The sequence below is a fragment of the Caretta caretta genome, chromosome 3 (assembly GCF_965140235.1).
Source record: "Caretta caretta isolate rCarCar2 chromosome 3, rCarCar1.hap1, whole genome shotgun sequence".
Classification (NCBI taxonomy): domain Eukaryota; kingdom Metazoa; phylum Chordata; order Testudines; family Cheloniidae; genus Caretta; species Caretta caretta.
Window position 1 is genome coordinate 31182009 of NC_134208.1, and position 144179 is coordinate 31326187.

A 144179-nucleotide genomic window follows, 5' to 3' on the forward strand; every position below is an offset into this window, starting at 1 on the left:
AACACAGCAACACAACTTAGCAGATATTGATTCTCAGCTGTCTAAGGCAGCTTGGAGTCAACAACCAACTAAGAATGACTTGCCTGAAGAATGTGATCAGTATTCCATTGCTTCACCTGGAGAGGTTTATCTTAAAGATGAGATAATGATTCTAAGAATGGAATGGACTTGCTTCATCTGAATGAAAGGAAATAATTTGGAATTCAAGTCCTAATTAGATAAGTAACTAACCAATCCTGGGCTTTTCAAAATGAGCTGTTGAAAATTAGAGCTGGGGACGGGGAGGGAACATTTTTCATAAAAATTCTCAAAAAAATTTCCTGTAATCTTTGCATTTGTGTTTAGACGTCTAAGATGTTAAGCAGATTTTCCTCTTGTTGCTCCTGTGATCCTATGGTAATTGTCCATGTCCCCCCCCCCCCCCCCCCCACCAACATCTAGCCCTTTGTTGGTTTTAAGCAGAATAAGGGAGAGCAATTTTTGGTGGCTCCATGGATACAATATTAATGGATCATTTTTCAAACTATGTTAATTGAACACAAACTCTGCTTTGCATGCTCACTGGAGGACATAACAAAGACATACATGCATACAACATATTCAACAGTGGTTCAGAACAGCCAGGTAAGTGAGCAGGAGGGAACTACCAGATAGCAAAGAGCACCCTCACTGAGGTAGCAACATTGAGTAAATGGAGATAGATGCTTTCATTAGGAGCCTATATACCTGCATTGGGATCACATGGTTAGACCCTTGCTTGTGGATTGGCTGGGCCCTTAGGATTTCCAGATAATTATCTCAAATGACTCATCAGGCTCGGAGCACTCAGGCTGATAACTCATCAGGCTCTGAACACACATCACAGATGGCTTTTGAACCATGACCAACTCAGTTACTCGTGGCAGGTTTTGGGCCTCTTGAAGGCATGTTGAAGTACGTATATGTGGAAACAGTATATTCAACACAGCACAGTTGAATAGAATTGCTCTATCAGGCACATTAGATTAGTCCATAACAATGACTTATCTCAGTCAGAAAGGAATTTTGAGAGCTAAAATACACAATTTCTGAGTTAGAGGTGTGAAAAGGTCAGTCATTATTTCCATTTGCACTAAACATTTCAGACCCCTTTCTGAAAATAAATCTGGCTTTAGAAGCTCATTTTGCATACCTAGCTGCTTATGTGTGTGCTTAATATTCAGTAATGATACAATTGTTCAGAGTGCCTAAGTGATTTTGGAGCCTAAGTCTTATTGAAGTGTATTTAGGCTCTTAAGTCACGCAGTCATGTTTGACAATTTTACCCTAAGCTTAACTGTCAAGAGCAAGAGTTCAGGTCATCGCCAAGATGTCTGAATGCCTGGAAGAAATCAGAAGAATAATAAAGAGCATTTGGCTTAAGTTCAAATAAGTTATGACAGTAGCAGTGACAGTGGGAGGGGGGAAAACTCAGAACTTACTGCCCTCTAGCCTCACCAATGACTGAGGGCATCAGACCACAGGCCTGTTGAAGTTTCAAAGCACTGGCGTCAGACAGGACTCCTTACTACTCTGGGACATGCAGATTGTGGGAGTAACAAGGAATGCTTTTTCCCATCTCTCACTGCTTGTGAGAGATGGGGAAACTGTGCTTCCTCTTCCCAGACAAGGACTAAGCTAATGTCTGTGGCCCATGTTTTAAGCTCCTCCTGGATAGGTTACCGATCTTAGCGCTGAACATAAACACCTCAAGACTAAAGTAGCTACAACAAAGAACAGCACACCACATCACTACCACAGGCCAGCACAAACACAGCCTATCTTTCCAAATGTTCCCAGGAGAGCTGGGTAAAATTTTTTAGCTGGCAAAAAGTATAGCTCCAGCAACCCTGAAATGTTTTGTGAATTTGTGTCAGATTCATCCAATTGATTTAGTTTAAAAAAAAAAAAGAAGAAAATCCAAATATTTGCATTTTGTTTAAGCATTTTCTAAATGAAATATATAAGTATTTTAGTTTGAAATAACTTCGTTTCAAAATTTCCTTTAACTTTATTTTATTTAAATTGATCAAAATTTCAGTTTCATTTCAAAAATGTCAAAATGAAATGTGATTAACTCAAAACCATTTTGTTTTACTTTTCAAGTGGCTGAAAATTTTGAAAAAAACCTGATATTTTTATTGTGATTATTTGTTGAAATTGTCCGTGAACTGAAAAAATCTGTTATTTGCACAGTTCTAGTTCCCAGGCACTTCAGAATATGATTCAAAGTCCTGGTCTTGATCTATAATACCTTTAAAAGATTGAGACCTAGCTACCCAAGAAACCACCTCTTCCTCCCTGACCTTTCAAGATAGCTACGCTCCACAGGAACAAAGCAGATGGTGAGAGCAGCTTTAGACCACTTGGCACTGGAGGCAGAATCTCTCAGCTGCAGAAGCCAAACCACAGAGATCCGTGCCGGAAGATATGACCGAGCACAAGCATGACTATGTTCATAGCTGCCTTGGAGGTTCTCACTCAGGCACTGAGTTGTGGGGCTGAATTGCTTGGCAGGATGGATGGGAGGGTTGAATAACCCTGCCACACGCTAGATAAAGCCTTGGCAGGTTGTCCTAACCTGTTGTGTAATGTTGCTGTTTGCCATTAAGCAGCTACTGTGCTTCATCTCCATCTCCAAGGCGGCAGCATTCCATTGGTTGGTGAATGTTAGCAATGGGTTACACGGGAGTTGCTCCGGCGATAGTTGCTCTTGGATGTATTTGGTGCCCTAAGAACATTTTGTCTCTGGCTGAGTTTGTAAAGGTCTTTGGGATCCATCAGGAGGAAAGATCTGACACAAATAAAAGATAACTAACTAATAGTGTGGCAGGAACAACTGTGTCATTATGTTAATCTCTGAAAGGTTAAGTTACCGGTAATTTGATACCAATTATACGAGGTTCGAACATAGAACTTTGTATTTGTGACATTTCTGGAAATCTCTTTTTAATAAGGTAGATTTTGTTCTGGGAGTGAGTCAGGCTGTTTTGTTTTTAATTTTTGAAATGTTAATTATTAATCGAGTAAAAAACAAAACAAAACAAAAACCAACACACCATCTCTAGGTCCCTGAAATCAATGGAGGAAAACCAGAGATTTGCTCATTACTGTATCCTAAAACAAAACTAAAATCATTAAGTAAGTTAATTCCTTAAAGAGCAATCTGAAATAGCTGAAAAGCTGCAGAAAAAGAATGCATATGTGTGCTGAGGAATTGATTAATTTCAGGACTTAAGGCTACTTACAAACCTTTCAGTGAATCAGAAGAGGCTCTTAGGAAATCACTCTTCAGGGCCAGCACCATGTTGTCTATGTTTGTGCTATATCTACAATAAAATAACAGGGCCCTAATTCTAATCAGGCCCTCTGGGCTCTGCTGTAATAAAAATATTAAATAACTCATGAGACATACAGCACTTAGTGTTTTTCAGGTTTGGGTTGAGCTCATCTCTTGCTTGGAATCCCTCCAGAGAATCAAACTAAAGCCTATCTCAGAAAATCACTGAAGCACCATCATAATGACTAAAGTGATATCCTCAGGTGAATTGATTCAAGCTATGAATTCAATTCAACGCAGTATTTTCATATAGCGCCTTTTATGTAAAGGATCTCAAACTGCTTCACAGTGAGAGATAAAATAATGAAAATGCCTTACAGGGCTGAGTATGGCAGTTCTCACACAGATGGCAAGGCAGACTGATGGTCAGAAATGGACTGGGGTAAAAAGGGAAAAGAGACCTCCCTTAAACCGTCAGCTCTTCGGGGAAGGTACTGTCCTTTTGTTACATTGGTACAGGGCCTAGCATGGTGGGGCCCTGAGTTCTGACTGGAGCCTCTGGGCACTAAGACAATGTGAATAATAAACAACAAAATGTAACATAAATGTAGGGAGAATGGCCCAGCTCCTCAGTGGCATTTAGGTGACTGGCTTCCATTGATTCCAAAGGGACTTAGGGGCCTCAATAATGTTGAGGCTCTGGGCCATTGAAAATAACCGTCTGTGCCCCCATTTGGAGGTTTGCCAGCTCCTGAAACTCTAGACTGAGCCTCCAGGTAGTCTGATCCTATGGGCTGCAGTACTGGCTACCAGAGCCCTCTGACACAATTTCCCAGCATGCCTGGAGTCGGGTGAAGACTGCGCGGACTAGAAACTCCTGCTGGGCCCAATGGGGAGGCTTTTGCTTGAGGTGATATGGACGAGCAGTTTGGTGGGCTAGGGCTATTGATGAGCCTGGGCTGCTCAGTTCCTCAGTGGGAGGAGACAGCCAGAGACAAAGGGACTAGTTTTAGTTTCAGTTTGGAGCTTGGGAATTTGGCTGATTAACTCCCCCTCTTCTCAAAGGGTGTCTTTGAGCTGTTGTGGGATCTAGTGCATTGGTCAGTCAGTTCCAGCACTGCAGAGACCTGTGTCCAGAGGCAGAGATATGACCCAGTGCTGGTTACTGAGAGCCAGCCGAGACCTCCACAGGACTCCAGACGAGGGAGCCTGGTAGGAGCCAGGAGAGGAAGACTTAGGAAGAGAACTCTTTTTGTTTAAGCTGGCCAATGTTCACAGCTCTGCAGCACTTCTCTCCAGTCTCATCCTCAGTCTACCTAGGGTTGCCAGGTGTTTGTTTTTTGACCATAATGCCCAGTTGAAAAGGGACCCTGGCAGCTCTGGTCAGCATCGCTGACTGGGCCGTTAAAAGTCCAGTCAGCAGCACAGTGGGACTAAGGCAGGCTCCCTGCCTGCCCTGGCTCCATGTGGCTCCTGGAAGCAGCTAGCATGTCCAGCTCTTAGGTGCAGGGGCAGCCACGCGAGCTCCACGAGCTGCCCCGGTCCTGAGTGTCAGCTCTGCAGCTCCCATTGGCCAGGAACAGCGGAACCAGACATGCCAGCCACTTCCAGGAGCCACGCCTTAGCCCCGCTGCACTGCCACCTGGGAGCTGCGTGGCTGAAGCCCGCACCCTAACCCCTCTGCCCCAGGTCAGACCCCCTTCCCGTACCCAAACTCCCTCCCAGAGCCCATGTAACACCGACAGACCCTGGTCGTCGGTGGGCGGGATAGAACCTGGAACCTCTGGAGCTTAGTGCATGAGCCTCGATCGCATGAGCTAAAAGCCAACTGGCTGTTAGCTAAGGCTGTAGAGCAGACTCATTTTATCTCTCTCTCTAAATCAGTGCCACTAGATGGGACAGAACACCACACCCAAGAGGTAGAATCATAGAATCATATACTTGAAGGTCAGAAGGGACCTGCACCCCACACCCCAACACCCTGCCACAGCCCTGAGCCCCCTCCTGCACTCCAAACCTCTCATCCCCAGGCCCACCCTTTGTTATATTTTTATTGTTGGGTGTGTTGCTTCATCGCTGGGGTTTGTACTGATGTAGTTATTGTTTTCTGTGCAGCAGGTTTGTACTCCTTGCCAGCAGGAGGTAGCATCATTCACTTTCCCCAGGGACAGAACATCTCAGGCACAGTGAGGAGCCACCTTGGCTGGAGGCATCAGGCCTCACAAAAGACAGCTCAGGCCAGGTCCCAACTCATGCAAGGAGAGGGGAGAAGCCGCACCTAGTCACAGCTCACCAGCATCAGGGAGGATGGAGGCTTGAGTCACACCGTGGGGAGGGGCTCCACATCCTTTATACACTGTGACAGTGAGGAGGGGGGAGGGGGCAGGAAAGCGAGTGATGCTTGGCAATAGAAGGGTGAGTAGTTAGGATAAAAATTACAGCAAACAAGGTTTTAAGGTGAGTTTTTAATGTGAGTCTTGTAAAAAACAAAACAAAACAAGAAAACAGTCTTCCCCAACCCATTGGAAAACCATAAGGGTGAAATCCTGGGCCCATTGAAGTTCATGGCCAAACTCCCATTGATTTCAACAAGGCCAGGATTTCACACACAAAATCTCTTAATTCCTAGAATTTAAAAAGTATATCTTTACCAGACACTTTAACAAGACCCTTGATCCATTGACATGCATGGGAATACTCAAGTGCTTAAACTTAAGCATGAACCTAAGTGCTTTGCCAAATCAAGGCCCAAATTTCTGAATGAAAACATCTGAGAAAGGAGGAAGATCAGAGGAGGAGAGGGATAGCATTGGAGGTATATTTTACCCCATGTGTGGAGCACTTCAAAGAATACAGGCATGTTCAAACTCTGCACAGCAAGGGCAGTGGTGAATGGCAACCAAAGAGTTAATTTGCTAGCCTGGGAAGCAGTGGCTGAAGAAAAGCATAGCTGTGCAACCACTGAGTATTTAAAATGTCTGATCAAAGCTGTGATATTCTCTAAGTCATTCTTATCTCTATCAGCATTTCATGATCTACTTTTTCTTGCAGCCTTGGCCTCTGTAGGAATATTAAGACATCACCTGATATCTCTAGTCTCCTTAGCTTGGTCTCTTTTGCGTCAGTCAATCAGTGAGGGTCGAATTCTGCTATTAATATAATTTCAGATTAACTCTCTTGGTTCACAAGCAGTTTTTCCCAATTTGTATCTGTATGATGCAGATCAGAATTATGCAGCCATAGCAGACAAAGCATTTAAAGAGAGTGATAAGGGATCTTATAAATACATGGGGTGTGGGGAGTGGGGTAGTGTGGAGTGGGGGAAAGACGTGCTAGAGAGAAATCTATCCATTCATAAATGGGGTGGATGAGAAATTGCCAATGATTCAAGAAGTGCTGAGATTATGAAACTTTTAAAAATCTTTCTCCGACAAGAAAAATAAAAAAGTGGTTTGAACAATTAGGAAACAAACAAACCATAAAAATATCTATTCAAAAGGGGCAGGTAAGAAATTCTGGGACCATGTGAACGTCAGAGGGCATTCACTGTATTGCAAATAGCTTCTGTGCTACTGACAAATGGTTGCGAATACAAAGAGCCCAAGAAAAGGTCTTAAACATGGGTAGAAAATAGCAAAACACAGGGAAATGCAACACAGGAGGAGAATAATACAAAACAGATATTAAATGAGATGGAGACATCTGGAAAATAGAAATGCTGGAAGACGCAAACTTTAGGGTGAGAATGGAAAGCAAGTTAGGCATGAGTTTGGAATGCAGTGTGGCAGGGGAAAAAAAGGCCAATGCAATTCTAAGCTGCTTATGCAGAATCATTATGCAATCAAGTGGCTATAGTACATGTATATGGCTATGGTACAGCCACACCTAAAATACTGCATTTGCTGTTTAGCACCTTGTTACCAAGAAGATATTGAAGAGAGTTCAGAGAAGAACATCAGAAATGATCTGGAGAATGTGTGAAGAAAGGTGCAAAGTATAAGTAGGTATAAACTTGAGTAAGTAATACCTATAGAAAGACAAAGAAGGTAGTCTACAAACCCGCATTGGTATGAGGGCTGCACTAGAGGATCTAATAGGTCTTTTCCCTTCTCTATTTTTTATTATTCTCTGTCATGCAGGTTTTACATTGTAAAATTTTGACCCAACTCTAATCAAAACCCCAAAGGCAGCCCTGAAGTTAAAAGCAAGGGTTAGGTTGGCTGAAAGACCTGCAGCAGCAACATCTAATAACTAGGTTCCGTATGAAAGGCTGCAAGCCAAAAAGCCTGTCTCAGTAGCTTCCTTTCAAATATCTCGTGATGCCTCTCTCTTGAATTATTTATTCCAGCATCCACAGCTACATTAAAATCATCTTTAGTTCCCTTCCATAGCTTTAGTTCCCTTCCGTAGCTTATTATCCTCAACCTTTGTCCCTGGAAAGCGAGTCCTTATTCTGTTAACTCACTGCTCAAGAGATACTGCATCTATGCACAAAGCATCACCGGTGCCATGATGTGTAATTTGCCAAGAGCTGTTGGCTCATAATTGCACATTGAAGAATCACAAGCAAATGCTTGGATGCTGTAGAGGAAGAAGAGAGATTCCAAAGAGCGAGTGATCAAACCAGTAGCCTCTCTCACTTCTAGGCAGTCCTCTCTGGGAGTCCTAAAGCCTTCACTCACATGAAAGAGCCACTGAACTCTGACAGGAATTTTGCCTCAAGTAACGTCTGCAGGATCAGGCTGTCTGTATGCTTCTGAGCACATCTCTGACTTCAAAACTAGAACATTAGTTCCAATGTGTATCACTTTTGATCTGTTCCCAGGAACAGATTCTAACTAACAGGAACACAGTGGACTCAATTTAACCTATGTCCATACTCTAATACACTATGCAGAGAATGTCTAGCAATTCTCATGTGTTTAGTTTAGCTTTTGCTACTATTGCTCAGTGGCTGGCATAAATTTCTCCCACTATTAGGCAATTTCATGCTACTTTATGAAGAAAGACAAGTGGATTAATAAGGAGACATGCTGCAAAGCCTGATTTGTTCCCAGGCTCCTGGGAAGGGAGATGTGGATTGAAGGCTGTATTGATGTGCTGTTTGCTTTCCTTCCTAGTTTTGGGGAGGGTGGGTTTATTTTTGTTTGTATGGTATGGATGGTTTGTTTTAATATATGACAAAAGACACCTAGAGGCCAGGATAGCCCCCCCTCCAAAAACTCCTTCCCAGGTGCACCCATTTCCCTTTTTATTTTAACTAAATACTCTTTCCATCACACAAAATCCTAGCACAGAACGTCATAGGGCCTGATCCAAAGCCCACTGAAGTCAATGGAAGTTGTTGGATGAGGCCACAAGTATATGTAGCTATTGCTTGTATGGCTAATGCCAAGATATTGTGCAAGGTACTAGAATAAGAAATGGAAGCTGAACAAGTGTAGAGATGGCAGAATCATGATCACCTTTAAACTTAAACTGGAAGATTTAGCAAACAATGAGCTTTGTTAAGACCAGAGCCCCATACCACAGCTCAGGGAGTTTTAGGGAACCTTGGCCACATTAATTACCATTCAGAGTTCCTGCCTATTTGGCATGTCTCTTGAGCTTATTCATAATTAGCAAACTGAGTTATCATAAAGACCAGCTGCTTTTCATAGAATATCAGGATTGGAAGGGACCTCAGGAGGTCATCTAGTCTAACCCCTTGCTCAAAGCAGGACCAATCCCCAATTTTTGTCCCAGATCTCTAAATGGCCCTCTCAAGGATTGAACTCACATCCCTGGGTTTAGCAGGCCAATGCTCAAACCACTGAGCTATCCCCTCCCCCCCTCCAATGAGAGACAGTGTATCTTTCAAATGAAGAGCCTCAACTAGGTAGGGAGGAACATGTTGAATGGAACAGGCACTGATTCTAGCTTCCCAGTGAAAATCTGAGCCCATGACAGGGGATTTGCCATAGCGAAGGACCATTTACATAAGCTCTAATGCTCCTTGAACCCACTTCTAGCTCCAATGGCATCATGCTCCCAGAGACTCTTGTTGTGTGACTTTGGGCCCAAGATACCCACTTATCAACAGAGTGGATACCACTGAAAGACTCCATTCGCTGGACACATGGCAATATAGTGTGCACCTGTTGCACAGATTCCTTGTTAGCTGCTGTGGAGGAGGATGAGCGCAGTGCACTGGAAACCAACTGGTCATTTTGTGGCACATGTCCCCCACCGCCCTCTCCCCCATGCCCGATCCATGGGGGTGTTACAGCTCTCAAGCATAGAGTTTGTTGCTTTCGCTCAAGCTATAGTGACCTATGTGTGTGCCAAGGTGGTGGCCATTGTACATCCATCTCCCCAGCCTCCTTCCCAAGTACAGCAAAGGGAGATTTGTATGTGGAATCATCAGTACCAATCTCCCACGTTAGAAAACAAACATGTAATACTAGTTAGGGAGACCCATTCAAACAGGGCCTTAAGTAAATGGATTGCAGTCAATAAGTGGGAAAGACATTCCAGAAACATTCCCTGGACTTCCTTTTTCTTCTCCCAGGCTATGTTTTCTAGGGCTCCCATCTGGTATTCAATTTCTTTTTTAAACCTCATACAAACACTGATGTTTCCTCCATCTCCAAGTCTGAATCATCCGCCTCATATGACCAGTCCTTCTCTATGGGTTTGCAGTGATTAATTCATAAAGGAAAAACCAGGAAAATTCCACACACACACGGTGTGCTCCCTTTCACTAAATGTTTAATGTTTAAATTTCCAGCCAGGGAATGCAATTTCCCCCTCCTCCGTTTCCTCTATTTTTCATCCTTTGCATTATCATTTGCTAAATATATTATGACATACTGTTAACTTCAGTCCCCTGGCCTTTCAGTGGCTGTCCCCCCCACTCTCTGGGAATGGCACAAATAAATCACTGTGGTTGGTAAACTAAAAAAACACCTCACACAAATGGCGTGTAGATTTATTACCAATTTGTTTTTTCAGTGTACTGTCACAGTGGTAGCATAGAGAGAGATTAGTTCCCTTTGCTAGGCTCTCCCACAGCACAGTGCAACATGACAAGAAAATCCCTGTTCTGTGCTGGAAAAAAAACTATATAAACTACTATTGTACAATCACAAGATCCTGAAGAAAGAGGATTATTAAAGTGGAACGCAATGTGTAGTATGCCACACGCTCGTGACAACCTAAAATGACACTAAGATGTAAAGGGAGAAAAGCTACTGGATACATAAAATATGATATTGAAGTCAATGAATGAGTCTTGCATAGGCATTGCAAAACACTTGGATACTGGGTAGGGTATTTTTCTTACCAGTGGGGTTTTTGGGGGTTGAGGAACATCACAGCTCTGTCATTGGAAGGGTTTTCTCTAGTCAAATCAAAGCTGATGCTGTTTATTAAGATGACAGCATTTTATTACCATTTAGATACAGTAAGAGTTGGGATAGGATAATTATTTGTGGCCAGTGTCCTTTATAAGAAAATGCAATCATAGCGTGCAGCTGAGCTAGTCTCTGCAATAGCTGTACACAAGCTCAGATGCTTATTTGTTTCTCTGGATTAAAAAGCCATTGAAGTTGGCATTGTAGCAGGGAAAAAAGAGTTCTTTAAACTTTTAGTACAGTAAGAATGTCATTGGACTAGGAACCTGATTTCATGAGGTACAGAGTGCCCGAGTTGCCCACTGACTTCAGAGTTATTTGGAGGTGCTAAGCAACACACTGGACTGGGGCCTAGGGTGACATGAATCTCTCTTGTGGCTTTTCCAAATTAAGCAAGCCATTGAAGTCACTGCAAGTTGTGTGGGAGTAAGCATTGTAGGATCAGGTCCAAAATATTTGTTCTTTTATGACTGTTAAACATTTTATAGATGATAAAACAGAGTCAGGGTGAGCTCTACCCTGACATCTGGTGGCGAGTCGTGGTGGGTTGTGGAAAAGAACTTCAGGGGCTGATCTCATTTGCATAGGCACACCCACCCCACCTAGATGGTCACTTTGGCTGCTGTAGGAGCCCCAGTTTCTCTGTTATTGGGGCAGGAAGAATAAACTGTTGTTATCCTGATTATGTGAATCAAGGACAGTGGAACTGTATTTGGCCTTTTGTTATGATGGAGGGACTCACCATCAACTAAGCAGCACTCGCTAGGCAAGGGTCATGGGTTCCAAAACCCAATGAATGGAGAGAGGTTGGGGACAGGTATTAATACCTGGTGGTGTGAGGGCCTTACATGTCTCGTCTCGTCTCGTCTCGTCTCGTCTCGTCTCGTCTCGTCTCGTCTCGTCTCGTCTCGGGAATATCAGAGCCAATTTTGATTCTATTAGAAATCTAGTTACAGGCCGCTGAGCTGAATTCACTTTGGGCCAATAGTGTACCAGCACTGAGGCTCCCCTACTATAAGCTGAAATTGCAAAAGAGCTAAACTTACTAAGAGCTGAAATTGCTGAGTGTTGTGTAAAGTAGTGGGGGAGCCAGAAGATATAGTGCGGAGTGAGGTCTGGTACTTTTGTTCTTTTCTTTTTAGGGTGGACTCTTCTTGCTTTGTTAGGGCTGTTGTCTGCATCTTCAGCCGTTGGTGTTCACACTTTATTTCATCAGGACAGGCTAGGGCTGGAGGTTGATTTCATCATCTATACATACCTCATTAACAGAGTTCGGGAGAAGTTAAAATGGAGTTTGGGTTACAACATGGACAAGTGTAAGGAATGGCAAACAGTGAAGAGAAGTTGCAATATAGAAAAGTATAATGAATGACAAAGAGTGAGCAGAAGTTACAATGTTGAAGCAGTGCAAGTTTCAGTGATTTAAGCAGCAATTGGATTGAAAGTGAAACTCAATTAGCCAGTTCTTGGGGTACCTGGTTTTATGAATGAATGTTGTTTCATTCATAAAACATTGCTTATGAAGTTATATTAATAAAGTGAACAATTAAAAACAATTCATTGATCAGTTCTACATTGTCCCCCTTTTGACCCTTCAATCCAGGGGTATTGAATGGGTCACTCTTAATGTAATTGTTTTAAGGCTATAAATATGATCCAGCAGCACATGCAGAGCATTAGAACCAACGTAACAGTCAGGATTACTAACAGAACAATGATGGGATGAAAAATTACATCTAGAACTGCTGACCACGTGGGCTGCTCCTACAACACGCTGCCCCTTTGATCTATGATCATTACAGTAGTTGTTGCCGTCGTAGGGCACAGGTGATCTGTTGCAAACAAACCAAACGATCATAATCAGGTGAATATAACTAAAACCATTACAACTGACTAAACACCAGATATAACATATACACTAATGCACATAATTATAACTATAATAACTGGGAATACAATAAAACCATCATCATTACAATAACTGGGTACATTGACAAACAAAATGAGGCCCAAATTTGATGCTGCAATAGCCATCAAACAATAAAAGTGAACCCTAACCCTTAAGTACACACAACAAATAAGATTTTGTAGGAGTTCCATAGTTGTCATGATTTGGACTTAAACTAACATTTAGTTGCTAAAATGTTGCAGAATCCCCTATTCCTAACAAAAAGAAAAGGAGGACTTGTGGCACCTTAGAGACTAACAAATTTATCTGAGCATAAACTTTCGTGAGCTACAGCTCATCCGATGAAGTGAGCTGTAGCTCGTGAAAGCTTATGCTCAAATAAATTTGTTAGTCTCTAAGGTGCCACAAGTCCTCCTTTTCTTTTTGCGAATATAGACTAACACGGCTGCTACTCTGAAACCTATTCCTAACGGTTGTTCTCAAGAGGTCTGTGGGGACCTGAAAGATGGTGCCCTACAATCACAGGCCAAGGTCTTACAGGTCATGGGGGCCCATGAACTACCCTTCAGGGCTTGGGGAAGTAGAACCAGAGTGCATAGAGGAAAGCGTGGAATTAACAATACAAGCAAATGTAACTGACAATACACATGTATCAATAAAACAAATCAACAATAAAATGATTATTAGAGAACCTAACAAAAAATAAACCTGATGCATTGGGGATTAAAGGCTTTTGGACAGAGGTAGATGTGATTGATAATTTGGTTGGAGATGGGGGAAGTAGAGAGAGAAAAAGGCATTTACCCTTTACCTAGTATAGTATCCCCTCTCTCTCTGCACTCAATGCTAGCACAGGACACCCACCAAAGACAGACACAGAACATGCAACACAGAACACTGAACACAGACTTTGTCATGACGCTATAACCATGGTGTTTTAAAACTCTTCAGCTGGTACCAGCTCTCCTGATGTTCTGGTTCAGAGGCTGAAAGATAGAAGCTTAGAAACAAATTAGCACCGTGCTCCCACCATGGCAGACCCTGCTCGGTCTCTGCCACAGTGTGTCCAGTACTTGGGGCTGCACAAATGCTCATTAAGTGGTGCATTTCTTGGGAGTTTAAATCCTCCCTTTCTCCCAGTAAAAGGGCATTAACACTCCATCTAGAAAAATTTTCCTGTTTTAAAATCCCCAGCCACTTTGCCATGGCCTGGCGATCTGAGGCAGAAACAGGCACTGTTGTTACTGTTTCACTTTCACCACCCTCTCTCATGGTTGTGGTGGTTTTCTTTGTTACTGTTGCAATGGCATTTTGGCCCTGGGAGGAGGAATCTACCCAAATATCCCCTTCCCAATCTCCAGAGGGGTCCCAAAAGTCTGCCCCTTCGAATGTCCCTTCTCCTGAAGTTACTGCTGCAATTTGTCTATTTGCAAATCCCAACTTTTGTTCTAGTTGTTTAATGAGTGATTTACAGTGGATGATCAGCGGGGGCTCTCCCCTGTTCTAAAGTTAACTTTTTGACCATTCCCTGTGATTCCTGATTTTCTTTTTCAATTTTCTCCTTTTCTTTTGTATGTTCCTGTAAGATTTGAGAGTGCTGTTTTAACTCTCTGTACCCATCCTTAAGGGCATCTAACTGGGTTTGGGTACTAATGGACATACATTTCCATTTCTCTGCTTCTGCAGCAGAGGCTTGTAAATTTTGGTGCAGTTTCTTGTTTTCATTTTTACATTCAGCCAATTGAAGGAATACCTCATTATAGGTTTTCCATAGAAGCCAAACTGCGGCTGCTTCCTTTTTCATTGGAGTTGAGGGTTTATATATCAGTAAGTACCTAGCCAATTTGTCTTCTAGGTCTGAAATTGTATGGACATCAGCTAACACTTGATCAGACCAAGGGCTGTGTCCGAATTTTTGCAATACTAGTTCAAAAGGTGTGGGTTCTTCTGCAAAAGGCAATATTTTCTGTTTTTGTTTAAGGATATCTTTAGATTGTATTTTCTTAAACATTTTCCCCAACAATTGTGAGCAACAACAAACCACAAATTGATACACTATAACCTCCTCACTCCTGAGAAAGCAACTTCACTTTTTAACTCCTGGAAGAGCAACTTACAACTCCTGAAAGAGCAATTTTCCCTTTTTAACTCCTGGAAGAGCAACTTACAACTCCTGAAAGAGCAACCCAGAGGCAGCGTGACACAGCAAGACCTATAGACTCTGAATTCAAACTAAAGCCTACAAAAAGGATGGGTGAGATGGAAGACTTTGGAGGGTAACATTCTGCTGCCAACATGGAAGGGCATCGGTGCAGAGACTGAGCGCTTCCTTGTGCCCAGCTTTCCTGGCCAGTTAGCCACCACAAGCTATGAATCCAAGCTACAAACTCAAGCTACATTCAGGACTGGTAACTATCTAGCAGCTGCAGAACATTTGATGTGTGTGTGTGTATACATCAGTATTGGATATTAATTATTGGTCTTAAATCAAATTGTGTTATTATAATAAACATGACATCTTGTCTTGTCCCCTGAAATGATCCTGTGTAGTTTTGTCCGTATAACAATTGCTGAACTGGGTAAGGGGAACTACCTTAAATGTTGTCTTTACTGGTAGGACTGATTCAGCCAGTGTAGATGCTGTACTCATTAAAACCATCACACAACACAAACTGGCGGATGAGATTCCTTTTCCATGCAGGAGTTATGGAACCAAATTCAGCCCTGGTGTAAGTCCTACTTAAATCAATAACAGTTCCACCCCTGCACACCAGGGCTGAATTTGGCCTGATGCAAGTACCAAGGTGCACTTCCCCCCTTAAACAGTTTAGCATGTCAGTGTGGAAGTTATTACGGGATGTCTATACATCACGGTCTCTGGTTTGGACAACCACCATGCTGCTTCTCCCCACCTCCACATCCACACACAGACACACAGAGAAAGCTATTGAACTCTTACATAATCTGATGTGTCAACAAAGCAACTTCCCTGCCAGCCTCCTATGTCTAGGGACTTGAAATGGTTTCAGCTAGTCCCAGAATATTTCTGAGCAGAGTGCTTCAAAGATGTGAAAAGTATTGTTTGATTTATAGCCAACACTATACTGATTTTTACCTTGCAAGTAAGAAAGTGATTTCAGTTTTTGTTACATTAATGCTTATGAAGGTCAAGTCTGACAGCACTGTCTTGTGCTAGGCCTTGATATTCATTTCTCTTTATAGCTATAAAGCTTTGTATGCATTTAGGTAAAGATGTAACATCCATCAGTTGGGCATCTGAGCATTGTGCATGTACTGTTTTAAATATCAAAACACAGATAAGAAGGTCTCAAAGTTTGTCACTCTGGCACTTCTTGGGACTGACCAGTTTCTGCAGAACTTTTGCCATTTAGTTCAATGGGCCAGCATTTCACCCTTTACATTTTCAAGAAATCAATTCTTAGCCACATGATTGCAAAGGAAACATTCAGCATGTGAACCAGTGGAGGGCTGTCTTCCTGGTTCTGCAGACAGACTAAAAGAAGTGTTGTATCATCTTCAATGTCTGCCAGTAAGAGCTTTGTCACACAATAGCATCAAGTATTCTGTATAAACTACAGGCTCTGACTTTTGTTTTTGCTGGTGGGTTCTCCTCTCTGTCCCCTCCCACCATGCAAGCGGTGGGCAGGGCCTTGGGGGAAAGAGACTGAGTGGAGGTGTGGCCTCGGGGCAGAGCCTGGTTGAGGCCGTAGGGAGGAAAAGGCTGATCGGGGCAAGGCCTTGGGGTGGAGTGTGGGCAAGGCCTTGGGGAGAAGAGGCCAAGTGGGGGTGAGGCCACAGTCCAGGTGCCAGAGCCCACAAAAGATTAATTGGACACTTAAGGTGCTGAGCACCCCCTATTTTTTTCCGTGGGCCCTGAGCTGCCACGGAGTCGGCAACTATAGTATAAGCCATATATTTTAGAGAAAAATGATTATAGAAACGTTTTAGGGAGGTTTGGTGAAAAGTTATTGAACCTGTTTTTCATGTCCCGCCACTTATGGAATAAGAATCCCAACTGTGCCCAGGGTAAACTGTGCTAGCAGTCCCAGTGCAGGATCAGGGCTTACAACAGGAGTCCTGGAGAGCTAACAGTATGTGATCATGTATCAATAGGTGTATTATACTGCAAACATGCAAGGGGACAGAGTTAAGTACAGGCAATTGCAACCTTGGAATTTCCAGACCTTTAAGTGCTTAACAATGAAACTTAAAGCTTTGTTAATGCAAATTTTAAAAAGAGAGTTTAAAGCATACTCCAAACCCACACTATGACCAAGCACACACTGGCTTCAGTAAAACACTGGCTTCAGTGGAACTATTCATGTATTTAAGTTCTTTGCTGTATTGGAGCTCTAGGCTGGAATTTTCAAAGGAGCCCAAGGGAGATAGGCACCCAAATCCCATTGCATTTCAGTGGGAGTTGCCTGCCTATCTCCTTGAAGCCCCTTTGAAAATCCAAGCCTTACTGAGCAAAGTGCCCTCCCATGCAGGTCTTTGCTCCCAGCCTTAGTCTTGAGGATATTTCAAACTGTCCATGCATTTTAGCACACAGCCCTGCTCCAGCCCCACTGGGTACCTGAATGGGGAGCACCATACTTCTGTGGAGGACAGGACAGCATTCTCCTGGTGCTACTTCCTAATTGGCCATTGCACCTGTTGGGGTGGAATGACGTTCTCCCTTTCGCCATAGCTAGGACGCCCCACGTCCACAGCGCTTTTGGTCTTTGGCAGCTAAAGAGGTGAGAGGCGGATGGACTGCTTACAGCCCAATTAGTGAGAGAGGCTTACAGTGTAAAAGTTGCTGCAAAAACTGTTATTTGAACCTAATTTTACACAGGAGAAAACCCTTGTGCCAACTTGAGTCAGCTATTAATGAAGCAAAGCACTGTGCTGAAGAAGATACTCCATATGTGGAAATGATTCATATATTTCTAGGGTCTAAAAAGTGGAAATTCAATAGGATAAGCAAAGTTTCCATGCTTGGCAACTACTGTTGCTAGCCAAGTGTTAAGAAACAATTTCTGCAGCCCACTTAGCAAATGCTTCAGGGTGTCTTGAATTATAAGACAAAATGTAGCAATTATGGACAGCTGCTATATTATATGCCACTGAACAGGGAGACAAAAAACCCACTGCCCATAAAAATTGGTTCCAGAAATGAAGGGTTACAGCTATTTTTTACAAAGGCAAAATTTAAAGTACTGTGATTTTATCATTGCTGATGCGGCAAATTATGGTGCAAGAATGTGATAATTTACTTTATGAAAATGAAGAAATACTAACAGTTTTGCTCTTCTCTTCCTCCCACCCCTGATTTGCAGTTAAACATATGAAAAATGTATTTCTCGGTTTCCATGTGCATAACTGCTCTTTGAAAAAAAATAGAACTTTAAGTTTGAAATTGTTTTTTCCTTCAAGTGTAGAACCATTTTTGAATGAAAACGAGACAGTTTTTTAAAAATCGAAAACAGTCTTATTTCAGGTGCAAATGTGCAAACTCTCACAGCTTCAGCACAAAATTCAGACTATTTTCAAGAATTTGAAAAGAAACAAAGTTCCCGGTAAATATTTCATACAGTTCTACTATCAGATACAGTGGCCTAAATTTTCAAAACTGACTGTGACTCTGAGGGCCTTTTTTTTTTGTACCCAACCTGAGGCCGCTTATGGGGGGCTGATTTAAGAAACAATGAGCATTCTTCCTCTGAACATCAGGCTCCTTTAAGGTGTCTCAAGTTCTCAGCATCAAAACCTGAAGCTCTCAAAGTTACTAGTCACTTCTGAAAAATGTAGGCTTCAGAATCTGTTCGGCCAGTATCTTTACCAACAAAATACTTGTTGCTTTCCCTTGACTTTACCTCAGCTATGTCTGGTACAGTAAAGTCTAGTGGGAGGATTTAATACTTAAAAAGCACTAGCGAAGTCAGTACAAAGTAAAATTTCATACAGACAATGATTTGTTTATACTGTTCTATAGACTATACACTGAAATGTAAGTACAATATTTATATTCCAAGTGATGTATTTTATAATTATATGGTAAAAATGAGAACATAAGCAACTTTTTTTAGTAATAGTGTGCTGTGACACTATTGTATTTTTAGGTCTGATTTTGTAAGCGAGTAGTTTTTAAGTGAGGTGAAACTTGGTGGTACACGAGACAAATCAGACTCCTGAAAGGGGTACAGTAGTCTGAAAAAGTTGAGAGCCACTGCACTAGAGGAACTTGGAATAGTTGGAATTCATAGTGCACCTTAAACTGGTATCTTTCCTAGAGGTGACAGCAGGGAAACTTGCCAAACTGCAATAAGCAAATGGTATGGTCTGTGGGGCAACGGAACTTGGTGGGCCTATGGCCAGTGTCTATACCATCTGAAAAATCTTCCCCAGAACCCATTGTTTGGAATGCTAGAGTACTCATGGAAAGCAAACACAAAGGGGCCTGGACACAGTCAAAGCGAGTTGCTTTAAAAACTCAAATGACTATTTCTTTAATTATTTTTTTGCACGGTTTGTTCCACTCTAGATACCATGGTGACCCTGCAATGGGACTGGGTTCAGCTGGAAATAGCTTCTTCTTCAGGGTAGGAAAAGGTATTTGTAGTAAAGAAAAAAGATATTGAGAATTAACTGCTCTAGGTGTCACTATAATTTGGTTGTATAATGGTAGCACCTAGACTTCTCAGTCAGGGAACAGGGCCCAATTGCACTGGGTACTTTAGACACACATAACAAAAAGGTGGTCACTGCCCTGCAGAGTTTATAATCTAAATAGGGATCACAGCCTCCATGATGAGAATGCATATTATTTAAGATTCTGTCCTCAAGAAGTCAATGTTTGCATTAAAAGATTCTGGGTAAAATCCTAGCCCTACTGAAGTCAGTGGGAGTTTTGTCATTGACTTCAATGGGGCCTGGATTCCACTCTGATTTTGGGCACCCTTGATTCTTTTGAGTTCTGGTTGCAGGAAGCATTTACTTTATATTTAAACATTGGAGACCTGGTTTTCATTTGAAGCAGCTGCTCAGTGAGCATGTACTAGCCATTTCCTTGACTACACTCTTGCACAAGCACATTAAAAATGGAAGAAAACCCCACCGGTGTGTTGAGCGAAGCTGCAGTTTTCAGCAGCAGTTCAGCTACAGCTGCAGTTTGGTTGATTAACTTTCTCTTGCTCAAAACATTGCAAAAAATCAATTGTGAAAACACTGTGGCTTTGGGTGATGTACTGTTGAAGGCTGTGACTACACCAAATGTAGGGGGTTCTCAGCATGACAGCAGCTCTGCTCTTCATACTGATATACACACCATTTTTTTGAGTGTTTCCTCATTCGTCATTCATTGCAACAGGATCTATGATTTACACAATGTAGATCATATCAAGAAGAGGCATCTTATGTCTTCCCCTTCCCTGTTTTGCCAGGGATTTATGCATGGATGGGACATGTTGAGATATTTAAAAAAACTGAATTTTGCAGCTGAGGCTCAGTTCTAAACAACAACTGGTTCTGCAGAGCTGCCAACATGATGCCCTGCAAAAGCCACGTAGAAAACTATCTTGCACTTTCTGAGTACACAGTTGCTGCTGAGACCCACTAGTAAAATATAAAGTGCAGGACAAACTGGCTCTTGCCAGTAGCTCCAAATACCACAATATCAGTTCAGAGAAGACAGGCATATTTCACGGTAATTTTCCTTACTTCAAGGACAAAACAGACTCCTGACCAGCCTTTTTAGAAAGATGGTTTTGTGGGAGTCTCAGAGGATGGTGGGGTTAATTCCTGACTCTGTCATCAACTTTCTCTGTGACTTTGGGCAAGTCACTGAACCTCCATGCCTCAGTTTCCCCCATGTGCGAAGTGGGGACAATAACAACACTTTTATAACAAAAGGAAATGTCAGGGTAAATGCATCAGTGTTTGGGAGGTACCTAAATCCTATGTTGATGAGGACCATAAAAGGAGATAAAATCTGGCATATGTGGCCTCTCTAGCTGTGGTAGCTGCTGCTTAAGCTCTGATGATCTGCCTACAAATAACATTTAAAGACTGGGCATTTTTTATATTTTTCTGACATGAAGTAAAATTTGTGAATCCAAGACCACATAGTTCTGACCAAGGACACCAAGCTAGTTCTGAAGTATTTCACAGACCACGGCAAAGCTACTGTGTTTCCAGAACTTTTCCCTCTCACTTCAGTTCCTGCATCAGTGCCTTTGCGGTTGTTTCATTCTGCTTGTCACTTGTGATTACTCTCACTGACGTAGTAGTGTAGAAAAAGCCAGATTTAGTACCCACAGCTATTTTGCCACCTTCCTTTGAGACGGATAAATGGAGCGTGTTCATCACCATTCCTGGTGGAGCTCTGTGGAGAGAGGAGCCTAGGCATTACTGGAAATATTTATTAGTTACAACAGAACAAAGAACCTAGAAAACGAGGCTATGAGAGGAGAGTGGGGGAAAACTTGCATGTAAACTGTAGACAACTAAGGCATTTGAGAAGTTTTACATACCCTAGAAAATACAGTACCACACTCCCTCGCACATTTCTGTCTCTAACTCCTGTGTGTCACAAATACCTTCTAATACCCACTGCAGATGGTGATGTAGCTCAAAGGATCTTTGCAGAACACACAGGAATAAATCCATAGGACCACAGTCTGTTTTCAGTTATGAAACGCGCAGCACTGAAGTGAATGGGACTGCAACCAGTATTAGAGCCAGATCCTCCACTGGTGTAAATCAACCTAACTTCATTTAAGTCAATGGAGGTGCACGGATGTACAGCAGCGGAGGATCTGCCTTTAACATGGAACCTCACATCTATTGACTGTAGCCTTGCCTGATGGATGCCTCCTCATCTGCACACTTTGGCCCCTTGGCTTCCCTATTGTCCTCCCAGGTAATTTTAGTCTACTCACTGGCAAAGCGGGATGGAATCTATACACTCCGTCACTGGTTGACTTGCTCAGGAAGTGAGGAACTCCATATTTATTTAATCATCTCTATCAGGATTCCTTGATTTAGCTTTGTCTCTTCCCTTAAAGGGTAAATGGGCTGAAGGGAAGGCAGGCAACTAAAGAAGCAGCACCAGAGAAAGCTGGTAAGAAGCAAATGCCAAGACATAGAATGGTCATGTTTCAGGGAACATATTTTGAGTGGTCACCACAGTATGTGATCAGCCTACTCCACCCATAGTTGTGCTATTCCGTCACCATACGTTTGAAAACTTCTGCAGCATACACAGCTGGCTTGCCTTGCATCTTGAAATAAGATATCCCTTTGCAGTTCTGGAACCAAAAGAATTGTTACATCCTCCAAAATGTGGAATGCCTGAAATGATAGAAAGGTGTGACAACATGAGAGCAGCCTGAAGCTGACTCACCACTCTGTGCACTTGGCAAGCATCCCCACATGAACCAAAATGATGAGATAATTGATTAAGCACCAGGTGATTAACCAATTAACGAGGAGATTCTGCTCATCATCTGAGGATTATTAACAGGGGCAGCGGAAGATACAGGAGGGAGACCCAAGCGAAGGCTGGAAGGAAAAGCAAAGGAGCCCAAGATCTCAAAAGTGATCTCTCTCTCTCTCTCCTGAGCTGTGCATTGGTGTTAGATAAAGGCTTGGGGAAAAGCCTTAGGCAGGAGGGAACAAACACTTGGAAAGCACATTGTAACTAAAGCACATGGTGTTGAACCAGCGAAGGAGTGTGTGAGGACTATTTGCAGTGAGGAATCCAATGTGAAGGAACTCTGCCTTGGGGGGAAAAGATGTATGTAGTAAGCCGTGGGCCATCCATTGCCCCAGAGGGAAAGGTGGCCTGCAATTTCTATACAAAACCAATTGTGACTTTTAACTCACCATTCTCTGTGCACTCTTTTCACTTCAATTAACCTGGTTGTGTCCCTGGAGCTTCTGGGATCTGAAGTGTTTCTCTCACAACATAGTGAAGTTCAGTTTTATGAAGGATTATTTTTTGGCCTTGAGATTCCACGAGGATTTTTCCTGTGCTCAGGCACTGAACCATCTGTGAATTACTGAGATGACAGCATACTGTTCTGCTTGCCTCTCTGCAGGTACAGAACAGCCCAGGCGGGCTGCAGAGCTTGAAGACAGAATTGCAGCACGGGAGCATTGCAGCTTGCATTGGAGCTCCTGGAACAGGAACGTTGGCTGAAGGAGGAAGACGGCCTATCTGAAAGAGCTGTCTGAGCAACTGCTTTAGCTAATGGCCACTAGAATGCAGGCTCCTGCTGCACCCACTCCACAGCATGAGGTCCCTTCCACAGGACCATGCCAGCAGACCAGGAACACTTTGGACAACTTCATGGTTGGGTGATCCACTCACCTTGGACTTAGCAGCAGCTGGACAGGAAAAATCTACCTCCTGTAGTCCTCCACTCTGGTCTAGGAACCCCTGCCCAATGCATACTTCCACCCCTGTGATGACCCTCTCCCCCTCGCAGGCCTCCACACCCAGACAGTAGCACCAAGTGCATGCTAAATGCACAAGAAAGGGAAAGGAGAAGGTGCCAGAGGACATACAAAATTAAGAGGGCGTTTTGATGGCACTGGTTTCACTGTTCGGTGTTTGATTTATGCATTTTGTTTCATCGCTAGTGTTTGTGTTGGTTTACTATTGTTGTTTAAGTGTTCTAATGGCAGCTGGCCCACCTGGCAGTGCTTTAATATTTTATTTCTATATTATATTTGTAACACATCCATTATCACAAATAAAGGCATTCATTTAATTAAGAAAGTTTATTGCCATCACTACATCACATCCTACAATGTAGTTTTTGAAGAATAAAGATAAACACATGGTAAGACACAACGAGGAAGTTGTATACAAATGTAATCTCTCAAACCACCTATGTACAACAATCCATGATATAAATGCCCGCCCCCCCCCATAAATTGTCAAATCATCCATAAGAAAAATTCATAACAATCAACACCCCCGCCATTCGCTCCGTAATGTCAGTACACCACCTTCCCGTGCCTGATGTGACAGTACCTCTCTTGTACTGTAACCACTGCTGTACAGAAATATTGATAAACCTACTATTCTCTCTCTTCCATTGGCCCATGCAAATCCATAATGGGAGCAGGGATGTTAAATGGTAAGCATTAGTCTTACTGTTAACCCACCCTGTTAACCCCCTGCGTGAAGGCTGGAGCAGCCCCAGCTCCGGGCCAACCAGAGCAGCCCTAGCCGCACTGGCTGGCGGGCCAATCCTGAGCAGCCCCAACCCCGGCCTCAAGTGACCCTGCCCCAAGCAGCCCCAATCTCAGCCCCAGCCCTGAGCAGCCCCAGCCCCAAGCGGCCCCAGGCAGCCCCCGCCCCGGCCCCGAGCGGCCCTGGCCCCGGCCCCAGCCCCAGCCCCAGCCCCAAGCCTTTTCCTTTTAATCGGTTAAATTATATAATTTTAATAATTTAAATTGTTAGCTTTTTAAACGATATTTACATCTCTACATGTGAGAACACAGAGCATCCCTGATTTCCCTTGCCCAGGTGCATCTGGCTCCAGGTGTGATAGGTCATTCTCTGGCTGAGTGTACTAGTCCATTACTGTCAAGGGTACATTCAGGAGCAAGTGGCTCAACTTTGGCTTCATGAAGATTGTGAAAAGCATAGCAAACCACAATAATACGGACACTGATGACACTGGAATCCAAATGGGTCTATAGATAGCACCAGCAGGATTTCAATCTGCTAAATGCACATTCAACCACCATTCTACACCTGCTGAGAGTGTAATTAAACCCTTTTTGCCAGCCTTCTGAGGTCAGGGTATGGCTTAATAAGCCAGTGCAAAAGGGGGTACATGTAGGGTGCCCCAGAATAACAGTGGGGACAGAAACTCAATTTCTGACAATGTCATTTGGTGGAAATAATGTCCCACCCCATCCATGGATGTAAACTCCTGATCAGTGGAAAACCCTGGCATCAAAACTAGTGCAGCCCACAGTGGTGTCCATAAATCAGCCTCTGTGGTCCACAAGGGCCTGCTCAAGAATGGAATTGTACCCTTTGTGGTTTATGTACTAATGCTCCTTGAGGAGGTCAAACTGTTGTGAGGGATCACAGGCCTCAAACCTGGGTCCCAAGACAATGCTCAGACAATAGCCACCACCTAGCAGCTCATCTGAACAACTGGAGAAGGGAGCCAGTGAAGCACTAGCTTGCAAAGGGCCCCACCCACAAAGCTCCTGTTTGGGGGAATCATCCAGTACCACTGATTGACTAGGAAGCTCTGTTTAAACCAGAAAGAGGCATGGGAAGTTGTCTGAGTAACTAGAGTTATCCCTGACTGACTGCTGCTACAGACCCTACTTACCTAACTCCTGAGCCCTGCCTTCCTCCCTCTTCCTGGATCCTGCCTCCAGGCCTGTTCCATACTCCTTATCCCAGACCCCAGTCATGTCCCAGTCCCTGCTCCTGCACCCTATCCCTGAAGCTGTCTCCATCTCTGACCTTTGGCCTGGCACCTCACTCTAACCATTAGGCATGACTGCTCACACACCGGTCCCTACAACTACATTATGCGCATGACAGTCCCATCAATGGCCCTGGTGCAGTTTGGAAACCATATTCTCTCAAAACCGGCAATTACTTACACCACCTTTTGGTAAATCACACACCTGATTGCCTCAGAAACCTCCATCACCACTTTATCCTCTGTTGACTTTCCAACACCAAACTGGTTAGCAACAGACCTGCCACAGTCTGCAATAGTCAGCTTCCAGATGATTATAATAACTGCTTCTGGAGGGATACAGCTGCGATCAGGAGTGTGTCATAACATTGGAGGGTTGGGATAAGCTGCACACAAAGCTTCAGAAACATTGCTTTCTTCATGCTAAAGCTCTGGATCCACTACTGGGCATCCCAGGTCTGCATGACAATGTGATTCCACCATTGTGGAGTCTGTGCTTGTGGCCCTGCTTCAGAGGCACTGGTCTACACAGGGGGCATCAGCAGCTATACCGAGAGTCATGAGCAGCAGCATCCACGTCTGTATTTTTCGCCTCCTCCTGCTCCGTTAGGTGCCTTCGGTGGGTCAGAAAATGCCGCTGAAATGCCCCCAGCATCTCATGGAAGCTCTGCCTTACTCCTGAAACAGGAGTGACAGCACAAGCAAGAGATGCTCTTGAAATGATGACCCTTCCATGTTCCTGGTTCTGGTTACTAGGAGCATGCAGACCAAAATGACATCCCAACAGAATGCATTGGCAGGCTGCAACAACCTCTTTCCCGTACTACCCCATGAAGAAAAGGCTAGAGAAGCCATATTTTGGGAGGGCGCTAGGAAGTCTGGGATATGGTTGGTTGGATTCAGGTCTGCATACCGCAGTGTGGACATTGGAGCTTGGATGTAGGGCCCAGGCTCAAAAATTCTTAACCTAAGGTCACCAGTCAGTGTGGATGTTCAATCCTTGAACTTTTAAACCCAGGGCCACAGACTCAAGTCTGACTAACACTGGGATTACACTGCCGTGTACACACACCCAGAGTCAACTGAAAAACTCCCATTTACTTCAATGTGCTTTGGACCATGCCCTGAGTATATTAAACAGATGGCAAAACAGAGACTCAAGTTATCATTATTTACATCAATTCTCACTCTTGACTATGCAAATAATTCTGCTGTTGGAATAGGCAAACACCACCCACGTTGGTCATAAGCACTGTAAACATGGAGCCTGTGCGGCTTCAAGCACTGAAAATTTAATAAGGGAAAACCTGCCCTGCTATTTTCTTCCCTGAGGCTGATCAGTAGATTAGCAAATCAGCCTCACTCATCTCATGTCAGACAAACACTCCAGAGATAAGGGTGAGCTGCTAATCCAGTGGTCAGTCCAAAGGCAGGAGGAATGTGCTATATTTCTTTAATAAACATTTCTTGAAAGGGATTCCTCCTACACGTCTGGGAGAGAAAGAAAGAAAACGTCTTACTGTGATTTCTGAACTCACTACACCTTTAAATCTTATGCACATTAAGGTGTTTTTTTCTCTTTATCAATCAGATTTGTGTCATATAATCGTCAGAAGAATCACCATCAATGTATATTTTAGCTGGACACAGCACAAATAACTTTTAACCTCAAAACCCTGCATTTTTTATGAGTGAATGGTGTCCACGTTGGCACTTATAAGCTGCTGTGCAGTAGCACAACTCAGTAATCATTGTCTAAGGCTTGGCAACCTTTGATTAAAAAAAACAACCCAAAAGGTCCAAATGTAGGCAAGAAGTTGAACAACGACTACTTAGACACCACCAGATTGCCCTGGGAAGACCAGGAATTTAGAGGTGATGAAGCAGTCACAGAACACTGCTACTGATTTGCACTCTTCCTGTAGATAGCTGCATGACTGGATCAAATGCATAAAACAAATCATTCACACAAGCATTTCCAAAGATAGGAAATGCTTACACCCACAAACTGTATTCAAAGCAAAAATAGGATAAAGCCACTTAAGCTCATTTCAGCATTCCACCCAGCTGGGATTTATTACAGAAATTGGGTTATGTAAGGGTATACCTACACTGCAGTTTTATAGCCCTGCAGCCCCAGCCCGCAAACCTGAGTCAGCTGACACAGGCCAGGCATGAGTGTTTTACTGCATAGGACTCAGTGACCTCAAATGGGAATAGCAATCCTGAGCAAAGCTGTTTACTGCCCACTCATATTTTAACCTCCTCTAAGCAGTGTCACATCACCAGTGTTCAAATGCAGTGCAATTCTGACTGACCCCACTCTGGGGAGTTTTCAGAAATAATGGCATCCATGGCTAGTCTGACCTATACAACCCTGACCAAGTTTGATCCCACAGTTGAGGCTAAGAAAGGGGATGGGTTTTTCTTCTCTCCCTGAATTTCACCCATTTTTGTGGCCAGCCTCCTTGTAAAGAAGGCCAGAGTCACAGCCCTGGAGATGACAGCTCTTTATCTATATATATGAACATAAGAACGGCCATACTGGGTCAGACCAAAGGTCCATCAAGCTCACTATCCTGTCTTCCATCAGCGGCCAATGCCAGGTGCCCCAGAGGGAATGAACAGAATGGGTAATCCTCAAGTGATCCTGCCCCTGGACATCAATAGTACACATTTCCCTGCATCCTCCTTGTCCACCCAGTCCTTTGCATCTCCTAGGGATGCCACTTGTGGAGGGGAAGGCGGTTTGAGAGCCAGTTCAAATTTCAGAGACTACATTTAGACTCTGATTAAGTTTGACAGTTTCAGGTTGAGATGAGTATTGTGGAATGACATTCAGATGAGAGAAAATGCAGCCTCAGTTTTCAGAAGTGTATGGATGCTCCTGAGTCTACCAGATTTGCACACCTAACACCCTGTACTCACATGCAAGTCAGGGTTGCATGTACACCTTTATGTGTGTGGACACACTTGCACGAATGCATCTGGTGTTGTGCACAGCCAAGTCAGGCATGCTGTGAAAATATCATGCTCTTTAATAATGGGAAGCGGCCCAAATTTTCCAGTTTCCTGAGCCATTTAGCATTCGTGCATTTGGAATGGTGGGGTGTAGCAATATCTGAGTACCATGCCCCAGGATGACAGCTGCCTTTAAAAATACCTGAGGCTGAACATTCGGATAGTTTCAAAGTGACTAAGCAGCTAGAGCAATGGATCCTGGATCACCTCTCCTCCCATTGCTTTGAACAGCCCCTCCAATTTTCAGTGCCCAGAACAAGCACTCCCAGTCCCTGCTGCATGACCAGTAGCCACCTTTGAAAACTATGCTGCTCATATCTCTATTTCATACCTACCTTGATGAAAGCTGAAATTTACAAAGACTACAAAAGCAGTTTTTTTCCCGGAATAAACTTGGGAAAAATATATAATTGCCATTGTTGGTTGAGGTTCTCATGCAAGGACGAATACATTCATGGCTTTCTAGCCCCATTTACTGACACGGTACATAAATAATTCAGACTTCTGTTAGTGGATTTGCATGGCTTTCCCCCCCCCCCCTTCATTATTCTACAACAGACAGTGTATTTCACTGGAGTTCAACCCAAACTCTACTCTTTCACATTTGGTACTTAACTAAAGAAATTGTTCAGTTTTAATCAAAGAGGTCCCATAAAATTGAGCTGCTCAGCACAGATAGCAGAGCCAGTGATGTCAAAACGAATCTTTAAGAATCTTTCTGACCAGTAAGGACAATTTACTGCCACTGGTCCCTGGCAAAACTTGTATTCATGTAGCAAGGGTAATATATAGCCTGACATTTATACACACACTCTCTTTTTAAATAGTTCTTATTGCAAATCATTTCAGAGCTGAAAGCTAAGATCCAGACCTGGAGTGCTAACATGGACACATTTCTTTCTGATCAGTATTCTGATCAGTGTGAAACCCTGGCAACACCGAAGTCAACGCCAAAACTTCCATTGACTTCAGTGGGGCAATGGCTTCACCCCAAATGTTTAATGCCTTTGGAATTATCAGACTCCCACCTACCAATCCCATACCAATCTCCATTATTGTGATGGGGAGCTTACCTCACACCAGGCCTGTTAATGAGGCCAATTAACCTTATAGGCTGCACCTGGAGGAGAGTCAGGGCCTGGTAAGGCCTAACTGGTGATCAAGACCAGTAGGGCAGGAGTGGGCCAAGCTTGTATAAAGCCGGCAAAATGAAAGCAGGAAGAGGCTGCAGTCACCTTCCGGGCCTAGTGAGGAAAGAAGGGGGAAACCCAGGCAGGGAGGCAAAAGCCCTTGGATCCTGAGCCTAAGAGAAGGGGTTTACCCAGACAGGTGGTGGAGAAGGAAGCCTGCAGAGGCTGAAATAGGAAGAAGCCCATGGAAATGGCTGCAAAGGTTGAGATGGTGCAGGCCTTAGCTGCTGAATGTAGGTTCTTTGGGCTGGAACCCAGAGTAGGGGGCAGACCTGGGTTCTCCTACCAGCCACTGGGTAAGTGGCAAAGTCTTGAATCAGAAGACTAACTGGAATGGCACCTGGAAGGATAAAAAATGTATAGTGACCCAGTCAGAAGGCCAACCCACAAAGGGGAAGCATTGTGACTCCCAGAGATCAAGAGCGGCCATGGTGTGAAGGAAGGGGGCATCAAAGTGGGAGGAGATCAGGGAGCTAATCCCCAGACGCAGCCATGAGGAGATGCTCCAACAGGGATTAGAAACCCTGTTACAACTATATATGTGCAGATGTCTATGGAAATGTTTTTAGCTTTTTATTTATTTATTTTTTTTTACTTTAAAATTGGATTGTCCTAACATCTAAACTATTCTGACAGTGGTTCCAACGGAAAGCTTTTATTTTGGGGAATCCATTATTGTATTTTATTTAATGTAATATAGTTTCTTGGGCTGCAAAGATTTTTTTTTTTAATAGTTGCTAGTCCAAATGATCATTTGTGGAGTTCCAGCTTTAATGCTGTTGCTGCATGCTCAGTTGTGTCTGTAATTATTTTTCTACATATACGTAGGGAGGATATGCAAGGTGGAATTCAGCCCTGCTGCCTACATCATTTTCCTAGTTGCACAAATAAAACTTTATTCTGGACGTTCTTTGGAATTTGTGGATGCACTCAGAGTGACTAAATAAAAGAACGTTAGAACTCACTGTAGAGAGCTCCTGTCCTGAAATTAGGTTAAACCCCTTTCAATACATACAGGTCCCAAGTCTAGAACCCACAAGACCACACAACCCATATGCAAATGGAACTTACAATTTATAACCCGTTCTCCCCATCCCCTCTGAATGTTACATCCAGTGGGGGTTTGTCAGTGGGAAGGAACACGCAGGTGACACAAAAGAGAGTTAATCTTGTCTATATTTTAAAGTGGAGGGTTACAAATAACTTGTTTTCTCTGGGGTAACCCTTGGGCACTATCCAGAAGCTTCACCATGAGACCGAATACAATAGGCCTTCTCCTGAGTGGAAGACAGCTACTACAGCAGCCTGATCCAAAGTCACTTGAAGTGAATGGAAAGACTTTGGTTAAGGTCTATGGGCTTTGGATCAAAGTTCTGATTGCACAATAATTAATCAATTATTTGCGCTGACTTCCAGACGCAATTCATATGATGATCAACTTAGTACTCTTGAAGCCACTTCTCACCTTACACTCATCCTGACAGGTAAGATCAGCTGGGATGCTCTGGCAATCAGTTCCCGTGACAGGGCTTCCTTAATCTCAAACCTTGACAATCAGCCAAAGATCAGACTTGATGATTTCCATGTCATGACCTAAGGCCTAGCTGTTTGAGGTAGGAATGTAGGATAGTTATAACTAGTGGCCCAGTGGTTATATGATTGATCAAAGAATTCTCTCTCAAAAAATACAGATTTCCTGCTCTTCATAGCTGCATAACATAATGTACAAATCGTCTAAAAGCTAGAATAGTATACAGTTTCTACCAAAATGAGCTCAAGCTCCAAAAATTCTGATCCCACTCCAGATTTCAAACCTACCCAAGTTCATGGGTGCTTTGATTGGTGCATTTGGTGGCAGAGTACCGTGCACCAGTTTGGAGTCGATCGTCACACACTAAACTAGTGGATACGCAGTTACATGTCGTCATGCGCATCATCTCAGGCACCCTGCGTCCGACTCCTCTCCCATGGCTTCCAGTTCTGAGCAATATTGCTCCTCCTCCTAACAGACAAGAGGTTGCCACTGGCAAGTTACTGGAGAAAGCATGTGCCAACTCAAGCCTACCGCTGCACAATGCCCTTTTTAAACCACCAGCTGCACATTTGCCATCACGTAACCCATTTTGGTCTCATCCGCCACGCCAGGATATTAGGACAGAAACACTCTGACGAGAGGAATGGATTTCTGTTATAATTCCCAACCAGACCCTTGTCACCGACCCCACAATTTGCCCGCTTGGTTTTGATCTGCCCCGTCGCCGACGGTCCCTGTTGAACAGGTTCTGGACTGGGCAAGGTCTCCATGCAGCCAGCCAGTATCGCGGGGGCCTTCCTAACAGCGCTTTGAGCAGCTGCGGTGCAACACAGATGATGCTGCACATTGTCGACAAATGCCTGCTGACCAGGCTCAGCGGTGGCCTAGAAGACCTGCATCACGGCACTGAAGATGCCATCGCTTGGCTAGATGACTAGGCATATGCAAAATCATAAAAAACTAGTGCCTTACAAAGATAAGTGCTATTTATAAAATTCACATGTAGGTTTGGACTATTGCCAGGTTTGGGGTGCTTACAGCCGGGGTTTAATTTGTATTTCTCTCCTGCAAGTGTGGGTGCTGGGGCGTGCCACTTGCAGTCAACTGCAGATCTAAGGCCAGAGTATCTACTGTCTGGTTTAAAAGATAGTGGGCAGCATCCTCAGCTGTTGTAAATCAGCACCGCTCCTTTGCTCAGGCCCAGCATATCATTCAGTAGCCACGGTCCTGTATTACTAGTCGTAAAAATTCATGACATCAGGTCGTACATCTGACTTTTCCAGTCCCTCCCTGAAGCAGCATTGCTAAAATTGTCTGCCTGGGCCAATGGAAGAGCACTTCCAGAATTTACTGGCGAGGCTTTTGCAATATAAACTTTTACATGTTTTGTAGTGAGATGTGCAGAAACACACCACTTTGACCATACTTTTCCTTCCAGCACACTGTTGAAGTGGCCTGCATTGCATTGCTTTTCCACATCTTCATTTACAAGTACAGCAATGTTGTCTGATTAGTTGAGATTCCATTTCATCCTCTGTTCCTTCCGAGTTCTTATTGAAGTCTGCACTTGATAACATTTGCAGGTGCTGCTTTGAATCTAAACAGGCTAGAAAATAATCTCTTTTTAAAAAAACCATGGAAATGCTTTAATTTTACTTGGTTTCCTCCTGGATTATAATAAGAGAAGGAGGAAAAGAATGCAGAGAGATTTCTCTACTGTCAGTAAGCATTCCAAAAGTCATTAACAAGGCAAGCTTCTGGCACAGTGTCCAATTCCCTAGATCTCAAACTTGCATATGATTATATCCACAGTTGCAATCTGGTTTTTAAATGTTAAATTCAGTGCACCTTTCCCATAGGAAGCAAAACATGAGTCTTTTATATTGCATTTCAATTCAAATGCATAAAATGACCAACAGCCTGTGATCAGCTTTAAGTCTTAATAGCAGAGGTAGCCTATTTAATAAAGATGAACCTTCAGCATGGGTAGACACACAGCAACAAATACACAATGAAGATACAAAAATATCTTTTGCTTTGGTATCTCACAGAATATTTGCTATAGTGTTGACTAGGTTGCCAGTGTTTAGAGGTGGGCTATCAAAGTTTGGCTCTGGTAGCACATTAGCTTACTCAACATCTATTTTTTCATGCTGCTATTATGTTGTATTTTTAAAAATAAGATAATAGTTATGTCTGTCAGCTGTTTTGAGCTCTGTTCACACAACCACAATCCCCTCTCCCCTCACCCACCCCCAACATACACAATTCCTTCTCTGTCTTCCACTGGCTACTCAATTGTCTAACTAGGAGTCAGCCTGTGTTGTATGTGTTGGAAAGAGACACTGAAATAGACAATTTGTGTTGCAATTTCTCAAAGGGGCACAACAGAAGTAGGTGTCCAATTCCCATAGAAAACGTCAATGGGATTTTGACTCTAATCCTGTTAGGGTCCTTTGAAAATCCCAGCTTTGCATTTTACTGTAAGCATTAGAACTGATCAAGAATGGCTTTTTCCCCATGAAAAAAACAAGTTTTTGTCAAAAACCCAACAAACACGCAAACACTAATGCTTTTCAGCAACTGAAAAGTGAACATTTTCTATCTGAAACCAAACATTAGGGTTTTGGCAATTGACACCTTCTTCATTTTTAAGCTTCCCCCTCCCCGCCCAGTTTTCAACCAAAAATAATTGGTTTTCAGTTACTGAAAGCTAGAAACTCTTCAGTTTTCAAATTGTTGATGCAATCCAAAATATTTTTCCCCATGACATGAAAAAGGAACTATAAACTCCCTTTTTTCAATGGGAGACTAAAAAGAAAAAAAAACTTTTTCTTTTAAAGCACTGACCTGCTGCTTTCTGAAATAGGTCTTCCCATAACAGTGAATCCTCTAGTCTGGAAGTCAAGACTGATGGATTGATTATTTAATAAAACTGGCTTAACACAGAAGCATGAAAAGATGACAGCAGAAAATGCAGTGCCAAAACCTTTCACTCTGTCATCTCTCTCCTTCAGATTTCATAGACGGAGCCATTTGATATATTTCCTGTAATGTTCATTGTCAGTGACAGCCCCCTTTATTTCCTAGCCCTTAGTAAAGTGTTATTACTATTTATTGCTGTAATTATTTGCTGGGCTGAAGCCCAAGGCACCACGTAGAGAATGGGCTGCCAGTGGCCTTTACACAATAATCAGGGATCACCCAGTGAAATTAATAGGCAGCAGGTTTAAAACAATCATATGGAAGTACTTCTTCACATAACACACAGTCATCCTGTGGAACTCATTGCTGGGGGATGTTGTGAAGGCCGGAAGTATAACTGGCTTCAAAAAGGAATTAGATGCGTACATGGAGGATAGGTCCATCAACAGCTATTAGCCAGGATGGTCAGGGATGCAGCCCATTCCCTGAGTGTCCCTAAACCTCCGACAACCAGAAGCTGGAACTGGACAACAAGGGATGGATCACTCAATAATTATACCCTATTCTGTTCATTCTCTCTGAAGCATCTGAAATTGGCCACTGTCAGAGACAGGCTTCTGAACCATTGGCCATAGTAGGTCCGACCATTCTTGCATTCTTTGGTGTTTCCTTATATGATATATTAGAGTTGGGTGGAAAGGGATGCAGGCCACAGGCGAACCGGGGGCATTACTGTGCTGCAGAAACTTATTACTAGTTGCTATTGGGAAGAAGGAAAGCACACTGCTTGGATTTGCACAGCTGAAACTGTAGGCTGCAGGACTGGTTTTACTTGAGCATGTTTGACTTGGAAGCCACTGTGGCTCAGACAGGAACCTTCCTCCCCTGACTCCCATGTCACTTTTATAATCACTTTTCAGATAAGAACTGCACCTGGACACAGCTTCACAAACACTTCATTGAAAATAATTATTAATAAATAATATTTATGTATGTATATAAGATCATTATTTAATCTTTCAGTAATATTTTGCCATGTATAATTTATTAAATGTATTATTTATCATTTCTATTTATTAAAAAATGATTCCATTTCTTCTACCCAAAGTCAATTTTCAGATGCATTAAAATATTTAATAAACTAACAGTTGTTTTGTGGCATCTTTCATTGTTACTTTATACCTGCTCTTCATTCCACCCCTTCCAAGAATATGCCCCTCCCCCAGGTGCCCACTTCTCAAGGTACCGGTAGGTGCTTGCACCCCCCTCGCCCCAGGTCCCATCCCCATTCCAACCCCTTCCCCCAAAGTCTCCCCCCCCATTGGACCCCTCCCCAAATCCCCGCCCTGGCCCCGCCTCCTCCCCTGAGCATGCCACGTTTCCTCTCCTGTCCCAGGGAGCCCATAGGAGCCAGGGGTGATGGAGGGAGGAATTGGGGGGGGGGGCACGCCAAAATACAAGTTCACCCAGGGCATCATTTTCACTAAGGCCGGCCCTGTATTACCCTGTTGTTTCCCAAACCCCTTTACTCAATTATCACTCCATGCCCACTTTCATCTGCCCACGCACCAGTTCTGGGCTTTCAGCTGAAAAAGCTCCAAGAAAAGAAGCAATGTGAAATTCCTAAGAATAAGATCTCTGTCACCACCACTACTGTGACAAAGAACTTGTTTCTTTTAGTTTCCTGCTTGGAATGCCAGGGAGCAGCGTGGACGATTAAAGAAGTGCTGGTACAATTGTGAACAAGTATTAGCTCAATCCAAACCCGGAACATTGAACACGGAGACTATTGTTCCTGCTTCCCCTCTGTCTGAAACAAGAAAGAAAAATCTATGCAATATAGTAGCTCTGATCCTGGGCTGCATCTGAGCTGCCCTTCGTACAACTCAGGTGATGTGGGGGCAAAAAGGACCTAGCATATGTTGTTTCTCCTCCCAATCCTGAGGCCAGCTGGGGATCAGGCAAGTCCCTAGCATGTTCATAGATTTTAAGGCTAGATGGGATCATTCTGATGATCTAGTCCAGGAATGGGCAAACTACGGCCCGCAGGCCAGATCCGGCCCGCCAGCCTTTTTAATCTGGTCCTTGAGCTCCCGCTGGAGAGCGGGGTCTGGGGCTTGCCCCAGTCCAGTGCTCCAGCTGGGGAGCAGGGTCGAAGGCCGCTCCGCATGGCTCCCAAAAGTAGTAGCATGTCCCCCTTCCAGCTCCTGTGCATAGGGGCAGCCAGGGGGCTCCGCTCCGCATGCTGTCCCTGCCCCAAGTGCCATCCCTGCAGCTTCCATTGGTCAGGAACTGCAGCCCAGGGGAGCTGCAGGGGTGGCGCCTGCGGATGGGGCAGCACACTGCAGAGCTGCCTGGTCACACCTCTGCATAGGAGCCAGAGAAGGTACATGCCGCTGCTTTCAGGAGCCACTTGAAGTAAGCGTCACCCGGAGCCTGCACCCAGAGGCACCTCCCCGAGCCCCAACCCTCTGCCCCAGCCCTGATCCCCCTCCCACCCTCTGAACCCCTCTGTCTCAACCCCTGAGCACCTTCTTACACCCCAAACCCCTCATCCCCAGCTCCTCCCCAGAGCCCGCAGCCTCTGCTGGAGCTCTCCCCCCCACCTCCCCTGCCCCAGCACAGAGCCCCGTCCTGTATCCTGAACCCCTCATTTCTGGCCCTACCCCGGAGCCCACACCCCCAGCCAGAGCTTTCACCCTCTCCCAAACCCAACCCCAATTGCATGAGCATTCATGGCCCGCCATACAATTTCTATACCCAGATGTGGCCCTCGGGCCAAAAGGTTTGCCCACCCCAATCTAGTCTGACCTCCTTCAGGGCTGCTTGAATTTTTCTCCAACTTCCCCAAGTCCCAAATGGTCATCTCAGCATCCAGAGAATTTCAGGACCTAGGGATGCTGCAGTTTGTCTACTGTACTGGAGGCTAGACTGTTGGCTCAGAAGCCCTATGCCACTCAGGGGTTGCCCCAGGAAGATGCCATCAGTCAAGTGAATCAGAGTGGGGTAATGTAGGTCATATATTCTGGCCCTCTGTAATTAGGTCTGGGAATCTTAGTATCTGCTGTAGCTCAACCAGAAGGGATTGGTCTGGATGCAGGACTCACTTGTTGATATTCTATGGCTTGTGTTAGACTAGCTGACAAGAAGTAATGGGCTCAAATTGCAACAAGAGAGATTTAGGTTAGACATTACGAAAAGCTTCCTAGCTGTGAGGGTAGTTAAGCACTGAATAAAGTTATCTAAGGAGGTTGTGGAAACCTCATCATTGGAGGTTTTCAAGAACAGGTTGAAATAATATTTCACTACGGTCTAGATAATATTTAGTCCTGCCTCAGTGTGGGTGACTAGACTAGATGACCTGTTGAGGTGCATTCCGGTCCTACATTTCTATGATTCTATAATAATGATCCATTCTGGCCATAATCTATGAATACCCAAGAAAGATGTCAACAAATTGGAAGCAATTAAAAAAAAAGCAACAAACATGATTTGAGGAGCTAGAGGGAGTTAAGAAGAGGTGAAACCAATAAATATCACAGCTTAGCTAATGGATAATAGCAGGGGATATACACGCCTCCAAGAATTTGGATGGTTTAATTACCAAGAGAGGAGGAACTGCCTGGGGTACCACAGAGATATGAATAACAAGAAGTAGAGGGATGGCACTGAGCAAAGAAAACGAAGAAATTGCCAGCAGCGAGGCCTATTAGCCTGTGGAATGTTCTCCCAAAAGAAGCCGTGAAAGCCCCAAACACTTGAGTCATTTAAATTGGACTGGATAATGTATTTGAAAACACTTGGGCAGGGGAAAATAGACTAGCCAACTTTTCCATCTCTAATTTCTATGAGAAATGGAAAAAAATAGCAAGTTGTATCTGAGAAAATGGAGTATAGCAGAAAAGGTGAGTATGGTAATCAGGGAAAATGGATGTTTGTGCCAATACTTAATTGATTAGCATCACCACATCTCCCTACTGCTGTTTCACCCCTTGCAGAGACTGGTGTTTAAACTGACAGCAGAATTTTTTTTCTTAAAGACATGGAAATTGGGTTACATGTGTTGAGAGCTGGGAACGTAAATGTGACAGCTGGATAAAAACCTACCAGTGACAAATCCAATGGGTGATGAACATACTGGATGCGGGGGCCAATACACATCTCTCTGCTTTTGTGACAGTACCTCTTTATGAGCTTGTCTACAAACAGGTTTTGTATCCATTTAATTATATCAGTTTGGAAACTGATCTAGTTAAACCAGTGGAACTCCTTAGTATGGATGCAGTAATATCTATATAGAAATGCTTAGTAGTAGTAGGTATCCTTCAGTCTCGAGAGACCAGGGATATGCGCAACTGAGAGGTAAAGAATTTACTTGGTTGATTTTATGGCAGCCGTGACTGTGGGTGAAGAGACACACTTGAGAGAGACCATCTCTGCCACACCTGTCACATTTAAAGGCGGTGTTTCGACTCTTTGGGCTCTGCCTTCTGTGAGCTCTTTTCTTCTCTGCTAAGCTGGACTGCTTCCTCTCATAACTCTGGAAACCTTTGTTAAGCTCTTATTTCCGAAGGCTGCAGTCCTGAGTATGATCTTCCCAATTATCCACATCCATGTCCATTTCTTTGCGGTCTCGCTTGCACACATCCTTGAAACGCAATTTTGGGCATCCTTTGGGTCTTTTTCTAGATGCCAATTTGCCGCAGAGGATGGTTAGAAGCATTTACGTTTACCAAAATAAGCTATTCTGATATAAACACTTTCATAGCAGTACAACTAAGTCCGCACACTAGGTGTTGCGCTGATTTTATTACGTATCAGTTTCTGAGGGCTAGTCGACACTAGAAGCACTACAGTGGCACAGCTGCCCCGAAGCTCTCCCGCCGACATAGCTCTGTCCACACCAGCAGTGCTTAGGTCGGCGTAACTCATGTCACTCACGGGTTCGCTTATTCACACCTCAGCGACATAAGTGGTAGTGTGAACAAACCCTAAATGGATATAGTTACACGGGTTGAAAAGCTGTGTGTACACCGCCCCAAGTGGCACAATGGAATGTCTACACTGCTCTCTTGCAACACCTAAAGTTTTGATCTAAAATTTTGCTTCTTTTAGCTCTGCAAAATCCCTACTTTCCATTCCTAGGTACATCCTAATTGTCCCACTGTTTGTGACCCATACACCTGAAGTACTCTCATAGGCTTCAGATAGACACATGGGTTGTTCATCGCAGTAATGCTAATGACACTAGCCCTCTTCCTAAGAGTCTGTATAAAAAGGGAGGTTCTGCATCCATCCCCGCATAGGCTTATCTGAATTAGAAAATCATATGTTAGGGCATGTAGACAAGGACCTGTCATATTTAACATCAAATTCCTGGACATGCTTAACCCTAAGCAGGATCAATGAAAAACAGTGAAAAATTTGCCGTGAGAGTTTAACACTGTTATTAAGCACATCTGCTCCCCAATCAGCATGTCTACACTAGGGGAAATGGTCTTTTCAGTGTGTTAGCTAAGTAGCTTAAATGTTTAAAGAGCATGATTTGCCCTCTCTCTACTGGCTGTAAAGTCCTGCTTAAAAATCATGTTAGCCAACACATGTTAACACCACCACTCTTTTCTCTAGTCCAGCCAAACTCTGGATGCAATTTCCCATGTCCCTGTTCCATCAGTCTCTTCTATTCCTTCTCTAGTGTGGCTGACTCATGCAGTCTGGTGTTTCTGCTTAAAGCTCCAGGAATCATGAGAATTTCAGATTTCATTTAAAAGAAAGTTTCCAGCCCTCATTGTTGCAGAGAAAAGCTGGAAAACATGACCTAAGATTCAAAAACAAGAAGGCAAAGATACAAAGTGTCCTCTCTGAAGCCGTAATGATTTTTGCACTTCAGTAGTTTCTCAGTAAGTTTTCTCTCAGTGTATTGATGTTACCATATATTTTCATAGATTTGACCCAACAGTGACCTCTTGACTTGAGTCACATACTTCACATTTGTGCTGTATGTGAATTGAATTGCAAAATCAGAATTTCTTGAGGTAACAAAAATTCAGATGGCACCATACTCAAAGGTCTGTGAAAAGTGAATTATTTATTTTGTATCAGAAGAAGTAATTTCTGTAAGAAAACTTGGTATAAATGGGACTGTAAATAATTAGACAAATTAGTCAAGTTAGACCTTCTAAAAATGCAACACAAGGGAGTCAAACTGATGATTAATATGGTACATTAGCATCTTGTAGCAAACAGTTCTAAGTGTGGGTTCCAAGCCAGATACAGACTGCTTCCCAGATGGTGTATGTGTGTGTTATGGAGAGTTGTACAAGATGGGTGTGTGGGGGGAGGTATGATGTGAAGGAAAGCAAATATAATAAAACTTGTCACAAAATTAAATATTTGAAGAAACACTGTGGCTCAACAATTCACATTAATACATGAATCCTGTTCAGAGAATAAATCTCCTATGCTTCCAACTGGGTTGGAAATATGACTGAAATCTGAAACACTGGCTTAGTAGCAGTCAGCTTCTAAACCTCAGATCACTGCAGAAGAGGGGAATGTTTAATATCTAGTCCCTCCTCATGTGTCTTATGTTAGTAACCCTCTTTGAAAGCTCAGACCCACATTATTCTCAGGGAGGAAAGAGGAAGCAGAATTTTAGAGTTTGCTTATGTACTGCCCAGCATACTATTATTGATTCATCCCAGAATGGTAATTACAAGCCACCAATGCTCCAAAATTTTCCTGTTGACTTCCAAAACTCAGTGCTAGCACCGAATAGGAAGGAGTTGTGCAACAGAGATTACAAGGGAGACAACATTAAGAAGCAATGCATATGAACACCTGACTATTAATGACAAAAATACTGCACCAATTCTTAACATTACAAATGGAAAAGCCATTTAATCTAGGAAGATATTTGATTCTACATTGCATTGCTTTGTAGCTTCAGGTCTTTTTACACTTGCCCAATTTCAACCCCAGCAAAATATAATGGGCCAGAGCTCTGTTTCTATGCTTGAAACTTCATTTCAGTAAGTTCACATCTATTTCATTTCACTGAGAACCAGAAATAATATGTTGCTGGGAAAAGAGAAGAATGATTCTGAGGGAGAACTGAAGTTGAATTCCTTTCTTTCATTTCAATCAACTGAGGTTGACTTTTGAATTGGCAGGTCTGTCAAGGAAGAATTCGGCTCAAAATTGGAGGCACAGACATGTGTTGGTCTTACCAAAGAGATAAAATAAAAATACTTTACATTTCTGTAGTGCTGTCAGTCAGAGAAGCTGGAGTTAGGGGAACACCACAAGAATATTTTCACAAATATTCACTTTGATTTTAAAATTAATTAATTCCAGCTATGTTTGCTTCACACAAGTAGATAAATGATTGAGTTTTACTCACACAAATGTCCATGGAAATCAAAGTTGAAAGTCACACATAAGTATTCACGGAAAGCAAATTTTACATAGACCAGACAATCAGCCAGACACAAATTTGACTGCACCCTTCAGAACTAGGATTGTGGACATATGTGCAATTGTTTTATGGGACTGTGAGGGAAAAATGAAATTGACACTCTGTACCAAGCCAATAAATGTAGCAGTGGGGTATTTTTTGAAAAAATGATGCCTTGGACAAAGTGTGGGGGCCCAGAAAGGAAAAAGTATACAGTTTTTCTAAAATTCCCTAATCCTGTTTTTCTGCTACTTCTCCCTGAGAGATTCAAAGCCACAGAGATTTTTTCAAGCCACTCCTCCTGATTATAATTGTTACATTCATTCAGTCAAGAAACAAAAATACCATCTGGTAATTTAAGAGACCAATCACCTCAAAGCACCAAAGCTAGAAAGATTGTTATCTAATACAGCCAATCCACTGAGTGAGAAAAACTTGCAGGAAAAAAACCATTTCAAATAAATGTAATGAATAAAAGGAAGGAGGAGACTGCAATACAGTTGTGTCCATGAATACTAGCATAATGAGAAAATAGACCCAGATCTGAAAAGAAACCTTGAGAATCCATCAGCTTTTCTGAAAGGAATTTCAGGAAAGTGCAAACAAAACAGTTCAGGTGAATGGAAAGAGCTTACTTTTACAAATGTAATTTTTCCTCAGTAACCATTTTCTCACTGCAAGAATTTCAGAACTATACAGTTGGCCAATTCCTGTGTAATCTGGAGCATTTATGACAGTGGGAGCTTAGTAAATAATTAAGCAAAGGTTATATTATCTTTTACCTGGTTCTCCCTTCCTTCTTATTGGCTGTCAAACTCCTTACATGCTAGGTCTGATTCAAAGTAGGTTTAAGTCTGCAGGGCAGAGACTATCTCGTCCCCCAATTTTGTACACAACCCAAGACAATGCTGTGCCAGTCCTGTGGTTAAATGGAGACGGCAAGTCTGTAGATTCTTTCTATCCAGTACTTTTCATAAGGACTAAAATCACTTAATGTTTAAAAAAATATTATTTCAAAGGAGATAGGCATATAATGCTATGTAAATAGTTAAAGACAGTAGCCAAAATTACAATGTATAAAAAGCCTAGGAAAATGAAAAAATAACTTCCAAGTTGCTTAAAAAAAACAACCAACCAATCATAAGAAAATTGCTGCCTACCCAAGAACATGGGGAGCAAGTTTCAGCAGGGAGCAAATATAAATCTCAGAATTATAAAGCCCATAGTAAGTAAACAATGAAAATGATTGACACAATGTTTAGCACCTTTTCACCCAATGCTTCTAGTGAAAACTCAGAGAGATCCTTAGCTCTAAAGAGTCTTGTTGATACTGCTTCCATTGAACTCTATTCCCAAACAGGTGTGACAGGGAAGCTGGCAAATCACCCATCTTGCTTTGCAGAGACTGCTGATTAGCACCACCCTCCTTGTCCTTTCAAGCAGTCAATAAACCTGTTCAGCTCATAGGGTCATTTAGTTCTTTTCTGCAACTGCATTGTCGAATCAGGCAACAGAGAGTCATTCCTGGCAAAGCCATGTTACATGGCATAGGGCAAGTTGATCTGATATAACAAGGTGGAGCAGAGCCGTTGGGTTTTAGAAATAAAACATGAAAACATGCCTAGTCCAGAGCTTCAACATCTATAGCATTCTGATGTGGCTAAGCAAATCTCTCTCTGTCTCTCTCTTTTTTTTTTTAAGATGTACTCCTCTAAATGTGCTGCCTTGAGGCAAAAGAAATTCCCAGAGTGAACATGAATTTTTCAGAAGGCTGGAATTTATCCATTGCCATTCTCTAAAATATAAAAGAGACAATGAAGGCAATTTTCTGTCTTGCCTTCTTCTTTGAAGAGCAGCCTCTCCATCACGGGCATTTTTAATATAGCTGCAACATATATACCCTTCATTCACCTCTATTTCTGCCACCTCCCACTGTTAGTTACCACAGAAACCTCTCCCGGGTAACCCATCTTTTTGTTCCTCTGCTGTTAATCATTAACATCAGCCACTTAGGCTGAAAATAAAACACACTTTTTTATCAAATCAACAAGTATGTAATACTGATGACGGGGACAGAAAAAAAGCTATAACCAACTCACTCCACTCTTTAGCTGAAAGCTCCATTTACACACTGGGTTTGCTACCCTTTTCACAGTTACAGCTGGAAAAGAATGCCGAGTTATTAATAGTTGGAAGGGTAAGACCGAGGAGTGGAAAGTGATGTATGAGGATCCTAAATGCCATTTATATGTCTCACCATTCCAACAGTTATGAAAGCTCTGCACTTGTACTGCATCTAAAGTGCTAGCCTTATCCTTGTGTAAAGCCTTGAACAAACACTAATGATTAAGGTCAGAAGTAAAAAAAATAGATGGGGAAAGCATTTAGGCTCTAATCAAAAATCCATTGAAGTCCTATTGACTTGAATGGGCTTTGGATCAGGCCTAGTTGGTTATATTGATTCTCGTGATTCTTTTTTGTTGCTTGCAGGTTGCCTGCCGTTCTGGCCCAATGTCAGGGGAGCAGCTCAGGGACAGATTCAGATCAGTGCAGGTGAGAGCTGCCCTGAACTGGGAGAGCTCAGACTGTGAGATCTGGGAGTGTTAGTGAGGGTCAGAGGACTAATGAGAAATAGATTATTCTGAAGGTGGGTACAGACTGACATACCCCCCTTATTAATGGGCCAGGTGAGGGGTGCCCTTGCAGGAGGGAGTGATGTAGGGTGGAAGTTCATTGTGATATCATTTATTGGATTAGGCTATTGGGACTTCTCCAGACTCATGAGAATTCACCACTGTAACCTTTCTTCCACATGCTGTTGGTAGCAACAAGGGCTGGGTTCAAATAACTTCAGGTCTAACTTAAAACTAGCAAACACCACCAGCTTGAGCTCCCATCCAGAATTTCTGGGATCACCAAATATTTTCCCTGAGCACCTTTACTTGGCAATACTCCCCCCCCCCCCCGAACACTGAGTCTGTGTATGAAACAAGGAAAGCATTTATAAGGGGGACACCTCATCAACTTGGGAAATACAGCAACAATATGTTTATGTGACTGATAAATAAAATGATCCCCCATGACAGCTATGGCACTAGTCTATTAACTCTGTTTCCCACCCACCAGTGTGAATGTCCAATAGGCAAATATCCCTTTACCTCATCATTTATCCATTCCCCCCTTTGCTAAACCCCGTTCAGAGTTTGGTGTCAGTAGGTAACATAATCCCAGAGCCCTGAGGCCTTTCTCCAGTTCTTTAGGAAATGCTGCATGGTCCTGTCCTGACACTCCATCACCTAACTCAGCTGTAGTGATTTCAGCTGGAGAGGAATGACCTCTCCAGGGTTCACTCAGCTCTGCTGCTGTCCTCTGTGGCTTCAGCAAAGGGTCCTCCCAGCATCCTAAAATCCTCAGAAAAGGGAAACCAGCAGCATGTAGGATCTTTGAGAAGAGTCCTTGCTTTCAAGGATATACACCTTGTCCTAAAGTAGGAATTCTTACCCCTGCCTCGTTTTAAGTTCTACTAACCAACCAATTCTGTGTTTATAATCAATTGTGATGACTCCTGAAGTGTCACTGGAGGGATTATGGGTAGTTCTACTTATAGCCATACTTCCTCATGTTCACCAATAGATCATAGAATCCTAGAATATCAGGGTTGGAAGGGACCTCAGGAGGTCATCTAGTCCAACCCCCTGCTCAAAGCAGGACCAATCCCCAACTAAATCATCCCAGCCAGGGCTTTGTCAAGCCTGACCTTAAAAACTTCAAAGGAAGGAGATTCCACCACCTCCCTAGGTAACCCATTCCAGTGTTTCACCACCCTCCTAGTGAAAAATTTTTTCCTACTATCCAACCTAAACCTCCCCCACTGCAACTTCAGACCATTACTCCTTGTTCTGTCATCAGCTACCACTGAGAACAGTCTTGGAATCCCCTTTCAGGTAGTTGAAAGCAGCTATCAAATCCCCCCTCATTCTTCTCTTTCGCAGACTAAACATCCCCAGTTCCCTCAGCCTCTCCTCATAACTCATGTGTTCCAGTCCCCTAATCATTTTTGTTGCCCTCCGCTGGACTCTTTCCAATTTTTCCACATCCTTCTTGTAGTGTGGGGCCCAAAACTGGACACAGTACTCCAGATGAGGGGAACGATCACGTTACTCAATCTGCTCGCTATGCCCCTACTTATACATCCCAAAATGCCATTGGCTTTCTTGGCAACAAGGGCACACTGTTGACTCATATCCAGCTTCTCGTCCACTGTCACCCCTAGGTCCTTTTCTGCAGAACTGCTGCCTAGCCATTCGGTCCCTAGTCTGTAGCGGTGCATGGGATTCTTCTGTCCTAAGTGCAGGACTCTGCACTTGTCCTTGTTGAACCTCATCAGATTTCTTTTGGCCCAATCCTCTAATTTGTCTAGGTCCCTCTGTATCCTATCCCTGCCCTCCAGCGTATCTACCACTCCTCCCCGTTTAGTGTCATCTGCAAACTTGCTGAGGGTGCAATCCACACCATCTTCCAGATCATTTATGAAGATATTGAACAAAACTGGCCCAAGGACTGACCCTTGGGGCACTCAGCTTGATACTGGCTGCCAACTAGACATGGAGCCATTGATCACTACCCGTTGAGCCCAACAATCTAGCCAACTTTCTATCCACCTTATAGTCCATTCATCCAGCCCATACTTCTTTAACTTGCTGGAGGCAGAGAACTCATTCCTCTCTGGAGGTTCTATCCATGTAGAATCTGAGTAAACAGTGTAAGGTCTATTTCCTGCTCCTACTATTTTGATAGTTCCAAAGACTGATAGACCCAGAGGGTTTCCAAACATCTTAAAGAGGCTGCATTATTCAGCCACATCTGCTGATGACATAATGGAGATATAATACTCCATCACATGGCTTAGAAATCAATGGAAATAGGACCTATTCTTTCTTTGATGAAGTTACACTATGTTGCTCTGTGAGGTGGATTAGGAAAAGAGATTACTGCATCTGGCCACCAGTGAAATAGACATTTGCCCTTACCAGACATTAACATTTCCCTTTGGAATGGTAGGATACCAGCTGCCCTTAAACAGGTGCTGCATGGAAAGCCAACTCTTGGCATTAGCAGTCACAAATTATCCAAATTTAGACCTTCCCTGTTTATGAAAAGTTAGAGGATGGCAGCTATCTCATGTCATGTCCATAAATGTATTTGATCCTGATCAGTCAGGTTTCTGATCTGGGTATGACTCAGCCCTGATATATGACAGCCCTGATATATGACACAACATTGAGCATAACTTGCCAGTCAATGAAGACCAAAACAAGTCACATTTAGCACTGTGCCACCAGATAGGTTGTATTGACTCAGCCATCCACAACCACATTCAGAAACAAAAACGTTTTGTGCTCTAAATAAACCCATTGTCCATCAGAGCCCAAGCTTAGCAAGCTTCTAATCATACCGCAAAGCTTTTGTGTTCAGTCAGGCTTTTCTGAGTGAACATTGTTTTTACATCTACAGAACTGTATAAACAACAACGGATAATCCTTTTCTTTTTTGACTGGATGTTGTTGGCTAAATCAGCTGCCATAAACTTATGCAGGACAGCAGTCCTAATTCAGAAAAGTACTTCCATTAACTTCAAGTGGCTAAGTACTTTCTTGAACCAGAACCACGAAGGGTGGGACCACTGTGATTTTGACTCAGGTATCTTTTAATAATTGGACCTCATGGCGCCTACTCCCTTGTTATTGGTGCAATATCAAATAATAAATAAATAACTTGTCACTTTTGCAAGAAGAACAGAACTGAAACAAGATTTATAGCACTGGGATTTAGAAATGCTTGTTACTTGTTTGTTTTCCTTTTCGCATCTCCTCAGGTGGTTAGGTTGAAATTCCACAACATCGTGACAGGCAGAGACTGCAGGTACTGGGGAAGCAACAATATGTATAAAATAGAGACACAAGGGGGGAATTTAAATCAGCATATTTTATCAGATTATTTCAACAATTTTTAAATCTCAGGTGAGGAGCCAGTTGCAAGAGCTCACACGTTTTTTCGGTGCTGATCCGTAATTGTTATCAGATTAAAGTAAAAACACAAAGGGGAGAGGGAAGAACAGGACAGAATGGATGATTGATTGATTGATTGATTAAAACAGGAAGGAAGGTAAGAGGTATGTGACTGTCCAGGTCCAATGTGTCTGGCACATTGTGTGGAATAGTATTGTGGCACTCTCTCTTGTGCACTCCCACTCACACACGTCAACAGCATCTGAATGCAAGCTGACTTATGGCACCTCACAGAGATGGCTCTTGGTCTGCCCTGGGCACACTTATTTTGTAGCTCCACATGGAAGCTAGTCCTTTTGCTGCTGCCTGAGTTGCTATTGGAGGGGTTGCTGGTGGCCAGATCTTTTACTGCTCCTGACTACAGAGCACACCCAGGAGGGTGAGTTTAATCTACCTCATGCTTTATCTCCTGCTATGGGGCCAACATATATGCTTTGGGACTGAGTGGAAGGGGGCATACCACCTTTGTCTGGCAAACAGCCATTTTCAGTGGAGCACAGCCCCTTGGTGCACACTCCCTCGGGCACTACCGCTTTTTGGAGACCACAGTTGTGCCTGGCAGCATCAGGAAATGCAGTTTGTAGTGGAACAAGAAGCTGGCTGGCTGGACAATCACCAGCAATATCAATTGGCTATTGAAAACATATGCTGTTACTTGTGGGGGATATTTAATCTACTAACACAATAGATTTATTTTTTATGAAGTGAATGTACTGACAGACACCTTTTCTGCCCCATTTCAGGTGAGTGAAATTATGCGGCAAAAAGTTCAAAAACATGAGCACAACTTTGAAAATAAATGTTTAGGCCTCACCCTAAAGGCATCTTTCATTCTATAGCATCAGTCATGTTCTAGGACATCTGATCTGACAATATCATCTATTGAGAGGCAGGGTTAAAAGCTAAAATCTTATGAAAGAGGGAGGCTTGTGTGTTATTTAGTAACTTACACAACACATAAAGAGCAGCAAATTGTATTAAATAGAGTACTCCTGTCAAGATTCCTTCCCCATCTGAACTCTAGGGTACAGATATGGGGACCTGCATGAAAACCTCCTAAGCTTACTTTTACTAGCTTAGGTTAAAACTTCCCCAAGGTACAAATTAATTTTACCCTTTGCCCTTGGATTTCCACTGCCACCACCAAACTTTATCTGGGTTCCTGAAAAAACGTAGTTTGGACACATCTTTCCCCCCAAAATCCTCCCAACCCCTGCACCCCACTTCCTGGGGAAGGTTTGGTAAAAATCATCACCAATTTGCATAGGTGACCACAGACCCAAACCCTTGGATCTTAGAACAATGAAAAAAGCATTCAGTTTCCTCACAAGAAGACTTTTAATAGAAGTAAAAAAAGAATCATCTCTGTAAAATCAGGATGGTGAATACCTTACAGGGTAATTAGATGCAAAACATAGAGAATCCCTCTAGGCAAAACCTTAAGTTACAAAAAAGACACACAGACAGGAATATTCATTCTATTCAACACAGCTATTTTCTCAGCCATTTAAAGGAATCATAATCTAACACATACCTAGCTAGATTACTTACTAAATTCTAAGACTCCATTCCTGTTCTGTCCCTGGCAAAAGCATCATACAGACAGACCCAGACCCTTTGTTTTTCTCCCTCCTCCCAGCTTTTGAAAGTATCTTGTCTCCTCATTGGTCATTTTGGTCAGATGCCAGCGAGGTTACCTTTAGCTTCTTAACCCTTTACAGGTGAGAGGATATGTCCTCTGGCCAGGAGGGATTTTAAAGGGGTTTACCCTTCCCTTTATATTTATGACAACTCCTATACATTTGATCAGTAGCTACAAGAGCAAAATAAGTAATGATATCAATTACCAATCAAAGGTCATTTTAAACTGGGTCAGTTTTTAAGCACATTTTATAGCAAGAAATGTCTACCAATAGCATGTACTTTCTGTACTGTAGAATAAAACAAAGAGGGAATTGTTAATAAAGAAATTATCACTCAAACATATCTGAAATGTTATTAACTCTGACAGCAACTTCTGGGTCAGGATAAAAAATTACTACCAAGAAAATCAGCAACACCAGTTGAATTTTCAAGACTTTTATATCACATCTTCACCCTTTTGATAGAGTCTGGATTAAAGATTTGCATCATAGATTAAGACAAGTCCTCATAAAACTAGTCTATTTGGATGCCTCTTGCAAAACACAAGCCTGTTCAAGCAAATATGGCATCCAGAGGAGTTTAAATTATTCAGTGACTGCCACCATTTACTGCAAAATGCTACAGTTTTCATTTTATGACTCATCTTAGAAATGCAAAGGACATAGATGTAAAATGAAGCACAATGAAAAACTGAAAATATTAGATCCAGAAAGAAAAGGATGATTGCTTCTGCAGGATAACAGTTGGACACTGGCTAATATGCACGACGACAGCACACTTAGGGTTTGTCTACCCTATGAAGACTATACTGGCATAGCTAGGTTACCATTGTTATGCTGGCATAACACAGTAGATACAGCCTACACCAACAGAAGGGGTATTTTCATCAATGTAGGAACATCAGCTCCCTGAATGATGGTAGTTACATCAACAGAAGCATTTTTCTGTCGACATAGGTGCATTTACACTGGGGATTAGGTTAATGTAGGTATGTCGGCATAGGTGCCAACTTCTGCTGGTGCCAGTGGGTGCTTGCTTCCCCCTGCCCCCGGCCCCACCCTGACTCCACCCCTGCCCCACCCCCATTCAAACACCTTCCCAAAGTCCCCGCCCCAGCTCCACCCCCCCGCCCCTATTGGACTCCTTTCCCAAATCCCCGCCCCGGCCCCGCCTCTTCCCCACCTCCTCCCCTGAGAGGGCCACGTTCCCGCTCTTCGCCTCTCCCTCCCACAGCTTGTTACAGCATGAAATAGCTGTTTTGCGGCAGCAAGCGCTGGGAGGAGAAACGGGGAGGAGGTGGAGGCAGAGGTGAGCTGGGGTGGGGTGGCGGGGCAGAGAGCTGCCGGTGGGTGCAGAGCATCCACCAATTTTTCCCCATAGGTGCTCCAGTCCTGGAGTACCCACGGAGTCAGCACCTATATATGTCGGTCACACAGATGTGGATTTTTCACACTCCCTGACCAGCATAGCTACGTTGACCTAACTTTTAAATGTAGATCAAGCCTTAGCTACTGTACATGAAAATTGTGGGGGGGAGGTGGAGTGGGGGCACAGAAAAAGAATCACAAGCTGATCTCTGCAGTAGAGGCATAGTTTTCTGAACACTTTTGAGGAACATGGTACTTGTTACTGTTTCAGGGATGCTGGTCTGGTCCGAGGGAGTGCTGCCATTTTATTGATACGTCCCAAGAGGAGGTCCATAATATAATTAAATTTAACGTCCCTGTGGCAGGGAAAACACCACAGTGGCCAACACTGTAGCATTTAACTTCAGAAAGGGGAACTACAAAAAAATGAGGAGGTTAGTGAAACAGAAATTAAAAGGCACAGCACCAAAAGTAAAATTCCTGCAAGCTGCATGGAAACTTTTTAAAGACACCATAATAGAGGCTCAACTTAAATGTATACCCCAAATTAAAAAACATAGTAAGAGAACCAAAAAAGAGCCACTATGGCTTAACAACAAAGAGGAGCAGTGAGAGCCAAAAAGGCATCCTTCAAAAAGTAGAAGTTAAATCCTAGTGAGAAAAATAGAAAGGTGCATAAACTCTGGCAAATGAAGTGTAAAAATATAATTAGGAAGGCCAAAAAAGAATTTGAAGAACAGCTAGCCAAAGACTCAAAAAGTAATAGCAAAAAAAAATTTAAGTACATCGGAAGCAGGAAGCCTGCTAAACAACCAATGAGGTCACTGTATGATCAAGATGCTAAAGGAGCATTCAAGGACAATAAGGCCATTGAGGAGAAACTAAATGAATTCTTTGCATCAGACTTCATGGTTGAGAATGTGAGGGAGATTCCCAAACCTGAGCCATTCTTTTTAGGTGGCAAATCTGAGGAACTGTCCCAGACTGAGGTGTCATTAGAGGAGGTTTCGGAACAAACTGATATACTAAACAGCAATAAATAAGTCACCAGGACCAGATGGTATTCACCCAAAAGTTCTGAAGAAACTCAAATGTGAAATTGCAGAGCTACTAACTGTAGTCTGTAACCTATCATTTAAATCAGCCTCTGTACCAGATTACTGGAGATAGCTAATCGGACGCCAATTTTTAAAAAGGGCTCCAGAGGTGATCCCAGCAATTACAGGCCGGTAAGCCTGACTTCAATACCGGGCAAACTAGTTGAAACTTTAGTAAAGAACAGAATTGTCAAACACATAAATGAACATAATTTGTTGGGGAAGAGTCAACATGGTTTTTGTAAAGGGAAATCATGCCTCATCAATCTACTAGAATTCTTTGAGTGGGTCAACAAGCATGTGCACAAGGGGAATCCAGTGGATATAGTGTATTTAGATTTTCAAATGCCTTTGACATGGTCCCTCACCAAAGGCTCTTAAGCAAAATAAACTGTCATGGAATGAGGGAAGGTGCTGTCATGGATTGGTAACTGGTTAAAAGATAGGAAACAAAGGGTAGGAATAAATGGTCCATTTTCTGAATAGAGAGAGGTAAATAGTGGTGTCCCCCCAGGGGTCTGTACTGGGACTAGTCCGATTCAACATATTAATAAATGATCTGGAAAAAGGGCTAAACAGTGAGATGGCAAAATATGCAGAAGATACAAAACTACTCAAGATAGTTAAGTCCCAGGCAGATTGCGAAGAGCTACAAAAGGATCTCTCAAAACTGGGTAACTGGGCAACAAAATGGCAGATGAAATTCAATGTTGATAATGCAAAGTAATGCACACTGGAAAACATAATCCCAATTATACATATGAAATGATGGGGTCTAAATTAGCTGTTACCACTCAAGAAAGAGATCTTGGAGCCATTGTGGATAAGTTTTCTGACAACATCTACTCAATGTGCAGTGGTAGTCAAAAATTGAACAGAATGTTGGGACTCATTAAGAAAGGATAGATAGCAAGACAGAAAATATCATATTGCTGCTATATAAATCCATAGTATGCCCACATCTTGAATACTGCATGCAGATGTGGTCAACACATCTCAAAACAGATATATTGGAATTGGAAAAGGTTCAGAAAAGGGCAACAAAAATTATTAGGGGCAAGTTAAAGAAGTATGGGCTTGATGAATGGACTATAAGGTGGATAGAAAGTTGGTTAGATCGTCGGGCTCAACGGGTAGTGATCAATGGCTCCATGTACAGTCGGCAGCCAGTATCAAGCGGAGTGCCCCAAGGGTCGGTCCTGGGGCCGGTTTTGCTCAATATCTTCATTAATGATCTTGAGGATGGCGTGGACTGCACCCTCAGCAAGTTTTCAAGTTTGCAGATGACACTAAACTGGGAGGAGTGGTAGATATGCTGGAGAGTAGGGATAGGATACAGAGGGACCTAGACAAATTAGAGGATTGGGCCAAAAGAAATCTGATGAGGTTCAGCAAAGACAAGTACGGAGTCCTGCACTTAGGATGGAAGAATCCCATGCATTGCTGAAGACTAGGGACTGAATGGCTAGGCATCAGTTCTCCAGAAAAGGATCTAGGGGTTACAGCGGACGAGAAGCTGGATATGAGTCAACAGTGTGCCCTTGTTGCCAAGAAGGCTAACAGCATTTTGGGCTGTATAAGTAGGAGCATTGCCAGCAGATCGAGGGACGTGATCATTCTCCTCTATTTGACATTGGTGAGGCCTCATCTGGAGTACTGTGTCCAGTTTTGGGCCCCACACTACAAGAAGGATGTGGAAAAATTGGAAAGAGTCCAGCAGAGGGCAACAAAAATGATTAGGGGACTGGAACACATGACTTGAGGAGAGGCTGAGGGAACTGGGATTGTTTAGTCTGCGGAAGAGAAGAATGAGGGGGGATTTGATAGCTGCTTTCAACTACCTGAAAGGGGGTTCCAAAGAGGATGGATCTAGACTGTTCTCAGTGGTAGCTGATGACAGAACAAGGAGTAATGGTCTGAAGTTGCAGTGGGGGGGGGTTAGGTTGGATATTAGGAAAAACTTTTTCACTAGGAGGGTGGTGAAGCATTGAAATGCATTACCTTTGGAAGTGGTTGAATCTCCTTCCTTTGAGGTTTTTAAGGTCAGGCTTGACAAAGCCCTGGCTGGGATGATTTAGTTGGGGATTGGTCCTGCTTTGAGCGGGGGTTGGACTAGATGACCTCCTGAGGTCCCTTCCAACCCTGATATTCTAGGATTCTATGGAACGGCTGCCATATGAGGAGAGATTAATAAGACTGGGACTTTTCAGTTTGGAAAAGAGACGACTAAGGGGGGATATTATAGAGGCCTATAAAATCATGACTGGTGTGAAGAAAGTAAATAAGGAAGTGTTATTTACTCCTTCTCATAACACAAGAACCAGGGATCACCATGAAATTAATAGGCAGCAGGTTTAAAACAAACAAAAGGAAGTATTTATTCACACAATACACAGTCAACCTGTGGAACTCCTTGTCAGAGGATGTTGTGAAGGCCAAGAATATAACAGGGTTCAAAAAAGAACTAGATGAATTCACGGAGGATACATCCATCAATGGCTATTAGCCAGGATGGGCAGGGAGGGTGTTCCTAGCCTCTGTTTGACAGAAGCCGGGAATGGGCGACAAGGAATGGATCACTTGATGATTACCTGTTCTGTTCATTCTCTCTGGGGCACCTGGCATTGGCCACTGTTGGAAGACAGGATACTGGGCTACATGGACCTTTGGTCTGACCCAGTATGGCTTTTCTTATGTTCACTCCAGTTATGAAGATTAGGAAACAGAGGGCCAATTTATCAAAGTTTGATGGCCCCTTTGCACAATGCTCCTGGAGAACGTCCCCTGAGCAGAGAGTCAATGCATTTATGCAGAGCTAGCTCTACCAGCCTTGTGCTGCCTCCTCATAGAGATGGCATTCCAGTGCTGAACGAGGAGTGGGAGGAGACATGTCTGCAGTGGCCAGTCTGCATCACTGCAGTGATCCGTAATGGCTGTTACAGCAAAGACACAATTTAGGGAGGACCACAGGGCTGTCCTAGCCTGTTCCTCAGGCTGCACCGGCCCTTGCAGCTGCTGAACAGGAGAGGCACCAGGCTGACCCCCCTTGGTCCCTGCACTGTACGGGGCCGAGGGACCACAGCACAACATTTGGTTACATGAGAAAAGCAGGAGATTTTCAGGGCCCAATTCACCACTGTGCTGCACCTCACGTGCTCATTTACACTGCTGCAGACCACTACCAGTCTGAGTAGGTGGCATTCTACACTTCCTCACCACTAGCGTTAGTGGCTACACAAAGGACGGGGCAAAAGTGAATTAAGCTCTCAACATTGTAGTCAAGGAAAAAGAAGCCATCTTTCTTGGCTTCCTCCCAGACCCATCTAGTGCGTCTTTGGCTTTCTCTGTCTGCTTTTGACACACACAGAGCTCCACCAACCAGTGCCCCAACCCCTGCATTTACAATCAGTCCTAGAGAAACCCCTCTTATTTTTCCTGAGCTAGGAGTTCTTCAGGCCTTCTCATGTGGTGCAGTACCTTGGGTGGTGTCTATTTTGTTAGCTAGCACTAAACAGGGAATTTAATGTTGCCTCGTTTAACTGAATGAAAGGTATCTAACATGCCCATCAGCTTCGGTGAGGTTTGTGATTGCCAGCTGGTGTGTCTTTCATCTGTGGGCAGCAACCATTGCCCTCAATAACAGATATATTTAGAAGTGGTTAATTTAATGGCACTTGTCTTAGAGCAAGTAGGAAAGTGTCCTGTTTTTGTCAGATATTTATTCAAAAGGGTGCAACATTCCCTGTGCCACAATCTACATAATCCAGCTGTCAAAAAGGCATATACTTAATCCTGTTTTAATTAAATTTAAGACATTTAATTAAAGTTGTTGTGATTTAACCTTCTTTGTCATTAATAATTATTCTTATCACATATCTTCAAAGCTCTTTACAAGCATCTTCCCAACACCCCTATGACGTAGGAAGGTGGTGTAATTATTACTGCCATTTTTACAGCTGGGGAAGCAGACAAGAGTTCAAAAGTAAGTGTCTAAAGTTCAACTCCAGCATCAGAATTTAGGCACCTGAATAAATGAGCTAGGGTGAAATTTTCAAAAGCGCCTAAGTGCGTTGGGAGCCTAACTCCCATTTTCAGAATTGACTTAGGCACTTAACCGCCTAAGGTCCATGTCTGCACTAGCGCTTCTGTCACCCAAACTTCCGTCCCTCCGGAGTGTGAAACAAGCCCCACACCCCGAGCGACACAAGTTTTGTTGGCATAAGTAGTAGCGCGCCCAGCGCTATGTTGAGCCAATTTTATTGTGTCGATGGGAGAGCTCTCTGCTGTTGGTATAACGTAGCTACACAAACGCTTTTACAGCGGCACAGCTGTATTGGGACAGCTGTGCCACTGTAAGCCTGTAAGTGTAGACATGGCATAAATCTCATTGACTTGGGATCTATTCCTGGCTCTGCCACTGACCTGTTGTATGACCTTAGGCAAGTTACGTCATCTCTCTGTGCCTCTGGTTCCTTCCTGCCTTTTGTCAGTCTTGTCTATTTAGATTGTAAGCTCTTTGGAGCAGAAAGTATCAGTGGGGTAGCTGTGTTAGTCTGGATCTGCAAAAGCGGCAAAGTTGTCCAACGAAGTGGGTATTCACCCACGAAAGCTTATGCTCCAATACGTCTGTTAGTCTGTAAGGGGCCACAGGACTCTTTGCCGCTCTTGGAGCAGAAAGTGTCTATTACTGTGTGTATGCACAGTGCCTAGGACATTGATCTCTAGCACAATGGGGCCCTGATTGCTCGAGCTAGGGTCTAGGACTCCTCGTTGCTATGGTAATACTATTAATAATCTTGTATGGGTCTTCTAGGTGCTACTGCAACACAAACAATAAATAGCAATAAGGAGGAAAAGATGGCTAGACCCTGCCGGGGGCACTGGGAAAATGCAGAATCTGATTGCTTCTTTTAAAAGGAAATTGCAAACCCTTCCCCTCAACAAAACCCCTGCGGAACGACTTATGTGAAGCAGATCATCATTCTGTTCATTCTGCTTGTAAACTGCTTCCATTTCTCCCACTCTTTATCTGTCTTGTCTAGTTAGGGTTGTAGCTATGTCAGTCCCAAGATATTAGAAAGACAAGGTGGGTGGGGTAATCTCTTTTATTGGACTAACTTCTGTTGGTGAGAGAGGCATGCTTTCAAGCTAACAAAGAGCTCTTCTTTAGATCTGGGAAACTTTCAGAGTGTCACAGCTAAACGCAAGATGGAACAGATTGTTTAGCCTAAGAAGTAGTTTGCACATATTTCAAGGGCCCATTCAAGGTGAAGTGACATATGAATACCTCTCCTGTTGCAAGGAGGAAAGAAGAAGCGGGAAGCAACTTGGGAGGGGAGGAGGTTGTTAGTGGATTACAGAGTGTTGTAATAAGCCATAAATCCAGCATCTCTATTTAGTTCATGATTTTTAGTGCCCAGCAAAGTTATGAATTTACTGTTCACAAAGCAATCACTCTATATATGACCTATCCGTCCTCATCCTCAAAGGAAACCTTCCAAAAGACATGCCTGGAAGCTTAAATTCATAACTTTGCACCTGTTTTCCAGGATAGGTTGTAGATCGTTGATAATGTGCTGGAGAGGTTCTAGCTGGGGGCTGTATGTGATGGCCAGTGGCGTTCTGTTATTTTCCTTGTTGGGTCTGTCCTGTAGTAGGTGATTTCTGGGTACATGTCTCGCTCTGTCAATCTGTTTCCTCACTTCCCCAGGTGAGTATTGTAGTTTTAAGAATGCTTGATAAAGATCAAGGTAGTGTTTTCACTAGGCACTTTAAATGTAGACAAGCCCTGGGTAAGTTTCCCAGGCTATATAAGCTCAAAAACTTGTCTCTGACATCAACAGGATTTGATCCAATGAAAGATATTACCTCATCCACCTTGTCTGCCTATTTAGGCTCAGACTGTGGAGGCCTGATTCATTCTCATGAGTGTTTCCTCAGTGAAGTCAAAGGGACTGCACTGGCTCCAGAAGGGTTGTCTTCAATAGCAGGGGACTGAACTTGATGACCGGGGAGGGTCCTTCCAATCCAATATCATGTGTTCCTAACCTGCCCTTTACACTGGAAGACATTTGGGGCAGGGACCTTCTATTGCTATGTGTTTGCAAGTAAGTAGCACAATGGGGCCACACACCTGGCTGAGATCTCTAGACAGGACTGCCATATAAATTAATAAAAATAACAATAATAAATAGTAGGGCTGTTGATTAATCACACTTAACTCATGCGATTAACTCAAAAAAATTAATTGTGATTCAAAAAATTAATCGCAGTTTTAATTGCACTGTTAAACAATAGAATACCAATTTAAATTTATTAAATATTTTGGATCTTTTTCTACATATTGTATTCTGTGTTGTAATTTAAATCAAAGTGTATATTATTTTTATTACAAATATTTGAACTGCAAAAATGATAAACAAAAGAAATAGATTGCACTACAGTACTTGTATGAGGTGAATTGAAAAATACTGTTTGTTGTGAAAGTGCAACTTACAAACGTAGATTATTTTTGTTACATAACTGCACTCAAAAACAGAAAAATTTAAAACTTCAGAGCCTACAATTGCTAAGACAAACAAGTTTGTTTACGTTTACAGGAGCTAATACTGATCGCTTCTTATTTACAATGTCACCTGAAAGTGAGAACAGACATTCACACAGACGTTCACATGGCACTTTTGTAGCCGGCACTGTAAAGTATTTACATGCCAGATATGCTAAACATTCGTATGTCCCTTCATGCTTTGGCCACCATTCTAGAGGACATGCTTCCATGCTGATGATGCTTGTTAAAAAAATAATGCATTATTCAAATTTGTGACTGAACTCCTTGGGGGAGAACTGTATGTCCCCTGCTGTTTTACCGCATTCTACCATATATTTCATGTTTTAGCAGTCTCGAATGATGACCCAGCACATGTTGTTCATTTTAAGAACACTTTCACTGCAGATTTAACAAAACGCAAAGAAGGTACCAGTGTGAGATTTCTAAAGATAGCTACAGAACTCGACCCAAGGTTTAAGAATCTGAAGTGCTTTCCAAAATCTGAGAGGGACAAGGTGTGGAGCATGCTTTCAGAAGTCTTAGAAGAGCAACAGTCCGATGCCAAAACTACAGAACCCGAACCACCAAAAAAGAAAATCAACCTTCTGCTGGTGGCATCTGACTCTGATAATGAACATGAACACACATCGGTCCACACTGCTTTAGCTTGTTATTGAGCAGAACCCATCATCAGAATGGATGCATGTCCCCTGGAATGCTGGTTGAAGCATGAAGGGACGTATGAATCGTTAGTGCATCTGGCACGTAAATGTCTTGCGATGCTGGCTACAACAATGCCATGAGAATGCCTGTTCTCACTTTCAGGTGACATTGTAAACAAGAAGCAGGTAGCATTATCTCCTGAGAATGTAAACAAACTTGTCTGTCTGAGCAATTGGCTGAACAAGAAGTAGGACTGAGTGGCCTTGCAGGCTCTAAAATTTTACATTGTTTTATTTTTGAATGCAGGTTTCTATGTACATAATTCTACATTTGTAAGTTCAACTTTCATGATAAAGAGATTGTACTACAGTACTTGTATGAGGTAAATTGAAAAATACTATTTCTTTTGTGTTTTTTATAGTGCAAATATTTGTAATAAAAAATTAATATGAAGTGAGCACTGTACACTTTGTATTCTGTGTTGTAATTGAAATCAATATAACTGAAAATGTGGAAAAAATCCAAAATTTTTTAAATAAATGGTATTCTATTATTAACAGTGCGATTAATTGCATGATTAATCACGATTATTTTTTTTAAATTGAATCGTGATTAATTTTTTAATTGCTTGACAGCGCTAATAAATAGAGATGAGAAAGATGCATCAAGTCACCTAGCGCAGTGGTTCCAAACTAGGGCCGCCGCTTGTTCAGGGAAAGCCCCTGGCTGGTCGGGCTGGTTTGTGTACCTGTTGTGTCCGCAGGTCCAGCCGATCGCGGCTCCCACTGGCCACGGTTCGCCACTCCAGACCAATGGGGGCTGCACGAAGGTCAGCCAGCACATCCTTCAGCCCACTTCCCACAGCCCCCATTGGCCTGGAGTGGTGAACCGCGGCCAGCGGAAGCCTTGATTGGCCGAACCTACGGACGCAGCAGGTACACAAACCGGCCCGGCCTGCCAGGGTCTTAACCCTGAACAAGCGGTGGCCCTAGTTTGAGAACCACTGACCTAGTCCATTTCCCTGCCAAGACAGGACTTTTCCTCATTGTATGTAACAAATGAGTCAACTTTAAATGTCTCAAGCCATGGAGTTTTGAACATGTCTCCGGACACTTTTGAAAATCTGCCCCCATGCATCTCTGCCTGGAGGCTGCTACATAAAACATACACTCTGGGAGCCATGTACCCAAATTGGCAGGCCACATTCTGCCACCCAGCCATTCCCTTTTATCAGTGCTTCCCTTGAGTTCTCGACAAAATGCTGCACCCTCAACCCGCAGAGTAGAGGAGGGCATTTTGCTAATATCTCATAATAGCAGTAATCTATAGATTTTCTATTCACAAAAACGCCATTCAGGGCCAACTCTAGACCAAATGGCACTGCAGACGAGGAGCGTCTGCAGCGCCCCTCCTCCATTTGTTCATCTTCTGAATATATTATTTTTATTGCATTTGTAGCCCATTTCATGACTTTGATGCACGCTTTGCATGAGTGAGTTATCCATCATATAAGACAATAAATTTGCATAATATATCTGTATAACAAAAACTGCACCTCGAGACCAGCGCCACCCAAGCCTGGCACCCCAGGCAGTCGCTGGGTCGCCTGCCCCTAAATCCAGCCCTGGCGCCATTGTGGGTGCAAAAAGCAACAAAGTTAAGTTTTGAGTCATTCATAATCTCAGATGTTAGGTGAGAGCTGTTGGAAGATTTTGACAAAAAGTCACACACAGAGTATGTCCTCTGAAGTGATTCTCTGGTTAGAGAACAAGAGATGTGTCAAGTATCAGGGGGTAGCCGTGTTAGTCTGTATCCACAAAAACAACAAGGAGTCCGGTGGCACCTTAAAGACTAAAAGATTTATTTGAGCATAAGCTTTCGTGGTAAAAACCCCACTCCTTCAGATGCAGATGTGTCAGGCCTGCTCTTTCATTTAGTAAAACTTCCTGACAAAGTGTGTGCGGGTGGGGGAGGGGGCGAAGAGCTCTAGATATTAAATTGCACACTTACTCAATCTGCTTGCATTTTTCTAAAAGTCTTTGCCTCCAGTTCAAAACCTCTGTGTTAGTCATTTAAAACAATAAAGGTGAATCATTCACTCACCTTGAAGATAGCCACTGAGATGCTGCTTCTGTTTCCAGCTCAGCCCTTACCTAAATCCAGGCTTCTTCCCAGATCTTTGATTTTCTAATGTGTCAGAGACCTACAACGTGTCTATGCAGGGACTGAAAGGAAGACTGTCTTCGTGACTTTTTATATATTAACTGATTTAACAGCCAAGCAATTTGATAGAACATTGCCACTGCGGAAGCTGGGCTTTTAAGAGAGCTCTAGTTCCAGGAATGCATCTGATGAAGTGAGCTGTAGCTCATGAAAGCTCATGCTCCAATAAATTTGTTAGTCTCTAAGGCGCCACAAGTACTCCTTTTCTTTTTGCGAATACAAACTAACACGGCTGCTACTCTGAAACTAGTCCCAGCTGTCACCGATGTCTGGTTTCCTAGATACTAGCAGAGGTGCCCTGCTCAGAGGGATCCAGGGAAAGGGCACAGGAGGGGCTCAAGAGACCTGGGAAAAGGCTTTAGAGAAGACCTAAAAGGAAGCAGGCAAATGAGGGAAGGTTGGTTTTGATTGGAGTGGTTAACCCTGTGGATGAAGAGTATTCAGTGAAGAGTGTTGCAAAGAGTGGCAAGATGGTCTTGTGGTTAAGGCAATGGCCTAAGTAGTTTTAGATCATATACACAGTTCTGACACAGACTTCCTGTGTGCCTTTGAGCAAACCACTTTCTCCCTTGGCGTCTCAGTTTCCCCGGCTCTTAAATTAACTGAATACCTAACCCTCTTAACAGGAGTGTTATAAGGTTAAGTTGATTAATGTTTGTGGTGAGCACAATAGAAAAGCCTATTTTCCCACTGTGTAAACCCATGGAAAGACATGGTTCCAAACCAGAACTGTAGCATTTTACATCCACTTTGCACAGAGGACAAATTACTAAATAAGATGCAAGGGAGTAAAAAATCAGGCCCAGGATACCCCTGTTAGTCAGGCATAGATTTCCTGTATCCCAGGCCTCAGCTTCAGCCACAAGATCACCCTAAGAACCACCAAACCCTTTTTAATCAGGAACTTTATGGATAGCCAACCTATAGGCCCCAGGATGGACTTAGCCCTGTCTACACTAGGGGTATGTCTACACTACAGAATAAGGTCGAATTTATAGAAGTCGGTTTTTTAGAAATCGGTTTTATAAATTCGAGTGTGTGTGTCCCCACAGTAAATGCTCTAAGTGCATTAAGTGCATTAACTCGGCGGAGCGCTTCCACAGTACCGAGGCAAGCGTCGACTTCCGGAGCGTTGCACTGTGGGTAGCTATCCCACAGTTCCCGCAGTCTCCGCTGCCCATTGGAATTCTGGGTTGAGATCCCAATGCCTGATGGGGCTAAAACATTGTCGCGGGTGGTTCTGGGTACATATCGTCAGCCTCCCGTTCCCTCCCTCCCCCCGTGAAAGCAAGGGCAGACAATCATTTCGCGCCTTTTTTCCTGAGTTACCTGTGCAGACGCCATACCATGGCAAGCATGGAGCCCGCTCAGGTAACCGTCACCCTATGTCTCCTGGGTGCTGGCAGACGCGGTACGGCATTGCTACACAGTAGCAGCAACCCCTTGCCTTGTGGCAGCAGACGGTACAGTACGACTGGTAGCCGTCATCGTCATGTCTGAGGTGCTCCTGGTCGCCTCTGTGAGGTCGATCAGGAGCGCCTGGGCAGACATGGGCACAGGGACTAAATTTGGAGTGACTTGACCAGGTCATTCTCTTTAGTCCTGCAGTCAGTCCTATTGAACCGTCTTATGGTGAGCGGGCAGGCGATACGGACTGCTAGCAGTCGTGCTGTACCATCTTCTGCCGAGCAGTCATGAGATGTGGATGGCATGCAGTCCGTCTGCTGCCAGCCAAAGATGTAAAAGATAGATGGAGTGGGTCAAAACAAGAAATAGACCAGATTTGTTTTGTACTCATTTGCTTCCCCCCCCTCCCCTGTCTAGGGGACTCATTCTTCTAGATCACACTGCAGTCAAGGTGCAGCGAGGTAAATCTAGCCATGTATCAATCAGAGGCCAGGCTAACCTTCTTGCTCCAATAAGGACAATAACTTAGGTGCACCATTTCTTATTGGAACCCTCTGTGAAGTCCTGCCTGAAATACTCCTTGATGTAAAGCCACCCCCTTTGTTGATTTTAGCTCCCTGAAGCCAACCCTGTAAGCGCCCCTCCCAGCGTCAGAGCAATGGCAAACAATCGGGCATCTGAGAGTGCTGTCCAGAGCAGTCACAATGGAGCGCTCTGATGGGGCTAAAACATTGTCGCGGGTGGTTCTGGGTACGTGTCGTCAGGCCCCCGTTCCCTCCCTCCCTCCGTGAAAGCAAGGGCAGACAATCATTTCGCGCCTTTTTTCCTGAGTTACCTGTGCAGACGCCATACCACAGTAAGCATGGAGCCCGCTCAGGTAACCGTCACCCTATGTCTCCTGGGTGCTGGCAGACGCGGTACGGCTTTGCTGCACAGTAGCAGCAACCCCTTGCCTTCTGGCAGCAGACGGTGCAATACGATTGGTAGTCGTCCTCATCGTGTCCGAGGTGCTCCTGGCCGCGTCGGCTGGGAGCGCCTGGGCAGACATGGGCGCAGGGACTAAATTTGGAGTGACTTGACCAGGTCATTCTCTTTAGTCCTGCAGTCAGTCCTATTGAACCGTCTTATGGTGAGCAGGCAGGCGATACGGACTGCTAGCAGTCGTACTGTACCATCTTCTGCCAGGCAGGCAAGAGATGAGGATTGCTAGCAGTCGTATTGCACCATCTTCTGCCAGGCAGGCAAGAGATGGGGATGGCTAGCAGGCGTACTGTACCATCTTCTGCCAAGCAGCCATGAGATGTGGATGGCATGCAGTCCTTCTGCACCGTCTGCTGCCAGCCAAAGATGTAAAAGATAGATGGAGTGGGTCAAAACAAGAAATAGACCAGATTTGTTTTGTACTCATTTGCCTCCTCCCCTGTCTAGGGGACTCATTCCTCTAGGTCACACTGCAGTCACTCACAGAGAAGGTGCAGCGAGGTAAATCTAGCCATGTATCAATCAGAGGCCAGGCTAACCTCCTTGTTCCAATAACAACGATAACTTAGGTGCACCATTTCTTATTGGAACCCTCCGTGCAGTCCTGCCTGAAATACTCCTTGATGTACAGGCACCCCCTTTGTTGATTTTAGCTCCCTGAAGCCAACCCTGTAAGCCGTGTCGTCAGTCGCCCCTCCCTCCGTCAGAGCAACGGCAGACAATCGTTCCGCGCCTTTTTTCTGTGCGGACGCCATACCACGGCAAGCATGGAGCCCGCTCAGCTCACTTTGGCAATTAGGAGCACATTAACCACCACACGCATTATTCAGCAGTATATGCAGCACCAGAACATGGCAACGCGATACCGGGCGAGGAGGCGACGTCAGCGCGGTCCCGTGAGTGATCAGGACATGGACACAGATTTCTCTGAAAGCATGGGCCCTGACAATGCATGCATCATGGTGCTAATGGGGCAGGTTCATGCTGTGGAACGCCGATTCTGGGCTCGGGAAACAAGCACAGACTGGTGGGACCGCATAGTGTTGCAGGTCTGGGACGATTCCCAGTGGCTGCGAAACTTTCGCATGCGTAAGGGCACTTTCATGGAACTTTGTGACTTGCTTTCCCCTGTCCTGAAGCGCATGAATACCAAGATGAGAGCAGCCCTCACAGTTGAGAAGCGAGTGGCGATAGCCCTGTGGAAGCTTGCAACGCCAGACAGCTACCGGTCAGTTGGGAATCAATTTGGAGTGGGCAAATCTACTGTGGGGGCTGCTGTGATGCAAGTAGCCCACGCAATCAAAGATCTGCTGATATCAAGGGTAGTGACCCTGGGAAATGTGCAGGTCATAGTGGATGGCTTTGCTGCAATGGGATTCCCTAACTGTGGTGGGGCCATAGACGGAACCCATATCCCTATCTTGGCACCGGAGCACCAAGCCGCCGAGTACATAAACCGCAAGGGGTACTTTTCAATAGTGCTGCAAGCTCTGGTGGATCACAAGGGACGTTTCACCAACATCAACGTGGGATGGCCGGGAAAGGTGCATGATGCTCGCATCTTCAGGAACTCTGGTCTGTTTCAAAAGCTGCAGGAAGGGACTTTATTCCCAGACCAGAAAATAACTGTTGGGGATGTTGAAATGCCTATATGTATCCTTGGGGACCCAGCCTACCCCTTAATGCCATGGCTCATGAAGCCGTACACAGGCAGCCTGGACAGTGGTCAGGAGCTGTTCAACTACAGGCTGAGCAAGTGCAGAATGGTGGTAGAATGTGCATTTGGACGTTTAAAGGCGCGCTGGCGCAGTTTACTGACTCGCTTAGACCTCAGCGAAACCAATATTCCCACTGTTATTACTGCTTGCTGTGTGCTCCACAATATCTGTGAGAGTAAGGGGGAGACGTTTATGGCGGGGTGGGAGGTTGAGGCAAATCGCCTGGCTGCTGGTTACGCGCAGCCAGACACCAGGGCGGTTAGAAGAGCACAGGAGGGCGCGGTACGCATCAGAGAAGCTTTGAAAAACAGTTTCATGACTGGCCAGGCTACGGTGTAAAAGTTCTGTTTGTTTCTCCTTGATGAACCCCCCCGCCCCTTGGTTCACTCTACTTCCCTGTAAGCTAACCACCCTCCCCTCCTCCCTTTAATCATTGCTTGCAGAGCCAATAAAGTCATTGCTGCTTCACAGTCATGCATTCGTTATTCATTCATCACACAAATAGGGGGATGACTACCAAGGTATCCCAGGAGGGGTGGTGGAGGAGGGAAGGAAAATGCCACACAGCACTTTAAGCACAGCACTTTAAAAGTTTACAACTTTAAAATTTATTGAATGACAGCCTTCTTTTTTTTGGGCAATCCTCTGTGGGGGAGTGGCTGGTTGGCCGGAGGCCTCCCCACCGTGTTCTTGGGCGTCTGGGTGAGGAGGCTATGGAACTTGGGGAGGAGGGCGGTTGGTTACAGAGGGGCTGCAGTGGCAGTCTGTGCTCCAGCTGCCTTTGCTGCAGCTCAACCATACACTGGAGCATACTGGTTTGGTCCTGCAGCAGCCTCAGCATTGAATCCTGCCTCCTCTCATCACGCTGCCGCCACCTTTGAGCTTCAGCCCTGTCTTCAGCCCGCCACTTACTCTCTTCAGCCCGCCACTTACTCTCTTCAGCCCTCCACCTCTCCTCCCGGTCATTTTGTGCTTTCCTGCACTCTGACATTATTTGCCTCCACGCATTCGTCTGTGCTCTGTCAGTGTGGGAGGACAGCATGAGCTCGGAGAACATTTCATCGCGAGTGCGTTTTTTTTTCTTTCTAAGCTTCACTAGCCTCTGGGAAGGAGAAGATCCTGTGATCATTGAAACACATGCAGCTGGTGGAGAAAAAAAAAGGGACAGCGGTATTTAAAAAGACACATTTTATAAAACAGTGGCTACACTCTTTCAGGGTAAACCTTGAAAGTTAACATTACATACATAGCACATGTGCTTTCGTTACAAGGTCGCATTTTGCCTCCTCCCACCGCGTGAACGGATTTTGGTTGAATGCCAGCAAACATACACTGCAATGCTTTGTTCTACAGTGATTCCCCAGTACGTGTTGCTGGCCTGGAGTGGTAAAGTGTCCTACCATGAAGGACGAAATAAGGCTGCCCTCCCCAGAAACCTTTTGCAAAGGCAGAACCGCAAATGCCAGGGCAAAGTAATCCTTTCACATGCTTGCTTTTAAACCATGTATAGCATTTTAAAAGGTACACTCACCAGAGGTCCCTTCTCCGCCTGCTGAGTCCAGGAGGCAGCCTTGGGTGGGTTCGGGGGGTACTGGCTCCAGGTCTAGGGTGAGAAACAGTTCCTGGCTGTCGGGAAAACCGGTTTCTCCGCTTGCTTGCTGTGAGCTATCTACAACCTCCTCCTCATCATCTTCTTCGTCCCCAAAACCTACTTCTGTATTGCCTCCATCTCCATTGAAGGAGTCAAACAACACGGCTGGGGTAGTGGTGGCTGAACCCCCTAAAATGGCATGCAGCTCATCATAGAAGCGGCATGTTTGGGGCTCTGACCCAGAGCGGCCGTTCGCCTCTCTGGTTTTCTGGTAGGCTTGCCTCAGCTCCTTCAGTTTCACGCGGCACTGCTTCGGGTCCCTGTTATGGCCTCTGTCCTTCATGCCCTGGGAGATTTTCAGAAAGGTTTTGGCATTTCGAAAACTGGAACGGAGTTCTGATAGCACGGATTCCTCTCCCCAAACAGCGATCAGATCCCGTACCTCCCGTTCAGTCCATGCTGGAGCTCTTTTGCGATTCTGGGACTCCATCATGGTCACCTCTGCTGATGAGCTCTGCATGGTCACCTGCAGCTTGCCACGCTGGCCAAACAGGAAATGAGATTCAAAAGTTCGCGGTTCTTTTCCTGTCTACCTGGCCAGTGCATCTGAGTTGAGAGCGCTGTCCAGAGCGGTCAGAATGGAGCACTCTGGGATAGCTCCCGGAGGCCAATACCATCGAATTGTGTCCACAGTACCCCAAATTCGAGCCGGCAACGTCGATTTAAGCGCTAATCCACTTGTCAGGGGTGGAGTAAGGAAATCGATTTTAAGAGCCCTTTAAGTCGAAATAAAGGGCTTCATTGTGTGGACGGGTGCAGGTTTAAATCGATTTAACGCTGCTAAATTCGATCTAAAGTCCTAGTGTAGACCAGGGCTAGGAGTTGTGGTCGAATTTAGCAGCATTAAATCGATTTAACCCTGCACCCGTCCACACGACGAAGCCCTTTTTTTCTACTTAAAGGGCTCTTAAAATCGATTTCCTTACTCCACCCCCGACAAGGGGATTAGTGCTGAAATTGGCCTTGCCGGGTCGAATTTGGGGTACTGTGGATGCAATTAGATGGTATTGGCCTCCAGGAGCTATCCCAGAGTGCTCCATTGTGACTGCTTTGGACAGCACTCTCAACTCATATGCACTGGCCAGGTAGACAGGAAAAGTCCCGCGAACTTTTGAATTTCATTTCCTGTTTGGCCAGCGTGGCAAGCTGCAGGTGAGTGCAGAGCTCATCAGCAGAGGTGACCATGATGGAGTCCCAGAATCGCAAAAGAGCTCCAGCATGGACCGAACGGGAGGTACGGGATCTGATCGCTGTATGGGGAGAGGAATCTGTGCTATCAGAACTCCGTTCCAGAAGACGAAATGCCCAAACATTTGAAAAAAATCTTCAAGGGCATGAAGGACAGAGGCCATAACAGGGACCCGAAGCAGTGCCGCGTGAAACTTAAGGAGCTGAGGCAAGCCTACCAGAAAACCAGAGAGGCAAACGGCCACTCCGGGTCAGAGCCCGAAACATGCTGCTTCTATGATGAGCTGCATGCCATTTTAGGGGGTTCAGCCACCACTACCCCAACCGTGTTGTTTGATTCCTTGAATGGAGATGGAGGCAACACAGAAGCAGGTTTTGGGGACGAGAAAAATGATGATGATGAAGTTGTAGATAGCTCACAGCAAGCAAGCAGAGAAACCGGTTTTCCTGACAGCCAGGAACTGTTTCTCACCCTGGAGCTGGAGGCAGTCCCCCCCGAACCCACCCAAGGCTGCCTCCCAGACCCGCCAGGCGGAGAAGGGACCTCTGGTGAGTGTACCTTTTAAAATAGTATACATGGTTTAAAAGCAAGCATGTTTAATGATTAATTTGCCCTGGCATTCGCGGCTCTCCTGGATGTACTCCCAAAGCCTTTGCAAAAGGTTTCTGGGGAGGGCAGCCTTATTCCGTCTACCATGGTAGGACACTTTACCACTCCAGGCCAGTAGCACATACTCAGGAATCATTGTAGAACAGAGCATTGCAGTATACGTTTGCTGGCATTCAAACAACATCCGTTCTTTATCTCTCTGTGTTATCCTCAGGAGAGTGATATCATTCATGGTCACCTCCAGGCCAGTAGCACATACTCAGGAATCATTGTAGAACAGAGCATTGCAGTATACGTTTGCTGGCATTCAAACAACATCCGTTCTTTATCTCTCTGTGTTATCCTCAGGAGAGTGATATCATTCATGGTCACCTGGTTGAAATAGGGTGCTTTTCTTAAGGGGACATTTAGAGGTGGCCATTTCTGCTGGGCTGTTTGCCTGTGGCTGAACAGAAATGTTCCCCGCTGTTATCCACGGGGAGGGGGGTGGGGATAGCCACGTGGTGGGGGGAGGTAAAATGCGACCTTGGAACGAAAGCACATGTGCTTTGTATGTAATGTTAACAGCAAGGTTTACCGTGAAAGAGTGTATCCATTGTTCTATAAAATGTGCCTTTTTAAATACCACTGTCCCTTTTTTTTCTCCACCAGCTGCATGTGTTTCAAAGATCACAGGATATTCTCCTTCCCAGAGGCTAGCGAAGATTAGAAGGCGAAAAAAATGCACTCGTGATGAAATGTTCTCCGAGCTGTCCTCCCACACTGACAGAGCATAGACGAATGTGTGGAGGCAGACAATGTCAGAGTGCAGGAAAGCACAAAATGACCGGGAGGAGAGGTGGCAGGCTGAAGAGAGGGCTGAAGCTGAAAGGTGGCGGCAGCATGATGAGAGGAGGCAGGATTCAATACTGAGGCTGCTGGAGGATCAAACTAATATGTTCCAGCATATGGTTGAGCTGCAGGAAAGGCAATTGGAGCACAGACCACCACTACAGCACCTGTGTAACCAACCACCCTCCTCCCCAAGTTCCATAGCCTTCTCACCCAGATGCCCAAGAACGCGGTGGGGGGGACCTCTGGCCACCCAGCCACTCCACCCCAGAGGATTGCCCAAGCAACAGAAGGCTGGAATTCAATAAGTTTTAAAGTTTTAAACGTTTAAAGTGCTTTGTGGCCTTGTCCTTCCCTCCTCCACCACCCCTCCTGGTGCTTCCCTCCTCCACCACCCTTCCCGGGCTACCTTGGCAGTTATCCCCCTATTTGTGTGATGAATTAATAAAGAATGCATGAAGTGAAGCAACAACGACTTTATTGCCTCTGCAAGCAGTGATCGAAGGGAGGAGGGAAGGGTGGTTAGCTTACAGGGAAGTACAGTGTGTGTGGGGTTTCATCAAGGAGAAATAAACAGAACTTTCACACCGGAGCCTGGCCAGTCATTAAACTGGTTTTCAAAGCTTCTCTGATGTGCACCGCACCCTCCTGTGCTCTTCTAACCACCCTGGTGTCTGGCTGCGCATAACCAGCAGCTAGGCAATTTGCCTCAACCTCCCACCCCACCATAAACGTCTCCCCCTTACTCTCACAGATATTCTGGAGTGCACAGCAAGCAGTAATAACAGTGGGAATACTGGTTTTGCTGAGGTCTAACCGAGTCAGTAAACTGCGCCAGCACGCTTTTAAACGTCCAAATGCACATTCTACCACCATTCTGCACTTGCTTAGCCTGTAGTTGAACAGCTCTTGACTACTGTCCATGCTGCCTGTGTATGGCTTCATGAGCCATGGCATTAAGGGGTAGGCTGGGTCCCCAAGGATAACTATAGGCATTTCTACATCCCCAACGGTCATTTTCTGGTCTGGGAAGAAAGTCCCTTCCTGCAGCTTTTGAAACAGACCAGAGCTCCTGAAGATGCGAGTGTCATGTACCTTTCCCGGCAATCCCACGTTGATGTCAGTGAAATGTCCCTTGTGATCCACCAGTGCTTGCAGCACTATTGAAAAGTACCCTTTGCGGTTTATGTACTCGCCGGCTTGGTGCCCCGGTGCCAAGATAGGGATATGGGTTCTGTCTATGGGCCCACCACAGTTTGGGAATCCCATTGCAGCAAAGCCATCCCTATGACCTGCACATTTCCCAGGGTCACTATCCTTGATATCAGCAGCTCTTTGATTGCGTTGGCTACTTGCATCACAGCAGCCCTCACAGTAGATTTGCCTGCTCCAAATTGATTCCCGACTGACCGGTAGCTGTCTGGCATTGCAAGCTTCCACTGGACTATTGCCACTCGCTTCTCAACTGTGAGGGCCGCTCTCATCTTGGTATTCTTGTGCCTCAGGGCAGGGGAAAGCAAGTCACAAAGTTCCTTGAAAGTGCCCTTACGCATGCGAAAGTTTCGTGTCCACTGGGAATCATCCCAGACCTGCAACACTATGCGGTCCCACCAGTTTGTACTTGTTTCCTGAGTCCAGAATCGGCGTTCCACCGCATGAACCTGCCCCATTAGCACCATGACGCCCACATTGCCAGGGCCCGTGCTTTGAGAGAAGTCTGTGTCCATGTGCTCATCACTCTCATCACCGCGCTGACGTTGCCTACTCACCTGGTTTCGCTTTGCCAGGTTCTGGTGCTGCATATACTGCTGGATAATGCATGTGGTGTTTAATGTGCTCCTAATTGCCAAAGTGATTTGAGCGGGCTCCATGCTTGCCGTGATATGGCGTCTGCACAGAAAAAAGGCGCCGAACGATTGTCTGCCGTTGCTCTGACGGAGGGAGGGGCGACTGACGACATGGCTTACAGGGTTGGCTTACAGGGAATTAAAATCAACAATGGAGGTGGCTTTACATCAAGGAGAAACAAAAACAACTGTCACACAGAATGGCCCTCTCACGGGTTGAACTCAAAACCCTAGGTTTAGCAGGCCAATGCTCAACCCACTGAGCTATCCCTTCCCCCCGATATTTCAGGCAGGGCTGAATGTCCGTTAAACTTTTCAAGGTGCCCCTGACAGACCTCACCAAAATGATTATTGGTCATTGATTTCATGGAGGGAGGGAGGGGGAAGCAAATGAATATAAATCAAATCTGGTCTATTTCTTGTTTTGATCCACTCCATCTATCTTTTACATCTTTGGCTAGCAGCAGTCGGTGCAGTAGGACTGCTAGCCATCCTCATCTCCTGGCTGCTCGCCATAAGACGGTACAATAGGACTGCCGGCAGGACTAAAGAGAATGACCTGGTCGAGTCACTCCTATTTTAGTCCCTGCGCCCGTGTCTGCCCAGGCGCTCCTGACTGACCTTACCGAGGCGGCCAGGAGCACCTTGGACATGATGACGATGGCTATCAGGCCCATTGCACTGTCTTCTGCCACAAGGCAATGGGTTGCTGCTGTGTAGCAATGCAGTACCGCGTCTGCCAGCACCCAGGAGATGTACGGTGACAGTGAGCTGAGTGGGCTCCATGCTTGCCATGGTATGGCGTCTGCACAGGTAACTCAGGAAAAAAGGTGCAAAATAATTGTCTGCCGTTGCTTTCATGGAGGGAGGGAGGGCCTGACGACATGTACCCCGAACCACCCGTGACAATGTTTTTGCCCCTTTAGGCATTGGGATCTCAACCCAGAATTCCAATGGGTGGTGGAGACTGCGGGAACTGTGGGATAGCTACCCACAGTGCAACGCTCCGGAAGTCGATGCTAGCTTTGGTACTGTGGAAGCACTCCGCCGAGTTAACGCACTTAATGCACTTGGAGCATTTTGTGTGGGGACACACATGATCGACTATATAAAAACAATTTCTAAAAAAACAACTTCTATAAATTCGACCTAATTTCGTTGTGTAGACATACCCGTACAATGAGATGATTGTGGATACCATCCCAATAAGCATGCAAGCTGCTACGTTCTTCACTAGCTACAAGTGGTGAAGTAGTACTTTCTAATGGCACAATTCCACCCCCTTTACTCATGTTGATTAGTGCCCTACTCCAGAAATAGTCCCATTGAAATCAACAGAGCTCAATCAACAAAGTTAGGTGCAGCTCCTCATGAGTTAACAGTATCTGGTCCAACAACAGAAGTACAGTATGGGCCAAATTCTGCTTTCCTTACACAGTTCTTACTCATGCAAAACTCTCATTGAAGAAATTCCTTTGAGCTCAACAGGAGTTGTGACAGAGCAAGGACAAAGCAGGATTTGACAAGTAAGATAGTCATTCAAATAATTAACAATAAAATGTAGTTCTAAACAAAATAAAGTACCCACAGAACTAGCATCCTATCTTCCACACCAGCAACACAGTGTTGATCATTCTGCCATTGGCTGGGATTCAGAGAAATTCTGCTTTATTGAACCTTTGCTTCAGGTCAGTTCCATACTATTTTAGTCAGACTGAACAAGCCCCTGTGTGAAATGATCACACTTAATATCGTTAACCTATGTTAAACATCATTCTTGCTGGAAGAGGGCTAAAATGGTTTCAAATCCCAACGTAAACAGAACCTAAATGTATTATAAAATGGTTCTCAGAACCATGTTATAGCTTAAATAGGGACCTAAGGCCAAATTCTACTCAGAATTACCAATATAGCTATGGAGTTCCACCTGTGTAGTTGAGAGCAGAATTTGCCCTGGACTATGAAAACAGCACAATGTAGAGAAATGGACAGTTGGAATCCATGGGAGTTGTACTCACATATCTCAGTGCAGTAATAATAAATTTTGGGTAGGGTGGAAGCCTATTTGCTTTTGTGAGTTGAAAACAGAACCCTAATGTTATTTAACTATGTTTATAAAATTTGCATCAGCATTTATTTTTTCAAATCTGATATACAAATCAAGCAGCAGTGTGAATAACAGATTTTTGGATTAATTGGCAATATTGAAAAATCAGGGGAAATGACTCGTTTGAGTTGAACCAAAACCAAATTTTTTCAATTGAAATGTTGAAACAAACTCATTAGAGGTCTAACAAAACTTTTCATTTCAGTTTTGACCATTTTTAATTTAAAAAAATAAAATAAAATTTAAGGCAATTCTCAAATGAAACATCATTTTGAACCAAAAAAAATCAAAATATTTTGTTTCAAAGTGTCAAAATGAAATATTTTGATTTTCTCAGAATTTTTTAAAGACCAAAACAATACAGCAATACTGGCTCAAATTTGTGAAATGTTTCAGAGTTTCCAAATCTGCATTTTTGCCAAAAGAAAAAAGAAAAAAGAAAAAAAAGAAAAAGCAGCTTTAGTCAAAAAAATTTCACCTAGCTCTGTACAGATGGATCAATAAGAATATCTGACAATAATGTGATGAGGTCCTGGCTCATTGAGTCCCAAGCTCAGTATACCTCTACGTACTTTTTATCTGTAAATTGCCATGGAAGGACTAATGAAAATCTGGCATTAAGACATCAGTGGACTTGCACCTGCTTTCCTCCAGGTCTGAACTTGGCCCCTGTCCACTTATACAAATGTGTGTCATATTTTCTATTGGAGTGTCTCTTTAATGAACTAGGTCTGAAACATGCAGTATATATGAGGGAAATTAACTACTTTTGAGCCATCTTTCCAAAATTATTCACCCTCCGGCAGAAACCAGGTCTTGGACATTTTAGCCCAGAAAATGCCAGAAGCTATTAGCAGCTGAAAAGGGAGTTTAGAATGGAAACTCTCAGCCAACTTTAACTGTTGCTGTCACAATTGCTCTAGGTATAATATTCTGCACTAAGCCTAAAGTAGAAAAGAAGTTTTATTACAAATGCAGCTGCATTTATAACTGCACAGGATAACGTACAAAAAAAAATAGCTTAGCTAGGAACAATCCTGCATGGGAACTGGATGATCTAACAGCTCTTTTCCATCTCTAATATCTGTGATGTGGTACTTTAGTTTTCTGTCAACTGATGGGTGACCATTTGTAAAGTCATTAGAAAACTGAGTGCTTAAAGATTTTGTTTGAGAATCACAGAGAAACTGGGACAGACAAAAAGAAAGTGATCCTGATTCTCCTTTTCTACTGGTTTTACACCAGCTAAACTCCATCAACATAAGAGTTATTCCTGATTTGTACTGGTATAAAGAAAAGAAAAATTGGGTCCCATATGAGATTTTCTATAGGATATATACAGCTGAATCTTGTAGAAGTGGCACTTTTGTGTTTCCATAACAACCCAAGCAGCATTTGTGAGCAATTAAAATTAGCTCTGTAGTTTATTATTATACCACAAGTTCCCTTATCAGATGATGATGATGCAGAAGCTACAATATTCTGCAACTGCAACTCAGAAAATATTTGATTTCCATTTGTAGTTCAGTTCCTCCTTCATTGGCTCAACAATATTCAGCCATCATTGCATCTAAACCCCTGAAGTTTATAGTATTATTTTTTCATTGATCTGAACAGTTACGGTAGAATATTATATGTAGTACATTTTAAGAAGCTCCTGCTACAATCAGAGATCCCTGCTAGCAGTAGGAAGAACTACTGCTACACAACTTCACCTACCCTTGACATCCCAGGTGTCTTTCCAACCACCACTTCTATCTCTACCTGGGCAATGAGACCCCCCCCTTCTTGTACTGGTGTAGAGGGTGGGGAAATGATACCCCACCCTTCCCTAAAGTAATCAAAACAAACCGAGCAAAGCAGTATCTGAATCTTCAACCCACATTCAACTGCAACTCATCAGCTACATGAGATTCTGAACCTCCAGCGCCATAGCACTTTTAATAGATTACAAGACAAAAAGGGACCATTGTAATCATTTAGTCTGATCTCCTGTGTAACACAGACCCCAGGTCTTCATTGAATTAATTTCTGTTTGAAGTAGAGCATATCTTTTAGAAACACAGCCCCTCCTGATCTTAAAATGCTCAGAGATGGAGAATCCACCACAATCTTGATTAGATTTCTGCTGATAATACTGCTTGTCCTGCAAGTCCTCAATGGCAAGATAGGGAACAGAGGCAGAAGTATTCAGGATGGCCCTGCTAGCATCTGCAGTGTTTTTTTCACAGGCAGCTTAGTATGACACACATGGGGTACATCCACACTATAATAACAGACCTGTGGCATGGCTGCAGTTGGCCTGGGTTAGCTGACTTGGGCTCCCAGGGCTTAGGCTGTGGGGCTATAAAATTGCAGTGTAGACATCCGAGCTCAGGCTAAGCTGAAGCCTGGGATCTGAGACCCTGAGAGAGGAGACGGGCTCAGAGCCTGGGCTCCAGCCCAAGCCTGAACGTCTACACTGCAATTTTTAGCCCCGTAGCTTGAGCCCCACAAGCCTGAGTCAGCTGACCCAGGCTCTGAGACGCAGAGCTGTGGGGTTTTTATCACAGTGTAGACATACCCACAAATGTTCTGTGTTAGCAGCAAGGACAGCTGCTAGCACAGAGCTACTGTGATTATAGTATTTTCTATATTAGAATGATGCAAACACATATCAAAATTGCATATTTATCATTCCTTTAATTTAATTCCTTAACTACGGGTGGTACATACAGACTCTTAGCGCCCTGCTTAAAAAAAAAAAGCAGCAAAAATTAGGTTCCAGTTTATTATCATTATTATTTGTATTGAAGTAGCATGTAGGAGCCTTAGTCATGGAGCAGGACCCCATTGTGCTAGGTCCTGTACGAACACTGAAAAAGGACAGTCCCCTCCAATCTAAGTAGTAGAATATGTTGCCTTTCAGAGAGGTATTGTCTTTTCAACTGACTCTGAGCAAGTCTGGGCATTTGTCTCTCAGGAACAGACTGCCAGCAGCTAACATGCCCATCAAAATGTATTCTGCTGAGTTGTCCAAAGGCAATAATGAGAGGAGGAAAAAAGAGTTCTACGCAGAAGATGCAAAACCAACACTTTTTCACACAGCTCTTCTGAAAAGACGAGGGCTTGAGTCACTTGCAGAAGAGGAAGCAACAGTGCTTTGGTACGGTAAATCAAACAGGACCATGTGATTATAAAAATGATGATCTACAGGATTAAAAGTAATAAGCAATTGAGACCACACACACACGTGCACACTTGCGGTATAATGGAAGTAACAGAATCAATGCTCACAGATTACAGAGAGTATTGTTTCTCTGTAGTAAAGGTACTAGCCAGAATTAGAGTTGCTCAAAATTTTTCTACCAAAAACATTTTCCTGTCAGCTAATGTAGTTTTGTCAAAATTGAAATTTTCTGTAGGGAAAATATTGATTTTGACAAAAAATCATCTTCCAAATGGAAAATTCTATAATATATATTATATAGTTTCAAACTGACACTATGGAATAAAATGAAATTTTGTTTTGACATAAAATGTTGTTTCTGTTTAGTTCATGGAAACAAACACGTTTAAGTTTTCCATTCTCTCTTTTGGGATTTTTGGGATTTCCCTCCCTGCAACCTCTTCTCTCTCTCACTAGGTTTTTTGATTGTTCGTTTGCATGGACTTTGCTGTTCAAAGTTGTTCAGATATTTTCTTCAAACAAAGTTTAGCTCATGGATCACTCACAAAATGTTCAATGAGTATTCCATTGTTTATGACAGCAGTCTCCAAAGTGGGGTGCGTGCACCCCAGGGGGTGCGTGGCAGGAGGAACGCCGCCAGACAGCACTCCGCAGTTTTTTTTCTTCGGTGGCAGCTCTGCACGCCTGCAGCAGGTCTTCCCCTCCGGCGGCACGCCTGCGACAGGTCTTCCCTCCTTCTTTCTTAGGCAGCATGCCTGCGGTAAGTCTTCCGCTCTTTTTGCTTCGGCGGCACCGTGCGGGTGCGCGATCCAAAAACTTTGGAGACCACTGGTCTAGGGAACCTGGGCAACTAACTAAGGGCTGTGGATTCCATTAAGGGGCATCCTAAATGGTAGGCATTGCAAAGCTGAGTCTACCAGTCCCATTTGTGCATCTAGCCCCAAGAGTCTTTCCTTTGACTTCAGTGGGTTTTGGGTCAAGCCCTTACACTGTACCTCACTCTTTCTGTGACCAGGGCCTGCAGAATTAACAGGAGTGAAAAACAGATACCATTTAGTTTTGGCACTGAAGTCAGCAGTTCTGTCTCTGTACACACCCGGGAAGGAGATCTGTGCAGGAACAAAATACCATTTTAAAAGAGTGGAACTGCACTTTAGCAAATTGATATTTTAAAAAGGAGATAGGGCTATTATTCAGTAAACTATATTGGGAATGCTCAAGGGACTATATCATGCTAATTGCAAAGCAGAATCTGATTTGGGCCAGATTTTCAAAACGCAGTCCTTAAACTGCACCTGTAGGAAATGTATGTGCATACAATGATACTCATGTTTACCTGGCTGGTATAAGTAGTGTGGGTTTTGCCTTTATAATTACATGCCCAAAATTCTCAAACTCAAGAATTTAGTCCTGTATTATTTTCCCTGTGAATGATGTCTCTTATAGCTCAGGTATTTTATTATCATTTGCATTTAATAATAATGTGCATTATTTATAGGTTGGTTAATATTCAGACCTATAGCTCCTCCTGTTTTCTGTCTTTCTTGAATCATTGTGTCTGGTATGGATGATTTTGTTAATTTTGCTGAATCATTTTGGAATTTGCTTTGTTTAGAGTGATTGACAATGTCTTCATAAGAAGTAGCCTGGCTCAAAGAAAATTAGAGTTTACATCTCCCAACTGCCAATAAAAATAAGATTTTATATTTCCCACTGCACATGAATATCAAAAACTTTTTTATTATTTGTAGGGATATTGGTGATGGCCACTAACAGATTATACAAACTGATAGCTCCCTTGAAATATTAGTCAATTTAGTATGCATGGAAAGTCTACCATTTCTCTTTTCAACTTTAAAAGTTGTTTAACGGTACAATTTGATTTTACATAGCACCCTTCAGAGGTAGTACAACAAAATCCTTTACACATAAGATTATTCAGCTTTGGTATCAAAGCTAAAGGACAAAATATTCACAGGTGCCACTGGAAAAAGAGAAGGTTTCGACCTCATTGATGGTAAGTAGTGCAAGTCTGCAGGTACAAAAAAGAATAAATTGGCGAATGGGGCCAAAAGGCATGAGCTCTCTGAACATGGATGCATTTAGACCTGCACAGTGTTATCCCTTCTGTGAAGCTTACAAACTTTTACATTAAAAAAGCCTTTGAATGTAATAGTTTAATATCAACATTCGATTTGATGGGCACAGAAAAGGAACAAAACTCGAAAGGCCATGCTGGCTCATGTGTTCAGTTTTCACAGAGTTCTCAATTGATCTCCGCTCTCTGTTTCTTGCGATTGTGAAACTGGGCCCTACAAACCTTTGAATTTCAAATTCTGGCTCTGTCAGCTGTGATTTCTGTGGCCTTGGGGCAGTCGCTTCATCTGTCTGCCTCGGTTTCTCCATCTACCAAATGGGGTATAGTAACAGTGATCTAATAGTGCGACTGTAACGAAGACCCTTGGGTTGAATAGTATGACTTTCGTATGTTTCCCCAGCCCCTGACACACATTTCATATCGTCTTTTCAAGCAAGTGGAATTAATAAGCAGACTGCAGCAGAACTTTTAAAACTATCGCCATGCACGTTCAAATACACCAGTCACGCTTAGGTGCCAAAGGTGCTTTTGTGCTTATAGATATTGCTGTCTCCCTGCAGGGTCCTCTCCTTCTTTCTGTGCTGTCGCTTAGGTGCTCATCTGTACTTCATGGGCCAGATTTTCAAATGATCTGAGCACTCATTTAGGCATCTAAATAAGGGGCCAGACGTTCAAGAAAGCTCAGCATGCTGAATACATGTTGGGGGGGAGGGCAGATCGGCAGCTGATGTAACTTGTGATAGCTTTGTTGACCTTAATGGAGCTGTGACAACTTACAGCAGCTGAGGATCTGGCCCTTATTGATGGGTAAAATTTTCAAAAGTGCCTAAGTGACTTAGAAGCCCAAGTCACATTTTAAAAATTAATTGGGCTCCTAAGTTACTTAGGCTTTGAAAATTTTATACTATGTGCCTAAATGGGAGTAGACTTACTGGGAAAATCTGGCCCCATTTCTAGGTGCTGAGCACTTGAATATCTGGTCACGCAGCCCTTAGAAAACCTGGTCCCATCTGAGTACATCTGCAACACACTGAGTGCGGTTATGTTGGGCTGTCCTGTCTACTTACAACACATTTGTATACTCAGTCATTTTGTAGCATGGTTTGTTCTTTTTCTTTGTCGATGGAACTAACCCATATGAAGAGAACTGTGCTTCAACCCTGAAAAATTGAAGGCTACAATCAATTTTTAAAATGTCCTTTTCATTAAAATGTAATGAAGATAAAAACAATGAGCTCAGAAAAACTCAGCCAACTGTGACAAAATACATAAACCCAAGAGGAGCAGTATCTGCTGCCAGAAATGCCACCATGCCTGAGTGTACGTAAAACACAAGAGAAACGGAAAGAGTTTTACCCTGCCAATGGGACATACAGGCAAACAATTCATGTTTTGCCTCTTTCATAGCAGATGCTGGGATCTGAGTAAGAAGAGTCAGTTCAAAGTGGTACTTTCCCACTGGCAGAGCTGGAGGGTGAACCTCTTGGAGTTCATTAACTTTCTGCAGAAAGACAAGCTCCCTCTGGATGTAGTAATGCTTTTACGGGACCATCACCGTGGATCTGGCATGTGAGTGGAAAGTGGACCCTGAGAAATGCCAGCTCTGTTGCTCCTCAATCACAGAAGGGCTGTAGCTCACCAAGTGTTAGGAGCCAGATGGCTTGTTTAAGTACCCTTCCCCCAGATGGTATTTACAGGTGTGGATGGGGAAGTTAGTGCATGTTCAACCAGCAATTTCTGGGTGGCTTTCCAAGGGGAAAGCTGGCCAGCCCCACAGGGAACATTCTGCATATGTAAGGGGACTGCTGCCCCCTTACTAACATTCAGTGGGGGTGTTTTAGTTGCTATCTCCCAGTACTAAAAAGGGGGAAGGTCGATGGGGAATCAGGACCCTGAGACTGACAGCCCCCAGGAACAATGGGGAGAGGCCAATGCTCCAGGTTAGCCTGAATGACAGGGTGGGCAGGCTAATCAGGGAGTCAGGAGGCCAGGGAGGTCCCGTCCTCTGTGTGAGCTGGATTTGCCTGGGTCAGACAGAGTGGGGCCCAAGCTGAGCTGGGGAGCAGAGCTGTGCCAGATCCAGAGGGACCAGAAAGGCAGCCTAGAGACAGTAGACCCTGTCCTGGGAGCAGAGCTGCAGCCCCAAAGCCAGAGGCACAGCCCAGAGAGAGCAGACTTGCCCTGGGAGCAGAGCTGCAGCAACCAGAGCCAGAGGGGCCGGAAAAGCAGCCCACGAAGCAGGTCAGTGCTGGGAGCAGAGTCACAGAAGCAGCCTGCAGAGCAGACCTGTCCTGGGAGCAGAGCTGCAGCAACCAGAGCCAGAGGGGCCAGAGAAGTAGCCCAGGGAGCTGGAGGCAGAGCAGCAGCAGCAGTGCAGAGACAGAGTGGTGGAGCTGGGGCTGGAGCAGTCCGGAGCTGGGTGCGGTGAGCAGCTGGGGAGGCCGAGGGGGACCCTGGGGTAGCAGGCCCAGCACAGGGAGACGCCTCAGCCAAGAGGCTCTACAGGCCAGGCTTGGATCGTAACCCCGACAGGGCGGGGGCGACACTGGGAAGAAGGGTCCTACCACTTAGAGCCTGAGAGCGTGTGGCCACCACCAGAGCAAGTGTCCAACCCACAGCATCCCTGCAGCACAGCCAGGGCCTGAGAAGAAGGCCTGGGACTTACAGGGAACAGACTGTGAACTGCCCTGACATTCCAGAGACACTGTTTGTGATGTTCCCTGTCACAGAGCGGGTTGATGTGTTTCCTTTAACCTTTCCCATTTTTCCTTATTCTTTTTAAAATTAATTGTTGATTAAATAACTTGCATTTGCTTTAACTTGTATGTAATGGTCAGTGGGTCAGAGAAGTGCCCAGTGCAGAGAGAGTACCCTGGAGTGGGGACACCCTAGCCCCTGTTCTAGGTGACCACAGCAGGGTTGGGTGTTGAGCCCACCAGGAATCCTGGGCCCAGCCTTGCTGGGGTTACGAGGACTCTGCCAGACAGGAGAGTGGAAGGGGAGTCCTCAAGGGCAGGGAGGCCACTGGGTAAAGGAAGTGGGAGCGAGGACTCAGATCCTTTCGCTAGCCCACTTCACCGGGGTTGTGCAGAAGCCAAGAAAGTTCCCCACAAGAGCGGGACTGTTCCCCCGCTTACACATATAGAGCTTGAATCCTGGCTCCTCACTCAACTCTTCATGCTTTGTTTCATCCTGCTCCAGGCCACGTACAAAGGAGTACTGGGGAAGCATAGAGGGCAGCTGCTTCTATCACACTCCCGCCTGTGCTCTGCTCTGCATTGTACAATGTAAGAGAGAACGCAGACTCTTATTTCCAAAGTAACCACACTGGGCCCAACGTTTGGGTAGGCTGGGCCTGAGCGCTGGAAGCTCCCTAAAAGCGTGGGGGCGGGGGGACACTGGCACCCGGACCATGGCTCTGCCCTCTGCTCCACCCTGAGGCCCGCTCCCGCTCATTCTCCTCCCCATGAGTCCCCAGCCATGCTCCACCACAGTTCTGCCCCAGACCCTGCTCCTGCTCTGCTCCCTCCCCCAAGGATCACCCCCAGCCAACCACCTGTGCCTCTCTGCTTAAACACATGCTTAAGTGCTTTGCTAGGTGGCAGCCAGAGTTCTCAGCACCTTGCAAGATCAAGCCCTTTTTTAATTCCCAGAGGCTGGAATCTATATTCATATTTAGGCATGTAAATCCTTATTTAGATGCCTAAATTAGCATATATGTGTTGAAAATGGGCATTTAGGTGCCTGGGTTTGAAAATTTGGGCCATGATAGCAACTGTGCCCTTCTGTGCACCTCACCTATTATTTGAAAAGATTTCTATAAGGAAATATAGGTTTTCATCTGACACTTTTTGCATTTCTCACTGACTAAAACAATTGTCTATATATAATATACACCATTTCTCACGATAATCATATCAATTCACATGCATTAGGGGAAAGGAGCCAGCTGGAGGCAACATAATAGTGGCACTTGAACAAAATAATCTAATTTTGAAAAAGCTATGAAATATCAGGAGTCTCAGTAGAATTTTGAATATATCTGCACCAGGATAAGGTGAAGACTAGGGAATTACTCTCCTTGGGCATTTTGGAGACTTCTAAACAGAAATTAACTTCCAATGCATCTGTAGCCTTTTCGTTTGCTTTTCCTGAACATTGTGTGTGGTTTTGCTTGTACAAACATTCCAGAAAAAGGAATTTTTGGGCCGATTATCAGAATTTTTTTAAATCATGAAGCTTAATTATTTTAGGCTGAAATGGAAGTAGTTCTGGGCATCCAATAGTGAACTCAAACGGTACCATGTGACTTAGCTGACCAGTCAAATAGTTCAAGCATTGAATCATAAAGCACTGGTGCCCAAACTTTTCCTGTCATGCCCCCCATTTCCAGTAAGGGAATCGGTCTATCTCCCCTCTCCCCCCCAACAGCCCTCCCCTTTACTGCACTATTGGCTCAGCGAAGGAGCTTGGGCTGATGGCAGAGCTTGGGGGCAGAATTGGAAACGGGGAAGGAGCTGGGGCTAGAGGCAGAGCTGGGCTGGGGTGAAGGAGGGGCCAGAGCTGGGGCTGCGAATGGAGCTGCGGCCAAGGTCAGGAGTGGAGCTGCTGCCAGGGTCGGGAGCTGGGGCCCAGAGCAGAGCCGCAACTGGGAGTGGGACTGGAGCCTGGGGTCTGAGGCCGGGGGTGGGACTGGGCCAGAGCAGAGCTGGGGGAAGAACGGGGCTGAGTGGCGCTCCCTCCCTGCCCCTCATGGGGGCTGGCCCAGGTCCCCCGCCACACATACATACCCAGCTGTTCCTCTGTGCCCCCCCCCCCCAGGTTGGCAAACTGATTTTTGCCCATTTATTTCATACTGTGCAGAAGCCATGATGGCTTGAATTTGCTTAGTGCCTGCTTTCTATCCTGCCTCACAGCTGATTAGACACAAGGGGATCAGGATTCATCTATTAACTTGCGCTCTCTCTGCTGCCCTTTTGCCTGAGTAACCCTGCAACCCTCACCACCATGCCTGAACAGGTTCCGTAGGGATTTTTCAAGGGGAAAAAAAAACCCTAGATATTTTAAAAAATAGAAGTTAGAGAACAGCATGTCCCTGCCTTAGGTAAATCAAATTAATTTAATTCCAAAACTATACTGGTCAGTGTCCTTTTGGGAAAACAAAGAGAAATCAACAGAACCTCTCAGTTCTGATGCCATTTACTAAGATGCAATTCTCCCATTGCCTGCAAATAGCAGCCAGATGAAGCTTGTTAGAAGATTAAGTTTCAGTTACAGTTGACATTTTGAAAACACTGTGTTGTATCCCAAAACCCGGAGAGTCTCCTGTTTCTGTACATCAGCTGATCAAAGGATCATCGCTGGCGAAAGCTACTGAAGAGATATGGTCACTGGCATTTCAGTGCTCTGCTGACCCTGGGACACAGTGACACTGGAGTCAATGGTGGAGAACAGTCAGACCTCATTCCTAACAGCTTTCTGGCCCGGGGAATGCTTTGCTGTTAAGAGTGCGTTGATGCTAGTGTGTTTTCATGGGGGTTACAGGTACTGGGAGTTCTGGGTTACAGGGGAGTGATATTTACGTTTCTCACCACTATTCACTGTAAAATAATGGAGGGGAGGGGAAACAAGATGCTTTTGAAACAAAAAGGTGGCGGAGGAGGGAGACACACCAATACTTCCATTAATAGTAATCAGAGGGAAGATGATCCGGCGCTTGGAGTAGCAGCTTGGGAGACCTGGATTCAATTCTCTTCTTCCTGTGTGACCTTGGGCAAAGCACTTTGTCCCTCTGCACTTCAGTTCCCCATCCATAAAATGGGAATAATAATCTCTCTCACACAGAGTTACTGTGGGGAGAAACACACTGAAGACTATGAGGCACTCAATACCATGGTGATGGGGGCCATGTGAGCAGCACAAAAGAAACATTTTTCTTCTCATGTTTCAAATGCTGTGCTATATAGAGGGTGATTTCTGGCTAGGAATAAAAAAAATGTTTAAAAATTATCTGCTATTCATACCTATAAAATAACTCAGATTCAGGCTTGAATAAGTGAAGACATTTGTAAATTAATTATATGCATGACATTCTCAAATGTAAATGATCCTAGAGCAAATTCAGATTCAGTGTAAGCAGGCACCCCTGACTTCAGTGGTTCTGTGCCACTTTAAAACTGGTCTTGATTTGGCCCCATATCCATCTTGCCTCAAATTTTGGCTATAACAAATGTCCAGGACATGAGGATTTGGGGAGACAAGAATCTAAATGGGCAAAATCTGAAATACAATTTTTTTCCATGGAGGTGCACTCCTGTGCTGTTCGAGGCATGGAAGCGGTCTTGGAAAATTAAAAAGGGAATCTATTTAGGGATTAAATGCTGCCCTATTATCCAAAAAATAAAAAGCTCTTGAAAGATGGAGGCTATTAAAATCTTAGCCTGTGGGGTAGTATTTATGCATCTAATATTGTCTCTCCAGCTAAATTCTCTCTTAGATTTTACCAATCACTTTTCCTTTCACTTCAAATACTTGGGGAAAAAAATCATCTCAGCTTTCTCATGGAATGAGAGGCGATGCAGAATGCAATCATTATGTCAGGCCCTGATCCTGAGCACTGACTGGCCAGACCCGATATCCCTACAAAGCTCTGCTGCAGTTAACAGGGCTCCATACTGGTGCAGGGGTCCAGGTGTATGGAGCTCCCGGAAGGACCAGGGCCATAGGATTTTTGAAAGAGGTCATCATTTTGAAAACTGAGCTCTTTTGAATATGTGGCTGTAAGTGGGAGCTGCTGGGTGCTGAGTCCTTTTTTTGAGTCCTTCACATTCCTTAAAACTCTCCTTTGCCACGAAGGCTACAAAAACTTGACAACACTTAGGCCACGAGTGTACTAATACCACTGCCTATCATGCAGACTCATACTTTCTCTTTGTTTTCTTGTGCTCCTGTGTCAGTCTCTCTGTACTCATCTGTTATCTTGTGTTCTATATTTTGATTATAAGATCTTTGGGACAGGGACCAGCTTTTTTGTTCTATGTTTGTACAGCACCTAGCACAATGGGGTCCTGGTCCAGGATGGGGGCTTCTAGGTACTGTGGTAATACAAAAAAGATAATAATACCGTGCAGTTTCCACGGTATGCATCCGATGAAGTGAGCTGTAGCTCACGAAAGCTCATGCTCAAATAAATTGGTTAGTCTCTAAGGTGCCACAAGTACTCCTTTTCTTTTTGCAAATACAGACTAACACGGCTGTTACTCTGAAAGATAATAATAATAATTAATTAATCATTTGAAAATTGGGCCCCAGTTGTGGGTGCTGAGCGCTTGTATATATGGCCCTACTCTCTTTTGACAATGTGGCCTTTATTTGTCATCTTGCAAAATGTGTCATGTGAGTCTCAAATTATCCAGTTAAAAATACTATCTACTGGCTCTTATTCTGGAGCTGGTTTATAACTTTGAGGGCTGGAAATGAAAAAGTAGCCAATTAAAAGAGGCTGGGGACGTTACTTACCTGTAGTCAAAGGACTTCAGAAAAACAAACTCTAAAGTAAGGTACACTTGGAGAGTGTAAAGTGAAGTTTATGAAAGTCACATGAGAAGGAAATCTTCGCTCATACGCCTGGAAAAATTCCAGCATAATAACTCAAGAGGAAATTTTGTTCGGACACACTCTGCAGTGTACTGAGTACCCTCTAATTCTGCTTACTTAAATGGCTTTGCAAGGCAGGATCCAGGATTAGGCAAAGGCCCAATCTTATTCTGACTTGTTTAAGGATTCAAAACGTATGCCTGCCTTGGGGCTGGTCTTCACGTACAGCGCTAAAGCCAAGCTAAATTGTCATCATCGGCGATCCCTCGAGGTCAAGGATGATCTCTTTCATAGGTTTTATTTTTTCTGGTCCTTTGGTGACTGAGGAGTCTGATCCTTGAGCCACAGGCCGTTGGCAGACATTGCAGGATGTGTTGGAAGAAGGGCCGGGCCACGATTGCTGTGTGACAGTTGTCTTTCCTTTCTTTTCTGGCATTTTTCTGCTACCAGAGCAAGGCAATTTTCCTCAAAAGTGGACTTTCCCTCTCTGACAAGTCTTCACCAGTTATCCCTATCCTGGGCTGCTGTCCCCCACTGTGTGGTGTTGATGCCACATCTCTTGATGTTTATCTTGAGGGTGTCTTTAAAGTGTTTCTTTTGTCCTCCCTGTTTCCTTTCTCCTTTGGTGAGTTGGGTGTACAGCAGTTTTGGTAAGCGTATATCAGGCATGTGCACACAGTGCCTGCCCCACCTCAGCTGGTGCTGGATAATAAGGGCCTCAACACTGAAGAGGTCAGTGTCCTCGCAGAGACCAACATTAGTGCGATGATCCTCCCACTTATGTTGAGAACCTTCTGAAGAAATTGCTGGTGCTGGCGTTACAGGTTTTCCTGGTGTTTTCTGTAGGTCACCCAAGTCTCTCAACTGTACAGGAGAGTTGGGATTACCACCGCTTTATAAACTAAAAGTCTAGAATGTGTTCTAATGTTGTGATCATTGAACACCTGGCGAGACAGTCTGCGAGCGGCAATGCTGGCGCAGCGGATTCTGTGCTGCGTCTCGACATCTGTGTCTGTCCTCTGTGAGAGATGGCTGCCAAGACTGGCAAAGTAGTCTAATTTTCCAGTTCTTCTTTGTCAGTGTAGATCTTCCTTGCTGGGTCTGATGATTGACCAGAGAAAACCTGGTGGAGAACTTTTGTTTTGCCAATGTTCAGAGTACTCCTACATGCCACAGGGGGCTACAACAGTGCTTCCCTTCACTCACCTAACAAAATTGTTAATCTATCCAGCTATATTCTTAGCCCGACAGACGAGTCTGTCCTATCTCGGGGTCTCTCCTTCTGCCCCACCACCCCCATAAACATGATACAGTTCTGCAGTGCCCTAGAATCCTACTGTCAACCTCTCCGACTCAAGGAATATTTTCAAAACACCACTGAACAGCACACAAACACACAGGACGTTCCTACCAACACTACAAAAAGAAGGATTCTGGGTGGACTCCTCCTGAAGGTCAAAACAACAGACTGGACTTCTACATAGAGTGCTTCCGTCAATGTGCAAGAGCTGAAATTGTGGAAAAGCAGCATCACTTGCCCCATAACCTCAGCCGTGCAGAACACAACGCCATCCACAGCCTCAGAAACAACTCTGACATCATAATAGCAAAGGCTGACAAAGGAGGTGCTGTTGTCATCATGAATAGATTGGAATATGAACAAGAGGCTGCTAGACCACTCTCTGACACTAGATTCTACAGGCCATTACCCTCTGACCCCACTGAGGATTACCAAAAGAAACTACACCATCTGGTCAAGAAACTCCCTAAAGAAGCACAGGAACAAATCTATACTTACACACCCCCAGAGCCCCGACCAGGGGTATTCTACCTGCTACGCAAAATCCATAAACTTGGAAATCCTGGACGCCCCATCATCTCAGGCATTGACACCCTGACAGCAGAATTATCTGGCTATGTAGACTCTCTCCTCAGGCCCTACGCTACCAGCACTCCCAGCTATCTTTGAGATACCACTGACTTCCTGAGGAAACCACAATCCTTTGATGATCTTCCAGAAAACACCATCCTGGCCATTATGGATGTAGAAGCCCTCTGCACCAACATTCCACACAAAGATGGACTACAAGCCGTCAGGAACAGTATCCCCGATAATGTCACGGCAAACCTGGTGGCTGAACTTTGTGACTTTGTCCTCACCCACAACTATTTCAGATTTGGGGACAACTTGTACCTTCAAGTCAGTGGGACTGCTATGGGTACCCGCATGGCCCCTCAATATGCCAACATTTTTATGGCTGACTTAGAACAACGCTTCCTCAGCTCTTGTCCCCTTATGCCCCTACTCTACTTGCGCTACACTGATGACATCTTCATCATCTGGACCCATGGGAAGAAGGCCCTTGAGAAATTCCATCAAGATTTCAACAATTTCCACCCTACCATCAACCTTATCCTGGACCAGTCCACGCAAGAGATCCACTTCCTAAACACTACAGTACTAATAAGCGATGGTCACATAACCACCACCCTATACTGGAAACTACTGACCGCTATACTTACCTATATGCCTCCAGCTTTCATCCAGACCACATCACACAATCCATTGTCTACAGCCAAGCTCTAAGATACAACCCCATTTGCTCCGGTCCCTCAGACAGAGACAAACACCGACAGAATCTCTATCAAGCGTTCTTAAAACTGCAATACCCACCTGGTGAAGTGAAGAAACAGACTGACAGAGCCAGAAGGGTATCGAGAAGTCACCTACTACAAGACAGGCCCAACAAAGAAAGTAACAGAACACCACTAGCCGTCACATACAGCCCCCAACTAAAACCTCTCCAGCGCATCATCAAGGATCTGCAACCTATCCTGAAGGACGACCCCTCACTCTCACAGACCTTGGGAGACAGGCCAGTCCTCGCTTACAGACAGTTCCCCAACCTGAAGCAAATACTCACCAGCAACCACACACCACACAACAAAAACACCAACCCAGGGACCAAACCCTGCTACAAATCCCGGTGCCAACTCTGTCCACATATCTGTTCAGGGGACACCATCATAGGGCCTAATCACATCAGCCACACTATCAGAGGCTCATTCACCTGTGCATCTACCAATGTGATATATGCCATCACGTGCCTCTGCCATGTACATTGGCCAATCCGGACAGTCTCTAAGCAAAAGAATAAATGGACACAAATCTGACATCAGGAATCATAAAATTCAAAAACCAGTAGGAGAACACTTCAATCTCTCTGGTCACTCAATAACAGACCTCAAAGTGGCAATTCTTCAACAAAAAATCTTCAAAAACAGACTCCAACATGAAGCTGCAGAACTGGAATTAATTTGCAAATTAGCTACCATCAGATTGGGCCTGAATAAAGACTGGGAGCGGTTGGGTCATTACAAAACCTAAACTTAATTTCCCCAATACTAATTTCTCCCTACTGTTACTCACACCTTCTTGTCAACTGTCTGTAATGGGTCACTCTCTTCCCACTTCAAAAGTTATTTCTCCTCCCTTGGTATCCTGCTGTTAATTGATTTATCTCGTTAGACTGACCTAACACTTGGTAAAGCAATCCACATCCTTTCATGTATTTATACCTGCTCCTGTATCTTTTAGTTCATACATCTGATGAAGTGGGTTCTAGCCCACAAAAGCTTATGCCCAAATAAATTTGTTAGTCTCCAAGGTGCCACAAAGACTCCTTGTTTTGTTTTGTTTTTTTGCTGATACAGACTAACACATCTACCACTGGAACCCTAGGCTTCTGTAAGCTTCAGAGAAGCAATTAAGAGCTGTTTGTAGGTCCTCCTTTGAGTGTGCAACTGCAGTACAATCATCTGCATACTGGAGTTCGGTTATTGTTGCTGATATTACTTTAGTTCTGGCATGGAGACGAGAAAGGTTGAAGAGGTTGCTGTCAATCCAATATTGGATGCCAATGCCTTGTGACTTGGGTTAATATTTTCATAGCTGCTAAGAAAATGGAGAAAAGGGTGGGTTCCAGTACACAGCCTTGTTTTACACCAGTTTGGATGATAAAGGTAGAACCACTGCACAGGATGGAGGCAGTCATCTGGTTGTGGAGGAGTCTTACAATGGGTGATAAATTTGCTTGGGCAGCCAAACTTTGACATAATTTTCCACAGAGCCTCATGGTTGACAGAGTCGAAGGCTTTGGTCAGATTGATAAAGGCCATATACAGCTCCTGGTGTGGTTCTTGACATTTTTCCTGGATCTGCCTGGCTCCGAAAATCACGTTGGTTGTGCCTCGTGATGTATGAAGCTGCACTGGGACTCAGGAAGTACTTCCTCTGCAAGAGGGAGCAGGCACTTCAGTAAGATTCTATCAAGAATCTTCCCAGTGATGGACAGGAGGGAAATGTCTTGTTAGTTGCCACAGTTGGCCTTGTCTCCCTTTTTGAAAATGGTGCTGATGTTAGCATTACATAAGCCAGCAGGGATTGCTTCAGAGCACCAGGTTTTGAGCAGCAGCAAATGAATCTTGTTAGTCAGTGTTTCTCCCCCCACTTTCAGTACTTCAGCTGGTATGCCATCAGGACCTGGTGGTTTATTGTTCTTCATCTGTTTCATTTCTTTACAGGTCTCCTCAGGTGTCGGTGGCTTGGCAAGAGTTTCCCAGATTGGGTGCTGAGGGATGGAGTTGATGGTGTTGTCAGTCACAGTTGATTCTCGATTTAGAAGCTTTTGGTAGGGTTCCTTCCAGCACTCTGTGATAGATTCGTAATGAATGAAGCTAAGCTGTAGTGCTTAAGTAAAGACGCTCCTATACCAATGGGAGAGCTTCTCCCATCAGTGTAGTTAATATACGTCCCTGAGAGGTGGTACATGATCTACATAGGGGGTTTGGTCAGTATAACTACATCGCTCCTAGGTGTGGATTTTTCACTCTGAGCAACATAGTTATACCGATATAGGTCTATAGGATAGACCTGGCCTTGGAGTTGCAACAGAACATTTACCAAGATCTCGGGGATGGGGAATTGCAGGATCAAGTAAAAGCCATGCTTTGTGAAGCACACTGTGGCCCTGACCTAGAGCCAGTTGAGATCAATAGAAATACTCCCACTGACTTCCAAGGACTTTGAATCAGGCCCTACACGCTAACAGCAGCTTTGAAATGCAGCCAGCCGTCAACATGGCAGACTGTACAACAGCAATAGAGGCAGACTGTACAACAGCTGTACATTCCAGCTAAAGAGAGAAGGGCTGACTCCTTCTCTTACCAAAACCAATATTTAATGCCCAGGAAAAACAGATACAAAAATCAAGGTCCTAAGGTCTCAGATGACTCAGCTCTGAGTTTCATGAACTTATCAATTCTAAGGCCAGAAAGAACCATTGTGATCAGCTAGTCTGACCTACTGTGTAACTCAGGCCATAGAACTTCCCCAATATCCTTCCTTTTGAACTAGACAAAAATGTAAGCCTTCAAGAAGCTGAAGGGCTAAATTGATCGTACTGTATTTGAGACTAAAGGTACATCTACACAGCCAAAAAAAAAAAAGCAGCGTGCCAGTGAGTCTCAGAGCTTGGTCAAGTAGCTCAGGCTTCTGTGGTTCATGCTATAGGGCTAAAAATAGCAGTCTTGATGTTCCCACTCAGGCTGGAGCCCAGGCTCTGAGACCTTCTCCCTTCACTGGGTTTCAGAGACCGGGCTCCAGTCCAAGTGGGAACGGTCACACTGCTATTTTTAGCCCTGAAGCACAAGCCCAAATCAGTTAACCTGGATTCTGAGACTCTCTGTTGCAGGGGTTTTCTGTAGTATAGATGTAACTTATGATTCTTGGGACTTCATGTATTTCAAACCTGAGGCTTAAAATCAGTAACTCACTATTTTTATCTTCTCTGGTAAAAACCCCAAGACACTTTTTTTTAAAAGTATATTTGAGAAGACAATTCACATGGACAAAGAACACCTTGGTAGTGATGAAGAAGCTGACTGACTGGCATATCTAAGATTACAAATAGCTCTGGCCTCTCCCGTTACGTGAACCACACTCCCAGAGTGCTGATGTGTGGATGAATAAGCAGAAAACCTGCCTACCTTTTGTGCAGAGTCAGCTAAAAGACATTTGGGAATAATATGCTAATACACATTTATAAATGCCCTCTTCAATTCATTTATATTTGTACCCTGGGCTGACCCTTTGTTTCACTATGAAGCCGTGTACTCAATACTTTCATCTAATGCCATAATTCTCTTCACTGTACAACCAGATGTAGCCTCTTGTATAGAAAACAGTTTAATCAACAATGGGATGCTACCAAAGCAGTGCCTGGGGCCAACCGTCTCTCCTTCAGAGATGCGACATCAGACAAGGGACTCAGCTTTTCCCCAGTTAGAAATAAAGGTCCATGTACAGTATGTGTAATTAGAATATCCAGCAAAGAGTGATGCCAAAAGGTAGGTGTTTTGAAAAGTCTCCAGTACCAGCTAAATGAACAACATGAAAAGAATTACTGGTAAATAACATTTTTGTGCAATACTGACATCAGCAATTTATTTGAACAGCTGGGTCTCCTGTATCACACAGTACATACAAGTAATGTCATATTTACACTTTAAACCATTTTCTAACAAATTTACCCTCCTCCCTCCAGCCGAAGATTCTAAAAATGAAAACGCTTTGCATGGTCCTATTGTATATGTAGGAAACATTGAATCATCTCCTTTACCCCTAAAGCCAGCATTTTCCAGACTTCTGAAAACTGAACCTTCCCTTTAATTCTACCAATGGTGTTAAAGGCCTATTCCGCACTCCTCCCACCCAGTTTGTGTTAAATCAAGAATAGGCATTTTATTTCTACTTGGAGGAATCTGGTAAATTAACAGCAGCATAAATGTAAATGATTTCATTGGGTTTTTATATTAAAACACACAGCCACCTCTCCAGAGAAGTCTGAATACACACCAACCCAATGATGTCAGCTAAAAATATCTTATCAGCATTATCCAATTTATTAGTCTAGCCAGTAAGCCGCTGCAAACCCAGTTAGAGATTAAATGTCAGAACAAAGTTCATCCTGATTGTTTCCCACTCAAATGAGGAAAGTGAACAATCACAGGCTTATAAATTTGTCGCTACCCACATTTAGACAAGGGCAGAAGTGTCAGTTTGTCATGCAACACTCCCTGCCTAAGTACCCAATGGATGAACAGAGGGATTGTTTATGTTGTGGAGCTCTAGAGAAAATGACCTTTCCTTAGCTAAACTACGCCAGGGAGGCACAAGACTAGACAAATATCACCATTTCAGACAGCCTGCTTTCCTGCCCCTGGATACCCAGCAGCAGCTATGTACAATTATTATTACTACTTGTATTAACATAGTGCCTAGGTGTCCTCATCATTGTGCTTGGCGTCATCCCCAGCACTGACTCCTCCATCTTTGGATCAACTCAATAATATTTCTGAGGTAACGACTGTTTTTACCTTAGTTCCCAATTCTTCACACATGGTTTATGGGGCTCCTGGCACCCTCACCTCTTACACCTCTGTTGTAAGTTCCACTAGAGACCATGGTCACTGACATGTCTTCTGCTCTTGCATGTCCAGACATGATCTCGCCTTGGATTTAGGGATTAAGAAGAAAACTAATGGAGTCATCAATCCAGGCCAGGGCTTTGACAGACCCTGTGCAATAACACTGTGCAGCACAAGCTGCATACCTTAGTCAGCAAGCTAGAGTGTGTGTCTGGGGGTGCCCAGTACCTCAATAAAGAATCCCGTTTGTGTTGACTTCATGAGTCCCATCCTTTCCATAGCAATGGACACACCAGAAATATTGCTTTGCTAAAACATTATAAAAATGTTCCACTCACCCGGCTCAACTAGCAGGGCGAATTGATGAGGTCGGCGGTAAAAGCAGGACAGTCCCAGTACAAGAGAGGGAAACGTTTGCCAAGGGACAATAGGTAGGTCCACCCCCTGGGAGTCTCTGGCACCCAGTGGCCAGCTGGAGGTGAGGGGTGCTGATTGGCCAACATTCCCTTTCTTGCAGCCCCTTCAAGCCACAGTGGGGTAAATAGAAACCTAACTGAGGTACTGGGGTAATCGTGTTTATTCGTCACAACTCATGGCTGGCTTCCAGTGTGGTTAAGAGAATAAAATGAACAGTTCCCAGAGATAAAAGACCTGAGATTTGGTGATGGGCTTTGAGCTCATGTGATAGAGTGAGATGTTGTGATCTTTGCAGGCTGAGGTCAGATCCTGTGGCCTCTCAGGCCGAGATCCCCACCCTGCTACACCTCTCAGTTGCTAGCACTCAGAGAGCACTGAGTTGTGCGGGATAGGCTGAGGAGAGCTGCCCACTATTATGGGTTATATGGTAAGGAGCCCTGTAACCCCCACACTGGAACCAATTAAATGCCTGGTAGAGGAGAGTCTGAATGATGGGCAGAAGCACCTCTGCCTTGTGTTAAAGATTAAAAAAAGTTGCGACCTTAATTCCCTTCATGAGTCTGTCCTCATTTTGCCGCTGTTTTTACATCAATGTCAACACAACATTTCAGTTCCCTTTAAGAGTCTTTAAAAACATAAAAAGAAAAGGAGTACTTGTGGCACCTTAGAGACTAACCAATTTATTTGAGCATGAGCTTTCGTGAGCTACAGCTCTCTTCATCGGATGCATACCGTGGAAACTGCAGAAGACATTATATACACAGAGACCATGAAACAATACCTCCTCCCACCCCACTGTCCTGCTGGTAATAGCTTATCTAAAGTGATCATCAAGTTGGGCCATTTCCAGCACAAATCCAGGTTTTCTCACCCTCCGCCCCCCCACACACAAACTCACTCTCCTGCTGGTAATAGCCCATCCAAAGTGACCACTCTCTTTAAAATGTGTATGATAATCAAGGTGGGCCATTTCGAGCACAAATACAGGTTTTCTCACACCCCCCCCACCCCCGTCCAAAAACCCCACACACAAACTCACTCTCCTGCTGGTAATAGCTCATCCAAAGTGACCACTTTGAATTGGAATTCATTTGCAAATTGGATACTATTAATTTAGGCTTAAATAGAGACTGGGAGTAGCTAAGTCATTATGCAAGGTAGCCTATTTCCCTTTGTTTTTTTCTACCCCCCCCCCCCCCCGACGTTCTGGTTAAACTTGGATTTATGCTGGAAATGACCCACCTTGATTATCATGCACATTGTAAGGAGAGTGGTCAGTTTGGATGAGCTATTGCCAGCAGGAGAGTGAGTTTGGGGGGGGGGGGGGGAAGGGGTGAGAAAACCTGGATTTGTGCTGGAAATGGCCCACCTTGATTATCATGCACATTGTAGGGAGAGTGGTCACTTTGGATGAGCTATTACCAGCAGGAGAGTGAGTTTGTGTGTGGGGTTTTTGGAGGAGGGTGGGGGGGTGAGAAAACCTGTATTTGTGCTCGAAATGGCCCACCTTGATTATCATACACATTTTAAAGAGAGTGGTCACTTTGGATGGGCTATTACCAGCAGGAGAGTGAGTTTGTGTGTGGGGGGGCGGAGGGTGAGAAAACCTGGATTTGTGCTGGAAATGGCCCAACTTGATGATCACTTTAGATAAGCTATTACCAGCAGGAGAGTGGGGTGGGAGGAGGTATTGTTTCATGGTCTCTCTGTATATAATGTCTTCTGCAGTTTCCACAGTATGCATCCGATGAAGTGAGCTGTAGCTCACGAAAGCTCATGCTCAAATAAATTGGTTAGTCTCTAAGGTGCCACAAGTACTCCTTTTCTTTTTGCGAATACAGACTAACACGGCTGTTACTCTGAAACCTTTAAAAACATAAAATCTATTTTCCATACATTCCTCTTAACAAAGTCAAAACTACACACTGAAGTTAAAAGGGAAAGAGAATAAACACCAGCTTATACCTTCCTTTGGCTTTATCAGCCCATCATGGCAGGGACTGTATTTACTTTGGGTCTGTATGTTGCTCTGAGAATGCGATCAGCACTTACAACACCAAGCATCCTTTTGTAGTCATTGTGACACTAAGCCATTCCTGACGGACACATCGCTTACAGCTATCACAGTTTGTTTATTACTAGAGTTAGTTGAAAATTTTCCATCCACATTTATTGTGTTAAAAAAAAAAACTTTTTGATTAAAAAGAAATTTTTCTGGAAAAATATATCCCTGTGTGTCAAAAAATTTCACAGAGAAAATAATAATTGCCCAACCAGCTAACCCTAATATTTACTACACCACAGTCAGAGCAGTAGTTTGATTATCTTTCTCCCTGATGCATTATAAAGAATGGTTTCAGAGGAACAGCCGTGTTAGTCTGTATTCACAAAAAGAAAAGGAGTACTTGTGGCACCTTAGAGACTAACCAATTTATTTGAGCATGAGCTTTCGTGAGCTACAGCTCACTTCATCAGATGTATACCATGGAAACTGCAGCAGACTTTATATACACACAGAGAATATGAAACAATACCTCCTCCCACCCCATTGTCCTGCTGGTAATAGCTTATCTAAAGTGATCAACAGGTGGGCCATTTCCAGCACAAATCCAGGTTTTCTCACCCTCCACCCCCCCACACAAATTCACTCTCCTGCTGGTGCTAGCCCATCCAAAGTGACAACTCTTTACATAATCAAGTCGGGCTATTTCCTGCATAGATCCAGGTTTTCTCACATCCCCCCCACCCCCATACACACACAAACTCACTCTCCTGCTGGTAATAGCTCATCTAAACTGACCACTCTCCAAGTTTAAATCCAAGTTAAGCCCAGCAGAAGCAGCTGTTCTATCTCGGGGCCTCTCCTTCTGCCCCTCCACCCCCACGAACATGATACAGTTCTGTGGTGACCTAGAATCCTATTTTCGACGTCTCCGTCTCAAGGAATATTTCCAAAATACCTCTGAACAACATACTAATCCACAGAGGTCTCCCTGCCAACACTACAGAAAGAGGGATTCTAGATGGACTCCTCCTGAAGGTCGAAACAGCAGACTGGACTTCTACATAGAGTGCTTCCGCCGACGTGCACGGGCTGAAATTGTGGAAAAGCAGCATCACTTGCCCCATAACCTCAGCCATGCGGAACGCAATGCCATCCACAGCCTCAGAAACAACTCTGACATCATAATCAAAAAGGCTGACAAAGGAGGTGCTGTTGTCATCATGAATAGGTCGGAATATGAACAAGAGGCTGCTCGGCAGCTCTCCAACACGAGTTTCTACAAGCCATTACCCTATGATCCCACTGAGAGTTACCAAAAGCAACTACAGCATTTGCTCAAGAAACTTCCTGAAAAAGCACAAGATCAAATCCGCACAGACACACCCCTGGAACCCCGACCTGGGATATTCTATCTACTACCCAAGATCCATAAACCTGGAAATCCTGGGCGCCCCATCATCTCAGGCATTGGCACCCTGACAGCAGGATTGTCTGGCTATGTAGACTCCCTCCTCAGGCCCTACGCTGCCAGCACTCCCAGCTACCTTCGAGACACCACTGACTTCCTGAGGAAACTTCAATCCATCGGTGATCTTCCTGATAACACCATCCTGGCCACTGTGGATGTAGAAGCCCTCTACACCAACATTCCACACAAAGATGGACTACAAGCCATCAAGAACACTATCCCCGATAATGTCACGGCTAACCTGGTGGCTGAACTTTGTGACTTTGTCCTTACCCATAACTATTTCACATTTGGGGACAATGTATACCTTCAGATCAGCGGCACTGCTATGGGTACCCGCATGGCCCCACAGTATGCCAACATTTTTATGGCGGATTTAGAACAACGCTTCCTCAGCTCTCGTCCCCTAAAGCCCCTACTCTACTTGCGCTATATTGATGACATCTTCATCATCTGGACCCATGGAAAAGAAGCCCTTGAGGAATTCCACCATGATTTCAACAATTTCCATCCCACCACCAACCTCAGCCTGGTCCAGTCCACACAAGAGATCCACTTCCTGGACACTACAGTGCTAATAAACAATGGCCACATAAACACCACCCTATACCAGAAACCTACTGACCGCTATTCCTACCTGCATGCCTCCAGCTTTCACCCTGACCACACCACACGATCCATCGTCTACAGCCAAGCTCTGCGATACAACCGCATTTGCTCCAACCCCTCAGACAGAGACAAACACCTACAAGATCTCTGTCAAGCTTTCTTACAACTACAATACCCACCTGCAGAAGTAAAGAAACAGATTGATAGAGCCAGAAGAGTTCCCAGAAGTTACCTACTACAGGACAGGCCTAACAAAGAAAATAACAGAACGCCACTAGCGGTCACCTTCAGCCCCCAACTAAAACCCCTCCAACGCATTATTAAGGATCTACAACCTATCCTAAAGGATGACCCAACACTCTCACAAGTCTTGGGAGACAGGCCAGTCCTTGCCTACAGACAGCCCCGCAACCTGAAGCAAATACTCACCAACAACCACATACCACACAACAGAACCACTAACCCAGGAACTTATCCTTGCAACAAAGCCCGTTGCCAATTGTGCCCACATATCTATTCAGGGGACACCATCACAGGGCCTAATAACATCAGCCACACTATCAGAGGCTCGTTCACCTGCACATCCACCAATGTGATATATGCCATCATGTGCCAGCAATGCCCCTCTGCCATGTACATTGGTCAAACTGGACAGTCTCTACGTAAAAGAATAAATGGACACAAATCAGATGTCAAGAATTATAACATTCATAAACCAGTCGGAGAACACTTCAATCTCTCTGGTCACGCAATCACAGACATGAAGGTCGCTATCTTAAAACAAAAAAACTTCAAATCCAGACTCCAGCGAGAAACTGCTGAATTGGAATTCATTTGCAAATTGGATACTATTAATTTAGGCTTAAATAGAGACTGGGAGTGGCTAAGTTATTATGCAAGGTAGCCTGTTTCCTCTTGTTTTTTCCTACCCCCCCCCCCAGATGTTCTGGTTTAACTTGGATTTAAACTTGGAGAGTGGTCAGTTTAGATGAGCTATTACCAGCAGGAGAGTGAGTTTGTGTGTGTATGGGGGTGGGGGGGATGTGAGAAAACCTGGATCTATGCAGGAAATAGCCCGACTTGATTATGTAAAGAGTTGTCACTTTGGATGGGCTAGCACCAGCAGGAGAGTGAATTTGTGTGGGGGGGTGGAGGGTGAGAAAACCTGGATTTGTGCTGGAAATGGCCCACCTGTTGATCACTTTAGATAAGCTATTACCAGCAGGACAGTGGGGTGGGAGGAGGTATTGTTTCATATTCTCTGTGTGTATATAAAGTCTGCTGCAGTTTCCACGGTATACATCTGATGAAGTGAGCTGTAGCTCACGAAAGCTCATGCTCAAATAAATTGGTTAGTCTCTAAGGTGCCACAAGTACTCCTTTTCTTATTATAAAGAATGTCATCATACACCAATTGCTTAGCTCTTGAAAATGCAAAACAAAACTGGCAGTGGAATGCTCTTTATGAATGCTAAACATTGCTTTCCCATAAAATACAGAGAGCTCAGGATAATTGTGGTATGCCTGCCATAATGGTACTGTGAGATTAAATTATTATGCGATGAAAGTAGAACTGTTTAAATTAAGAGCATATGGAAAATATGACAGCAAATCAGTTAAATTAAAGATGCACTTAATTAAAACATTGAGGCACAATATTGCTTGATCCTTTAAAATTACCCCCTTTTCCTAAATACTCTAATGCACGCATTTTCTGACAGATAATGTGTGAACCAGGCAATACCTTCCATGAAACTATGGTAGAATTTTATCATGCACCAAAGTCCTGAAATATAACAAGATGGACTGGTCAAACCACTGGAGTTTAAAAGGAAACGATCAGCAGTTAAATTACAGGAGGTACTCTAAGCATTGCAGGTTTCATGTACCAAATAATAATCTTAGATTTCGATAATGTCTTTCACACCAAAGTGCTTTACAAGATTAGAGCCAAGTAGTCCTTTAGCTCTTACTCAAACAAAATGAATTCACTGTGGTGCAGAGTGTATGGTGTCCTGCACCACTAAAGCCCCTTGGTGGGCTTTGTATAGGGGATGAGAGAAAACACGGATAGCCACACGTTGGATGGACCTGTATATACTCTGACCCCTGGGGCGGTGCTGCATTGGTTAAAAGATAGGCTAGGGCAAGACTCACAGAATACATGATTTTGCAAATCCAGTGACTCAAAGTCTCCCAAAAGGGAATGGAGAGGGGCCGCAGATAGAATCCAGCCCAGAGACTGGAATAGCAGTCACAGAGGGGCTGGCCTGGTGTCTGGCTGCGGGATCATATGTGTTCGAATTCCATTTCTCCCACTGTCTGCCTGATTCTCTGCTGGCTGATTTAGACTTTGTGCAAGAAGGGCTGGATTTCATCCCATAGAGTGACCTGGGGCTGAGCAATTCAGAATAATGATGGGCCTGAACAGAGGAAAATCAATACAGATTTGTCTGGTTTGGATTGCAGCCCAGAAGCGCTTTATGCCATGGAAAAAGAAAGATAAGCATCTGAAAAACAAAGTTCCACTTCTATCTAGTGATACCTCATGTAGTAATATATTAAGGAAGGACAGGTTAATTACCAAATATGATTTTTCACAACCATCTCTTTGGCACTAAATTTTCTTGTAAAAGTGTCTCACTCGCATCAACCAGGTCATTATTTCCCCAACCTTTCTGGGCAACTGTACAAGTTTACTAGACCAAGACTGTGGCCATATCAACCAGTGCTTGCCAGCTCCCACTTAAATGTCTGCATTAGCCAGTCACGGAGCTTTGACTGCTCCAGACAACCCCAATTTGTTGGAAAAGACAAGCTTCATTGTTGGTTAACATTGAAGAGGGCACCAGTAACTGGTTCAGGCCCAGCTCAGCGAGTCATTATTAAGGTAGCAATGGGGAGCACGGAATATCAATCACAGAAGGCTGACGTACAATTACTGTGGGTGTACAGGAATTTGGTAACATCCCTTGAAATAATATGGGATGCCTCTAGTGGGCCTCCTTGTCTTGTGTCGCAGAAGCCAGCAGAACCTAACAGAGCAGCAGAGTCTATAATATGTACCTAGGCATTGTATGTTTGTGTAGTTTGTAATGTGCATGTGATTCTCTCCTATTCTTAAAGTTGTGCACAGAGCAAAGACAAACAGGTAGGTAAATCAGCGGTTGGGGAAGCCCTGAAATAGGTCACTAAGGGCTTTTCTTCACTACCGCGGTAAGTCAACCTAAGTTGCACTACTCCAGCTACGCGAATAACGTAGTTTGAGTTGACGTAGCTTAGGTCGACTTACCCCGGTGTCTTCACTGCTCTTTATCTAGGGGAGATGCTCTCTGGTCAACTTCTCTTACTTTTCTTGGGGAGCTGGAGTACCAGAGTCGACCAGAGAGTGCTCTACTGTTGATTTAGTGAGTCTTCACTAGTCCTGCTAAATCAATCCCTGCTGGTCGTGAAGACAAGCCCCATGATGCAGATTTTCCAGAGTAACAATCTACAAAATTTTCTATTCCCAATAGCTTTGAGGAGGTGAATGTGGTTAGCTCATTGGGATTGAAGTCAAGGAGAACTGTCCCTATCTCTGAGCTGCCGTGTGGCCTCACACAAGTCACTTGGACTTGTGGTGTTTTCTCCACTTGAACTATAAAGATAATAATAGTAATGCCCCACTTTACCAAGCAATTTGAAATCTTTGGATTGGAGGCACTAATAACAAAAAGAGTGAGGATATGTCAGTTTTTATGGAAATACAAATACAAAAATAACATCAAACAGATGTAGGTGTATAGAAATGTTCTTACCAAACAATACTGTTCATGAAGTGTCCCAGCTGGTTCTGCCATTACACAGCATGCATGGCTGTCTACAAGTCATTTTAAAGGATGTTTATAAAACAGCTTGAAAACAAAAATGTGATGTTTAAACCTGAAAACAGGCATTAAGTAGTGATGTGTGATTTGAGCTGTCATCTGGCTATGTCTCCTTAGGCATGAAACAGAAGGGTTAATTGGTTAAAAAGATACTTTAATTGAATGAAAATATTGAGCAAAATTTCATATTATTTATCCCTATAGCATAAAAGGCCAAACTTTCTTTTAAAAATAGACAACCAAGTTTTCCCTTCAAAACATCCTCCTGGAGGCAGGTAGGCAGCCTCACCTGCACATGTACAGTGTGCATTCGGTTATTAATTTTTGCATTCCAAAATAGATGCTTTCCATGTGCATTGGCTTATTTGGCTTGTATGTGTTGTAGGCAAATATAGGGTCTGATTTAAAAGTATTTAGGTAAAATTTTCAGAAGTGCCGAAGTCCCATTTTCTGAAGTGACAAACACTTAAGAGCCTAAATCCCAACAGGTTCCTAATTGCCTAAGTCATTTTGAAAATGGGTTTTAGACATGTTTGAAAATTCTTCTGTTAGGGATTATTTGTAATGCCGTAGCACCCATGGTACTACACATTTTCTAGACATATATGAATACACACACCCTGACCTAAAGAGTTTACATTGTAAGACCTTTCTTCTGTAATCACATCAGTGCAGGTGATCTCTTACGCCAGCACAGAACATCACTGCCTTCAGTGAGGCTCTGTATGGTCACGTCAGCCCAACTGTAGTCAGGGCTCAGGAAATGGTGCCTTTGTAGTGACTCTTGCCACAGTATAGCTACTTTCCCAGAGTTTTCTTAGCTGAGATTTTACCCCACAGAGCATGAGAAGCAGTTTGAGAATCAGACAATTCCCAAACACAGTTGGAACTTCCTACCATGTAGGAAGAACAACTTCCTGGCCTTGACGAAAAGACTGACGCTTCCTGCTCCCACAATAAGACTGCGTTTTGAACAGCTGCTATATATGGAGCATAACACCAGACCCATTTTTAGCAGCAAAACCAATGTAAATTACTCAGGAAAAAAATAGCTTCTCACCATCTTCCTTGATAGTAGTTGCTGATGCTGAGAGAAAAATTATTGTCATGTGGCTGGGAATCCAAGGCAGATTTTAAAATGTAGATTTTATGTACGGAATGTACAGAAACAAAGAGAGGAAAAAAACTAGTAAAGATAGGACCTATCTGCCCCTTCCATAAGATAATTATATGTTTCCAATATACATCCCACACATAAACAAGCACAAGTGACAACTACGTGACATCCAACATTCAGCTCATTGTTGCAGTACAAAGTGAAACTTTTGTCAGGGAGGAATTCAAGTGCCACTCACTGGCAGTGAATAGGGAACCTTTAACAACTCTGAAATTTAACAAGAGGAGTCAGGACTACGAAGCTGACAGTGATAAGTTTCCAGGAACTTCTAGCAATTAATTTCAATTGTTTGGCAGGTCGGCACATTTGTGAGGTGTTAGGAACAAGATGGTACATGAGATGTAAGCACAGAAATCCCGTTATCTGTTAAACTTTGCATATACAGGGTTGTTGTAGCCATGTCAGTCCCAGGATATTAGAGAGACAACGTGGGTGAGGTAATATATTTTATTGGACCAACTTCTTTCTGTGAGAAAGTCAAGCTTTCAAGCTACACAGAGCTCTTCTTCAGGTCTGGGAAAGGTACTCAGAGTGTCACAAACAAACGCAAGATCAAATAGATAGTTCGACATAAGTAGTTCACAACATCGTGGTCCAAGTTCTACCCTCTAAATAACCCATTAGACAACTTGATTCTCCTCCATTACCTCTACCATCATAATCTTTTGTGCACTGGTGGTCAGATTCCTCGTATCTAGTGGCAGGATAGCGGAGCCAATGAAGGGCCATGATTTTCTGCTTGTGGGATGAAGAGCAGCTGCCAGTTGAAATTATTTTTGTGATTGCACTTTGAACTTACAGCAAAGGCATCCAAAGCCTAGAAAAAGCACTTTTAACATATGCATTATAAATGGGAAAAAAGGAAAACAATAATAGTACGTTCTGCTACACTGTTCAGTCTGCAAGTGACTGGAGGAAGGATATCAGCAGAGCACTGGATATCAGTAGAGGTAATAGAGATTATCTAAATTAATTCACAAATCCAAGCTCCCTTCTGCCTATAACATATAAAAAACCCAAGCTAACTTAGAAACAAACCTCCATTTACACACACCCCTCTCCAATAACACACATTTTTAAAAAGAAAAGGAGTACTTGTGGCACCTTAGAGACTAACCAATTTATTTGAGCATGAGCTTTCGTGAGCTACGTGAGCTGTAGCTCACGAAAGCTCATGCTCAAATAAATTGGTTAGTCTCTAAGGTGCCACAAGTACTCCTTTTCTTTTTGCGAATACAGACTAACACGGCTGTTCCTCTGAAACCACACATTTTTAAATATGCAAGCTTACTTAAAAACCATGTTCACAGTCAGGTACTTTTCCTATTGAAATCCAGTGTTGGAATGCTTATTCTTACTTCCAGCTTACCTAATCCTCATGACTATGCAAAGCCAGATTTGCAACATCAGAAGAACAGCCTCACTCCTGTATTTTAGTGTTTACAGATTAGGGTGAGACTGGCAAGGCGCACAGGATAGTAAGAGGCAGTCTAAAGGTTAAAGGGACTTTTCTGGATCTCAAGACCAGTTCAGTTCACAGGGACAGAAAATTTGGGGATAGTTCTCATTCTACCCTAATGGACTCACCCATCCCAACATAGAAGCTGCAACTGCATTAGGACCTTTACTTTAAAAATGTTCTTCACAGAGTAACAGACGTTCAATACTATGTACAAAAATGGTAAATAAATAATACTTAGCACTCATATAGCAGTGTCCAAATGTTAACTAAACCTCCCAACAGGTTTTATGCACAGGGAAACTGGCACAGAGCGGTTCAATGATTTGCCCAAGGGCATAAGGTGAGTCAGTAGCAAAGCTAGGATTAGCATCGAAGAGCTGCTGCTTCAGAGTCTGAGGCTGACGTTACCAGATCCTGTGGCCCCTCTCAAAACTTACTTTTTCTGCTGATGTTACATTGGTGAGGTATTCCTTTTGTTTTCTTCCAACTGCCTCTTATGTTATATGTGGAAAACCATGTAGCATACACAGGACTTGGTTCATCAGGGTGCAATTTACACCTCCCTGAATCAGATAGTAGTGCTCGCATTTCCACCACCTGTTCTCTTTTAGGGTTTCCTCCAGGGGAGAGCAGCTTTAATTTATGGTTGACACTCACAGGAGTCTCAGTGGCAGAGGCGCTATGGAGATGCATGGAATCAACACATCCCCTGGCTAGCCCTGGCCTGTTTCCAGCCAGTGCCATTCATTTGGGGCTGTTAGCCCTCACAAGGGAGGGGAGCTTGCTTTCCATTGACACAGCCTCCTCACAAGTCAAACTTTCTGTTGCTAGGATCCTTCAGTCTTATCCAGTATAGGCCTGAGAATGACCTGGGGCCTTTGTGGAGTCAATGGCCAAATTCCCACCAGTAGTGCAAGATGGAGCCCAAAGTCGGTAAAATTTCAGCTTGCAAATACCATTCAGTTCCCTGTTTACAGCTGTCTTTTCTGTTTATAATTTACTCGGAATGACATATCTGAATCAAGCCTCTCTCTGCCGTTTTAATGACTAGTTTTATTCTAATGAACCAGTGGGTTTGGAGTGGTGAACGTGACAGCAAGCCATTGCCACAAGGAAGAACCATAAATTACCTCATTACTGTTTCCCTGCAACTCTGAATACCACCACTAGCAACGCAGTTCCAGTTGCCTCCTAATTGCATCATTCCCTAGCATCCTGGGGTTTAACTCAAAGAACAGCTAGTATTCACCTCTCAACCTTCATTTACAAGTACCCGAACCACCAGCTGTGTGTTGCTCTTCTCTTAGGCTCCACAGGGTGATTAGCTAGCAAGTATTTGATTTAAAGTTGTAGGTCAAAATGTACCAGGACTTCATAAACTGCTTGCAAGTGCTGAATTTTGTATAGTGGAATTTTCAAGAGAATGGTCATTAAGTTGCAAAGTGTTTGTTCGGGCAGATGCAGCGGTTTCCATGGCATGCTCACCAGAGGAGAAGCTCACCAGAACATTTAAAAAAAACAACAAAAAAAGTAGCAATGCAGATAAGCCCATTGTAATGCAAGTCTCCTGCTTCTCCCACAAATGTACTGTGGATTTATTTTTGATTCTTGGAAGGGATGGTTTTGTTGAGCAATCTTTATTTTTTTTTATTAATGCATTATCCAAAGCTCTAGGCACATACACAACTCTTTAACATACTTGAAAATGCAAATGGAGGAAAAATTCCAGGAGTTAACAGTGATGCCAAATTCTACGCTGATAAGAATGCACTTAACCTTTAACGACCGCAATGGGAGAGACCCATGAGCATCTAATGGCAGAATCTGATCCTCCAGGAGTTCGTTGTTGGATGATTAGGGAAAATATTTTGCCAACACACATGCCTTTTAGAGAAAGGAAGAGGAAACATCAAACAGGAACACCCTGCAGTCTAGCTTGAGCTTCTGTCAGGATGCATGTGATGTGACGATGCGCTTGGTTTTGTTTGTTTTTAATTTTCATTCAAGCAGTCAGTCTCAATTAACAACTGTTCAGGCTTAAATCTGTTTTGCAAATTTTTTTGAAGTGAACAGCCACGGCAGATTTTCCTCATCTGTTTGTTAAGCATGTATGAATGCAAAACAGGATTTCCAACAGCAGAAAATAAAAAATGGGAAAGGGCTGATTTTAAGCCCTGGGTGCCTCAATGGGACAGCCCAATTCTGTATTTGTTTGCTCAAATAGCCACAGCCATGTAAGTGACCATTCTGTGGCCATACACACCCAGGAAAGTTGGCTAACTTACTGTAAAGGGCTCAAGTGCATTTCGTATTGGGACAACCATTGAAATTCAAGGAAACTTCCAGCTAAGTTGATATTAATATCCAGACCACCTTTTAACTCACATCCTTATCACACACACACATACACAGAGGGCCAAACCCTCAGTTCATGTAATTGATACCTATGGTGCTGCACCAGGTTTCACCAGCCAAAGTATCCAGCACACCTAAAGCACAACCACACAAGCTCTGTCTCAGGTCTAACAAAGAACCACCTGGGATTGCACACATCCCAATTCCACACACCCATGCTCAAACGTAAACCCTTGTTTCCCCTCTCCTTCAGGTTAACTGCTTCCCCAAGGCTCCCTGCCAGTTATCAATGAGTCTTTAAGGCACTGTGCCCCTCTGAATAGTGGTAAAAGTTACCTTTTTAGGACAATAGCACATTACAATGATGTAACCCAATAGGTTTTACTATTTGCCTGAGAGTTCTGCCAGGCTTTCCTTGCAGTGCTAACGTGGGAACGGGGGACTCAGGAAAATACAGCCTCTTTTGCAACAGTGAATCCAATACAAATAAATAATTAAATAAATCTGTTCTCCGAAGTCTTCTGTTTGACACTCTGGTTTTGGCTCCAGTTGCCATAGCAACAGGAGTCCATCTCTTCAGAAAGCAGCCAACAGACTGAGAAAGGTCACCCAAGACCTTTAGAAGGAATCAGAAGCCGCCTGACAAATAAGGTATCTCAGAGGGAGAGACAGAGAGAAAGAGTTGTGCTGACCTGGATCCAGGACAGGGGAAGAGAACAGCTACCCCACATTAGTTTGTATTTTTTGTTTTGGTATTTTTGAGTTTACTGCTTATTTAGACTGTAAATTCTTCCAGGCAGAAACTGTCTCTTAATATGTGTTTGCACAGTGTCCAGCACAATGAGGCCTCAATTCTGGTGGGAGGCTTCTTCCATTCCTTTCCATCAGCTTAGCAGCACTGATGGGACCAAATGAAGACTTCCCACCTCTGTGTCTTGTGCCAGCTTCATTAATCTATGAACCTTTTTGTTTTATGTCATTCTTCACTGTTTCTATCCAACGCATCCTCAGTCTTCCTCAACTGCTAGCTCTATGCACTCTGGGGTGTATCACAATGTGTGGTATCCTTTCTGGGTCTATTTTTGACATGTGTCCAAACCCTCAGAGTTATCTTTCTTGAATCTTCTGTAACATCTTTATTTCTTGTCCTAACCATTTTCGTTTCACTTCCTTTTTTAATTTTCTGCAGTCTTGAAACTCTCAGTATTCCCTTGAGTGAGCTCATTTCTGTTTTTATCAAAATGGCTTTAGCCTTCCAGAGCTTACAGAGTGTCTTTAATGCAGTGGTGCCTCACTCAGTTCTTTTTACATCATCTTCACAATTCCCGTTCTTCAATACTAGTCCTCCAAAGTTTACAAATATTTCCACTTGTTCTAGTTTTTTGTCTCTGACTTTGATCTTTACCTCTTCATCTGGTCTTCCAATTGCCATAATTTTTGTCTGCTCCATGCCGATCTTCAGCCTGAATTTTCTGCTGTCTGGTCTACCCTGTCAGTTATTCTCTGTAAATCCTCATTAGACAATACTATGAGATCAATATCTTCAGTGAAGCTAAGGCAGTCCTCCCACTTCACATGACTCCTCCCATTTCATCTCTCAGTGCTACAGTCATTGCTGCTTCTAGTACCAAACTGAGCAAATCTGGTGATGGTGATAGCACACATCCTTGTCTGAACCATTCTGTCAGCTCCTTGCTACTCTCTCCACATTCATCGGCTAGTTGCAGATATTTTCGACTAGCTTCATCAGTTTCTCTGGGCTGCCATAGATTCTCAAAACTTAACCCTTTTGGCCAAAAGCTGTGGCATCAAAAGCCTGTTTGAAGTCTATAAAGTTGTTAGAACACAACACAAACCTGTTATATGTGCTTCTCTGATTTCTGCCTTATCTCAAATAGCTGATCTATATTATACTTCATCCTGGTCTAAATCTGGTCTGTTTCTATGCATGCACTGCTTCCACGTACCTCTTCATTCTCCTCTGGAACACCTTAGTGAATGCTTTTCATGGAGCAGTCAATAAACTGATTCCTCTGTAAGTCTTGCACTCACTCTTATCTCCTTTTTCATAGATCAGCACTATTGTCGCATTCCCCCCATTCGCTCGGCACTTGGATCTTGTTTGTAAAGCTTGATGGATGTTGTGGGCATCGCCTTTACTGTATCTCTCTGACCTGCTTGCAAGAGCTCTGCAGTTATCACTTCCTAGCACTTTTTTCTTTTTCAAATTTTCTATGGAGATCTTTACTTATTCCGGCATCTGACCTCCCTTTTTTATACTGGGACCGGAAGCTTCTCCACGACCATTTCATCTGCTATGTTGAACAACTCTTCAATATATTCTTTCCAATGCTCACTCTTTGCTTGTTCATTCTTAATTATTTGACTGCACTTGTCTTTCACTGCTGATATCTTCAACTCATGTATTTCAGTCAGTTCTCTTATCTTGCAGTGCAGCCCATGTCCCATTTCTTAGGTATTCTTCTGCTTCTTTACAGTGTTTGCTTCTACTGTTGGTTCTGTCTCTCTCTGCTGTTTTATCTCTCAGTTCAGTCTATGGTACTGAGCTTTCAGACTTGTGTCTTCCTTTTTATTCTCTTTCACTTGCTATGCTGGTGACTCAACAGTAGCACTTCATTCGTTCTCCACCTTGGTTTTGGTCTTGTAGCCCAAAGTTTGTTCAGCTGCTCTCATTATCCCATTATTTACACTGTTCCATGCCTCTTCAATGTTCATCTCTTCTTTCACCAGAAACGCAATATTTTTCTGCATAGCTTCTTTGTATTCTTTCCTGATATCTGGCTCTTCCAATTTGTCCAAGTCATAGATCTTATTTCTTGGCACTTTTTTGGTTGCTTTCAGCCTCATCGATGCTAGCACTAATTTTTGATCCAATCTGATATTGGCCTCAAATGGTCTGCATAACAGCACACTTGCTTTCTATCTGCAATTCACCAATACAAAGTCTATCATGTTCTTCAAGTACCCACCAGGCATTATGTAAGGCTTTGTCTATACTGGCAAGTGAAAGACAAAACTTTTGTTGTTCAGCGGTGTTAACCCCCCCCCCCCCCCCCCGCCAAAAGACAAAAGTTTTGTAGACGACAAGTGCCGATGTGAACAGCGCTTTGTGGTAGGAGCGCTCTCCTGCCAACAACACTAACTCGGGTTGTTAGGGGTGGAAACAAACAGTAGCTACACTGCACACCTTTGAGCAGCACGGCTGTAGCAGCACAGTCATGTTGCTAAAAGCTGCGTAGTGTAGACATAGCCCAAGTTCACTTTCTGTGAGGCTTTCTTTGTTGAAATAGCAGCTTTGTCATCACCAGTTTTTTGCTTAGAAATTCAGTACCCTGTCTCCGCTTTCATTTTCTTCACTGAGTCCAAAACTGCCTGTTGCTCCAGTCCAGGAATTCCAGTCCCGTTCCATTTTTACATTAAAATCTCTCATCACCAATAACATATCTTGTCTTGCAACTTCTTGTATTACTTCCTGTAGGTCGTTACAAAATGTGTCCATTTTTTTCCTCCGAGTGCATCTAGCACCTAGTGTAATGCAAATACCTAAATAGCACTAAAGTGACAGGTTTCAGAGGAACAGCCGTGTTAGTCTGTATTCGCAAAAAGAAAAGGAGTACTTGTGGCACCTTAGAGACTAACCAATTTATTTGAGCATGAGCTTTCGTGAGCTACAGCTCACTTCATCAAATGTATGTATGTAAAGTGGTGAATGAGATGTGTGGGGGTAAACATATGTTAAAGAAAGGTACCATAACTGGGCATTTCCTTAGTTTTAAAGTGGGGGATAGCTCAGCGGTTTGAGCATTGGCCTGCTAAACCTGGGTTTGTGAGTTCAGTCCTTGAGGGGGCCATTTTGGGATCTGGGGCAAAAATTGGGGATTGGTCCTGCTTTGAGCAGGGGGTTGGACTAGATGACCTCCTGAGGTCCCTTCCAACCCTGATATTCTATGAAAGGTGTTAGTGGGCAGGTATTGCCTTTGAGCAACCTTGACTGATTTTTAACAATTTATTTTTCTTGGTGGAATTTAGAGCAGAATTATTGTCTTCATAGTCCCCCCCTTCCCTTCTATAAATCACATCAGCACATCCACACATAGAATTCCCTCCAACTGTTGTAATACTAGGGCATTGTGTGTCCTCCAAGACACCCTGTACACAGTTCCTGGAGATTTTTAAGTTGTACATACAGATTACATGGAAGAGATGCACAAAGACTCTTTGCCCCTCCATTAAGATTGTTATTTACACTTGCATGTAGGATATCATACACCTAATTTTTTAACATTATTTTCCAGAAAGAGTTGAAAAACCATCTGTGGTAGAAAAATCAACCACGGTTTTAACTCCAGGGAGGTATAAAGGTCCTGTCCAAGGCAAAATCCTGCTACAAACTTAATTATGGAGCCACTATCTCGGTCTCCATGATAATCCATGGAAAGGTTTAACCTTGAAACAGTGCAGCCCAGCCCTGTAACATAAATGAATGATAACAGTGACCAGCTTGAAACTTCAATGTATTTTCCATAGGAGCGAATTCCAGAGGTGAGAGCCAGCTATTGAGAAGCTCCTGTTCCCCAGTTAGCATCTTGATGATCCATACAGTGGTCCTATAGCTGTTTTAAAATGCCTACGTGGGCACTAAAATGTAGGATCTGCATATCCTATTGGTGCCTCAACTAACATTTGAAGAGTAGGCCTACAATAGAAGAGCCAGGACATGAATCACCTTTCCAAAGATGCCAGTCTTAGAGTTCCATTATACCCATGTCAATAACAGAGCATTAGCAATAATTTTCACTTGAATTTTATTCATTCCTGGCAAATGCTGTCATGGTTGAAAATGGAGACTTGGCATCAGTGAAAGAGGTAGGACAAGATGAGACACATACTGCCCAAACTTCAGTGGTTGGCACAAATGCTTTCAAATTCCACCTTATATGGGCACATTTAACTACTTTAGAAATGAAAGACAACCAAGGTATTACCCTGCCTTTTCATCAAGCTGTTTCATCTCCATAGGGGGAATGCATATTTACATGATAAATGAGGCTTCTACTAAAGCATAATATATTTATGCTATATCTCAAGCCATCAGCACAGTATCATTCAGGCAAGCTCTGCAAAAGAAAATAAATGCCAAATCTTGGCAGTAAAGAAGTGTAAAAACTAATTGATAAACTGCATATGAACCCCTGAAAATTCAAATGTGAGGAGATTTCATACAGCTGAAATTACACGCTGTATCTCTGTAATTTATAGAGGGATTTAAAATGCGGGTTGATTTTTGTTAATAATGGTTCCTGGAGCCAAGAAACCAAAAGGAAAACCATCTCCATTATATTATAAAATTATATTATATATATATATATATATATACACAAACACACACATATACATATTATCTTTCCATTATGGCAAGAATGTAAGAGAGAGAAATGTTATATTGATATTATTCCTCTTTGTCTCAACCAGGCCAGGCAGGGAATTAATGTATTACTAATGCAGACTGACCTATTGACTCGTTACTCCAGAATTCAAACCTCAAAGGCAAGGGCTATAATGAGTGTTGTGTTCTCAGGCTAGTTCCTTCCAGACAATATTCAGCCCTGTGAATGTTTCACAAGCCCATCCGTGTATAAAGCAAGTGCTTCTCCTGGCACAGGTGTTGTTCCACATATGTCCGAGGTGAGTCATATACAACAGCTCTGCTGCATGGAGGTGTAAGCATTGTCCTGGTTTAAGATAGCTGAAATAGTTGTTGAAATTACACCCATCTGTCTGCCTGCCAACACAGCGTCTGCTTAGCAGATTAATAAAGTGAATGAAGTAGAGAGTGAGCAAGTTCGCTGCACTTTGACAAGAACAGAAAGTTTTCAAATCATCTTTATGTGGAGCCCAGGGTCTGACTGCACAGCAGCTCTGAAGGCCAATCACCACGGTCAGTGCCAGATAACACCGCTAGTTATCACTTGTGAATTCAAGATTAAAGCATGACCTTCTGAGAGTAAAATGATTCCCCTGCTGCCTAGCGGCAGCTTCAGTCCAGAGAACATCCCAGTCTTTCTCTAATTGGATCGCCTCCTATTTTTAAAGTTTTGTATTTGCAACCAATACTGTACAGCTAGTATCTCAGACACCTACAGTGGCTGGAAGTCCTAATGAGAAATTCAGGGCCAGCACCTGGCCTGTCAGGTAGATTGCTAACCAACCTACTGATTAAAGAAGAAAAGATAAAAAAAGTCTGTTGGTAAAAATAAAGGTATCAGTCAGGAGGGGCAGGATAATTTAGAAAAACAACTTCCTTACTGGGGACATTTCTAGACTCCATCAACACATTTAACAGATACTGGAAATAGTGACTTTTCATTTTTGATAGTTGCAGCAGTGGAGTTAAAAAAATGGCATCCGATCATGCATAAAAGATGTAAGAATTCACATCCACTGCGAAGTTACTATTTTCAAGACTCTTAGAAAGGTCATCTGGATTGACTGGTTCAGACAGTGCTGCCAAGCTGACAGCCACAGCCCCCCTCCACTTTGCAGACAGCCGTGAGGGCCCGACCTGCTTTTCATTATTGCCTCACGGTGGACAGGCTGAAAGGACAGTGTGATGTTTAGTGCTGCGTGATATGGCATGCAAGCTCCTCCATGCTGATTGCAAGTTCTGCAATCATACCTTGAGTTACCTGGCGATGCTGCATCTCACTCCTGGATTGGACACATGTTCACCTACTACAGTGCCAGAGGCCAAGTAAGTACATCTATAGATAAACACTCACTATTCCCTTAACTCTCCCCAGAAACGCACCATTTCTAGAATAATTCCATTGCCTTTCCTACTTCCAACTGTTACGTCAGTGTTAGTTTGAGACAAGAGGTCGGGAGACGGTTGAATGGTTGAACAATGAATTGAGGGCCTTGTGCATGTTGACAGGTGCAGTCAAATGAACTAACCATTCTTACTGGATTGCTGTTTGAGGTTTCATCAGTAAAGTGGTGTCATCAAATGCGAGTAAGGACTGGACAGTTTATAACAATTCCATGACCACAGAGACTTCAGTTGTCTACTATTCCCGGATGTCATGGCCAAAGGGTCACACCTGGTGAGAAAACTCTGGATCTTCAGCTTTAAAAAAATTGAGGTCTCTATTCCTTGACCTAAAAGAGAATCCCTGATAGCTCTGTAATTAGGGCTTCTAGTGTCTATAGGCCAGCCACTAGAGGGCAGCAGTTTGCCATTTTCCCATAGAAGGCTGTGGGTACAACTAGTTGGTACATTGTAATTTTGGGTGACAATCCTGCAATTCATTGCATGCAGGAGAATGGCTGCACCCACGCAGAGTCCCACTTACATCAGCAGGGCTCCACACAGGCTCAGTGAGCTGTTTACATGCCTCAAATTGCAGGATTTGGCATTGCAGAGATTGGCGCATTTCATGGTCAAAAACTGAGCACCTGGAACTCACGGAATAAGATTATAATTATTTCAGTTTAAATAACAACTAAACAAATACCTATCAAGGCTCTAAGTGCCCTAATGTATCATTAACAATACAATTACATTGCAGCAGCACTAAAATGATCCATTCAACAGGGAATCAGCCAGTCAGCCATCTATAAAAACTCAGACCTCTCCAAAAATCCTACCAAACAGATTTCACAACGGAATGTTCTTCAGATGGGCTATAGCCTTAATTTCCAGTGTCTTTGCCTCCATTTATCTATCTTTTAGACTGGAAACTCTTTACTGCACAGATGGGTGCTGTATAGCCCCAAACACATTGTCAGTGCTTAATAAATGATTACCTAAATATGTAGAAAGATACAACAATTAAAATTGGGTATTTTCTACCACTGAAGAATGATTAACATCTCTGACAGATGTGAATGTTGTGGTATGCTAGTAATACATTTCATGGCAGACACACACACATAAATAGTACCCAGTCAGACTACTAATTAGTTTTTTGAATGAAATTCATTAAAAAGACAACATTCCAACTTCCATATGGTTAATGCTATAATTCAAAATACTAGACTAGCTCTCTGTTGAGAAACTGCCTGTAGGCATTTTAAATTCCATAGACAAATGTTATTGTCTAAATGCACAGTAGGACCAAAAGAAAAAGAAAAAATGAGCTGGATGCATTTCAGTTCTTCTAGCATGAAAAAAATAAAGTAGAAGCCCCACCTCAATCTTTACACATACTGCAGAGGAACTTGTATCTGAGTGGGAAACCACATCTATTATAAGCACTAAGTAAATGAGTGATCTCTGAATGCTACCTGTACATTAGAACTAGATCATGGTTTTGTTTTTTCCATTTAGAAAGAGTCCAGAGTGAAGTTTTTCATATTTTCATCATCCAGTAGCATCTAGAGGCCTCATCATGCTCATGGTAGGAGACCCTCCCTTTCCTGAAAAGCTTCCACCCTAAACAGACAAGAGAGAGAAAGAAAAACAAAGGATGGGAGGGCGGGGGGAAGAGTTGAAGCAACAGCGAATCAGTGACAGAGACAGGAACAGAACCTTATCCTCCCCTGTCCCAGGCCAGTATACTGTCCATTGGAACTCATGGCCTCACATGGTAAGGCTTTAAGCACATAGACTAAGGTGTGAATAGCAGTGCACACCAGAGTGCTGCACTGTAACTCCCCCACGTGGATGCTGTGGGAGTGAACTTAAAGGTCTCAAGTTCACACATGAGTGCGAACTAGGAATCTTGAAGTTCGTGCCCACAACATCCGTGCGGAGGAGTTACAGCGAAGCATTTTGGAGCACGCTGTTCTTCACACACCCCATGCTCCCAACTGCAGGGCTGTGTACAGAAGCCTCAGGCTGCATGTAAACAAGATACATTAGCCAGGTGTTAACACCGTTTCTCGGGTTTTACTTAGATTTCAAGCTCTTTAGGGCAAGAATCCTCTTTTTATTAGATGTTGCCTTGCACAATGAGGCCCTGATCCCTACTTGAGGCTTCTAGATACTGTTACAATAAGAAGAAGATATAATAATTATAATACTGCCCATGGCAGTGAGTCTAGAGGTCTTAATCTCTGGTTGTGGCGAGGGAACTAAGGGACCACAGCTATAAAAAGGAGTAATTGTTGTAGGAAAGGAAGAAGGTGAAGTTAGGCAGAAGAGTGGTAACGTGCTGCCACTAAGGGTAGACTTGGAAGGTGTGTAATTTGCTCTGTAACTTAACATTTTAAGATATTTGTTATACTTCATGGCTCGTAGCACTTTAAAAAATGGTTGAAAATATATGGTTAGCTATAGGGATATTCAGAATCAAACTAATCTTTGGTCTGACTCCCCTGGAATTAAACCAAGGATGAATTTGTAGCATAATTTACACAGAAAAATTACAACCAATCATAATAAAGAGCTGACTGTCAACAGTATTACTGATTTCTTCTAATGTATGTCACCAGAAAGTTTACAACTGGTTATGCTCACCGGACTCCTAATTTATTTGTCTGGCCATTGACAGGCATCATCAGAGCCTAAGAAATCATTTTAAATACTTTGCAGACTATTTGTGAACATTTGTCAAACAGATCACAGTTTTCTCATTTATTCATTATTTGAATTTCTTCAGCAAACAGTTCTTTTTTTGAAGATCATTTGTGAATGGTTTGTTGTAGATGTTCACAATTGGCTGATCCCTGCTGATTAGTTACAAAAGTCACATGGTATTGTGTATTCACTGACTAGATGATTTTTGTAACAGAATTTAATATTTTACGACTTTGTCAGGTTTGAGCTTGGAATTTAGTTTTAAAAGCTTCAAGCTTTTTTTGTAACACTTTTGCAGAAATCAAAAATACGTTTAAAGTGAAATTTAAAATTTTGAAAAAACTATTTATGGAAATGGTTCTGCAGTATTCATCCAGCTGTAGTCATAATAGACCTTTTCCAAGCCGATCAGTTGCTTGCCTCTCTCAAATGTATTTAAAGTTAGTCCATGTCAATGTTAGTTGTACATAAAATGGATATTAGTGGTTCTACTCTGCTTTTCAAATTCACTCAAGAGTGTCGTTGACTTGGCAGGTCACTTGAAATGTGCTGTTAAATCTATTTACATTTGCAACACCTTTAAATCATACGCTGTACCTGTCAGCGGAGGTTTTCAATTTGGTGCTAGCAAAAAAGAATTGCTATTGACATGCCATCTGAAACACTGTATTGCTTCGGGATAAAGAATGTCAAAGGTTATCAGCTAAACTCCTTAGCTGGGATACCTGAGAGTGAGAAAACATATATAACAAAAAAAAAAAAATTGGTTGCCATAGAACCTGCAGATGCTTCCAAGGGAGAAAACAATTCACACACACACACAAAACTACTGAACTTTGTTGATGCTCACACCAAATAATTCCAGAATCATGCCTTCATTAGTCAAGCACTTTAATTAAATGTCAGTTGACACCCTTCTTACATCTCCAGCAAACAGACTGAGCAGATGTAAAATTTAATGTGCTTTTAAGTCGCACAAAATTAAGGTCCAGAATTAAATCTACAAAGACTAATGGAAAACATGTTGAGAACAAACAAGACCTCCTTGTTAATCAGGATTTTTTTTAAAGTCAAGTCTTAAGAACCAGAATAAATATTTAACCATTAAACCAATCAGAAAAACACAGTTTACTGTGATTACGGTATACTTTAAAAAAAAGTCCTCCTGCTGAGCCACGAGAAAGGAGATGTTTGAGAGTAGCAGCCATGTTAGTCTGTATTCGCAAAAAGAACAAGGAGTACTTGTGGCACCTTAGAGACTAACACATTTATTTGAGCATAAACTTTCGTGAGCTATGAATGCATCCGATGAAGTGAGCTGTAGCTCATGAAAGCTTATGCTCAAATAAATTTGTTAGTCTCTTAGGTGCCACAAGTCCTCCTGTTCTTTTTGAGAAAGGAGCTGAAATTGATGCACAAATGTTTTTTCAGCAGTCTGTAAAAGAATGCTTATATCACAAGACATCTACATGCTTTTATGTTTAGCTGTGTATTCATTTTGTGAACAGATTCATCTGTTAAACACTGAGCTGGCTTTTTGATACACAGATGGTCTAATAGAAACTGTGCAAAACAGCTTCGGAGTCTACAAAAAACTACTTTAAATTCATATGGAGTCACAGTTAGGCATCCTTAAAAACAATGGCCTATAGGCAGGATGATAACCATCCTGGACAGGACACTGCATTTTTGAGCCTGTCAAGCACAAGACATCTTTATGATTTTCTCAGTCTCTCTCTGTTGCAAGTCAAGAGCCCTTGAAGACTGACAACAGAGCTCATGGATATCATGGGAAAAGCGCTGAGATGACACAACACTGACATGGACTCAATAACCAGTGACAGTCTCCCAGTGATCAAATGGAAACCTAGAAGAGCTAACCCATGGTCATGCTGAAGTCAGGATTTTCAGGATCATCAGTTATTTTCATTATTGTCATGTTGGTTTAAGGTCTTGTCCAAGATAGTCTACCAATAGCTTACCAGCATTTTTTTAAAGGAGCTCTCTGCTTTGGTAAATATTTAGGTAGCTCCAGATATGCCCCCTGTGACACTGGCAGACCCGCTGCCAGTTCTTGCCAAGAGTGTGGGCATCAGCTGAGCACTGACAAATTCATAGCTGGAAACCAGACCAGCTTGCCTGTATGTTAGTATCTCTATTTTACAGATGGGCAACTGAGGCAAAGAGATTAAGGAGTAGATTTCCAAAGGCACAGATAGCATTTAGGCATATAATTCCTACTGTAATTCAATGGACATTAGGTGCCTAAATACTATTGGTGCCTTTGAAAATCTACCTCAAAGTGACTTGCCCAACGTCGCAAAAGAAATGTGGTTCAGAGCCAGGAAATGCACCCCTCTTTAATCACAAGGCCATTGTTTCTGTCTGGTGCCAGGCAGTGGGGAAGAGGCACACTGTGTCTAAGCAGAGCACGCTTTCAAAAATGAAAAAGAAAAGTGGTGCGTTCTAAACACAAAAGGTGAAATTCAGCTTTGATGGAAACAGACTAACCTGAATTTTCCCTGAATATCAATAAAAATTTCCTGGACAACAAGGCTGTGAAATAATTTCCCCAAGGAAAGTGGGAAAGTCCCATTATTTTCCAGAATGTAATAACTATAATAGACACAGCACTAGAAAATATACTGTAGGGAACAAACCTGCACTGTCAAGGAGATGGACTGGATGTTCTAATAAATCTTCTTCATCTCTAACTTCCATGATTATTAGATTCCCTCCACCCTCCCAATGGAGGTTCTCTCTTAAGTTAAACAGCTCCATATTTTTGCACATACCCATAGTTCCCAGTCAGCTGCTATAAATCTGTTCTGTTATAAACAGAATATATTTCTCTTCTACCTGTATGCCTCATACTCTAATTCACTCTCCACGGACTTTAAATGAAACATTATGACAATGCTACAAAATAGAAAAGATTCATCTCAGGAAATTAGCAAAACTTTACTTTGGATTAAAATAAAATCTACATTAGCTATTTTATTTTTTGTAAAGATTTGTTTCCCCCCCCCCCCTTACAGTAAAGCCTTTTATTTAGTACAATTGCCATTAGCATCCAAAGGAGCTTGGGGCGGGGGGAATACAAGAATCAGCTCAGAAGGAGTTTAAACAAATGTGGATAACAGATTGTCTTCTTTGGTTTATTTATTTAGAGGAAGCATCCAATGGATTTCGTTTAGCATCTCTTGATGACTAAATTACAATCAAGCATCTATTTTAAAACCTCAAAAAATGAAAATGTTAAAGGGTAGAAAGAAATCAGAACTCCCTCTGTGTGTGTGGCCTATTACAGAGAGAGAAAGAGAGAGAGAGAGAGAGAGAGAGAGAGCGCGCGCGCGCGCCCTGATTAATATTTGTATATGTGGCAGATAATCACTAATGATAAATTATAGTGCTGGGCATTCATTGGTCTCAATGGGAAAAGTGTCAAGACAGAGACTGTATGCCCCATTTTTGGATGGTAGCTATGTTAAAGAGCATGGATTCACTTGGGCAGATTTTCAAAAGAGCTCAGAATCCTACAATGCTGAGCTCTGTTAAAAATCTGATCAACATTTTGGTGCCTATATGGCAGCTGAGCTCTTTTGGGAATATGGCCCCTAGTGTCAAATTCATCCCTGCACAGCACATGGCTACTACAACACATCCCATCTCGGCCCTTATGGGATTTAAATAGGGTACAGGCTTTATATTGATTGACTGCACAGGGCTGAATTTCACCCTTAAATTTTGTGTGAATTATATTGCTCATAAAGAGTGAGTGACAAATAGCTGTACACAGCCTTCCCCAAGCAGCTCTGCCAACACTCCTCAGTCTTAATCTGCAATAGCCCAGTTAGCCTCTGAGCCAACAACTCCATGAAATTGTAACGTAATGTAATGTTACAAATACCAATCTGAGACCACCATCCTCACTTAACTTGCTTTAGAGATCCCTTGAAACAAAACCTGTTTCAAGTCTCACTCACTCTTTCTTGCGACACACCAGCTTTGCTGAAATCCGTGTCCAAACTTCTTTGATTAATAGATTTTGAGGTCAGTCAGACACAAGATATTGAGCTCAATACGGGGGGTAACTGTGAAAGTCTATGGACTCTGTTATGCAGGAGTAGTTTCATTGTTCTCAGATCTAAGGGTTTGGGTCTGTGGTCACCTATGCAAATTGGTGAGGATTTTTACCAAACCTTTCCCAGGAAGTGGGCTGCAAGGGTTGGGAGGATTTTGGGGGGAAAGACGTGTCCAAACTACGTTTCCCAGTAAACCCAGTTAGAGTTTGGTGGTGGCAGTGGTTATTCCAAGAACAAAAGATAAAATTAATTTGTACCTTGGGGAAGTTTTAACCTAAGCTGGTAAAAGTAAGCTTAGGAGGTTTTCATGCAGGTCCCCACATCTATACCCTAGAGTTCAGAGTGGGGGAGGAACCTTGACAGTCACCCTATGCAGGAGGCCCAACTATATGACCTAATGGTCCCTTCTGGCCTTAAACTCTATGCAGAGACCATTATGACCATCTAGTCTGACCTCTTTGGTCCCCTTTCTAAGTTTGTATTCCATCATTCACATAGCTAAGGAAAGGTGTTATACCGCCCCCTATGTGTGTAAGAACACACTTCTGAAAGCAGTAAGTACACGGTGAGGCAAGCCAGTTTAGCACCAAAAACAGAAGTAGGATTATCCAGTAATAAAGAAGTCAGTATAATGAAAAGTTAATTGTGGTGGTTTAAGTATTTACAAGATCGTTTCATTATTTTCTGTGGAGAAAAAAAAAAGCAACAAGGAGAGAAACTGTATGTGATTGATTTCAATGACCCACTCTGTTTCCTTCTGTACCAAATGACGTAGAAATGCTACACACCTATGTTCCTGCTGCAGATAGGAGAATAACAGATCTGTATCGAGTCTCCCAACAGCAGACAGTGTAAGTAAACAAACACATAGGAAACAATGGCAAGTTGGAAAAGTAAATGAGGGGGAAAACATCCATAGTTATGTAACATTTCGTTTAGAGGATTAATTGGGATAGACTGAGAAGGATAAAGTGAATGTGTGAGAGCTACAGTTTTAATTGAGAAGACTTTCTCCAGGGCAGAGAACTAAGCTAAAACCATCTGTCCAGTTTCAGTGTTGGTTTGCTAAGGAAATGATTAAAACATTTGGGGATTAAAATCAAAACTGGGAATCAAGAAGAAAGCCTGGACAAAAATGATATTTTGGTTTTGATTTCAACCTAGTAATTTAAAGTTGGGGTGGGAGGGGAGAAGTTTAGAAACATGTTTCCCCCCACACACACTCTCATCTCCAATAAAAAGAAAAGGAGTACTTGTGGCACCTTAGAGACTAACAAAATTTATTTGAGCATAAGCTTTCGTGAGCTACAGCTCACTTCATCAGCTGTAGCTCACGAAAGCTTATGCTCAAATAAATTTGTTAGTCTCTAGCGTGCCACAAGTACTCCTTTTCTTTTTGCGGATACAGACTAACACAGCTGCTACTCTGTCACCTCCAATAGAGACCATGGCCAGCCACTGCGAGAAAACATCCAAGCATGTTTTGTGTCAGCTGACTCAGGCTCACAGGACTTGGGCTGCGGGGATCTAAAATCACAGTGTAGATATTCAGGCTTAGGCTAGAGCACAGGTTCTGGGACCCCAAAAGGGCGGAGTGTCCCAGAGCCTCCAGCCTGAGCCCTGCATGTCTACACTGTAATGTTATAGCCCCGCAGCCTGAGCCCTGCACACCAGAGGCAGCTGACAGGGGCAGGCTGCAGTATTGCTGTGTAGACATATCCTGAGAAACTGAGTGAGAACATTAAACACAAGAGGGGCATTGTTGAGCAAAACATCTGGGTCAGCCAGAGGTCAAAGTGAAACAAGGAAGGAGATGAAACGATATTGAGAACAGCTGGTGAGGTCAACAACAACTTCATATGGATGGGCCTTTGAAGGGCTAGATGCCAGGTACTGCAGTGAGGGGGATGCTTTAGCCACTGTCATGGTGAAGGAGAGAAAACGATCACATTGGCCTTCTCAGGTCATTTGATAAGATACCAAGTGAATTTTCAATGCTTCACAAAACTGTATAGTACACAACTACTACTAATAGCTCTGTGTTAATCATAGAATCCAAGAGCAGTAGGGCCGCCAGGGACCTTAGGCAACCATCTAGTCCAGCCACCTGCACTGAGGAAGGGTGAAATACACCTCATGAATTATACCTAGTGGACATATTAATTAAATGCCCTAATGCACTGAGGAAATAATGAACTTCAGGGGGAAAAAAAGAGGGGTTACCCATATTCCCCATGCTTAATTCACTCCCTACGTAGTTTTTATTCTACGATATATCTATGAAGAAGTTTGCCTCACCTATCAGTGGCATAAAAGGAGAGAAGGGACATGGCAGAGGGATATGGCAGGGCAGCGCTCCACAATGCCTCAGTCATACAGTGCTTAAAGTTAGAGCGGCTCCTGTGTGGCTCTAGCTTGTCCCAGCACTGGGCAGCTGAGGATTAGGTTGCTGCAACTGGTTCCCAACACCCCGCCTGTGCCTGAGCCAGGCTTTCTGGGGTAGGGAGTCAGGCTCCCTCAGGTGGGGTAGAGAATCTTATGCCTTTTGGGGGGGCGGGGAGGGGGTGGAAACACACCTTAGAGCTAAAAACCAATGGCTACTTATTGTGCAGGCACCAGGCTGTTTGCCTAGGCTAACCACTCACAACAGTATTTAATGTAGATTTGTATAAAAGGTAGCTTCAGGGACAATTATAAGATACTTCAGAACATCTTCATTATAACCACTGCAATCATACTGCACAGCGTTCACGTTGCATTCTCCATCAGTACCCGGCCAAAGTCGAGGAAGCTAGTGATCCAACCAGTGGACCAACTTCAGTGACCAAATGCACGTTGCACATAAGTGGCGGGTATCCTCAGCCTCCTCTGGCACAGCAGCTGCGGCTGGATGCCTCGTTTCAAGTTTGGTGGGGGAAGTTTTTGCTTTATTATGCCCCATGCAGATTCGGGGGCAGCTGAGGAGACAGTATCTGCTACTCAGCTTCCTGGGTTCATCATTAATCTCCCTGGACTCCAGAGAGATTACTGATGAACCCAGGAAGCTGAGTAGCAGATACTGCCTGCTCAGCCCCTCCCCCCATCCCCGAACCTGCATGGGGTATATTAAAAGCTCAGATTCTTCTTTGGGATTCTTCTTTGGCCTGGGGCTCCTCTGGCCGAGGGGGTGGGGGACACTCGGGGCTCCAGCCAGCCCGAAGCTCCTCCAGGCAGGGGCATCTTGGTGTTCCAGCTGCGGGGGTGGAGGGGATATCTCAGGTTCCCAGCTGGGGGGCATGGGTGGAAGGGGCAGAGCTGGGGGCTAGCATCCCCGAAGGAGGGCTCCACCCGCCGTCCATGCATTGCGGATATGCTAAGACAACTCATTGCTGGGTAAAAACAACGACGAGCTGATAATTCGCAGGCTCTAGAGGGTTCTGTTCTTTGTAGTCAGGGAAAATGTTCTCTTATTTATTCTGCATGGTTTGCAAAGAATTCTGATTCCCCTTGGCCTAGAGGTACCTGTTTACCCAGGGCTATGATGGAAAATGTCCTGCCTGCCTAGATTTCTATATTGAAATTCTGGCCTGTTTTACATGGGATGAGAGTGCAGAAAACCTCCTCCCTCACCAAAGCCTCTTACGCAAAGTAAGCTGCCACAGGATAAGAGGGAAGGTGCTCTCATGGACTGGTAACTGGTTAAAAGATAGGAAACAAAGGGTAAGTATAAATGGTCAGTTTTGAGAATAGAGAGAGGTAAATAGTGGTGTCTCCCAGAGGTCTGTTCTGTGACCGGTCCTATTCAACATATTCATAAATGATCTGGAAAAAGGGGTAAACAGTGGGGTGGCAAAATTTGCAGATGATACAAAATTACTAAAGATAGTAAGATTCAGGCAGACTGGGAAGAGCTACAAAAGGATCTCTCAAAACTGGGTAACTGGGCAACAAAATGGCAGATGAAATTTAATGTTGATAAATGCAAATTAATGCACACTGGAAAGCAAAATCCCAACTATACATTTAAAATGATGGGGTCTAAATTAGCTGTTACCACTCAAGAAAGAGATCTTGGAGTCATTATGTATAGTTCTCTGAAAACATCCACTCAATGTGCAGCGGCAGTCAAAAAAGCGAACAGAATGCTGGGAATAATTAAGAAAGGGATAGACAATAGGAAAGAAAATACCATGTTGCCTCTATATAAATCCATGATACGCCCACATCTTGAATACTGTGTGCAGATGTGGTCGCCCCATCTCAAAAAAGATATATTGGAATTGGAAAAGGTTCAGAAAAGGGAAACAAAAATGATTAGAGGTATGGAACGGCTTCCGTATGAGGAGAGATTAATAAGACTGGGACTTTTCAGCTTGGAAAAGAGATGGCTAAGAGGAGATATGATTGAGGTCTATAAAATCATGACTGGTATAGAGAAAGTAGATAAGGAAGTGTTGTTTAATACTTCTCATAACACAAGAACTAGGGGTCACCAAATGAAATTAATAGGCAGCAGGTTTAAAACAAATAAAAGGAAGTATTTCTTCACATAATGCACAGTCAACCTGTGGAACTCCTTGCCAGAGGATGTTGTGAAGGCCAAGACCATAGCAGGGTTCAAAAAAGAACTGGATAAATTCATGGAGGATAGGTCCATCAATGACTGTTAGCCAGGATGGGCAGGAGTGGAGTCCCTAGCCTACCCTCTGTTTGCCAGAAGCTGGGAATGAGCGACAGGGGATGGATAACTTGATGATAACCTGTCTGTTCATTCCCTCTGGGGCACCTGGCACTGGCCACTGTCAGAAGACAGGATACTGGGTTAGATGGACCAGTAGGGCCATTCTATGTTCTTATGTTATGTTCTAATACACCAATATAGGAGACGGGCAGGATACAGACCTATCTGCCACACCCTTGAGCACTAGACGGGGCGCCTGGCTGATCTTCCACAGCCTCAAGCAGGCATGTATATTGATGGTGCAGCCAGGGCTCCAGCTTCCCAGCACAGGCCATTCCTTTGTGAAATGGTAAAAAAGCAGCTCTACAAAGTGCTTTGTCCATCCCTGAGCTGTTCTCTCTTGAACAGGCAGGATAGTTCCTGTATCCCATGTCTGGCCACTATCATTTCCCCTGCACAACAAACCTCGCACTAGTAGAGACAAAACCTTACCCTAACTCTACCCCATGGAGAAGCAGCCCATCTTTTGTATCAATCAGGAGAAGCATAAAGGCAATGTTGCAAGATGATGTGATTTTTATCATGAGCCTCACAATATTTGGTGTTTTTATTAGAGACCAGCTGCTGGAGTCAGGTGATCATATGAGCATCTCAGCTTTCATTTTAAAAGTTACTAGCCCCTGTGATTGCAAAGAAAAAGCTTGAAAATGTGAACACTCAAAGCAAAAAAGCCAATAGGCAAATAAAAAGAACCCCACTTTTTTTTTTCTAAAATTTCATGATTTTTAAGCCAGTCTCATGATCTGAGATCTCTTGACGCGGGCAATACTGTAAGTGTCCAGTGGGAACTGCAAAGTTTGATTGTAACATTTTTGCAGAGAGATCAATAAAGCAATATTAAAGATGGGCCCAAACTGACACCTTCAGATCTGAATCCCCAATCCCCTCCTCCAGCCAGGTGTTCAGATCTGAGTGGTGGGATTGGTCCAGGCCTACTTCTAATTAATAGAACCCCTTATTGCAGCCCTTTCAGGTAAATGCATGCGACATACTATGTAGCTTCCTCTAATTTGCTAGGAGTCTACAACCCACACGTTGCAGTTTTAAAGTTGTGAACTGGTTTGACATGAATTAAAGGATTATTGTAACTGGGATAAGAATGCAGTATTTACAGGTTCCCCCTGAAGGAGCAAGGGAATATAGGAATGGGAAATAGTCAAATACAGCAGTATCCAGCCAAGCATGTATCTATTTTTAAATAGTGAGTATGATGTTATTCTTGTATGATTATAACAGTGGACCTTACCTTGAAAAGTTTAATAAAAAGGAGAAATCAAAGATCATTGATACAAAATGGTTCCATTGCATGGGACAACTTTGGGTCAGATTCTGGGAGGTACAGAGCTCCTTTGACTCCCCTAAAGTTCATTACATCTCTCACAATGGGGCCTTCAATTTCTATCTGATTGAAGCAGTCATTGTAAATGGGTAGAGTGAAATCACTGCATTGCCATGGCCCAAATCATTGCAGTATCTGAGGTACCTCACAATCACAAATGTATTTCATCCTCAGAACATGCCTGAGGCTGTGGGGCAGAGGAATATTATATCTATTTTGCAAGAGGGAAATGGAGGCACAGGGAAAATTGAATGACTCACACCGTAAATCTGGCTGAACCAGGAATTGAACCCAGACTTCAAATCCCAGTCCAATGAGATACCCATTAGGCAATCCTGCAAAGGCCATTGCCTGCATTTCTCCTAATAGAGCTAGTGACTAATGGCAGCTTAAACCTGGAACAAATCAATCATCCAACCCATGCTCCAAAGGGAGCCCCAAATTCTGCATGTTATTTGGCCTCTCCATTCTCCCCAAAATTTACACATATGAATTTGAAGCTATGCTTTACCTCAATCCATACCATTAAAGTGATCTGAAAAGGGGACGGGGGAAGAGAGAAAGAGATGTTTGTGCCTTTTTTGTTTGGAATAAAAAATATTGGACCATCTGACCTAGTATCCTGTCTCTCACAGTGCTCAGGACCAGAAACCTCAGGGAAAGGGGCAAGAAACCCTGCAAGGGGGGTGTGACGTTCCCCTGGTGTTGTCTGGACTGGTGATCTGCTAGGTCACTCCAATCCTCAACTCTGGGAGCCAGCCTTACCCTGCTCTGCTCTGCTGTGAGAACACCCACTCCCGGGTTGTTCCCTACACAGCCTCTAGCATGTAAGCTGATCCCAGCTACATGAGTGAGTACTGTTGGCCAGCCGCTGCTTGGATTGTGCAACCAAATGACACTAGCCAATATCTCCAGTCCCAGACACAACCCTAGGAACCTCCATCTTGCAGTGTCCAGTTATGCCAGCTGGATGCTGCAAGCTTATATGAGTTCATCGATTTAACAAAGAAATTGATATGTACCAGGCTTATCCCAAGGGGAGTCTCTGACATGCTTCAAACCAAATGCACTGCTTCAGGTAGAATAAACAAACAAATTAACTACTTGTTGCGGTCCAAATACAAGACAGAACAAGGCTTTAAGCAAGCAAGCAGGCTGGTCTGCCGACGGGCTGGTCTGCCTGTCAGCTTTCCACCCTCTCTTTTATTTCTCTCCCTCCTCCTGCGCATTACATACTCCAACAGATAAAAGGAATACACTGACTTTGTTTAATATTCTTATTTACCAATATCTATCTACCGCATTCCTTGCTCTCGGGCCTTGAGCCCAGTCCTGGGAGGCTTCCCACGGTTCATGTCCTCTGGGCGAGTTTCCAAGGTTCATGCCCTTGAGAGGAGCCGTGTGTGCACTGCTCCTACACAACACTCCGGGTGTGCCCTGAATGTTGCCAAGTGCATGAACCCTGCATGAATCCTACAACTACTAAAGATAGATTTTAAGTGATTATAAGTCAAAGCACAATAAGTCAGATTTGCTCAAATGAAATAAAAGCAAAACGCATTCTAAGCTGATCTTAACACTTTCAGTGCCCTTAGATGCTTCTCACCACAGGCTGGCTGGTTGCCCTTCAGCCAGGCTCTCCCCTTTGATCAGCACTTCAGTCACTTGGTGTGGTGTCCGTAGATGGAGGTGGAAGAGAGAGGAAGAACATGGCAAACATCTCTCCCCTTTATCATGTTCTTTCTTCCTTCTTGGCTTTGCCTCCCCTCCCTTCAGGGTCAGGTAAGCATTACCTCAACGTAGTCCCAAACTGATCAAGGGAAGGGGGGTGACTCACTCGAGAGTCCAACATGTCCTTTGTTGCTGCCGAGGCCAGTGTCCTTTGTTCCTGTGAGGCTGGGCTGGGTTTGTCCCATACCTGCCCTGATGAGGTGTGAACTGCCCCTCTGTTCCTGGAGAGTTTTGCCTGGGCTTGTTTTAAGCCATGAGGACACATTTTCAGCCTCAAAATTATATACATAAAATTACAACCTATAACATTACTATAACAACAATGCTAAGTTCATCATGAGCCTTCCGAAGACACCCGACATGATAAACTTTGCATTGGATACCACACAATCGTATTGTAAGGATGAACATGGGGATGCAGGGTGTTCTTCCAAGATACAGAGTGTCACGGAGGGGTTATAGAATAATCTGCCCAAATTTAGAGATTGCTTTATGGCCAGAAGAATGAGAGGTTATTATCTCCTCCCTTCCAAAAAACCCCACCAAGTGAGCCTTTATTTAATGAAGCATTCAGAAGGCCTGAACAGTGGGATTTGTTGGTGGTGTTTTAATTCTGCCCGTTTTGCTACTAGAAGTCTCAGGTCCCACTTAACCACTTTTTGCTGGAGGACTCTAGGGAGAACATAGGCATGCTTACATAAAATGTTTAGTGCACAGCAAGTTGGGGTGTGAATCTACCCCTCCCAAGCCTGCCAAGGCCTAACTGTCCAAGTGGACCTTGCTGATCTGCATTAACCATTCGTTGGTGCCCTTTAACATTTGCCTGTTTCAAAGTGGGATAGATCAAAGCGCTTAGTTTGCACCAGCAGGGTCCACATGAACAGTTAGCATGCAGCAGTGTCTACACTCACTGAGTCGATCTCAGTAGGTCAACCAAAGCTCAACACCATTCAGGGAGGCAGTTTTACTGCCCCACTGTAATGGGGTGTTTGTGTGTGCCAGAGATAATTAGCATATAGACATGTGCACAAATAAGTTGACGCAAGGCCATTTATGTTGACCTAACTTTATAGTTTAAGCCAGGCCTAAATATTCATGTAGACAAGCCCAGCGTGTTTATAACTTCACAAAAGGAATCATGAGAGGGAGGGAACTTTTTGTTGGAGTAGTAGATTTGCCACTGCAGCCCAGCTCCACTCAGTACAGGTGATGAGCGCCATCAGAGAGTAGATATTGCCCCTCTGCTTCTGCAAGATCCAGCCCCAGCATCTGTTAGGCAGCTGCTCTAACTTCCCTGCTTGTGTAAGAGTTCTTAATTACCTAGTTACAGAAATATGGTTTACTGTCTTTGGTTCCAGATGTACGACCTTGCATTTACCTGTATTAAAATACATATTGCCCAACTGCACCAACCTTACCAATTGATACAGATTGTTCTGCAAAGTGACCTGTCTTCATTTACCACTCCACTGATCTCTGAGACATCTACAAAATTTATCAGCAAAGATTTTTTTAAAAAATTTCTTCTGGATTATTAAATAAAAATATTAACTGGTACTGGGCTGAGAACCAGTCCCTGTGGGACCCTAGTGGATACACTTGCTGATTTCCCATTGACAATGTGTTTTGAAGTCTGTCTGTGTTGGTAGCTCAGATAACTCAGTTCATTCTCTCTCTTGCTCTCTCTGTGTGAAAGGCACATTAATTTATAACCAACTCCTTCTTGCCTTCTTTAAAACATTATGTAGTACATTAAATATATCAGGTGGATTGTTTGGTGCAATAGCTTTCTTATGCATTGCCCAAAACATATTATTTGAAGTCATTTCAATAAGATGACAAAAGAAACCACCTCTGGGCTTTGGATGCAAAGCCTGATCTGAAACTTCTCAGCAATGATACTGGAAACCTGTGGTTAGAATTTCACCTTAAACCAAGTCTAGTTTGTTAAGTTTAGAAAGCATTTTACTTTATTTTTCTTGTAACCATTTCTGACTTTAATGCCTTATTGCTTGTACTCATTTAAAATCTCTCTCTTTGTAGTTAAATAAACTTGTGTGTTCTTTTAATCAAAGTTAATTCACTGTTGTGAACTGTGTGGGTAACTCCATTTAAGTTGCCCTAAAAAAGTTGCACACCCATCCCCCAGAAACATCTTTCTTTTTTAACAGAGAAGGTTGGGGGCCCTGTTGGAGAGGAGGACAGCTGGATAAACCTTTCTTGCAGATAGAAACAAAGTGTCTGGAGCTCTTGTTCAAAAAGCGCATATATGCAGCCAAAGGAAATTTTGGTGCCTGGCTGGAGGTTGACTGGGAGTCTCATTTACGGTGCAAGGGCAGGAGATCTGCATTTCCTCTGTCAAATACATCTGCAAGGTCATGGTACTTGTGAGATATTTTGGTGGTGGAAGGCAGGACAGTCGGGAGCATGCCCAACTTCTGTGGGCCCACTTCTTCACAGCAGGGATTCCCCAGACAATGACATAAGCTACAGAGGACACCGGTTCTCTGTTTGGCCTCAGGAAGACATAGTCACTGGCAGTACTGGGAGCAAAAGCATACTGTCTCTTTTCACCAACAGATATAGGGATCCTGGGTAGTGAGCCAGGGTATTCCCAGATGACTGGTGAGTCAGGGGATGGGGGCAAATCAGCCCAAACTGAAGAGGCACCTGGTGCCTTGGAGGGTAACAACCTCTAGGGGGATGGTAAGGACCCGTAGAGGCCTGGAGCAACGCATCAATGGTTTCCAACAAATTAGGAGAATTCCTATGCACAGCAGGTATCCCATGGGCCTTAACCACATCCTGGTCCATAAAATTACCTGAGGCCCCTGGGCTGACCAGAGCCTCCAGGGGGACTGGCGGGTTCATTGGGAGTAGGGGAGACAATGGCATTCAGAGATGCATCAAGGGTGGATTCACAGTTGCTGCCATCCCAACAGAGGCGTGTGATGGTCAAGTCTCTCTCGTAGGGAAAGCTTCCCTCATCGATTGTATACATTTCTTAACTTCTAATTAAGGATTGTCACTAACCTCCCTTTCCCAACCTCCCCTCCACTTATCAGATGATAGATAGATGTATTGCTGCTATCTATCGCCATCCCCCCTTAATCAGGATGGTTTTGTTATCAGTGTAGTTTTTATTCATGGGTGAAGAATTGTTGCTTTTTTGGGCATCTAGTAAAGTGTTCTTAAATAGTTCCCAGTTTTCATTCGCATTCATCTCTGAATTTTTCTTCCCAATCAATTTTTTCTAATGAGCATTTTTAATTTGGGGTAATTGGCCCCTTTTAAAGTGCCAAGGATATAAATTACTAGCAGGACTATTTTCTGTTTGCACAAAATTAATGTATTGGAACAAGGTCTAATATAGATTTTCCCCATGTTAGGTACAATATTTTTTGTGTGTTATAAAATCATCATAACTAATTTGTAGGGACTCCAAGAATTTTTTTTTAACTTCTGGAAGCATGAGACCTTTAACGTACTCTCCCACTTGAATAGGGTATTGAGTCAGGAGACTCACATATTGTTGGGGACCACATCTAAGCTAATCAAAACTCATAGCTTGGCTTGTCTGGAACAGAAAACTCATTTCCAAATAGGAGAATTTTCTATGAGACAATTTCTAATTTTCTCTTTTTTTAAATCTGTTTTATTCTTAATTGCAGTCTGGAAAACATTCATCTCTTTCCTCATCAACAGCCACTCACCCTCTTCGTCTTTCCCTCCCTTAATTTCTAACAATATTTTTTATTTCTTTCCCCATTCCTTGATTTATTGTTATTGAATGGAAAGTAAGTCTGTGCTTCTCACCCAAGTACAGCATTCAACGAGGAAAGTTCAGATAAAAAACTCTTCATAAAAATATAGATTGCAGAAGGGGACCATTGAACGAGGATCTCCATGTCACTTAAATAAGACCAGGGATATTGCTTCTGTTTGCTATGTTATAATTTCTACTCAAGACTAGAGCTAGTATAGCCTAAGATTACATTTTGCCAGAGTTATTTGATGTGGGGGTGGAATTAGTAGAAAAGAGAACAAAGATAAAATAGCTCTAACTTTAATATGTTTTTACCAGTTTCTATTACTTTCGTCAGAGCACTTTGTTTTCTGAAGATAACAAAAGAATCTCAGCCTTGAGCAACCCCTTAGCCAGATTGTTAGGTCTGATTGCAGGGAGCACATAAGCAAAACCAAAACTCTGGTGTACTGCAATTGAGAAGTGAACAGATGTCTATAAAGGCTTTATGTCAGAACACAGAATAAGACTGTTTCTTTGGTCTTGAGGCACAAGGACTAAGAGAAACACTCCTTCCATCTCACTGACACTTCTCTAGAAGCCAGATGCTTCACTTTTGTACCTATTATGTTTGCTTTAAAAGAACCTATTTGAGCTTAGAGGACAGTTTAATTTGAACTGGACTAAAAACAGAGGGATTTGGTATACCCCAAAACAAAAGGAACCCAATGTCTTCACCAAAAGAAAATGAAACTTAACAGTAAGAGAACGGGGTCAGATTCTGACACCACCATCCCAACAACAGAAGTCGATGGTATACATAGTTATCTTGTTTCAGAGTAACAGCTGTGTTAGTCTGTATTCGCAAAAAGAAAAGGAGTACTTGTGGCACCTTAGAGACTAACCAATTTATTTGAGCATAAGCTTTCGTGAGCTACAGCTCACTTCATCGGATGCATACTGTGGAAAGTGTAGAAGATCTTTTTATATACACACAAAGCATGAAAAAATACCTTCTCCCACCCCACTCTCCTGCTGGTAATAGCTTATCTAAAGTGATCACTCTCCTTACAATGTGTATGATAATCAAGTTGGGCCATTTCCAGCACAAATCCAGGGTTTCTCACACACACACACCCCCCGCCCCACACACACACAAACCCAGGAGAGTGGGTTTGTGTGTGTGTGGGGCGGGAGGTGGGGGGGAGAAAACCTGGATTTGTGCTGGAAATGGCCCAACTTGATTATCATACACATTGTAAGGAGAGTGATCACTTTAGATAAGCTATTACCAGCAGGAGAGTGGGGTGGGAGAAGGTATTTTTTCATGCTTTGTGTGTATATAAAAAGATCTTCTACACTTTCCACAGTATGCATCCGATGAAGTGAGCTGTAGCTCACGACAGCTTATAGTTATCTTGATTGATTATTTTAATTCACTAACTCCAGTTTCTGAATATAGCTTCAGGCTATAGCTTCTGAAAAACCTGTACATTCAGCCAGGCCCCAATGGGAGTGTACTGTCAGATAGGAAAAGGACGCTTCCTTTGGGGTAGCAGCCTGGACTGTGGCATCACATCACCCGTGAGTTACTGATTTGAACCAGGCAAGAAAATCCACCCCCCAAAAAATCAAAGGCAGCTCTCATTTGTCCAAGACTAAAGGAATCTACCAGCCAATGGAAACAAGACTTGGAGGCATCAATTTGTGTGCAGTACTGGACCATTATGGCTGTGCTTGATTTGCTGCAGCAGCGGGGTTAGAACTCTCCATTATGATGCACTGGTTCCACTGTAGGCGCAACAGCACAGACAATTTCATTGAAGCAGCCCTGTTGGATAAATAAAAACAACTGAGCTAGGGAAAGCCTAACATAGGCTCCTAGTCAGACACTTCACTTTCTCTTGCTTGCTACAGCTGTAGTCCCCCTACCTTGAGGGACCTATTTTGAGTCTTTGTTGAAAACAATGATGTATACATGGCGCCCATAGTGTATGGGAGCTGCTGAATGCAGGTACAAGGGAAGGATCCAAAAAAGTACATCCATTGCCTAGCGAGAGTACTAATAAATGATTGCACGGGTTTGTTGCTAGTCAGGTTGGATCAGAAAAAGCTGAAGGCTTGAATCAGCCATGGCACAGAAGTTAATACAAACAATCCAGTCTGATGTCAGACCATCTAAATATGAGTTGACATACTGCCCACTTTCAAACGCTATACTAGACAAATTAGATCTTCTCTTCAGGCTAGAGGGACTTCATGACTCTGAAATATGTTACATTGTTATCCTCACTTGTTGCATGTATTTGATCCAGAGACACAAAATAGTTCACATCTTATTTCTATACAATGCGCATTTGAGGGTTTTAGAATTTTTGCAGACATTTTTTGCAGTACGGATTAAACAATTGGTGAGAACAGAAATAGAAGAGCTCTGAATTTGTTCATAGAAAACAATGGTATTATGAGATGCACATTTTAATGTTCTCAAGCAGATAATACCTCCTTTAAGAGAGGCACTTAGAAGAAAGACGCATTATAGATTACCAAAATAGCTAGATAGGCAGGCTACACAGTTTCCCTCCATCTAAAAATGTTTCTGCATTGCCAAGGATTATGACTACTTTAGCTTTGGGGTTGAGAATGTCAAATGCTCTGCCATGGGCTTTTTTCCCCACACTCTTTGGTTCACCAGCCTTCAGACAGGACATAAAAATTCCCTTCTTACAACTGCTGGTAGCAAATCAAGAGGTTACTAACCTGAGAAGCAGAGGGGAAAGACACTATCATCAGGGCTGGAATTAGAGCGAAGATAAATGAACTTCAGCATATTGGAGATCCACATTAGCCATCTCAAGACAGAAAGTGTCGGAGAAACACAAAAGTAAAGATTAAGAACAAAGACAATGCAACATCGAGGAATGAAACAGAAAAAACTGTGGTCAAAAGCCTATCATGGGGTAATACCCCTGGCTGCCTGAGTATTGGCAACTATAAGTGGACCCTAGCCCAAACATCTGGCTCAGCTCTTCCTGCTGTGATGGCCCAAGAATCACTTCCTACCCCACTAGCCTCTCCCTTCACCCCTACACTTATTTAATAACAAATAATAATACCACTTAGCTCTTCTACGGTGTTTCCCCATCAGTAGATCTCATAGCACTTAAAGGAGGCAATTATTATCACCCCCATGAGAAAAATGAGGCAGAGAGAAAGAAGTGACTTGCCCAGGGTCACCTGGCAGGCCAGTGGCAGAGTCAGGAATAGACCCAGGTCTGCTGAGTTCCAGGCCAGTGCTATTTAAAGTGTCTGTGTTAAGTTTAAGAGGAAGGTCCTAAAGCATCATCCCAAAACACCACGGGTGAAATCTTATACCCTTGAAGTCAATGGAAGTTTTGCCATTGACTTCAGTGGAGCCTGAATTTCACCCCTAATTCCAGTCCTGATGATAGGGAAGAGGGAGTTGATCTCTGGATGTCTGGCACACAGCCACAGACATGGCACCCATGTCCCCCAGGAGCCCATGTTTTACAAACTTGCTTTCTCTCAACATTTAATGTCTCATAATAAACACTGTCCAAACCACGTGGGGTGTGGTTTGCACCTGGTGTCTCCCGGAAGTGCTTAAAATGTTAGTCATATCTGAACATTTCAATGAATTACAGCTCTGTCGTAAAGTGTCTGGGAGGTGCCTATTGTTCAAGAGTCTCTAGAGGCCCACTTATAAAATAGTTCATTACAACTTTTTGATTTAGCTCTAGGTAATATTTTCAAGAGTGTTTATGTGACATAGGCATTTAAGTACCTTTGATCTTCAATGGGAATTAGGCACCTAAGTCATTTAGGGACTTTTGAAAATTTTACCCCTAGTCTTTGAATTCACACAGCTGATTTTCAAGTGTTCAGCTCTCTTCTTTGTGAGTTATACTCCCCCTAGAATCTTCATCCAACTGCAGAGAACTGTTTAAGAACTCTCCAAGTATAGCCTAGAACTCTCCTTCAGTTCTTCTAAAGACCTGAGCAGGAAACTGCAAGTTATTTCCCCCAACCATCACAGTCCCCTGCTGGAAAAATCCTTTACCAAACAATGTTTTGAAAGAAAGGGGGAGGGGAAGAGGAATACATTAAAAATTCAGCACTTAGTGTTCCATTTTATACAAATGTCCGTTTATTATTAAGCTTATGTGACTGTTTTAAAACTGAAGCTGAGTGCCTCTCACATCTTGCTGTCAAGCTAACTATAAGATACCAGGACACTTGAAAGTCAAAAATGTAGGTGATCCTGAGTACCAGAGATGCAGTGTCATCATACAGTGCAATAATAGCATTCAGTCAATCAAGGTCTTTTATTTTTGGAGCTGCCCCACATGAATATGACATTCATTAGCTCAAACCTGCATCATGCTATGGCAATTCAAAAACAAACAAACAAAGTCTCCAGAGAGAGTATTAAAAATTGCATGAAAGAGCTTTTCCCCTCTGGCAGCTCTTTTCAAGGTCAGAAAGCCTTGCTCTTATTTTTTCTGCTGACATGGAAATATTCAGTGAGATGTCACAAGGTGACCCACACAGAATCCAGGTTCTTTGATTCTTAAAAACTTTCATCTTCTCTCAGCATTTCAAATGTGTTTTTCTTTAACTTAACAGTGATCAAATGAAGTTATCAACAGCATGTGCTCTGACATGCCTGCTCTAGAACACATCTAAAGAAAACCACTCAGTTATGGGCAAACCAGTTCAGAGACTGCAAAATACAAACTGCCCCAAACCTTCAGACAAATCAGAAAATAAACCTTTCTGAAATTTGAAACATTTGGTTAAATTTCCCTGCCGCTCATCTTTTTTTTTACTTGCCTCTTTGCTTTTGTTAATTATTTCCATTTATTTACAGAGCCTCCTATTGCACCTTACCCTAATTAAAAACAAATATTTACCAAAAATGGGTCTCTTTAAAAGACCTCAAGTCAAATCCACCCTTCACGCAATTCCATTCACTTCAGTGGAGTCACACCTGAGATGATCTGGCCCTGAATAATTAAAGGAAAACACCAATGTTTGCCACACAAATACTGTCTGGGTAGATAAATATCCCAGTACACACTGTGTGATATACACATACACTCACTGTCTGCAAACTCTCCAAATCACATCTCTGCCTTGCTCTGTTGGCATTTCCCTGCATGTGGTTCTGACCACAGCCCCCTGCCTGACATAGCTTCTGGAAAAGGACCCCTCGAGTCCACATTCTTTAACCATGTACCTTGTCCCAAGGCCTTTTTATTAAATCTCTGGTCAGTGATTCAGTTCATCTCAAAGGTGTTGGTATTCATTATCACGTCATAAGGAGAGTATGTCAGCATTGACACAAAGTACTCCTTGATCAGGTGCGCTGTCTGTGGGAAAATGAAACAACCTCTGTTCTCCCATGCAGTGATTACTGTCCCTCTCCCTGTGAATATCCCTCGCATCTAGCTCTGGAAGTATTCCTCACTTAAGTGGCCCCAAATCCAGTACTTAACATTTTGAACTACAAAACTTTTAAAGACATTTTTTAAAATAAAATCTCACCATGTGACTAAGCTCATCAGCCAAAAGTTACACAAAAGTACTGAAGTGACTTGGATACTTAGGAACCTAAATCTCATTGAAAGTCAATGGGACATGGGTAGCTTGCAACATCTAAATACCTTTAAAAATCTGGGCCTTGGGAACCTAAATTCCACTGATTTTCAATGAGACTTGGGTTCCTAAGTGACTTAGGGTATGTCTACACTATGAAATTAGGTTGAATTTATAGAAGTCGGTTTTTTAGAAATCATTTTTATATAGTAGATTTTGTGTGTCCCCACACAACATGCTCCAAGTGCATTAAGTGCATTAACTTGGTGGAGTGCTTCCACAGTACAGAGGCTAGCATTGACTTCCAGAGTGTTGCACTGTGGGTAGCTTTCCCACAGTTCCCGCAGTCTCTGCCGCCCATTGGAATTCTGAGTTGAGATCCCAATGCCTGATGGGGCAAAAACATTGTTGCGGGTGGTTCTGGGTACATTATCAGGCCCTCCCTCCCTCTGTGAAAGAAACGGCAGACAATCATTTCATGCCTTTTTTCCTGAGTTACCTGTGCAGACGCCATACCATGGCAAGCATGGAGCCCGCACAGCTCACTGTCACGTACGTCTCCTGGGTGCTGGCAGACGCGGTACTGCATTGCTACACAGCAGCAGCAACCCATTGACTTGTGGCAGCAGACGGCGCAATAGACCTGAAAAGCATTGTCATCGTATCCGAGGTGCTCCTGGCCGCCTCGGTAAGGTTGGTCAGGAGCGCCTGGGCAGACATGGGGACAGGGACTAAAATAGGAGTGACTCGACCATGTCATTCTCTTTAGTCCTGCCGGCAGTCCTATTGTACCATCTTATGGTGAGCAGCCAGGAGATGTGGATGGCTAGCAGTCCTACTGCACCGCCTGCTGCAAGCCAAAGATGTAAAAGATAGATGGAGTGGATCAAAACAAGAAATAGACCAGATTTGATTTGTATTAATTTGCTCCCCCCTCCCTCCCTCCATGAAATCAATGGCTGACAATCGTTTTGGTGAGGTCTGTCAGGGGCACCTTTAAAACTTTAATGGAGATTCAGTCCTACCTGAAATACCAGAGGGAGGGATAGCTTAGTGGGTTGAGCATTGGCCTGCTAAACCCAGGGTTTTGAGTTCAATCCATGAGAGGGCCATTCTGTGTGACTGTTTTTGGGGGGCTTTACTCCTTGATGTAAAGCCACCCCCTTTGTTGATTTTAATTCCCTGTAAGCAAATCCTGTAAGCCATGTCGTCAGTCGCACCTCCTTCCATCAGATCAAAAGCAGAAAATCGTTCCGCGCCTTTTTTCTGTGCAGTCGCCATATCACGGCAAGCATGGAGCCCGCTCAGATCACTTTGGCAATTAGGAACACATTAAACACCACACGCATTATCCAGCAGTATATGCAGCAACAGAACCTGGCAAAGCGTAACCGGGCGAGTAGGTGACATCAGCGCAGCGACGAGAGTGATGAGGACATGGACACAGACTTCTCTCAAAGCACGGGCCCTGGCAATGCGGGCATCATGGTGCTAATGGGGCAGGTTCATGTGGTGGAATGCCGATTCTGGGCACGGGAGACAAACACAGACTGGTGGGACTGCATAGTGTTGCAGGTCTGGGACGATTCCCAGTGGTTGCGAAACTTTCGCATGCTTAAGGGCACTTTCATGGAACTTTGTGACTTGCTTTCCCCTGCCCTGAGGCGCAAGAATACCAAGATGAGAGCAGCCCTCACAGTTGAGAAGCGAGTGGCAATAGCCCTGTGGAAGCTTGCAACGCCAGACAGCGACCAGTCAGTCGGGAATCAATTTGGAGTGGGCAAATCTACTGTGGGGGCTGCTGTGATGCAAGTAGCCAACGCAATCAAAGATCTGCTGATATCAAGGGTAGTGACCCTGGGAAATGTGCAGGTCATAGTGGATGGCTTTGCTGCAATGGGATTCCCTAACTGTGGTAGGGCCATAGATGGAGGCCATATCCCTATCTTGGCACCAGAGCACCAAGCCGGCGAGTACATAAACCGCAAGGGGTACTTTTCAATAGTGCTGCAAGCTCTGGTGGATCACAAGGGACGTTTCACCAACATCAACGTGGGATGGCCGGGAAAGGTACATGATGCTCGCATCTTCAGGAACTCTGGTCTGTTTCAAAAGCTGCAGGAAGGGACTTTATTCCCAGACCAGAAAATAACTGTTGGGGATGTTGAAATGCCTATAGTTATCCTTGGGGACCCAGCCTACCCCTGAATGCCATGGCTCATGAAGCCATACACAGGCAGCCTGGACAGTAGTCAGGAGCTGTTCAACTACAGGCTGAGCAAGTGGAGAATGATGGTAGAATGTGCATTTGGACATCTAAAAGTGCGCTGGTGCAGTTCACTGACTCGCTTAGACCTCAGCGAAACCAATATTCCCACTGTTATTACTGCTTGCTGTGCGCTCCACAATATCTGTGAGAGTAAGGGGGAGACGTTTATGGAGGGGTGGGAGGTTGAGGCAAATCGCTCGGCCGCTGGTTACGCGCAGCCAGACACCAGGGCGGTTAGAAGAGCACAGGAGGGTGCGGTGCGCATCACAGAAGCTTTGAAAACCAGTTTCATGACTGGCCAGGGTACGGTGTGAAAGTTCTGTTTGTTTCTCCTTCATGAAACCCCCTGCCCCTTGGTTCACTCTACTTCCCTGTAAGATAACCACCCTCCCCGCCTCCCTTCGATCACCACTTGCACAGGCAATAAAGTCATTGTTGCTTCACATTCATGCATTCTCTATTATTTCATCACACAAATAGGGGGATAACTGCCAAGGTAGCCCGAGAGGGGTGGTGGAGGAGGGAAGCACCAGGAGGGAAGGACAAGGCCAGACAGCACTTTTAAAGTTTAAAACTTATTGAATGCCAGCCTTCTGTTGCTTGGGCAATCCTCTGGGGTGGAGTGGCTGGGTGGCCGGAGGCCTCCCCACCACGTTCTTGGGCATCTGGGTGAGGAGGCTATGGAACTTGGGGAGGAGGGCGGTTGGTTACACAGGGGCTGTAGCGGAGGTCTGTGCTCCAGCTGCCTTTCCCGCAGCTCAACCATATGCTGGAGCATATTAGTTTGATCCTCCAGCAGCCTCAGCATTGAATCTTGCCTTCTCTCATCACGCTGCTGCCATATTTCAGCTTCAGCCCTCTCCTCAGCCCGCCACTTACTCTCCCCAGCCCGCCACCTCTCCTCCCGGTCATTTTATGCTTTCCTGCACTCTGACATGGTCTGCCTCCACGCATTCCTCTGTGCTCTGTCAGTGTGGGAGGACAGCATGAGCTCAGAGAACATTGCATCGCGAGTGCGTTTTTTTCACCTTCTAATCTTTGCTAGCCTCTGGGAAGGAGAAGATCCTGTGATCCTTGAAACACATACATCTGGTGGAGAAAAAAAAAGGGAGAGTGGTATTTAAAAAGACATTTTATAGAACAATGGGTACACTCTTTCACGGTAAACCTTGCTGTTAACATTACATACATAGCATATGTGCTTTCGTTCTAAGGTCGCATTTTGCCTCCCCCCACCATGTGGCTATCCCCTTCCCTCTCCCTGTGGCTAACAGCGGGGAACATTTCTGTTCAGCCACAGGCAAACAGCCCAGCAGGAATGGGCACCTCTGAATGTCCCCTTAAGAAAAGCACCCTATTTAAACCAGGTGACCATGATTGATATCACTCTCCTGATATCACACAGAGAGATAAAGAATGGATGTTGTTTGAATGCCAGCAAACATACACTGCAATGCTTTGTTCTACAATGATTCCCGAGTATGTGCTACTGGCCTGGAGTGGTAAAGTGTCCTACCATGGTGGACGGAATAAGGCTGCCCTCCCCAGAAGTCTTTTGCAAAGGCTTTGGGAGTACATCCAGGAGAGCCGAAAATGCCAGGGCAAGTTAATCATCACACATGCTTGCTTTTAAACCATGTATACTATTTTAAAAGGTACACTCACCAGAGGTCCCTTCTCCACCTGGTGGGTCTGGGAGGCAGCGTTGGGTGGGTTCGGGGGGCACTGGCTCCAGGTCCAGGGTGAGAAACAGTTCCTGGCTGTTGGGAAAACCAGTTTCTCCACTTGCTTGCTGTGAGCTATCTACAACCTCATCATCAATCATCTTCATCATCTCCAAAACCTGCTTCCGTGTTGTCCCCATCTCCACTGAAGGAGTCAAACAACACGGCTAGGGTAGTGGTGGCTGAACCCCCTAAAATGGCATGCAGCTCATCATAGAAGTGGCATGTTTGGGGCTCTGACCCGGAACAGCCATTTGCCTCTCTGGTTTTCTGGTAGGCTTGCCTCAGCTCCTTAAGTTTCAAGCAGCACTGCTTTGGGTCCCTGTTATGGCCTCTGTCCTTCATGCCCTGGGAGATTTTGACAAACGTTTTGGCATTTCGAACACTGGAACGGAGTTCTGATAGCATGGATTCCTCTCCCCATACAGTGATCAGATCCCGTACCTCCTGTTCGGTTCATGCTGGAGCTCTTTTGCGATTCTGGGATTCCATCATGGTCACCTCCGCTGATGAGCTCTGCATGGTCACCTGCAGTTTCTCATGCTGGCCAAACAGGAAACTGACATTCAAAAGTTCGCAGGCCTTTTCCTGTCCACCTGGCCAGTGCATCTGAGTTGAGAGTGCTCTCCAGAGCGGTCACAATGGAGCACTCTGGCATAGCTCCCAGAGGCCAAAACCGTCTAACTGCGTCCACATTACCCCAAATTCAACCTGGCAAGGCTGATTTCAGCGCTAATCCCCTTGTTGGGGGTGGAGTAAGGAAATCTATTTTAAGAGCCCTTTAAGTCGAAAAAAAGGGCTTCGTCGTGTGGACGGGTGCAGGGTTAAATTGATTTAACGCTGCTAAATTCGACCTCAACTCCTAGTGTAGACCAGGGCTCAGTCACTTTTGAAAATAGCACTTAGAATCTTAAATCACTTAGGCCCTTTTGAAAATGTTTCTCAAAAATGAAAAAAGGGGAAGGAAGGGGGGGAAGGGGCAGGGAAGGTGCTGCTATATGAAAGTCTCATAACTCATCTTGTCTGTCTGTCATTTCCCTAATCTTATTCCCAAAAGAAGAGAACAACAAACAGATTGTCTCTTGTTGTTTTCCTTTGGTCTGTGTCATATTCAGCAGTACAATCCAGAAGGGGCTGTATCACTGCCTGCCCCACAACCTTGGGTGCCTCATAACGCTTTGTTGTAGCTCTCAACTTGGGCAGCTCACAAACAGCCTAACAGCATGCAGGTCATGCCCTGAGTGTCTGTGTAGAGCTGCAACCCTAGTACAGCAGCTCTGACCCAGCACCCTGTCTGCAAGGCACCAGTCACACTCTGGCTTCCACCAGCCTGGGTTATTACCTGTAGGGTGACCCTCAACACACTCTGAGTCTGCACCCTGTCCTTGCCAAAGAATGGCCATTTGACAGCTGATTGCTAATCAACTTTGATGACACTTGGCTAGAAGTGTCAGCTTATCCTTTGTCTTTGAGAAACAGGTTTACCCCATCCCCAGACTTGTCTGGTAAACAGATTTTATTAATAATTTCATCTTACGTTCATAACTTTTAATATGCATTTCATACACACATTGAACACAAATATTAATGATCAGTGTGATTAGTTTTTAAATGATACCTCACACAGCGTATTTTACGCACAGATTATTGCAATAATGTGTAGCGTGTGAATACAGGGGTATTGGGGGTGACCGTGTTAGTTCTAGATGGGGAGACATTACCAGAAAATGAATGTCTGTAAACTCCTTGAACATGAAATGTGCCAAATATTGTTGTTACCCGTTTTAATCAGAGCCACAGAAATTTCATGAGAAAGGCTGCTCCTGTGAAACTTTCAACTCAATTTCAGGACTAACAGGAGGGTTGGATTAATTCCGATAATCTTTGGGTAAGCATCTGAACTTTGCGGGGCTTATCAAAAGTGAACTTGTGAATCTTCTGTATTTCACTCCTCTGAAAATCATGCCCTTTGCTACAAGACCTTTCCCAAAAATTAAGGTGTGGATAACTGGAAAATATCTGCATTTTTATAAATATCCTATACCCCTGAGGTTATCTGTTTTATGTTAACTTGCCTGACTGCTAGGACTTAAATCACAGGAGGCTGTTAAGAGAGACATGCACAGGAAATGAAAATGTCACAGACAAGAATCCTGGAGGAAACAGAAAAGCTGTTTATTGGGTGTAGTGGTTCCGAGTGGTTCCTCCCTGTCAGCATCCAAGGGAAACCACTTCACCTCACTACGCCACCTAACAGCAGAGAGCCAATCAACAGGGGATTAGCATGGTAAGTCAGTAAAGAGTCTAGGTCCCTGGCCCCTTAGGACAGGGCAATTGGCAGACTTTAGCCCAGCCACCAGGCTGCAGCCAACAACCACCAGTAGGGTTCAAGCCCTCTGGGCAGGGCAGAACAATAACGATTTGTAGCCAGCTTTTTGGCTGGAGCAAGCAGGAAGCATGGTCAGGCTCAGTTCTCCAGGCAGGGCAGAGCAATAGCAGGCTATGGCCCAGCTCCCTGGCTGGGGCAGACAGCAAACACACACAGGCCATCCA